This window comes from Anolis carolinensis, chromosome 6 (assembly GCF_035594765.1).
Source record: "Anolis carolinensis isolate JA03-04 chromosome 6, rAnoCar3.1.pri, whole genome shotgun sequence".
In the NCBI taxonomy this organism is placed as follows: domain Eukaryota; kingdom Metazoa; phylum Chordata; class Lepidosauria; order Squamata; family Dactyloidae; genus Anolis; species Anolis carolinensis.
Window position 1 is genome coordinate 91,467,312 of NC_085846.1, and position 121,896 is coordinate 91,589,207.

Here is a 121,896-nt window from a genome sequence, read left to right on the forward strand (position 1 = left end):
GAGCCACCGGAGGCCCAAATATAGAATTTTGAATTTGTTTCAGTTGAGTTTGATTGTCTTAATTTCTGCTCAGGGTGTTGGACATCCTTTCCAGTAAGAGCTTTGAACTAAAAATATGCTGGTGCCTTTAGCTTGGGTTTTTGTGTTTGTTTGTTTGTTTGTTTGTTTTGCATTTGTCCTTCCTCATATTAGACTGCTCTCTCCCTCCAAGAACTTTTCTGAAATTTCATTTGGTTCTAGGCATAAAAGTGATGTTATTTTGCCCTTGCCCAACCTTTGATCCCCCAGGATTTTGGGACTTCAACCCCCAGAAATCCCAGCCAGTTTGGCCAATTGTAATGAATTCTAAGTGCTGAAGCCCAAAATGCTTGGGAGGACCAACTGTTGGGAACCACTGCTCTAGGAGATACCTCTAGTGTTCCCATGTTGGTAAGAGACAGGCTAAGAAGGGGACATGGAAAGCCTCAACTCCTCTTCAGAATAGGAGACAGCCCTATACAAGCATCTCTCTGATTTTCCCTCTCTCGCTCTGCAGCGGAGAAAGAATAATACCACAAATTATTAAGTATGCCAAGACCTATGAGGCATGCCAAGTTTTCCTTTTCCATCAGCATTAAGCCAACTATGCCAGTGTTTCTCAAAGGTTGCAAAAGAGACATACAGACATCCAAATTCAGAAGTAAATTCTGAATGAAAGCTCATCCTCGTATAAATTGCATTAGCCTGTGTGGTCAAAATTAAGGGAATCATTGAGTTATAGTAAAAGGAAAAAAAGGGAGGGGAGGTTTTCATATTCCATGTCCATGATTGACTTTTACAAGAATTATTATCCTAAGCATAAAATACCTTAGGGGCATACTTTTCTGATCTTGTCAGAATATTCATGACTGCTTACATATAAAATCAAAGCCGAGGCCAAAATTCCAAAATTTCAGTATGAGACTTCAGTCAAGATATTTGTGACAACTGAGATTTGATTTTTAAAAAATCTTAATTTAATACTATATACTGGGGAATAGCTCCCATCAGGTTCAATGGGGTTTACTCACAGGTAAGTCAGTACAGGATTGAAGCCCAAATAATAGCCATTTGCTTTTTCTTGCCATGCTTTGCGTCACCAGTGCCAAATTTATTATAGCTGCCAAAGGCAAGAATGATAACAAAGTCAAGCAATAGCTTAGCAGCGATCACAAAAGAACATCCACTCCCAGTTCACCCAAACAAATCAACTGTCGCTTCTAGTCATCCCATCAGACTTTGGCACAAAAGCTCACCTCTCTTCCCAGCACTCTAAAGTGATTTAGACTTTATTTTCCAATGAACACGTCGTGTAGCACCACCGACAGCGATTCAATCTAGACAAAATTGTAGTCAAAACCTAAACTGATTACATTATTGTAAATGGGGAAGAGTTTAAACTTTGAATGAGAGTATATAAAAGAAGCAGCAGCAAACCTCCCTCCTTCTTTATAACAATTCCCTCTGAGAATTTCCTCTTAGTCTCTTTTGACTTTTCCAAGAGATGTTATTTTCCCTTCCAGTACCAATTTTGGCAGTGATGGCCTAAAAGGTTCTAGTGCCCCAGGTGAGACTAGATTATAGGACTCCATATGGGGTCAAAAATAGGAGAGTCCTTGCAAACATTCACCAAGAAATACAAGCCGTAGGATTTTAATGCCCTTCAAAGGAATTATAGCTAGGTTAAGGCATGCCAATCCCATCTTAGTGTCTCAGGCAATGAAAATATTGCTGGACTGCCAGCACAGTTAGAAGCACAGAATGGCTTTCTGGAAAGTCCTCTTTTTACCTTTTTTCCCTTCGTCAGCTGAAAAAGATTCATTTGCAGCTATGAATCCCATGTATTCAAATCTTTCGTGTATTTTTCAGGAGCTTGTTGCAAGAGCTTAAAATGCATAACTATTGTTCGGAATGCATTTCCCTTGACAAGAAACTATTACTCTAAATACACTGTAAAGGCAAGTAAGGTTGACTCTACTAATAGGCAGAGTGAAGTTTGTTGCTGCGTTGTTGTGCGCCTTCAAGTTGTTTCCAATGTATGCTTACTCTAAGGCAAGACTATAACGAAGGTTTCTGCTGCGGACAGTGAGTGATTTGCCCAAGGTCAATCTGTGAGTTTCAATGGCTGAGTGGGGAACCAAATCCTGTTCTCCCGAGTTGTCGTCCAGTGTTCAAACTACTACAACACACTCCAGCTCTCAGAGTGAGGCACCTACCTCAACTAGCAGATTTTGAGTATAACAAAAGCAGTTTTTGGAAAAAGGGGTTTTTTGGCCTAGAACTCTCAGAATGATTCTGTTCCTTGGGATAATTTGAAAGTCCTATTTGCAAAGTAACTTTCCCAAGCCCTGCACAAAGGAGTAGTTATTTAACAAATTTAAGAAATTGTTATGTATTTAATTTCTTATCACTGTATGTTAATTCCCATGAGAAGAACCTTTGGGATCTTCAGCCTCAGGTGATTAAGTACCTTAGTTTTGGGTACTGCTTGCCATATACTGTAGGTAGTATAGGGGCCCTGGCATCAGTTTACACAACACTACGTGTTTGGATAAGTCATGGGGCCATCCTCTTCTGTGAACAGAGCTTGCACTGCTGTTGTGTTGTCCTGGCTACTGCTACAAACACATCACACTGCTCAGCGTACACTCTGAACTTTCCTTTCTCCATGAGAAGTTCAAGCTCACCGTTTCCCTAACTGAATAACTACATCTCCCACCAGAACCCTGCATCAGCAAGCAGTAATTTACAAAATAATATAAAAAACTTTAAAAGACATGGAACCCCTTGGGGTTCTAGAGCAACCAGCTGGAAGTAACCTGCAATAATCCCATGACCCACACATACTTTTCAAGGTAGTGATATGACCCTGAGACTCTTCTCATCCTTTGTCAGTTCTGTTCTGGAAACCTTAGGAAGGAGGTTATTTATGTGATATCCCTAAATGGAGGCAAATACATATAAGCAAGTCTTGCCATATTGTTCCCCATCATAGTTAAGGGACTAGGAAGAATACTTGGGCCCTATATAGACCCTATCTATTGAAGCTGGCCGTTGGATCGTCTTTGACAGAAACGATTTTCAATTGCATTAAATCCTTGCTTAAGCAGCAAAAGCTGGTATTCAGCATTGTTATGGACCAGAGTTATAATTCCGTAACTGGTCTGTATTCAGTAAGTATGAATTTTTATTGCCAATCTCCATAAATGCAACCACAGTCCAGTTTAAGAACGAGTCGAAAGATCAGGTCAAAGAGGTCCATTTCACTGGTGATCAGGACACCAGGAGGACATTTCCACCTCCCTTCCGCCAATGAGTGAGTGTGATACAATTAGAACCAGAATCCCCGTTGCAAGTTCCTGGTTTGCTTGTTAGCAAGAGAAGGTGGAAAAGATGTCCTCCTTGCACCTCAATTGCCAGCTGAATTGACCTCTCCTCCTGATCCAACAACTGGCTCTTAAGGCAGTCAGGGAGTCGGAGATGTAACTTAGTTCACTAAATAACTAATCAAATATACTAGTGATCATCCTTTTGTAGTCTTTTGTAGCCCCCATACTGCAGTGCTTTAGGAAAGAATTAAAACCATGGTTGTTTCAGCAGGCTTTTCACACTGTCTAGACGATTGCCGACCTAATTGCCTCTATGATGACACCTTATATCATTTAGAGTAATACAGTTAAGATGCTGAACTGTTGTATGGATCTTTTAATTATGATGATGACCATATTTTACTGTCTCCATTTAATTGTGTTTGCTTTTATTAATTTTATATGTTGGTATTATCTATTGTGTTCTGATTTGATATATTGTTGTACTACATCATATATGTCATGGCACTATTGCGTGTTATTTTGTAAGCCTCCCGAGTCCCTTTGGGAGATAGACATGGGATATAAATAAATTATTATTATTATTATTATTATTATTAGTCTTTAGTTTCTTGTTTTTGACTTTTGTTGTGTTCTTGCCTCTTGGTTTATCCTCTGACTTAATTTCCTTCTCATCCCTGTTCCTTCATTTGTTCTTTATTTCAGTCACTCTTCTGTTTTGTCTGTAGCTCCTGACATATCACAGACTGATGTTTATGGCCCACCCTGATATAGGACCACCCCAGACACAGGAGGACAACAAAAGGAAAAGATAGCATCAGCAATCCTTTTTACATTGTCATTGTAGAGCAAAGAAGGCTGTCTTATCTGTTCTCTTCAAGAAATCTGCAAAAAGAGTGTTGAGAAGAATGGGATGTTATACACATAGAAAAAAAATCAATAGAACCAAGCCCGACTCAGAACTTTGTAAGTATCAGTCCATTTCACTCATAATTGTTGGATGTTGTAAATGTAACTAAATAAATAGAAGTTTTACCAGGGCTTCTGAACCAAATTTTACCCTGCAGTGTAATAATGTGCTGCTCAGTAACTTTACTTCAGTTGATTAGGTCAAACAAAGGAACAATATATACAGTAATCTCTCTGATGTCTTACAGAGAACAGAGGGAATAAACAGTCCTTTTAAAACAGTCTTTAAATATGCCTCATTGCCTTTAAAATTATCAGGCTTCAGAGAGTCAGCAGCCATTAACTCCCTAGCTGTTACCTCTTTGCTCTCTGAGATAAAAAGTGCCAGTTCAAACCATTTCTCTCAGCAGCAAGCCAGAGACAATAGCCAATCAGAATGTTGGCTCCTGGCATGCTTAGCCAATCAGCTGCTGACACATGTCTTTCCAGTCAACCCATTACATCATGGCACCTTTTACAAATCCCCACAATAATGATTGAAAATCAAGCAATGGATATGTGGTATTTATAGTTTGGATTTTTTAAAACATAATTTCACCAGCTATGGGATCTCCAGGATATGATGAGACTATAGCAACCCAAGACTTAATCAGAGGAATTTTGACCTGGATTGTCTCATAGAATCATAGAATCATAGAATAGTAGAGTTGGAAGAGACCTCATGGGTCATCCAGTCCAACCGCCTGCCAAGAAGCAGGAAATCGCATTCAAAGCACCCCCGACAGATAGGGAGATGCTTTCAAAGACTATGAGGATTAAAGAAACGTTGCAATAATCTGAGGGTGGGCTAGGAATAAGGAAGACTATTTCTCCTCAGCAGACATCATCCATGTGTTTTTGCAGGCTGCAACCAGCTTGTGGGGTTACAAGGGAAAATGAGGCAAGGATCAGTAACAATAGCTATTTGTGATTTTTTAAAATTCTCTCCTACAAAGCTTTATAATGTCATGAACAATGTCTCCTTTGACAGACTGCAGTGTTACTTTGATACCTCCCCTTTTCTCTCCCCTACCTCCTCCGCAGCATATTTTCACCTTGTAAACAGGGTTAATGTATGTTTATAATTATACCTCTTTAAGGGTGTTTCCTCTAAGAACATGATTGAAGCATGTTCTTTTCCCTAAGGGAATTGGAACAGGATGGATAGAGCTATTCTGGACACAGTTGTTAGAAAAAACACTGCAAACTTGGCAAAGCAAAGACTATGGTGATAAGCAAATGTCAAGAGATAGCTTGGACCTCGTTGAACTTGACTGAACTATATTGAAATCTATGGGACTTAAAGAAAGGCATGCACTAGGGCCAGATTCTCCCCTGCTCCCTCCTTTTTTAAAAAAAGAAAGGGAGGCAACTGGAAAACATGGCCTTTCATATAATAGGGGCATTTGCCAAATAATAGCTCCTTATAACCTTGCCCCTGATGGCACAGCATGTTAAACCACTGAACGGCTGAAATTGCTGACCGAAAGGTCGGCGGTTCAAATCCGGGGAGTGGGATGAGCTCCCGTTGTCAGCCTCAACCTAGCCAACCTAGCAGTTCAAAAACATGCAAATGTGAGTAGATCAATAGGTACTACTCCAGCGGGAAGGTAACGGCACTCTATGCAGTCATGCCGGCCACATGACCTTGGAGGTGTGTACGGACAACGCCGACTCTTTGGCTTAGAGATGGAGATGAGCATCAACCTTCAGAGTTGAAAACAACTAGATTTAATGTCAGGGGAAAACCTTTACCTTTTCCTTTATAACTTTGTCATTGGGAGCCCCGGTGGCGGAGTGTGTAAAAGCACTGAGCTGGAGACCGAAAGGTCCCAGGTTCAAACCCCAGGAGCGGCGGGAGCGCCCGCTGTTAGCTCCAGCTTCTGCCAACCTAGCAGTTCGAAAACATGCCAACGTGAATAGATCAATAGGTACCGCTCCGGCGGGAAGGTAACGGCGCTCCGTGCAGTCATGCCAGCCACATGACCTTGGAGGTGTCTACGGACAATGCCGGCTCTTCGGCTTAGTAATGGAGATGAGCACCAACCCCCATGAATGGACTTAACGTCAGGGGAAAACCTTTACCTTTACTCCTTTTCAGAAATAACTGCATGAGATACAACACTGTGGAGTGGTTAGAGTTTTAAGTATAGTAGAGTCTCACTTATCCAACACTCACTTATCCAATGTTCTGGATTATCCAATGCATTTTTGTAGTCAATGTTTTCAATACATCATGATATTTTGGTGCTAAATTCGTAAATACAGTAATTGCAACATAGCACTAATGTGTAATGAACTGCTTTTTCTGTCAAATTTGTTGTATAATATGATGTTTTGGTGCTTAATTTGTAAAATCATAACCTATTTTGATGTTTAATAGGCTTTTTCTTAATCTCTCCTTATTATCCAACATATTCGCTTATCCAACGTTCTGCCGGCCCATTTATGTTGGATAAGTGAGACTCTACTGTAATGGGAAAGTAATGGAAAATTATTGAAAGTTAGTAAAGAAAAGTAATGGAAAATTAGCAAGTACTTTTTAAAAATGGCTGTGGAAATGAGTAATAGCAGTTAGTTACTTTTAAGGCTTAATCATGAATAACAGGAATACATTACTTTTGAAGAACTGTCCAAGCTTTAGTGATAACTACCCACCATTTCACAGCAAAACAGTCATTAGTTTTGCTTTTGAAAAACTTCCAGGTGGTTAAGATGAATGTTTGAAATTGGAATTTAACAACTTGAGTGCCACGGTCTAGGAGAGCCAAGATCTCTCTTCAAACATTTGTGGGAACTGAACAAAAATATCCAAGGGGTTTCCATAAATTATTCCTTTGGGGCACAGTGTTGCACACAGCCGTCTTTCTGGAGACACTGTGGTACGGCTTCCTTCTGAGAAAAAGACAAGACTGCACAGGTAGATGGGGCTTTCACAGATTTTGCAGTTAAGAAGTTGGTTGTCTGCACTGTGGGAAACAAAAGAAGAGGAGAGGAAAATGGGAACCCTTTGCAGAGCAGTTACTTATTATTTGGAAGAACAGAAAGGTGCCAGAAAAATAGTGTGACACAATAGTTAAAAATAGACCATGGAAGCATTAAATGTTAGACTACAACATTTACATGATTGAGGATTCTAGGAGGGCCACTCCATAAATTTCCTGTTTTGCATTAAAAGGTACATGCTTTATGTTGCAACAACAAGAGACTTTACGAAATGACAAAATAAAAACAACAAATTATATTTCTTACTTGCTTCTCCTTATGGCTCAAAGCAGGTACAACATAGCTAAAATACATAGATAAAACATGAAACCACACATATGTTAAAAGATATAGAGCAAAGATTAAAACAGATTAAAATGATGCAAATCAACAAAACTGTTATGTTTTCATGGAATATAGAGTTATAACAGCAGGTTAAAATACGATATTGTAGTGCAGATCCAATAATCTGTATGAAGCACAGTTTAGAAAACACTCCGGACTACACATTTTAAAGGTTTAACTTTTGTTGATTTAATTATTTATGGATTTGATTAAGATGCCTTCTCTAGGAACATTTAGGTCTTGCAGGATGATTATTTGGTCAACTTCTGGGATATCTAGGGTTTGTCAACACCAACAAAATAATCATATGACAGTTCAGACTATTTAGCCCCAGGACTACCCTGAATCCATCCCATTAGCACCATACACACACTATTTATTCATGTATGAGTCTAGAAAATGTAATCAAAAAATCAACCCAAAAAACCCTGGATCAACCTATCCACAAGTCAGTGGGAGTACTGTATCTCAACTCTTATCAAAAACAGAAGCACACCCTCTTCTGAGTAGACTGAAAAGTCAAGCAGGAGAAGCACCAACTCCCTTTACTTTCTGCATTCAGGCATTCAAAAAAGCCACTAATTCTGGTCTTTTTATATACCTGGATGGGGAAATGGTGGTGGCAACTAGAGGCAGCTGGCCTCCTGAAGCAATATTGATGCTTTCACCTCTGTGTAGAAAGGCCCTTGGTCACATCAAAATCCATAATTTTGGTCCCCAAATCTTTCCTTGATTTATACATGTAACTGATTTACACATAAGTATATACAGTACATGTAATATACCATACTGAAATCATATTCCTGTACACACACCAAATTCGAATCAGCACTTTTATTTCTTTCTCCTTCAAAGTGATTTGTCTACTGCTTTTTAGAAGAGTCCTGCTATGCAAGTCACTTCCTTGGACTTCAGAATGGCTGGATCTACACTGTCATATAATCCATTTTCTGAATCCACATTATCATCTTGAAGTGAATTATCTGAGTCTATGCTGTTATGTAGGAGCCCCCGGTGGCACAGTGTGTTAAAGCGCTGAGCTGCTGAACTTGCAGATTGTAAGGTCGCAGGTTCAAATCCCAGGAGCGAAGTGAGCACCTGCTGTTAGCTCCAGCTTCTGCCAACCTAGCAGTTCGAAAACATGCCAATGTGAGTAGATAAATAGGTACTGCTCCGGCGGGAAGGTAACGGTGCTCCATGCAGTCATGCTGGCCACATGACCTTGGAGGTGTCTTTGGACAAAGCTGGATATTTGACTTAGAAATGGAGATGAGCACCAACCCCCAGAATCGAACATGACTGGACTCAATGTCAGGGGAAACCTTTACCTTATTACACTGTTATATAGCAGATAGTCTGGATTCAGAAACTGGATTATATGTAGATGGGGCCAATGAGATGCCCAGCAATGCATTCAATGGTGAGTAGGTATCCAGATCAATCCCCTCATCATTGATCTCATGATGAAATTCAGAGCATTTAAATTGAAAAATGAATTGACCAAAAGGAAAATTGTGGTTAAAATATGCAAACATTTTGTCACATTAGGTTTAGATTCATAACAGAACGTTACTTCCAATGGGAATTTTAGCGAGCATCCATCCATCCATCTTCCCCTCCTTTAATTGATGTCCCTACTTTCTCCCAGACTGGAATTCAAAACAAAAGACAGAAAATGACAATACAAACACATAAAGTTCAAACATTGAGATTAAAAAGAAAGAGATCAAAACAGTGTCAGACAACAGCAGGAACAAAACCATTCAAACCCCTATTTTAAGATAAGATTTTTTTTAAAAAAATACAGCATTATCAATAGGTTTCTCTTGTTAAAAATCAATCATTAACGACTTAAAGAAAAGTCTTAACCAGCCCCTGAAAAGGCAACAGAGAAAGAGCCACCCTGGCTTCCCCAAGAAAGGGAGTTCCAAAGTTAGGGATACAATTTGTGATTGTATCCCTGGACATTCAGCACTTTGGAATAAATCTTTGATGGAAAGCCAAAGACACACCTTGGACAAGCTGTGACTCCATCTTATTGCCTTAAGCAATATAGTGACTTGGTTCAAAATAGTACAGATTTAGAGAGTGCTCCAAAACGAGACAGAATATCTTTGCCCTTTCCCTTAGATATAAAATTAATTTATGTTTACAATGGCAATGCTGTGATATTGATAATTTGAGCAGGAATGCAGTACAGTGCAATTCCTGTATCTACAGATTAATATCTGTGGTTTTATTAACCCACATACTGTGATTACACATTGGCAGTTCAAGTGGTATCAAACTGCATTGATTCCACACTGTGTATATGCACAGCCCAGGTGACCTGTCTTCCTGCTGAATTATTCTTATGTTTATTATTCTTATGTTTATTTATGCACTCCTTTTTCTCTCCACAAGGAGACTCAAAGCGACTTTTTGAATCTGTTGTCCAGGAGAAAATTGTATGTGGGCAACTTCAAGGTATGTGGTTTTCCTCCTCTTGATTTTTTTTTATTATTTATATTAACATTGGCTGAAGTTTTCAGAAGGAGAATTATCACCTGGAAGCCCTTCAAGCAGGGACTTCTCTCTATAAAAAAAAAAGACAAATGATGATGGAGGGAGAAAAGAAAAGATCAGAAACATGAAATAAAGGGAAAGTATCGGAAGATAATAGAGGAGAGACGAGCACATAATATGCTTTCCAAATGAACAATAATTAGATTCTCGGGGTGTCAGAATTAGTTAATTCTGTTGCAATAATGAATTAATGACTCATTTTAAAACGAATTATTGTAGTAATCTCCGCACACGGAGAGAGATGTGCGAGAGCCAATTAGGTCCTGTAGTGGCAGCAGGAGAGATGAGATTAGCAACCACAATTAAACGGAGCTTTCTTTTTTAAACGTAAGGGTTTGGGGAACTGGAGAGAACTGAACCTTTTCTGTCACATCACCCTTAAGAACCTCCACTCATCCAGTGGCCCAAAGTTGAGATGATCCTAAGGACCACTGTGGACTGGCGCACATTATTCCAGAAAATATTTACTTTTACGGCTATCTTTTCCCAGTATTCAGCCATTGTGAATAAGTATGTTTTAATCAGTTTTAAGGATTTTAACTGTTAATTTGTAATTAATACCATTGATGTTTAATTCTATTTTAACGTTTGTATATTTTTGGATTGTATTGTATTAACTGCTTTTAATGTAAGCCGCTTTGAATTGTCTTTGTGGAGAGGAAAAATAATAAATATTTTCTCATTGACCTAAATCTAATCTGATATTTGCAGTAGCAATGAGATTTGGGACCCTGAATAACAGGCTATAACACATGTTCTAAGGCACATCTGTAGAAATGATGCAATTTGAACCTACTTGAACTGCCATTACTTAACACCATGGAATAATAGGAGTTGTAGTTTTACAAGATCTTTAGCCTTCACTGCCATAAAGACCTCGTGGTTCACCAAAGTATAATTCCCAGGATTCCAAAGCATTGAGCCATGGCAGTTAGCGGTATCAAACAGCATTTTTTCTACAATGTAGATGTGCCTCTGGAAGCGTTTGTGTATTACAGGGGAAGGGGAAATTAACCCCCTCTCTCACATCTGATGGATTCTGTTCTTCCATGAGTGGAATTCTAGCATGGATAGAGCCCTTTATCGATATATATAAAAGTCAAATGATGTATGTATGTTGGTTGGTTGTATGTTACATGGCTTGATGGATCTGGACCAAACTTACCACATATACCCTTCATTGTCCAATTTAGAATAATTAAAGGGTTTGAACTAAAATATCCACCCACCATGCAAAATACGTGCTTTCCTTCCCTCCTCCCTGTGAAGACAGCTCCAGTGCACGTGCACTTTTGAAAAGCTCGAAACAGCTGATCAGCTGATCAGGTTGTCAAACGGACACACAGGTGGTTCAAGGGAAGCACAAATGGAAAACAATCAGAACTCTCTGAAACCCTTTCTTTTACACTTTACAATCTTAAACCGAGGTTGAATTAACAATTGGGGGAAGAGAGAGATCTCACGGAAGTTTTGGACCTAGTATACGAACATGAAAATCTGCTTATATTTATATTAATATATCCACATGAGTGCATATGAGGTCCAGCGCCCTCCATCTTGATCCACTTCAAAAGAAGACTGTTAGGACGGCAGGAGACCATACTCCGGGACTGACAGGTCTGTGTGTGGACCTGCTGTCAGGTCCTGGGATTTTTAAACCCACTTTTAAAATGCGGATTTGGTCGCTGTTTGGAAATACCCTGAAAATGAACAGATAATCTGGGATCAGATGTTGGGATACAGGGCAATGAATATCCAAACTCAGAGCTGGAGAAGCGGGAAAGCAGGGGCAACGACCCCACTGATACCAGGCAAGGCTTGGTATATACTCTACTTTTCCTAATATGTCTCTGTCACTCTTCTGTTTCAGATGAGCTTTTAAAGAGAACAGGAGAAGTCCCAGAAGATTGGAGGAGGGCGAATGTGGTCCCTATCTTCAAGAAGGGAAAAAAGAATTACCGTCCGGTCAGCCTCACATCGATACCAGGCAAGATTCTGGAAAAGATCATTAAGGAAGTGGTCTGCAAACACTTAGAAACAAATGCAGTCGTTGCTAATAGTCAACAACGATTTACCAAAAACAAGTCATGCCAGACTAATCTGATCTCTTTTTTCGATAGAGTTACGAGTTGGGTCGATACAGGGAATGCTGTGGATGTAGTGTACCTAGATTTCAGTAAGGCCTTCGATAAAGTCCCTCACGACCTTCTGGCAAACAAACTAGTAAAATGTGGGCTAGACAAAACTACGGTTAGGTGGATCTGTAATTGGCTACGCGAACGAACTCAGAGGGTGCTCACCAATGCGTCGTCTTCATCTTGGAAAGAAGTCACGAGTGGAGTGCCGCAGGGCTCCGTCCTGGGCCCGGTTCTGTTCAACATCTTTATTAACGACTTCGACGAAGGGTTAGAAGGCATGATCATCAAGTTTGCAGATGACACCAAACTGGGAGGGATAGCCAACACTCCAGAAGACAGGAGCAGAATTCAAAACGATCTTGACAGAGAGATGGGCCGAAACTAACAAAATGAAGTTCAACAGGGATAAATGCAAGATACTTCACTTTGGCAGAAAAAATGGAAATCAAAGATACAGAATGGGGGATGCCTGGCTAGACAACAGTACATGTGAAAAAGACCTTGGAGTCCTTGTGGACAACAAGTTAAACATGAGCCAGCAATGTGGTGCAGCTGCTAAGAAAGCCAATGGGATTTTGGCCTGCATCAATAGGGGTATAGCATCTAGATCCAGGGAAGTCATGCTCCCTCTCTATTCTGCCTTGGTCAGACCACACCTGGAATACTGCGTCCAATTCTGGGCACCGCAGTTGAAGGGAGATGTTGACAAGCTGGAAAGTGTCCAGAGGAGGGCGACTAAAATGATCAAAGGTCTGGAGAACAAGCCCTATGAGGAGAGGCTTAAAGAACTGGGCATGTTTAGCCTGCAGAAGAGAAGGCTGAGAGGAGACATGATAGCCATGTACAAATACGTGAAGGGAAGTCATAGGGAGGAGGGAGCAAGCTTGTTTTCTGCTGCCCTGCAGACTAGGACACGGAACAATGGCTTCAAACTACAGGAAAGGAGATTCCACCTGAACATCAGGAAGAACTTCCTCACTGTGAGAGCTGTTCGACAGTGGAACTCTCTCCCCCGGGCAGGGCCGGCCCAACACGGAGGCCACGTGATGCGGCTGCCTCGGGCGCAGGGCCCGGGGGGCGCCGTCAGGCTTCCCCCCTCCCAGCGGGGACCATGAGCTCGCTCGCCGGCGAACAGGAAGGCCTGTTCGGTGACGAGCGAGCTCTCATGGCCGGCTGGGATGGCCCTGGATGGCCGGCCTGTGCGCCCTGGCCCCGCCTCTCACGTTGCGTGAGAGGCGGGGTCAGGGTGAGCTGTGTGGGAGGCGGGGCCAGGGTTGGCCCTGCCTCCCACGCAGCTCAGCCTCGCCCGTCTGGCCTTTTCCAGGCGGGCAGACTGCACCGAAGGTCCCTGCAGGCCGCGATCGCGGCCTGCAGGGACCTCTGGTGCAGTCTGCCTGCCTGGAAAAGCCCAGGGCGCGCGGGGCGGGAGGCAAGGCCCCGTCTGGGCGGAGCCCTGCCTCCCGGCCTGTGCGCCCTGGCCCCGCCTCTCACGTTGCGTGAGAGGCGGGGTTGGGGTGAGCTGCGTGGGAGGCGGGGCCAGGGTTGGCCCTGCCTCCCACGCAGCTCAGCCTTGCCCGTCTGGCCTTTTCCAGGCAGGCAGACTGCACCGGAGGTCCCTACAGGCCGCGATCGCGGCCTGCAGGGACCTCCGTTGCAGTCTGCCCGCCTGGAAAAGCCCAGGGCGCGCGGGGCGGGAGGCAAGGCCCCGTCTGGGCGGAGCCCTGCCTCCTGGCCCGTGCGCCCTGGCCCCGCCTTCCGCGCTGCTCGCCGTGACCCCGCCTCCCACGCTGCATGAGAGGCAGGGCCAGGGAGCAGGAGGCGGGGCCAGGGAGCAGGAGGCGGGGCCAGGGAGCAGGAGGCGGGGCCCGCCGGCGCTGCGGTAGGCGTGGCCATGTGCCTCCCACGGCACATGGCCACGCCTCCTGCGGCGCCGGTGGGGGGGGCGCAATTTCCCCCCTCGCTTTATATATAAATTTATCTCCGACCGGCCCTGCCCCCGGGCCATGGTGGAGGCTCCTTCTTTGGAAGCTTTTAAGCAAAGGCTGGATGGCCATCTGTTGGGGGTGCTTTGAATGCGATTTCCTGCTTCTTGGCAGGGGGTTGGACTGGATGGCCCATGAGGTCTCTTCCAACTCTACTATTCTATGATTCTATGAAAGCAAGGGTGGGCAAAGTGCCATCTTTGGGATCTGCAGTTTGGTGGGGCCCCAGAACTCTCATGATTCCATAGCAAATAGCCATCCATTTCATATAGGAAATGGTCATAAAAAATACAAAATGATGCTAGCAATGACCTCAATCTAGATTAGAAGCAGTCATATTGGGAAGTAGGCAAAAGTATTTGGGATCTTCTCCTGCCATGTGGGATTTCTAATAAATCCCCATCAGTCCTCTGAATAATTAATAACAATAAAGTGGACCATACTGTGCTTCAGTTGCAGAGTTCGGGAATATTAAACCTCTTAACCTTTGAGTTGCCTACTTGATTTTAAATGAACACGATACTCAAGTAGAAAAAAAAAACTCCATACTCCTCCATCTTTATTAAGGAGACACATGATTGTTAATGTGCCAAATGGGTCCCATTATACTAATAAAGGGTGTCAAAAATATTCAAAGTGAATAGGAGGATCGTTTTGGCTTTTTGTAACATCACCCAGTCCTTTTTGCAGGAGTGGGAGTCACTCATTTTTGTTCATTTTGAGCTTGAGAGCAGGAACGTTTTGAGAAAAGTAATCTCATTGGAGGCTTCTTTGCTGCTATTCAAAGTCAATCTGAAAAATTATTTAGCTCATCCACTCCAACAACATTTGTGCACGATGTTCAGAAGATAGTGAAAAGTTTTGTAAGGGATACAAGAGAAAGCTGTTAGATTGACATTAGAGAGGTGAAACACTGAAAGGAATACAGGTTGGCTTCAGTGTTGGATTATGACTCTGGAGGCCAGAGTTCGATACTATAGAATTATAGAAGTTTGGCATCACTTTAACTGTTGTGGCATAATGCTATGGAATCCTGGAGGTTGTATATTAGGTCTTTCTTTAGCCTTCTCTACCAGATAATGCTGGTGCTTCATCATACTACAGCTCCAATGATTCCACAGCATTTAACCATGGCAGTGAAAGTGGTGTCAAACTGTATTCATTCTACAGCATAGATGCACCCAAAGTCAGATGTTATATCAGTTCAAGTGTTCTCCTGCTATGTAAGATCAACACATGAGGATCCTAGGTCTCCACGAGTTCGTCTATTTTACAACCTTTAGAGGAGTAGCAAATGCTTCCTTTCATTCAAGCTATATAGCACCCAAAGCTTGCCAAGTTATTTTGGTGTGTAAAACAGAATATCCCACAAACACTTCTTCTCATCCCTGGAAAAAAGGTACAACAGAAATCAAATGAAAAATACTCTTCTGCTTTTTCTGGATTCTGCAGATCTATTGCCTGAGGTGACCATTCCTGAGCTCTCCTTTCAATCACCATTCTCATAACCCTTTTCAGACAGGAAGACCATCTTTGACATTTGAGAACCCTGGAAAAACAGCATTCAAGTATTTTCACACTACACAATAATAGCACCATTATACCACCTTAACTGCCTTGTCAACATCCTATGGATTCTTAGGGTTTGTAGTCCAGTGAAGAAATAGAGGTCTTCTAAATAGCCCTCACCAAGCTGCAAATCACAGCATTTCATAGGGTGTCACCATGTCAGTCAAAGTGGAATCACCACATTCTAACTTCAATGTGAAAGATCCAAGGAGAACCAACTCATGAATTTCGTTCTGCCCACTTCGTGTACCAAGCTCATATGTAAGAAGAATTAAAGGAGAAGTGAGTATAAAATTGACCACATGTTAATGGAGAAGAAGAGGACGGAGAAGAAAGTACCTAGGGCAACAACCGGAACACACTGTTTTGTGTGTCACTCTTTCTGTGATATGTATGAGCCAGCATTTGCGAAAACCCCAAGGAAATCCAGTTTGAATTCAGTTCAAAGGGAGGTAACATATCTGGCTAAAGAGGTAATGAGTGTTTTGTGAGTTTGCTAACAACAATTGCATCAACTTATTTATTTCCAGGTGCTTCGCCGCAAGTAGACACAGCATGACGCTTTTGTGCGGTCCCATAACTCTCTTCTTGAAGTAGATGTATTTAAAGTAATCATCCATTTATAGCATTTATGCCTGGCAGATAAGTGTGAACACCCAGCAACATTCTCTACTTGCCTGACAAAATTTGATAGAAAATAGAAGATTCTACAGAAATAGGATTTCAATGATATTTGTGGAAAAACACTGCAGGCTTCTATACTTCTTCCCTCTTAGCTTGTTTGCTCATAGTGCACAATAAAATAAAAGGTTTTATGGGCTTTTAAAGTGTGATGCTGCTTTCTGCACACACAAAGCTGATGTTACCATTTCTTGTGCCACCTTCATGTCTATATCTACACTCCCGCAGGTAATTGCTAGACCTTGGAAAGGTTACTTTTGGGGGGCTATGTCTCCAATGGGTTCTTAAAAGGAGTGCTTTGGAAAAAATGTTAAGAGTATAGTTGAAATAATCTTCCAAGTAGTAAAGGTTTCGTAACGTTTTCTGTTGAGAGCCTTTGTAATATGGGCTTTGCAAGTATGAAGGAGAGAGCGAACAGAAGACAACAATATAGAGGAGGAACAGACCCTCAGGCTAATTCAATACTCACCAATATAGGAAAAGAGGGGAAAATGTATGAATATATCTTATGCCTAGATTTTTAGAGGGATGTACAACCTATCAACTGCTGAGTATAATCACGTTAAAAGTTCCTACCACTAACAAATATCGAACTGGTTTGTCGAGAAATCTGCCTGCATTTCTGGACATTCCTTGAAGGTGATTCAAGGAGTGTGCATATGATGTCATGATTAGTACCCCAATATATTAAATATAGATTTAATATATTGATATTAAAATATAGATGTAATATATTGGGACGCTAATCCTAACAACAGTTGTCCTTCTAGATCAGTGGTTCTCAGGAGCCCCCGGTGGTGCAGTGGATTAAAACCTTGTGACTTGAAAGTTGGGTTGCTGATCTGAAGATTGCCAGTTCGAATCCAACCCAGGGAGAGTGTGGATGAGCTCCCTCTATCAGCTCCAGCTCCATGCGGGGACATGAGAGAAGCTTCCCATAAGGATGGTAAAAACATCAAAAACATCAGAGCGTCCCCTGGGCAATGTCCTTGCAGATGGCCAATTCTCTCACACCAGAAGCAACTTGCAGTTTCTCAAGTAGTTCCTGACACAGAAAAAAAAGTGGTTCTCAACTTGTGGGTCCCCAGGTGTTTTGGGTTATAACTCCCAGACATCCCAGCCACTTTACCAGCTGTTAGGATTTCTGAGAGTTGAAGGCCAAATATCTGGGGACCCACTGGTTGAGAACCACTGTTCTAGATATTTAGTATCCTGCTATATTAAATATCTAGAAGAGTATAGGGCTAAAACTGAAAATGGCAACTGTGAAAATTAAAAAGATAATGATGAGAATATTCCCTTAACAGATTCTAGAAATTCCAGCTATCTCTGAGAAATTTGGTGCACATGTTAAACTACAAACAGTAGCCATTGATAAGATTTTAATTTATCCCCTCTCCATAACAGAGCTGAACAAATGAGTCAATTTCATCTTCTTCTGCATTTGAATGGATAAAAATCTCACATCCTGTCAAGGATATGAAGAATGTATAAAAGTTTTTCTAAATACTGAAACCATAATGAGCAATATTTTCTAGCCTCTCTATAAGCTATTCCCAGTGTGAAAATAATTATATTGAATCTACCTGTCATCTGGTAGTTAAAAAAAGAAAGCTTTATCAGAGAAAAAAGGTGATTCTGGACCACTAGCTCCTCCAAGTATATAGGATTTCAAACCAAGATTTTTAAGACCCGAACACCACTTACTCCATATAGATTGGTGGTTTTGTTAGTTTCAACATCATCATTTTTTTAAAAAAAAAAATCTATCGAATTCATGAATTGTGAAACAGACTTATTAGAAATGAATCAAACAAATCACACTTCTATGAAAAAGGTAAAAATGTTCCTTTTTTGCTCTGCTACAAAACTATGACCGTTAGTAGTTTTAAACTGATCAGTGGTATTTTTTAGAAGTAACATTCCTTCTGGAATTCTTTTTAAATTAAATTTTATTCAGAAATAAATAAAAGATTAAAGAGAACAGAAACAATACAAGAAAAACAGTTTTCCATAATATATAAAACTAAAAGCACATCTAATATATCTAAGATAATCATCCTAAAACATACATAAATAAACACATACTAGAAAAAAAACTACTAGAACTAGTCTACAAACCTCACACTCATTGCCTGTTGATTTTTGCTTATTTTCTTACTCCCTTTAGATAACATTATAGGTCCATATTTCTACTTTTAATAACACTCCACTCATTCATAAATCCAGTAACTGAAGTTTGTCTTCATCTTTGCTGGAGAAAAAAGATAAACAAGATATTTTTTTAACTTCGAGATTTTTTGAATTCTGAGTTCCCACTTAAGTGTGGATTTCACGTCAATTTACACTTTTGCACAACCAAACAGTTGCAGAATGTAGCCCCTTGAAACCCAGATCCCGGGAGCAGTTGATTAGCATTACTTGATTGCAAATTTACCATGTTAAATTTGTACAAACAGATTAAGCGGTGTTTTAAGCTGTTTCCTAAATAGCTTGGGAACAAAGAGCTAAGTACAGACCCAGTCCATCCCCTCCCAAAGCAACCCACCCCTTTCCTGAGCCCAACACCTGCTGTTCAAAACACATCGCACAATGGCCTTCATCATATTCCCCCAGCAGATGTGAGAGATGCCCAGAGGTCCCTCAGATGTTTGTTTTCCTGGGTCACGTGAGGGCACCAGGAAGGGGAGGCAAAATTATTCTGGAATTCCAAAGGTCACTGCTGGACAAAAATAGTGAAAATTGCACACATGTTGAGCAAAACAAAGACTTTGAAAGGTCTGGCAATCAGACGGGGAGGAATTAACGGGCTAACATTTCATATATTGGCTCAAAATAAAAGAACAGCAAAAGCAATCTGTGCCATCAGGAGAAAGAAATTATTAGATTATTTTGTGCCTAAGGGCTATAATAATTAAGGGTTTCAAACAAAAGAAAAGGAGAGAGAACTGCTATTTCTGAATGCTCTTCTCATTTAGCATGTATACATTCTCATAGCTAACATTTCCGTTAGTAGTAGTTCCCAACCTAGACTCACTACTTTGCGGTTCACTTTTCGCGGATTCGCTGTTTTGCGGTTTTTCAATAAACTCTAAAAGACTATTATAAATCATAAAAATTTACAATTTACAGCCTGAGGAAAGGAGGAAGGAGAAGCCAAAGGGAGAGAAAAGGAGCCCAACAGGAGGAGGAGGAGGCGATTTATCAACACAAGATTGGTTGATAAAGACTTAAAATAGTGTATAACTACTAAAATAATGTATAAATATTAAAGTAAATATAGTGTCCCTACTTCGCGGATTTTCACTTATTGCAGGTGGTCCTGGAACCTAACCCCAGCGATAAGTGAGGGAACACTGTATACATATAGAAGGACTATTTCTATAGGGTCATGATAGCTTTGACAGAAATGAAGGATAAACTTTAAATTTCAGATACCAAGACAGTCCACAAACAACAGCTTTTCAATGCAGTTCATCTTCTTCTCTTCACTGGCATTTAATAAAATGACTTGTGTTAAACTGGTTACCGCCATTGAAATGTTAACTTTGCTCAAATGCTCAAAGTTAGCGAAATGAAAGAGCCAACATAGTCTAGTATTCTAGGAGACTGGAGTTTGAAGCCTCACTCAGTCACCTGGTTAAGTCACACAACTTCAGGCCAATGCCAAATCTCTGAATAAATCTTGCCAAGAAAACCCCATGAGAAATTCTCTTTGGGATTGCTGAAAGTTGGAAATAACTTGAAGGCACAGTACAACAAACAATATAATGAATAACATAATTTAGTTGGAAGAAAGAAAATCACACTACCCAGTAGATCATCAGATATTCATGTGTAAAATGGAAACTTTAGCCTTCCTTGCATCAGAATGCATAACATACTGGTCCTTAGCATTATGAGGACTCATAGCATGGATGAGCACAAATTTTTCACATTCATTCTAGCTAGATTTGTAATGTATTGCCATAGCATTAATTTAAAGACCAACTTAGAACTAAATGTAATAAACATATCCCTTTTTTAATAAACGTAATTAAAGTCAGCCCTCCACATTAATTGGGATTGGAGGCAGGGGACCCCCGGGAAACAGAAAAACTGAAAATAAAATTACTGCTATGCTTTTACCTGAGAAAAGACTTCTTTAGAAATATCTAAATTTTCCAGCATGACTCTAAGACCACAAAATCACATTGGAGGATGTAGAGATTTCTAGAGACAACATTTTAATCAAATGTGTGAATAATCAAATCCATCAAAGGCAAAACCACAAATGTGAAGGGCTGATTGTAATTTTTTAAAAATTCTTTATATGTCCCTATGATATAGTGGCATAGTTGCCTATGATATAATGGCAAAGTTGACATGGACTGATTTAAGGATGTAGAATGAGGATCTCGGACGAATGGAATTAATTATATATACGTTTTTAAAGTTTTATAATGTGTTTTAACAATGTTATTAATAGATCTGTTATTGTTTTGTTTTTATGATTGTATTTTGGGCATTAATTTTTGCCAATTTTTGTAAGCTGCCCTGAGTCCCCTCGGGTGAGAAGGGCGGGATATAAATGTTGTAAATAAATAAATAAATAAATAAATATTTTATGGTCAGTGTCTGCTGGATGCTGACCACAGATTTGCACTGGAGGTTGTAAAGATTTGTCGAGAGAACATTGTCTGTATGTCCTAAGGTCAATTACAGAGTTCATGACTTCTCTAGGAGTATCTATGTTTTCCATCATGATTTTATGATCACTGTTTGCTGGACATTGGCCGTAGAATTGCCCAGGATGATGGAGAGATTCCTGGACAGAATGTTTTAATCAAACTAGTGAATAATCAAATTTGTCAAAGTCAAACCTGCGGATCTGAATGGCCGACTGTAAAGTACTTAAAAAAAACTTTGAAGTGTAAACATGATATAGTGACATAGGCCATATAATGCAGTTTCTGAACGCAGTTTAACTGAATTGAACTGGATTATATGAGCCTACACTGTCCTATAATGCAGTGCAATGTTGTTGAACCTCATTCAAACACACAATCAATTTATTAATGCTCTGACCAATGGTCATATACATTTATAGAAACAACATCAAACAAACATTTATAGAAAACACTGTAAAATCCAACAGTTAAAAGTAGGATGCAAGCAGGATAATATAAAGCGTGCAAAATATACATTGTGAGGTACAGCAATGCAAATGCAACATGTGCTGGATTCAGAAACTGCATTATATGACAATGTCAATAGGGCCATAGTTTCCACTTACATTCCTATCTCTAGTGAGTTCAAGGTTGAATCATACAGCTTTATCCTCACAACAACCTAGTGAGGTAGGTTAGATGCAGAGACTGTCTGTCTGTCTGCGTATTCCAAGATCAACTACTGGTTTCATGGCTTCATGTTTCTTTCTCTTGCCAAGCATTCAATTGACAGTGCTATGGTCAATGGCCATACTACATCAGAACGTGGCTACTAGGGAATTTGAGCCTAACCTTCATGCATTGATTGAATTCAGGGTAACAGTGGTCATGCATGAGCTCATTGGTGTAGTGACTGGGATTTGGGAGGCCCAGATCCAAGTTCCCACAGAACCAGAAGATGGGGCTACCTTGGACCATTCAGTTGTCCTCAGCTTGTGAGATTTTTTAAGGTTGCCATGTGGATAACACTATTTAAAAAGAGGATCTATATACATTATTTTGAACTCCCTTGGGAAAAATCAGTATATAAATGCAGCTATCATGTAACTAATAAATAATGCAATGCCAGTCCGATTCTTGCAAACAAGGGACAATTTGCGACCATTTTCTTATTAAGGTAAAGGTTTTCCCCTGACGTTAAGTCCAGTCATGTCTGACTCTAGGGGTTAGTGCTCATCTTCATTTCTAAGCCGAAGAGCTGGCGTTGTCCGTAGACACCTCCAAGGTCATGTGGCCGGCATGATTGCATGGAGTGCCATTACCTTCCCGCCGGAGCGGTACCTATTGATCTACTCACATTGGCATGTTTTCCAACTGCTAAGTTGGCAGAAGCTGGAGCTAACAGCGGCCGCTCACGCTGCTCCCGGGGTTTGAACCTGGGACCTTTTGGTCTTCAGCTCAGTGCTTTAACACACTTCATCACACTTTCTTATTAGCAACCTAGAAAACCCACCTGGAATTATCTACTGAACAAGAACAACACATCACAATGTATTTGCATTATGTCAATTGGGCAGTTGGCATATTGCGCTAGCAAAGTCCTGAAAAACCTCTTTTTCTAAAACCAATGAGAAGCTAATGGATATTTCCACTAACCAAGGCACATTCTAGACACTAGAGTTCAGGGGGAAAAGGTTGACAGAAATGAAAAGGACATAGCAGAGAATGGAAAAGGTGATAAAATGGTGCAGTGGAATCGTAAAGGATTTTGGACAGCTCAATCGTAGTGTATGTGTGCATGTGAATTTAAAAAAGAGGGTTTAAAATTAACTTTTGCATTGGTATATTGAACTCTGTTGAAAACTAAGACTCTCTAACCCCCCATCCCACTTGGCTGATGCAAAAAAATTTTCCTGTGAGAGCCATTGGAAGACAGAGTTAGGAGTGCTAGTTCACAGTGGGGGTCTGGCATCAAAGGTTTGGTGGAGTAGCATTAGCCTGGAGCAGGTGATCTGATAACTATCTAGATGAAGATTTTGATGGGCACATATTCAGTGAGATAACAGTACTTCTCTGTTTCAGTTTTAAAAGAAGAAAGGAGTTCTATGGCATCTAAAATACTAATTTATTTTCTTATAAGCTTGCATTTGAAGAAGTGAACTGGCGTCTACAAAAGCTGATCACGAAACGAATTGATTATTCTGAGAAGTGCTACCCAGCCCTTTCTCCTTTTCGTGAGATTTTTGTTTTGTGCCTAATTTGTCTAAACCAAGTTAGGAAAAAAAAAACCAACCCCTCCTCCCTCTTGTAGTACATTTCTGCCTTTTAGGTCCGCTAGCCTTGATACATTTTTTCCTGCCAGTTGTCTGGTAAAGGTGAGGCATGTGTGAACCTTTTACCTCCGATTTCTTTTGTGCCACCTTCACAAAGCTCTGTAGGTGGCCATTAAGGCTGAACAAAACCTCATTATGCAAATGTTTTGTAAAGGCCAATTCCACACTGCCTTCTCCTCCTGACATTTGGGATTTGTTGTAATAGGTGGCTTGTAGAGAGTGAAAAGGTAAATTCTTCCATCCCCGGTCAGAGGTCAGTGCTATGCATTTTCCATTCTTCCTCCCATGCCTCCAGCAAGGGCTGAAAGCAACTACCTTAGGCTCCACATTGCCTAAAAGGTTGGGAACAAAGACCTGCTCTTCTTTTCTAGTAGAGTGTGACTTGTTCAATTTGTTGGTGTAGGAACCTCCCTGCCTGAATTGTTGTGGTTCACATTGTGGTACCAGTAATACACCCGGAGAAGTGGTGAAGAAAGACCTGTTGCCCTGATAGCTTGATAGTTTGGCTTTCTATGAGAAAAATGTGGCTAGTGGTCATTGTCTTTGAGAATTTTGGAAAGTATAAGCTGGTTGCGTTTGATGCTCCCATCCTGGAGTGTGCTAACACCCTCCATGAAATTGAATCGTCCATTGCAAAGTGTAGAGTTCATTTTATTTATTTATTTATTTATTTATTTATTTATTTATTATCTTGCCTTTCTTCCCATAGGGACTCAATGCAGCTAACAATGACATGACACAAAACAAAATAATTTTAAAACAAGGCAAACGCATATGAATACAACAAATAAAAAACAATTCAATATTTGTCATGGATAAAAAAATTGAACACTGTATGGATTTCTCCAGAATCGCTTATTCCAATTGCCATTTTCTATATTGATATACTGTATTACCACATGGTTGGAAAGATAATTATCAAACATGACTATACTTCACAGAAATCAGTGAAAAAACATTTCTCAGTCTCAGTGGATTTGGAAAGCTTCCACGTTTCCCACCCAATTTCCTTTTGACTCAGCCAAGCTCTTCCATCTTCACAAACTTGTACATTATTTTAGGTGCTGCTGGCTTTCATTCTGCTGTTTGACAAGGGCTGGGAACATGCCTGATTCCAGTAGTCGGATGGGAATATTGGGTCTTATAATAGTCTTAGCATTAATTGCAAAGTGAAGATATTTCAATGATAAATAAAGTGCATATAACAAAGCCTGCAGCCCTATACCACCTAAGGAATACAGTCACATTTTGTAGGATTTACTTTTGAGTAGCAAGAAGTATTTTAATTATATTGAACTGCTACTAGTACAGTGAGCCTTCCACAATCTCTGATGTTAGGGATGCACAGCCCATGTGAAAGTGAAAAACTCCAAATAACATATTTGCTATTAATTTTTACCTAATGGTGTAATTTTTTTTTACCCAAGAAAACATCTTTCTAGGCATATCCATGTCTTCCAGTGAGACTCTACAATCCATTTCTGCTTGAAGCTGGCCATAGAATTGCCTTGGAGGACCTACACATTCCAAGACATAATATTTTAATCAAAGCTGTAAATAATGTAATCTGCCAAAGACAAACTCGCAAATGTGGAGGGACAATTATATTGCTCAACCTTTTGTATCTTATGTCCCAGCAAGCATTCTGTCCAAAGACCTTCATTCCTGCTTTGATGAAAACAAAAAGGAGCACATCTTGTTATTATATTTGTCATTTACGCGAGTTTTAGGAATAATAAAAATTGTAGTTGTGTTGTCTGGAATAAACACAAAAAAACAACAAAAATAAGTCCATTAGTAGTGTAAATTATAGAAAATTGTAATAACATGATGAGGATAACATTTACTGCTATGGTAACTGTAAGATACAAAGATAATAACTACAAAAAATCAGTAGTATTATTGGGAATAGATTTTATTGTTGTGCTTAAAACACCTGTGTCCCACTGGATTATTTCTCAGTCCCATGAGAACATTGTTGAGAACCACTGTTATAAACTATTGGAAATATTCAGGCACTGTATTCTGTTAACTGAAATATGTTTTTTGTTGGTATAAATCCCCTTATTATTAATTTATTTGATTTGCAGTCATCCTTCGGTATCTATGGATTCTGTATCCATGGATCCAACCACACACACACACATGCAAGCAACACCATTTTACTATATTGTATACAATGGGAATTAAGTATCCACTAAATTTAGTATCCACAGGGGATCCTGAATCAAAACAGAACAGAAATCAATGTCAAACTGTAAACTGCACATTTTAAGAGGACCAGGGAGGGCTCATTTTCAGGAGCGGCCCCTACACTATGGAAAACACTGCATGAAGCATTAAGATCGACCCCTTCTTTAATGGCATTCCAGAAGGGTGTGAAGACATTCCTTTTTGTGTCAGGAGCAACCGGAGTTGCTTCTGGAGTGAGAGAATTGGCCATTTGCAAGGACATTGCCCAGGGGACGCCCGGATATTTTGATGTTTTACCATCCTTGTGGGAGGCTTCTCTCATGTCCCCGCATGGAGCTGGAGCTGATAGAGGGAGCTCATCCACACTCTCCCCGGGTGGGATTCAAACCTGGCAGCCTTCAGGTCAGCAACCCAACCTTCAAGTCATGAGGTTTTTATCCCCTTGGCCATCGGAGGCTCCGTTTAATTAAGTCAAACAAGTGGTAATGGAAGTTCTGGGTTTTTATCTTGGTTTTAATGTTCATACAGTCTTAATTGTGTTCTCTGTTTCAAATATTTATGTTTTAATGGGTTGTTTTAACTTTTGTATTGTATGTTTTTATTCTGTTGTAACTGCTTTGAGTCTGTGCTCAGAGAAAGGCAAAATATACATATCTCAAGTAAGTAAAAAAATAAAATTGCACATTTTTCACAAAACGGGACCCAAGTTTAGTGCCCACTGGTATAGATTCATTAAATCCACAGAAAATTGGTAAGTCACTACATATAGTAGAGTCTCACTTATCCAAGCTAAACTGGCCGGCAGACCTTGGATAAACGAATATCATGGATAATAAGGAGGGATTAAGGAAAAGCCTATTAAACATCAAATTAGGTTATGATTTTACAAATTAAGCACCAAAACATCATGTTATACAACAAATTTGACAGAAAAAGTAGTTCAATACACAGTAATGTTATGTTGTAATTACTGTATTTACGAATTTAGCACCAAAATATCATGATATATTGAAAACATTGACTACAAAAATGCATTGGATAATCCAGAACCTTGGATAAGCAAGTCTGGGATAAGTGAGACTCTACTGTATGTATGATCAACTGATTCAGTTTTATTTATATCTAAGAATATCAGTTAATGCAGTAGGTCTAAATGACACAAGAGTCAGAAGAAGTGGGAGATAGCACAGAGCGCATATGCTTGGCTTGGTAATAAAGAACACGCATTACATTCTGTATTCCTTCATCAGTCTCAGAGTTATCTCCATTTAAAGGAACATCTGGCAAACCTGAATGGAAGTCTGAACTGCATAAAGGCAAATGGCTGCTGCCGTCCATTGTAAGTATACCCAGGTGGCTGACCATCTCAATGCACAAGGGTCAGATAGGGATAAGACTTTAATCACTGACATAAACACAGCTGGGAAGGCTGATCTGCATTTGGTACTAGAGACCACTGTGCAGCATTTGTGTTGCACTCATTTCTTCTTCAAGCAGCTCCCTTTGAAGTTAATACAGATGGAAACCGAACAGATTTTTAAAAGTCACTTTCAATTTAGGGCAAGAGTTAACATTGCTTAGATGGGGCACATTTGTTTTTGTTTTGCCTCCTGCCATCTCTACTCAGATTTTGCAGGTTCTTGTGGTGCTACAAAAACCTGCAACACCTGCTAAAGTAGAGACAATCACAGCTATATGCAATGGGCAATGACAACTCAGACATATCACTTGGAGAAAAACTGTCTCTACCTTGTCTATCTAAATGTCCCATCATGTGCTAGTGAATATTCCTTAAAAAATACACATGTTATTATACTTTGTCATTCACCTTAAAGGGTAATTTTATAAAGAAGACTGATACTTAATCACGAATCCTAATTCTAACAAAATTATAGTCTAATATAATATATAGTCTAATATATAGTCTAATTCTGTGCCTTGCTCTGAAGTTTAAGACCCTTTAGGTTCAGGGAAACATAATCCTGATAAGTGGGCAGAGAACTACAGCCCCACTGATTTCAATGGGATAGGTATGATTTATTTTTAATATTATTTTTGCATTCTTTCAAGTCCTTTTTGGTGACCCTAGGGCAGGCATGGGAAAACTTTGGCCCTCCAGGTATTTTGGACTTCAGCTCCCACAATTCCTAACAGTCGGTAGGCTGTTTCTCCATACCTCACAACTTCTGAGGATGCCTGCCATAGATGTGGGCGAAACGTCAGGAGAGAATACTTCTGGAACATGGCCACACAGCCCGAAAGACATACAACCCTGTGATCCTGGCCATGAAAGCCTTTGACAACACATCCTCAAAATAGTTTCAGCACCTCGAACAGGTCCTTTAAGTCTGGCCAGAACCTGTAATAAACTCACCACTCCATCAATTATATAATCATATTGATTTCCAGGATGTTTCAAGACAAAGGGCAAAGTTTTTGTCTTAACTTCCAAAATCTTATATCGATAATTTTTTTATTTCCGGGGAACCTTTTGAAGGTAATTTGTTGAAGGATCCCTTCAGTGATTGTGACCTGACATCTGTAAGGATATCTGAACTTTGTAATGTCTTCTCCCAAGGAACTTGCACGATACACATGAGACCATTATTTGCCCAGGTTTTTTTAGATTGTGTGGTCTTTTAAATAGCCTTTTGGAATATGTTTCAACTAGGGCTGACATTGGCACAGAAGAAACTAGTAATTGGTACAACGGCAATAGTCAAGGGTATAAAGTAATGGCGATTCCCTTAGTCACACTCCAAAGTAAGTCCTAAATGCAGGTGGCTGTGTTTATCTATGTATAGTATTTTAGCATATTTTAATATCTATTAAAACATTTTAGCAATATGCCAATTTCCAAGGAGCTGATCTTTTATAAAGGAAGTTCAGCTAAATTGTCAAACCAAAATCAAGTCATGACAAAATTCTTTAGACCACAATCAGAAAAACTCCAGCCAAACAAAAACAGCTAAACCAAGAACACTGTGAAGTACAAAAGGAGCATGTAGCAGATAATGTTACTATTTCTTCTAATCAAGAAGCTCTGAATCAATGGGCCTTGGGCCCACTACCACATGGGCAACAATTAGCTGAAAATCCCCCCTTTTTTGTTTTCATTACTAACACCTTTGAGATATGATAAATGTGTAATTCTAAGACTCTCCCATCATGATCCAGTCATTTTTCTTCATTTTTGTTCACATGTTGTTGATCTTTTTCTTTTTCTTTTTAAAAAAAATCTCACATTAGACAGGTATGACAGTTCCTCTCAAACAAAATGGACCATATTTCTGAGTGTGTCTTTATTTTGTCCCAATTTACACCAAGGAAGAAAAACATTGTATTGATCTCTGCAAAGAAATCAAGGAGGGCAGCTCCAAAGGGTGTCCAGTTTCAGTGCAAATCTGTAGTAATTGGAAGCTTCAGACAGGCCTGAAGTGACCCTTATTCATTCTTGAGCAGAAAATAGTTTTTGTCTAAGTTGGACAAAAACCAGACAAACTTTCACAAGGTTATGTGTAACAGCTATACCCTTCTCAGAATTACCATATGCTGAGAATAGACCTGTTTGCCTATCTAGGATGTGAGTCTGATGGACTTTGTTATGACTTTTATACCCGGCATATCTTAAGCTTATTTAGAACATCAACACCATCAATCACGTCAGTATGTGGTGGAGCAGCTGGATGAACCTTGGGTATCATGGAAAGCTATTTGTCATCTGGGCATTTCTGTCTGACTCTCAACCCCTTTCTAGTCCCAGAACAATTTTCTCTCTCCAAAAATATTCTCCAATTCAGGAAGCATGTGACTAATAAAAGGACAAGGTTTTGAAGATGGAGGTCAAGGTTGGAGTCTTAACCAAACAAGTGCACCACTTACTGATGTTTGCCTCATACATTCCATTGAATATCTCATTCGGTTGGGGGGGGGGGGGGAAATGTACAAGACCCAGTCTGTTCTGAAATGTCTCAGATTTCAAGACGCTCAAGTGATCACATTCATAAAGTATCGTTCTTCTCTTCTAGTGATGTTATTCTTAAAAACAACAATCACTTTGCCACAGAGGTAGGGAACATGTGGCTCTCTTGAGATGATGAGTATAGTTCCCATCAATCCCAGTCAGCATAGCTAATGTGAGGGATTCTGCAGAGTGGAGGTTCAGCAACATCTGGAAGGTCAGACTTTCCATGTCCCTACTTTAATTTGACTATTATCCTATAGTTGTATAGCTAGCAGTTGTATAATATGCAAAGGACCTCAATGCCAAAATCTTACATTGTTGTTAATAACTACCTTTGGAATGACAGGGAGCTGGAAGTGTCTACAAGAGCCATCCAGTCTAATCCCCTGCCATAAAGGAAAACACAATCAAAGAATTCCTAACAGATAACCATTGAGCTTCCACTAAACAGCCTCCAGAGAAGGTGGTTCCACCAAACTCGAGGCAGCATATTCCAAAGTGAAAACAGTTCATACCATCAGAAGCTCTTCATAATGTTTAGGAGGAATGTCTTTATTCTAAAATTGATATGATTAATCAGTGTCAAAATCAAGTGTGTTTTAGTCTGACTAAATAGGAAAAGAATAGATAAAAAAGACTAAAGGGAAATGGTTTTAAATATCCCATACATATATTAGTATGAAGTCATGGGTATTCAGTTTATTCTGTGACTCTCAGTTCCCAGGTTCAGTCCTTTATTCTTTATTGTTACAAGTGAGTTTCTGTGTTGTTTTCTACAGAATACAACCTTCTATAACTGCCTCTCTGTGTGTGGAAGTCCATTTGCATTACTAGTTAGTTATACTGATACATAGAATAAATGGAAACCAGAGAACTATCCTTTTCTTCCTTACAGTTTTTTAGCCTGCAGGTCAACTTCTTGGAGAGAGCAAAAGACCAAATGTTATTTTCAAGGGTCACTAATTAGGGGTTTCTAGAATTATTTTGATAGAAATTATTAACGTTTATGCCATACTCTTTGTGTGCTAAGTAATAAAAAAGCAAAGGACAGAACAACAAATAGTGCCACAAGTTAGATCTGTAACACTGAAATTGGTATCAGCAAGAATTTACTTTTCAAACACTGTAAATGAATAATGTGAATGAATTACTATATTTACAAAAAGCAACTTCCTACAAATCTCTTTGTTCCCAGTAACTTGTATCGCATACCCTCCAACTACTGTAATACAATTTGGCAGATATATTATTGTATGTTGGTTTTATATCTGTAAGCCGCCCCGAGTCCCTCTGGGGAGATGGTGGTGGGGTACAAAAATAAAATTATTATTATTATTATAGATGCTCCTGATTTTTTAAGCTGCTTTTAAAATGTTCCAGTTTCTCATTCCCCCTTTCATTTTTCTCTTTGCCATCAGCTTACTTCAATAGCTCCAAACTGAGTTCAAAGTGCAAAAGTGGTTACTCAGAGAAAGGAAGGAATCTTGCAAATTTCCAACAGATTCAAGCAAAAGCAAACTGCAACAGCCTCCCCTAGCATCTGTGTTCCTCTTCCTTAATAGCATTTTGACCAAACTTTATTTGGTTTGGCTATGTTTGTCCTCTGTGAAATGCTGAAAGCAATGGCTAGCATAGTATAGACTTTGGGCATTGGACAATGACTCTGGAGACCAGGGTTCATTTTCCCACACAGCCATGGAAACCCATTAGATGATCTTGGGCAATTCACACTCTCTAAGCTACAGAGGAAGGCAAAGACAACCCCCACTGAACAAATTGTGCTAAGAAAGCCACATTGTAAGTTCACCTTTGTGTCAATATATGTTGGAAGTTTTTTGAAGGCACACAACATCGATGGCTGCTCTTTGGCACGCAGTCCCTTCCTACCCACATCCTGGATCTTTTTAACTGGATTGAGCAGAGATTACAACATATTGGGGCATTCCACAAACCATCTGCTATATCTTTGAATTTCCCATCAAAAAGCAACAAGATCCAAATCATACGAGAGTTTCTGGCACATATGCCTTGTCATTTGAAGATTGATTTTAAATCCGAATAATCGGGACAGCCATGAAGCCAAAGAAAGCAGTAGGAAAATGAATTCCCCTCTCTCCAAGTTTAATCTTTGAATCCCGTTGTTGAGAAGTATGATCCCGTTGGTGTATGCTGCTCAGAAAGAAATGTTAATTCTTCCCAATGTCACATTACCTTGTACATCTCATTCTGACTCTCCTTCAGGGCTCTCCATTATGAATCATATGAAATTGCTCCCATATGTGGAGGCTTGTGTTTGCACCTGTGTCAAATTCATGTCAAAAGCAAAGCCGCATCAGTAACCGTCAGCAAACCAATCGGATCGCAAGTCCAGCTTGGAGATTTCAGGATGTCTAGTACAATAGTTTCCACATCTTTTTTCTCCAATTGCATTTTTGTGGTACAGCTTGAGGAGGGGGCAGGAGAGAAGGGGTGAGCATATCAGTGATATCTTCTGGTGATCCCTGCTGGGAAAACAGAAATACAGCCCAAATAGTTTGCCATCTTTTTCCAATCATACCAGTCCTTCAAACTGTTGACTCTATTTAATACTGTCTGAAACTTAGGACAGATAACATCTTCACTTGTGACTTGTTTTTCATTATTTACAGTGTGGGATTTTGACTTCTTGGAAGAACTTACCCTTATAGCTCAGGCTGGTAGAAGGTGAAGACAGGAGCCGATAGATTATTCCAAAACTGAGAAAGGTGAATTTCTGAGCACTGTCTTAAGATGCTAGAGGCTTGCATTTGACCAATGAGATCCAGAATGCTGCCTGTTCTGACAGACAAACAAAGATAAGAGAACCCAGAATCATAAAGATCACCAAGGTCAGGTCCATATTTAAAGCTGAAACAGATAATAGGAACAGTCTGAAATGTTTACAATAATAAAGTCAGGATTTCAGACAGCAGCCAACAAAAGGAAGCAATAATTAAAGACTTAATAGTAAGTGCCCCAATGTGGGCAAAGTGGAGGGAATTTGCCGGGCATCATGGCAAATCAGTGGAGCAGCAGGGGAACCCATCGCCCCACACTCTGCAGTGCTGGCTTCCCCATTATACGGGGGAAAGCATCGCTGCCTGGGTTACCCCACACTGACCCTGTTGCTGGCAACCAGAACACAGGAAGCCTCCCATGTTCTCCTTGATTCTTTGTAGGATGCTTCCAGCACAGTTTGGAGATCGAGCAACTCTGGAAGTAGCTGTGTGTTGTTTGATGGGATCCAGTGGGCTCCATCTCCGAACTGTGCTGGAAGCATCCTACAACGTGTAACTAAGTCCATGTAATGAAGTGGTCAATGGCTGGGTCTGAAATATGGATGGTAGAATGATGAACTACATTCTTGGTCTGGATTCAAACCCAGCTCATAGCTTCGTTGATACACATTCTTTTTCGTCAGTATTTGTCCCACCCTCCAATTGCAGGGTCCGCTTTACTAGTTTGTTGGTGCCATTTCATTCAGTCATGCGCCTGGTCAGGGTGTATGCCAGCAGTCTTCAGATTATTGTGAAACATGTCCAGCTAGTGGTGCTTCAGTCATTTCTTTCATCTCTTCCCAGGCACATCTAAATCAGGAGCAATCTTGCGAATGGATTCATCTTTGTCTCAGAGAGTATGACCATACCATCTGAAGCATGAATCCCATCGTTTGTCCGCAATTAGAGCAATGTCAAAGTGTTTGTGGATGTCATTGTTGTGGATGTGGTCAAGTCATGTGATGCAGCTGTAGCCAAAACCCTTTAGAGTAGAATCTTTTCTTGTGGCATACAACCAGATATAATTATGCTAGGCAATGGTTTTCAGTTGTTAGACTGAATAACCTGTTTTAGGGCCACTATATGTCAGTTGAGTGCAATTTCTGGCTTATGGTGACCCTAAAGCAGATTGCTCTATCACAGGATTTTCTTGGCAAGATTAGATCAGAAAGGTTTGTCTTTGCCTTCCTTGGAGGCTGAGGGAATATGAGTTAGTACACCAAAAAAGGAACTCTTGCCATTACTAGGTGCAGGCATGGCACTACATTGTGTGTACCTTCAAGTTCCTTGTCAACTTGTGTCTGTCTTATGAATCTCTCAAGGTTTTCTTAGGCAAGGAATACTCAGAGGTGGTTTTCCCAGTTAGGGTGAAGTTGTCTAAATTACCTGGTATTTGTTGATGGTCTTTCATATAAGTAGTAACCAAAACAGATCCTGCTTAGCTTCCAAGAACAGATGGGATTTGCTGCTTTATTTTTTGTCTTGGGAAGGATTCATGAGACTGCTAAAGGAGTAACATAAAATTTGAAAAATTCAGCTAAAATGCTTCAAAAATGGCAAAAGTCTCCCCCAAAAAGTAAATTGTTGAAAAGTTACATGGATCATTTTCACCAAAAAATATACTTTCATTCAGGTGAATAGATAGATTGATAGATAGTTTTGCAATGACAGATACCAACATTCCTTGTAATGTGCTACTTCGAAATTCTGTAAATTGCTTGAATTCAGGAATAAGCTTTATAACAGCAGTTTGACTATGAATGGCATAAAAGGTGCAAATTTCATATGACATTTAGTCACTGTCTGGTGTCTTTTCCCTTCTTCTTAGCAAGTTCATAGAAGACATTTTCAGTGGTTTGTGCCCAATGACATCTGGGAATATCTGATATATCATTGTTAACTGTTGTCACATCGACTTCAACTTATGGCTACACTATTAATGAGGGGCCTCCAAGTCACCTCATCATTCACTAAACTGTTAAGTTCTTGCCGACGTATACAATATAAGAAAGTCATAATTTCCCCCCATAACATTCCATGTCTTGGTACTTCATTTTGATGTATTGGCTACAACTACTTTCCTGAAAACTTTTTCTGGGCTGGAATCTTGCTGTGGACCAACAAGAGATGGTTCATGGATTGGCACATGAACCACCATTGTCTTAAAGAACCCACTGTTGATTTCCCCTGCTATTGCCTTTTAATTCCAAGTTGCTTCTTTCTTAGTGTTTCCCCATTTTGAACAATCAAGACTCTCCAAATGTGCCGTTTGCTACTGAATTCTGTATATTTTCCTTCTGAGTAGATGGACGTGTTGGCAACAACATTCAGAACTGTTCAAACTCAGGCTCATTCTTCTTCATGTGGTCTGCACCATCTGATACTTTTGATATACGAGAAAGCAAAAAGAATATGTCTAGGAGCCTTGGAAAGAAGCATCTTTTCATAAGATGAATGAAATATATGCGAGGATGAAATATGACTTGCATATTACCACCAAAGCCAGTTAAAATCCAGTCAATTACCTCCAGATGTTGGTTTTTGCTACAACTTGAAACTTAGCACTACTGTAACTAGGTGTGATGCCAAGGCAAACTCCTTTGGTGCTTTATGATACTTGGAAGGTGCTCTCGTTAAATGGAAATATGTGTTACAAGAATTTGATTTCTTTAAGCTTAGCAACAGGAAGGCTTTAATATGGACTCTACCCATTCTCATGGTTATGGGGTTGAAAGAGAAACCTATGTGTTATTATATGCCTCTGCCTAATTATATGCACATATTTCTAAATTGGAGTCCAAATGTTATGTACTGTAATATACAAACCACTTAAACCACTTTTTTTGTATATAAATATAGTAATCTTACCCCGGCTCTGTACTGCTGAATGCATGCAGTTTGGCACCATTTTAACTGCTATGGCGCAATGCTATGGAACCCAAGGATTTGTAGTCTGGTGAGACACAGAAGGCTAAAGTCTGCGTAAAACTACAACTTCCACCGTTCCATAGCATTAAACCATGGCAGTTAAAGCGGTTTTATTAATTCTATAACAAAGATGCATCCTTAAGCACCATTTTGGACAGTATATAAAGCTACAAAACAAAAAAAGGCTACTGGAGTGGCCTGTAGTTTTTAACCATTATATATTGTGATTTTCAGTCTCTGGAGGAGCGAGATGGAATTAAAGGTTCAATTTTTATAGATTCTTGCTCTCCTAATGTCTTTGATTCTTGATTTGTGGAGATGTACAAATGATCAAAATGCAGTTTGGAAACTGAGATGAAAATTTTGAGAAGAAATGCTGGAAACGTCAACACAAAAATGTGTTTCTATTTCAGGATTTCATCAGTCCATCATTGCTATGGTTTCAGAAGGTCAGGCATGGCCCTGAAACTCCACTTTGGGGTTCAGCTTCAAAATGAGAGTGGTTCCGAAACACACCATAAATATCAAACTCGTTGTTTTTCCTCTGAGTTCTGAGAGCTAGATAATTACAATAGCTTTTCCCTTCTGACTGGAAGTCAAATGTATCCTAAGAGAGTTGCTTCTGCCATCCCAACCTTGACCTTTCTCCTGACCTTTTCACTTCCTCTTTGTGGTTAACAGATGCCATGCGGGTTAAAAATAGTGGTAGTATCAACAAAGTGATTCAGCCCTGTCAGTAAAAGAGTGTGTTTTCTATAGAAAAAGCTTTCTGCTGAGACTGTCTCTATTTTGTTGGGAGACTTTTTCCAGAGACTTTCTCCAGCCAAGTTAGGATTCCCTTTCCTCAGAGCCTAGGGAAGCAAATTTTCTCAACTCCAACTCTGACTATCCCTATTCAGCCTGGTGGATGGGGATTCTGGGAAGCATAGTCCAAAAATGTAACATGGTCCAACAAAATTCTAGTTTGCTTCTTAGGCTGGATATACATTGCTATATAATACAATTTCAGATTAACTGCATTGAACCGGATTATTATGGTAGTGACCCTGCCAGAGTCTCATGAATATTTCAATATATAGCAGCAGCCTATGGTTGCATCTACACCATAGAATGAATGCAGTTTGACTTCACTTTAACTGCCGTGGCTCAATGCCATGAAATCATGGGAGTTGTAGTCTTACAATGTCTTAAGCTTTCTCTGTCTTACCAAACTACAACTCCAAGGATTCCATTGCATTGAATCATGGCAGTTAAAGTGGTGCCAAATTGCATTCCTTCTACAGTGTAGATGCACCCTGTCTAACAGAGACTAGAAACTATTAGGCTAACCTTATACTTTCTCTTCCTGATAAAAACACAATCTTTTTCAAAAGGACCTGTATTCGTGCTTCAAAAACTTTGTTGATAATTACACAAATGAAGAAACCAGCAATCATCTTTAAATGTTTTGTATGATTAATTATCTCCCCCTGCCCAGCATGTACTGAAATTGACAAACCTTGATATTAAAAGGGCATGCAAAGTTATAAAACTTCAGATATTCCTGTTGACAGATTCTAAAGATGGTATCATTAGAAGATAGCAAACATAACAGCAATCCACCATAAACTTTCAAAGGAGTATTTTCCCCCCATTACTGTTTTTTTTAAAAAAAATCCCATTCATAAATACTGTGTGTTTGAATGAAATTATTCTCAGCTCAGCAAAAGGGGAGAAGAAGTTATGATTTGCGTTAGTTTTAGGTTTTCTGGCAAGGATTAATTGGTTCGTTCCTGCCTTTGAATGGCAATTTCACTTAATCACATCAAGGAGCGGTGTAATTAATTGCCAAAACGAAAGGCGAATTTTCAAGAGCGAATGCATCCTTTCATTTCGCTTAGCAAAATACAATTAGTAATTATTACCGATTTCCTGGAGATACTCCAGAGCAGAATGTAAAATATCTTCCATCAATGGGAAATTCATTTGTCCCTGGAGACACAAATGCTTTGCTGCTTGGTGCTTTAATTACTTTTTTTCCATAAGCAAAGCACTATGCTTGAATTACTCTTAGAGTAGTTACATTTGGCACAGATTCACCACAACTAAGATGTGAAAACAGGAAAACACGGTTGAAATAGCCCAGACTGTCTGTATATTTGTAGCACCATTCAAAGATGAGAGATGTTAGCACACTCTTAGATTATCCCCCAAACTGTCAATCCATTAAAGTTTTCTTGTCCAATTAACTGTCTTCATTATTCATGCCCTGGCAAAGAGGAATATCCTTGTACTAAGACTAACTAATGACTTAATCTGTCTTTTTTGTATTTCAGAACCTTGCAGCTGATTATATGATTCACGTTAATTGTTCACGGGAAATCACTTAGTGTCAGTAATTAATGTGACACGCATACACCACATACACACTTCCTTTTTCAGCTCTGCGTATGTTATTCTGTCTAGGGTAAAAGAAACCATTTCTTTTTTGTTTCCAGAGGCATGTTTGAATTTCATGAATAAATTGACTGTCTTCCCATAATCTAATCCATATGACAGTCAAAGCTCTGTGGGTCTACTAAAGCTTGGAGTTCCAAAGAATAATAATAATAATAATAATAATAATAATAATAATAATAATAATAATAATGTCACAACGTGGTCCATAACGTTTTATACAAATCGGTAACATCTATTTGCCGACTCAAGACATTTTGTTGCCTGAATTATAGTAGAAAATGACTAAGTGGTGATGCACAACAGGGAGGGGATAAATAATAACACATTAAATAGCTCATTATTTTAAAAGCCTTTTCTCACTCCCCAAATCTGCTGGTTGAACCAATTGCCTCAGGCCTCATTACGGCCCCTTCTACACTGCCATATAATTCAGATAATTATCAAAGCAGATAAGGATTATATGAGTCTGCACTGCCATATAATCCAGTTCAAAGCAGATAATCTGGATTTTATATAGCAGTGTAAAAGGGGCCTTACTCTGCCATATAAAATCCAGATTATCTGCTTTCAGATAGATTTTATGACAGTGTAGACTCATATAATCCAGTTCAAAGAAAATAACCCATATTATCTGATTTGATAACCTGGATCATATGGCAGTGTAGATCCAGCCTCCTTCCACCTAATGGTAAGGCCAACCCTAGGCCCCTTCTACACTGCCATATAAAATCCCGATTATCTGCTTTGAACTGGACTATATGGCAATGAAGAAAAGGATTTTTAAAAAAGATTTTTTCTCAAAACCACTACAATGCTTTTGCTCAACCCTAGTGTTCTATGGGACACAGTTTGGAAACCACTGTTCTAGACCTCTCCTTTAGTTCTGGAGGAAGAAGCCTTAGCAAGAAACGCATACCCTTCAACAGTCTCATTTTGCCAGGGACTGTTCTCAATTAATCCCTAGAATTCCACTTTTAAACTGCTTTTAAAATGTCCCAGCTACTCTCTCCTCCTTCTGGTTTGCCCCTTTGCCTTCAGAGGCTGTAAATTGAGTTCAAAATGCAAGAAAGTCGTTTCAATTCCATTAATTTGATAGATGGGGAGACGAGAGAGAAAATTTTTGTCCTTCTCTGTAGACCAGTGATTCTCAGTCTTTAGTCTTCACAGTGGTTTAGACTTCAGATCCCAGAAACCTCAGATGATTTGGCCAGTGATCAGGGATTCTGAGAGCTGAAGTTCCAAATACCTAGAAGACCAGAGTTTGAGAAACACCACTGTCAAGTTGGGCAAAAGTAAACTATTGCAGTCACCGCTAGCTTGTGTGTTCTATTTCAATTAATATCTTTTGCCACTTTGACCACACACTAATGTTGCTTGGCCCAGATATTCTGATTTTCACTTGTGGGTATATCATCATTGTATAATTAATGCAGTCTGATACCACTTTCACTGCCATGGCTCAATGCTATGAAATCATGGGAGTTGTAGTTTTACAACTATTGTTGCATAATGTTGTGGGCACATTTTAGGCAAAATCTTTTCAAACCAGTAAGTAACTTTTTGATGGGGTGACTTTCTATAAAAGCTAGGAAACCATCTAATTCTGACCAAAGGATAATCAGATTCATCCCCAAGATTCCACAGCTCATTATATTAAAAGACACAAACATGCCCTAATTTTAATATATGCCACACATTCTAAAAAGAGGAAAAGAAAATGAAGGTTAAGTGCTATACTTCAAATAGTTTTAAAATAAGGAAGTCGATCCTTTAAAAAGTGGCTAAAATGCCTTCAGTAGAAGGCAAGTGTACTTCTACTATCTCTTTAACCTGACATTCATTTCTAATTGTTCAATCTTGTGCAATTTTAACTTTAAAAAGGAAAAGGATTATCTGTGTGTGATAGCAATTTGTTTCTCCATGCAATGAAGGAGCATGATTCAAAAAGGAGGGAAAAGACTTCAATTTTTTTTTCCTCCAGCCCGCCGGCAACTCTTTTTTTCCATCTTATCCTCCTGATCTAAATAAATATGCAGTAGACAGTCTTTTATTTCATAACTTCCAAAAGATGTCTGCTAGGAACCAGTACATATTTTGCTTTTTCAAAAGTTCCTAAATTTGAATGGCAAACTCCGTGGGAGCAGTTGCCATTTGTGAAGGGTAAAAAGCATATTTAAATGACTGCATTTCTCCTACATAAACACAAAATGGGGAGGAGTAATTCCTTCAAAATTGCTGCTTCTGTGTGTTTACTGCAGGAAATCATGGCTATTTAAATCTACATGAGCTAGTATTTACCATTGGTAGTGCTACTACTATCTGTTGCCTCTTTACTTTTCTTTCTATTTTCTTGACATGGGTATAGAAAAGGAATCTATATATTGGCTTTTTGCAACCATTCAAAATGTGACGAGGACTTTCCCATAGAATTGTGGCCATGATCCTGTTAGCCACATAAATATGGCAGCCTAGGCAGGTGACGATGGTAAGGGAGCCAACACAAAAGTAATGGAAGAAGGATGGCATAGAATGAGAGCTATGAGACTGAGGACTTTATCGCACAAAAGTGGCAAACCAGCATAAAAGCACGACTGTCACCATTGCCGTCAGTTCTTACCACAAAACACTGTGTACGACCAATTGCCAGTTTGTCAGACACCTGATTGTGCCACGGTCCTGTCAGTTTGTGCAGGATTGCCCTGCTTTCCAACTCTCCTGCACCACCTCTCACAATAATTGTTTTAAATTTTTTAAAAAGAAAAATGTTTAGTAAGCTTGTGAAATTGTCATTGAAATTGTCAAAGCTGCACAAAGCATCAGAAATGCAGGAAGATAGTGTTATGTCTCTAACAGGAAGTACGGCACAGAGCGGCAAATCATCACAGTTGCAATAGAATGGAGAGGTGTAATAGCAATGGTAACAATGACATCTTAACACATAGGAATGCTGGGCAGTTGCCTGGGGGCCCCATGGGCATATATGCCCCATGGTAATCTTTGCACAGACCAGAATTTAACATTAATTTTCCAGTCAACTGCTTCATCATTCAAATCTCCTGTTAACTCGGTAGAAGGATAAAAATTATGACTTGTAACAGAAAGTTGGCACACCTGCACTTGTGAAAGAAATTTTTCATTTTTATTGCTTGCAGTGGTATAGAAGCGGAATATTGTAATAGGAGGCAATTGACACTGGGGACAATTGCTGACATAGTGCATTTCCGTTATTGGAAGCAGAGCCTCCACTGTTTGTGTTCCAAGAATTCTATTTCTGTGGTGAAAAGTTAGAGGAAGTGTAAGAAAGTGTAAGAAAGTGAAGTTTTTTTGTTTTGTTTTTTTCATGTCAGGAGCAACCTGAGTCGCTTCTGGTGTGAGAGAATTGGCCGTCTGCAAGGATGTTGCCCGGATGTTTTGATGTTTTTTACCATCCGTGTGGGAGGCTTCTCTCGTGTCCCCACATGGAGCTAGAGCTGATAAAGGGAGCTCATCCGCGCTTTCCCCATCTGGGATTCGAACCTAGCAGCCTTCAGGTCAGCAACCCACGCTTCAGGTTACAAGGCTTTAACCCATTACGCCACCAGGAGCTCCACAAAAAAAGAAAGTGAACTGAGGAAAAAGAGACTGTAGACTTATTACTCATTAGTAATTTGTAAATAACTCTTTGTGCTGAAATAAAACACAATATTTTGAGTGGGGCACAAAAAACGAAACAAACTGCAGAGGAGAAAGAAAAAATGAGCACTTATTTTGTTGGAGGTATCAATAAACATATGTTTATTTTACCAATAATTTATATTTTATTCCTGAGTGTGATTGTGTAGGCAGGGCTTAGTCCACTGCTTTGCCTAAGGGCCTATAATGTTAAGGCAGCCCTAGAGAATAACCATCCCAGATTGCACAAATGCCATGGGACAACAGCTTCACACAATAAAGCCCAGAGATACTTTGGTCTTCCATCCTCTTGCAGTCATTGTACATCTCTCCCAAAGGCCTTTACATAAGGTTAAGAGAGTATTATTTTGGTGCAAGTTACTTAAAGGATTCCAGCCGATATTTCAGCACTACATGGGAACTGTAGTGATTGCAACATTTCCTTTTAATTCATATCCTTCAACTGTTTACATTTGATAGAGATAGTCCTGATTAATATTCTACCACCCCTCTTTTTCAGCTGGGTTCAAAATATTCCAGTTTCTCTGTTGCTTTCCTATTTTCCCCCTTCATCCTCATCTTAATTTAATGACTGCAAAATGAGTTTAAACTTCAAAAGTAGTTTGTAGTGGAAATAAGGAGAGAGGGTGATTCCCCCCCCCTTCCCAGGCTGCATCTACACTGCCATCTAAAATCCAGATTATCTGATTTGATCTAGATTAGATGGCAGTTTAGACTCATATAATCCAGTTCAAGGCAGATAATGTGGGTTCCTTCAAGAGTTGGACTAGATAGTTCTAGAGGTCCCCTCCAACTCATTATTCTAATTCCTGTTTTTCCCCACAAATTCTTTTTGTGTCCTTCTATGAAAATATCAAAATTAATCTCTTTCCCCCTGAATTATTGTCAACTGGTGCTTTTGTGTGCATGTTTTTACATCACATTTCCATATCCTTTCCTCGCAAGAGAAACATATTTTTTATTGTGACTAATATGCTTTATTCATTTCCTTTCGAAAAGTAAAATCAGAGATAAAAGCTGTTTTGATGATTTTCTCCGACAGAATTCTACCCAATGTTCTTTCTTTAAATCTAATACACAGTTGACAAGGTATGTTGAAAGACATCAATAAATGTACTGATTAGGAGCGGGAGACAACTTGCTTTAAAAATCTGGAGCAAAGGAAGACTATTCTAATTATCTGAGACATGTGAAGTCAATTGTCCTTAATACTTTAAGAATGACAGATTACAAATGAATAGATATTAGGACTTTCTGCTCTGTTGCTCGCTGAAGATTTGATGAAGGACAAGCACTTGGATATGTCACCTTGTGTCTTGGTGGGGGAAAGAAAAGAATGAAAGGATGATGATGGGAAAAGATACAGAATATCTCTCAATGTTGCATTCTTTACTGAATCCAATGGGTGAAGTGATTCACCAAACAATGTAGTTTACATTAAAAAAACCCTCTACCCAATGTAAAATAACTTAAGCCCTCTAATAACTTACATCATTTAGAATGTAATTTGCTCATTGATAATAGCACTCAGATTTATTGGGGTTAGAAGTGCAAGACCCCCACAAAAGTGGGAAAACCGCAAATAAAAACACTTTTTAATGTGAGAGAACTCGTCTCTCAGAATCTCTTCATTCTTCAGTGCAATTCCGTGGTCAGCTTCTGACAAAAGCTGATCACAGAATAATGCTGAAAGACATACAAATTCCAAAGGAAGTGTTCTCTCTAGGGATTTCTAGGTTCTCCAGCACAATTCTGGCAGAAGGTGATATTCCTAGAGATGTTCCATGAAATCTGGAACATGAGTTTGTTGTTGTGAGCCATGTGATTGTGCTCAGGAGGCCCTATCCCAGAAGTAGAGAAAGAGATCAATTTGCACCAGTGCGATGAGGTAGCCAATGGGTTTCTATAGCTAAGTGAGAATTTGAACCCTGGTCTCCAGAGTCATGGTCCAATGCACAAACTACACCACACTGGCTGTACCACAAGATTTTGTTGTAGGCCCCAGCGTATTAAAAGTAAGACAAGGTTGATTAAGTGGGCTACAAATATTGGGATGTCCATAAGTTTAAAGGAATGGGAACAGATGTAGAGTAAGAAATTGAAATACAGTATACATATGCAATAGACTTAAAAGAGAATTGGTATAAGATGTTCTACCGTTGCTACATGACCGCACAAAAACTAGGAAATATGTATAAGAAATCACAGAACAAGTGTTGGAAGTGTAAAATACAAGAGAGGTCATTTTACCACATGTGGTGGTCATGTAAAAAAGCAAGAAATTACTGGAAAATGATACAGGAGGCATGCCAAAAGATACTGAAAATAAAAAAATCAAATGAAACCAGAATATTTTCTACTAGGATTGACAGATACGGATATTGATCTGATTGGATGCAAATAAAGACATTTTGTTTACTTATACGGTAACGGCAGCAAGGATGATTTATGTATGGTACTAGTAAGTAGAAGAACTACCAACAGAAGATCATTGGTTAGACACAATTATGGTTATCATGGATATGGATAGATTAACATTTTTAATGAAGAAACACACAGGGAGACCCATGAAGACAACTGACTGACACCTATTTAAGGACTATATGAATATCCAAATATAAATTTTAAGAGTAAGGAAACAGAAGACCCTTGAAACTGGACTAAGAAATGGGGAAAGACAATTGTTAATTGACTACAAAGAAAATTAAAAGTACAGTAGAGTCTCACTTATCCAAGACTCGCTTATCCAAGGTTCTGGATTATCTAAGGCATTTTTGTAGTCAGTGTTTTCAATATATCATGATATTTTAGTGCTAAATTTGTTAATACAGTAATTACAACATAACATTACTGCGTATTGAACTACTTTTTCTGTCAAATTTGTTGTATAACATGATGTTTTGGTGCTTAATTTGTAAAATCATAACCTAATTTGATGTTTAATAGGCTTTTCCTTAATCCCTCCTTATTATCCAAGATATTCGCTTATCCAAGGTTCTGCCGGTCAGTTTAGCTTGGATATGTGAAACTCTACTGTATAGAGTAACTCAGAGAAGAAGACTGGAAGGCCAAACTACCCCCCTCATTTTTTTGTTTCCCCCCTTGTTCTTCTTCCATTTTCTTTCCCTCTTTTTTCACCTTCCCACTTTTCTCAATCCAATGCCCCCTACCCAACCCCTTCTACCTTTTTATCTAACCCTGCCTTAAAAACCTTTAATAAAGATTGTTATAAAAAAAGTAAGGCAAGGTATAAATGTAACTAATAAATAATACATACATATATCTAACTGCTGCAGAGGAGAGGATATTTAACACGTTACTGCAAATTTATCTGCTTTTCCAGTCTCAGAATCCAGCTGTTAATCTACTTTCTGAGTAGCTCAAAAGTATGCAAAAATAAACAATAGGAATTGATCAAATAAAGTTATCAAATACTATCTACAACCAATTAAAGACAATGATGTGATCATTACCAATTTTAATGGAGTCAAATTGCATTTGTAGGCACTGCATATTGTAAAAAAATCAATGGCATAAATCCATCGCCATAGCTTTCTGTTTTTCCACAGGCACGGAGGGTTTTTTTTGGGGGGGGGGGGTCCTGGGGGGGTTTGCTGACTTCCAAACAAGGAGAAAACTGCAGGAAAATTTCTGAGAATCAATATAAAACAGCTGACTAAAATGCAATTAATATCATACAAACAACAATTGTCTCAGTTCTAGAGGGCAAGTACGTATACTATACGGTGTTTGGAAAGATTATATAAAAACGCACCAGAATCCAAATCCAAAGGTACACAATGTTTATTCATCAGAGACATTTGTATGGCATATGAGAGAGTCTATGAGTAGTTAATTTTTTAAAAAAACAAGAAAGGACTATTTGAAGGGCATTTTCACTGGAAGAAATTGCACAATCAAAATGATTCATGTATGAACCAGAAATAAATTTGGCCCATAAAATTTAAATAAATCACATTTTACCATGAATATATTGGGCTAGGCCTAGGTTTAGTCATAATACAATGGATTCATTGCAATCAATCTTTAACTTAAGTTCCACTCATTTCGGTGAGTCTACTCTGAACCTAAGGCACAAGACAAGGATGTACAAATTTCTTAGCCTTGAGGACTGCATCTGATCGTAATCACATACATCTTAACATGAATATAAGGAGCCCTGGTGGCGAAGTGCGTTAAAGCGCTGAGCTGCTGAACTTGCAGACCGAAAGGTCCCAGGTTCAAACCCCGGGAGCGGCGGGAGCGGCCGCTGTTAGCTCCAGCTCCTGCCAACCTAGCAGTTCAAAAACATGCAAACATGGGTAGATCAATAGGTACCGCTCTGGCAGGAAGGTAACGGAGCTCCATGCAGTCATGCCGGCCACATGACCTTGGAGGTGTCTACGGACAACGCCGGCTCTTCGGCTTAGAAATGGAGATGAGCACCAACCCCCAGAGTCAGACATGACTGGACTTAACGTCAGGGGAAACCTTACATTACTTTACACTTGGAAGTCAATCATACTCAGCTATGAGTGATAGCTTATGATGCATGATTTATATGAATGGATGGGAAGATTCAAGGCTGTCTTCTTTGCTTGTTGAGATTCAGGATTCCTTGGTGAGTGCCTTCTCTCAAGCAATGTCCACCAAGACTTCTGGTTTTCTACCACTAGTAGAATCCTGAAAGGAGATCCTCAAAAGCCAATGATTAGGGGAAGAGTATCCTAGAAGATTAGCTGGACTCAGAAAACTGGGATAGCTGGACTCTTCAGACAGTGGATAATTGTCACATACACTTTCAGATGTTTTGGCCCATAGCTCTGGACTGCTTGGGAAATGTAGGAATTCTGTTTCAAAAATGCTGATACTACAAACCAGTTTTCCATTCCTGCTTTTAGTTAGTGTGTCATTAGATGAACGTAGGAAAACAAAGAGCTAGAGGGAAAGTGATGAATCTCTACTTACGACCTCATCATATGGGCCGCCGGAATTGCCACACATCATGGCAAATCCGGTGGTACCCAGCGGGTGCTGCGGGAAACCCTTTGTCCCACGCCCTGCACCCAGCATCACCTGTCTTCCATCCCACCTCACCCCATGGGGGAAGCATCCACCATCTAGCTTCCCCCCTCCCCCCCCCCCCATTGATTCCAATTGAACACAGGGAAGTGTTCTGTGTTGCTGCGGTTTTGTGACAGAGCCCGGCCGAAAGCATTTCTGTGTCGTAGGATGGGAGCCAGCAGGCTTCATCACAAAACTGTATAGAGCAGACATGAGCAATCTTGGACCCTCCAGGTGTTTTGGACTTCAACTCCCACAATTCCTAATAGCCTAGCAGCTGTTAGGAATTGTGGGAGTTGACGTCCGAAACACCTGGAGGGCCCAAGTTTGCCCATGCTTGGTATAGAGGATCCAGCATAAGCTGCCAAAAATTACTCTGTTTGATGAGGTCTTAAGTTGCCTCTGTTATGTGACTCTCCACAGCAGGTTGCTTTTATACTGAAGACAGATTAAGGCACTTATGAGATCTTCTTCCTATTTCTTTTTCATCCTCATCTACTACAATCTTCTTCTATGTAAAATTATTACACTAAGCCTAAATAATCTGAAGGTATCAGATTCCTTCTGATCTTGAACACTCATCAGTGTTAAAATGGCAATGGTGGAAAATCCAGCAAGGATTATGCTAATGATTTGCTTTGTCTTGTGATATATCTTGGCTGATGAATGCTATGTTAACGTGGTATGTTTGTGTGTCCGATAGTCTGTTGCGAGCGTGGTGATCAAAGCTTGTGGCTCCTGTTCCCCTCTAGACTCGATGCAAATGTTTGATTTATTTTCCACCCTGTATTGGTCCAGCTCCACTGACTCAGTTCTTTCTTTTCTTTGGAATACTCCCTAAATATGCATCCCACCAAGAAACATCATTATTCTCCTGTTGACTCTACTATGGATATACCCTATGTGCTATCTATTTGCCATCCCACTGCAGCCCAGGTGACAAGAAAATCACTCCACCTGCCTCATTGACTCAGTTAATCCTTAACACAAACAGAAGCCCCTGGGGAATTGGTCAACCAAGCTCTCCTTTTTTGCTACAGGTGTTTCTACCAGCATAGAAGCAAGACACATACATTTTAAGCCCCTCTTTCTTTGACAGTGAGTGGGAATTGCTATAATAAACCGAATGATCACAGTTCTCAATACAAATATATTTCTCTTGTGTCCCTGTTGGTCCCTTCTTTGGAGCAATGTAATCTAAGTAATTAGACTATCAAAAGTAAGGTAGGGAGTCTGTAGAACAGTAAGGAAAACATTTAAAGCATAGTAAATCATGATTATTGTTTATCCTTTAATCAAAACATGGCTTTTTAATTCTGTCAGTTTCCAGATTTTCCATCCTGCTCCCTTCTCCCTCCCTCTCTCTTTTTTGGGAGGAATAGAAACAGTAAAAAAAGACATATTCATATTGCTGTGTTTCTTTAAACGAAAAATGCAAATTGGCATGGGAAGCTAATAAAAAGAGACAAACAATTGTCCTGAAAGAATCACCCCTAAGGGAATGCTTTTCATGGCATTCCATTGCATGGAGACTCCTAACCCCCAATATATATATATATATATATATCTCCACTAAATTCGCTGATGCCCTCTATCTTAGAAATGAGACACTGTCGTATCACAAAATACAAATATGTTTTCTTTAAAAACTAACAATATAAATACTTTGCAAGGTCCAGCTATTGCGTTGGTTGGTATCGTATTTATTTATTGTTTTAAACTATAAGAAATGATTTATTTTCCCAGAGAACAACCTCCCCCCCCCCTCCCAGTTAACTGATTTTGTAGACTCATCCTCCTAAGCTGTTGTCTTCTTTGTGAGGTCAAAGACCAGGTGGATGAAAATAAAGATTGGTGTTTATCTCTGGGAGGATCAGAGCCGATTCAGTCTCATTAAAGCTGCTGCAGGCTCACCTGTGTGGCTTTGCTGGTGCCTTAGGGGAAAGCTCAGCAGGGGCTCACTTCTTCATGATAGAGAAGAAAGCCGTGGATGAGCCAGCATATTTAATTGGTATAAAGGGAAATCCCTTTTCTTTTATATGGGTGGCTAAGGGAGCTGACTGGAAGGAGAACCTCCCCCCCTTAGAATGAGTTACCTTAAATACTATTCTCCATACCTTTCCAGATTTATGCTTTTCCAAGTCAACTAGCAGGTGAGGAAATTTAGGGAAAAATTTCTGCATAGCTATAGTAAACACTGAAATATATTATTGTGTACAGACAGTCCCCAAGTTAGGTCCTGGAGGTTTGTTCTTAAGCTGAATTTGTTTGTAAGTTAGAATAGGTACATTTTTTAATTGTATCCTCAGCAATAGATAGATATGCATGCTTTGGATAGTATATTTGCTGTTTGTGCCCCTGTTCAGATTTCACCTCACTTTCTGTCCTTCTGATAATTGGATTTTGAAAAATGTGACTTGTTATGGAAACAAGGGTTGGTGAGAAAGACTCTTTTCCGCGGATGATAACCCTTTTAGGAGTGAATTTCCTTGCTGAGCGGTAGATTTCTGTCACTTCCTGTTGTCTCACCCTCATTCTTAACTACAAGTTATTTGTAAGTTGAATGTCTGTAACTCAGGGGCTGCCTATATAAGACTTTTAAAATAAAATCCCTCTAATTTAGAGTTCATTATTATTATATTTATTTATAACCCCCTTTATCTCCCCTGAATCAAAACTAAGATTTTTTTTCTTCGTGTTGGGAGCAACCGGAGTTGCTTCTGGAGTGAGAGAATTGGCCGTCTGCAAGGACGTTGCCCAGGGGACGCCCGGATGTTTTGATGTTTTACCATCCTTGTGGGAGGCTTCTCTCATGTCCCTGCATGGAGCTGGAGCTGATAGAGGGAGCTCATCCGCGCTCTCCCCGGGTGGGATTCGAACCTGGAAGACTTCAGGTCAGCAACCCAACCTTCAAGTCACAAGGCTTTTATCCCCTAGGCCACCGGAGGCTCCTGAACTAAGAGATAATATACCACTAAGAGATAATATACCATAATAATAATAATAATGCTATACCTATCCTTAAAAAAAAAAGAATGAAAGTAACCCATATACTTAATTCAAAACACATTGGGTTGTGTGATATTGTACTGTCCACTAGTGGTATAACTAAGAGATAATATACCACTAGTAGACAGTACAATATCACACAACCTAATGTGTTTTGAATTAAGTATATGGATTACTTTCTTTTAAAAAGGATAGATATAGCATTGTCAAAACGTAAAGGCTCATAGAGATAAATAAACAATTCATCATTATCATTTGTTCTATTTTATTTTTGCACTCATAAATTTGTTTAGCAAAAGTACTAAATAAGGATCTGGTATTAGGATAAAAATATTGCCATTCCCAGTTTAAATATTAACACCACCTTCATAGATTTTTATGCCTCAATTTTTATCTGTTTTGTGATTTATAACAAGAAAAAAGTGTATCCATGCATCTGATTCTGCCATAGTTTGGCGACTTATGAAAATAAACTCTATAGATATGCGTATATCTCTGATAAAACCTATGATAGATATTCAGAAATCTATAAAGCTAATTTTGTTTTTAAATTGATTTTTTTTATTAATTCAAAACTATATTCTGTAATACCAACTTTAGTCGGTAGCTGACAGACATGCCTAACTTTCCCAAAAGAGAAAACTGCAAGTAGGGCTAAGACTTTCATTTCTCCACATGGTTTCTAGAGGCCCAGACAAACCCATTATGCAGGATCTGTCTCGGTTTTACTGGAAGCATCCAGACAACCCTCGTCAGAAATGCCCGGGGTTTTAGGGCCTTGTGGGGACACAAATCCGCACCAAAGTGAGTTTTAAAAACCCGCTTTGGTGAGGATTTTCATCCTTTGTGGAAGTGCCCTAGGCAGCTCTACACCTGTAGTTCTCAAACTTTGGTCTTCTGATCATTATGACTTTGGCTTCCAGAATCCATTATCATTAGCCAAGCTGGCTGGAATTTCTGGATGCAAAAGTCCAAAACAGATGAAGGATGAATGTTTGAGAACCATTGTTCTACATAATATTGCCATGTTGAAGATCCCCCATAATTTTCAAGCTGCTTAAAGACACAGGAAGAAGGTTCAAAGTACCCTGAGTAGGCAAAGAAAAAGATGGATGTAAAAGAAAAAGAGTGAAAAGAGGAGAAGAGAAAGAACAACGACAACTTGCAGCAGGATAGGTCAATTTCCCCCCCCTGAAGTTATGTAATACTGCTAGTTTTTAATAAATATTAAAACACAAAACTTACAGTGCGGGTCCTGATGTATGGCCGAATCCAATGAAGATCTATTTAGAGATATGTCCAGTTGTATAAAGGAGAATACATTTCTGGTAAACAAGTCAAGGAATTCAGCCTAAGTTAGTTACATTTAGTTATAATTGCAATGACTGGAACATCTGTTGTTACAACTTTTGAAATTGAATTCAGTGGGAAAAAAGTGTGACAGAGTCTGGATATAGTCCTAGGGTTAAAAGGATAAAAGCAAATGTCAAAACAAACCAACTGTAGAGTAGTTCAGTGACTTGGTGTGTGTGTCTTACAAAGATTAAGTGAGAAACAAGTAAGATTCCAAATATTCCTTATTGTAAGTCCCAGCAATTCAAAATAATACAGCAAATAATTCCACTAGAAATCCAATCAGAAACTGACCACACAATCATTCTGGAGGTCTACAGAGAACATTTTTCTAGGCATTGCTTCAGGTAGAAAAAATAGGTTTCCAGATTTTACCAAAATCGTATTACACAAAGCGTCCTGGAACAGATTCCTTGTGTGTTATGTGGTATGTGGACCTACTGTATATGTGTGTGTGTGTGTGTGTGTGTGTGTGTATATGTATGTGTGTGTGTGTGTGTGTGTGTGTGTGTATATATATATATATATATATATATATATATATATATATATTCTCGTGTCAGGAGCAACTTGAGAAACTGCAAGTCACTTCTGGTGTGAGAGAATTGGCCGTCTGCAAGGATGTTGCCCAGGGGATGTCCAGATGTTTTTACCACCCTTGTGGGAGGCTTTTCTCATGTCCCTGCATGGAGCTGAAGTTGACAAAGGGAGCTCATCCATGCTCTCCCCAGGTTGGATTCGAATCAGCAACCTTCAGGTCAGCAACCCAACCTTAAAGTCATCAGTCCTGCTGGCACAAGGGTTTAACCCACTGCGCCACCAGAGGCTCCACATTAAATATATTTATAAACACTCATTGGAAAAACTAAGCTGGAGACTTTTTTAGAATGTTGATTAACCCAGTCTTTGCCTTCAAGTCAACTCCAATTTGAAGTGACCCTATACTAGATTTTTATTGCAAGATTTATTCAAAGTAGGTTTCCACAGGGCCGTTCTACACAGCCCTCCTGATTCCTCCCACATTTTGGCTAAACATTGGGCGTTTAACCCAATTTAACCTGGGCTAAAATACATGTCTGGAAGAGCCCTCAGTTTAATCCAGTTTTTAAAAATAACTCTAAAGATCCAGATCTTTCCTTCCTAGCCTCCCTCCCTGCCCAAACTTACCAGAGAAAGGCTCTAATGCAGGGACATGAAGCCTTTTCCCCTCTCTCCCATACCCATAGCTCTCTTTTAGCTATTGGGGAGGGGGGAGAAAGGCTCCAGGCCTTCCTCTGGTAAGTAGAGGGGGAAATGCAGGGCAGGGAGGGGAAGGCTGGCAGTGTCTCTGCTCATCTGTGCTGATTTAGATACCCCCCTGCAAAAGCAAAGGGTTTGGGCCAGCGGTGTGGCCTTCATCCCCGAGAGGAAGTTGAATTTAAAATCCCAATTCCTCTCGGATTTTTGGCCTGTCTGGAAGGGCCCACAGTCAATTGCAGACTGGAACTCCGATCTTCCGGAGTATTAATCCACTATACCATACTAGCTTTATACAACAACAGATTTATGGCATTGTATGCTATGTGGCAAGTTTTGGGGATAAGACCAAAAAACTGGTCAATCTTTTTAAATAATTTCCATAGTTTACAGAATATCAGCAACATTTAACAATTAAATACCAGTAGCTTTAATTCCTATTAATGTGCTGTAATTTAACAACTCCCTACCGTGTATTTAATTGTACATTTGCAGTTCATAAATAAATTATTTCTCATCAAAATGAACTTGTAGCTTTTTTTTTCCAGAGTGGATAGCTGAAACACTGATTTTCCATGGTGGGTAGTGTAAATAAACACGGATTTAAACTAGAAAGAAGGCTGAAGATGGAGATATTTATTGAGTTAGAAAAATGAGTATTTAATTATACAGTAGAGTCTCACTTATCCAACACTCGCTTATCCAACATTCTGGATTATCCAACCCATTTTTGTAGTCAATGTTTTTAATATATCGTGATATTTTGGTGCTAAATTCATAAATACAGTAATTACTACATAGCATTACTGCATATTGAACTACTTTTTCTGCCAAATTTGTTGTCTAACATGATGTTTTGGTGCTTCATTTGTAAAATCATAACCTAATTTGATGTTTAATAGGCTTTTCCTTAATGCCTCCTTATTATCCAACATATTTGCTTATCTAACATTCTGCCGGCCCCTTTATGTTGGATAAGTGAGACTCTACTGTAATTACAGAATGAAGCAGAGCAATGTTGTAATGCCCTAGGAAACATAAACACCATACATATTTCTTACTTGCCTCTTCAAAAAACTTCATTGACTATGAAATTGTGCCAGGCAGGTTTTTATTCTGTCTATAAGGACATATATTTAAGAATTTGAATATGCCATAACAACAGATCAAATTTCATTTTTAAAAAGTTCTGTGTTCTTAAAAGAGAAAGGATGTCTAATACCAAAACTAAAAGAATACTTCCCAGTTGTTATACATTTTAGCAGTTGATAAACTCAGTGGGATGAAGTTTTTAGGAATTTCAGAATGTGCTTGAAATCTAGCTAGAATATCCTGTGCCATACTGATCTGCAGCCTTATGTTTTTATTGCTAAAGAAAAATAGTCCTTTGGCTTATTTTACATGTGGCTGCAATACAAGAATGCTGCAAACTTCAAACTGATTTAAATGACACTGAGTTATTTAGGGCAATGACATCTTCCAAGTGGACTGATAAAACCTCCAAAAGAGTCCTGACAAAGTGCAGCAGAATGGAAGATGAAACAACAGTGTAAATGATCAGGAAACAGTCCATGTGAGGCCAGTGAACTTTGCATTCATGAGAACCCGGTCTTCATTTGATAGAGCCATCCAAGAAAAGAGCCGGTAAGATAGCAGGAAGGTCAAAGTGTCTGTCCTATGAGGAAAGAATAGATGGATTTCTAGATTAGGTGGAAAGATGACTAAAGGCATGCATGGCAGAGGTTTCTAAAATAATTAATGGTGTAGAAAGAGAAGGTTGATCTCCGCTTCCCTCCTCCCAGAACAGTTTTAGTTGGAGTCATACAATACCTCTACACAAAATAGGAGAGATAAATAAAAACACTCCTTTATTCAATGCAGTTAACTTCAAGCATCATGCTGAACTACAAAGTGTGTGCATGACTGTTTGTATGCAGAGCCCAGTTTTAAATAAGTCACTACAAACAGTTACTTGTAATTAATCCCTTTTGCCTACCTTGAAGCTGTACCTAAATGACACCATAATATTAGGAAATACCTTTATGCTTTCTGCAGTATGATTGCAACGGTCTCATTGCTTTTCCCAAGTAAGATTCATTTGCTTCAGTGGAGCTTTCAAAAAGCATAGCCTAGAAAGCCTGCAGTGGATGGAGGAATAATGTTTTGTCCATTGCAATTGCACAAAACGAATGTTATTCTTTCCTTTGGGGCAATAATATTCCTGCAACAGATAATGTCCTGCTTGTGGGATAACTGTATAATTGAACCATTATTTGATGTATACATTTTGTCATTAAAATGTGTTAATTTCATAAAACAGAGGCAGTCAAGTTGTTTCATAATTTCAGAATCAATTTTCAGTGAAAAAGGCTATTAGACACGAAGGTACATAATTGCACTCTACTTTAAGTGCAAGCTTCAAATTATGGAGACTACGTAGCTGCAGAAAGAACTAGGCAACTGCTGCTTCTTTTCGTGATACTACTATAATTTTTAAAGCTTAGGAACAAATGAACACACACACACACCTAACTGCTTGCTAGCACTCAAATGCCAAGCACTGCAAACGTTACTCAACCGTGTAGCCAGAATCACATTTATTTGTTCTCTTACTCCCAGGATCAGCCCTACCATTAGGCTGAGGGAGGAAGACACCACAGCCTGCAAATTTTGGGTATCATAAAATGGTAACAAATTATTAGCTATTTAATTTGTTGTTATCATGTTTTTACTGCCAGAGACTGGCAGAGGTGCTCATGGCATTTTCAGAATCCTGTGCCAAAATAACTTGGTTGGTTTCAGGTAGTGGTTGTATTTTGACTTAGATGAGTTGGCAACATTTGCTACTTTGCTTTAGGCATCAAAATTGTTCGTTCAAACCTATTTCTTCTTCCTGTGCTGCCAGAGATACCTTCTAAGAAGAGCCTAATGTTGATATTTATAAGAACACATATACTTGCATCATTTTACCAGTTCTAGCAACAGAGAAATCTTCTTTCTTCTTACATGTGACTATGCTCAGCTAAACTTAGTGATTTTACTTCTACAGAGACATATATCACATTATCTTTGGAGTGACAGAACCAGTTGGATGAAAATCCAGCTACTAGTCCCAATTGCAGCAGATCCCTTGAATCAGTGAGTTCACACTTATGTAAGTTCCACTGATATGTATGTTTACACTAGATGGCTTAGCAAATGATTTAGGCATTAAAAAGGGCACTTTTTTTGGAGGGAAAGGGTCTTTGATTCCCTCAAAAAGACTGACTTGAGCAGATAATATTACTCTAATTACCTACCCTGCAACATTTCACAGACGAAAACCAGAGCACATGTTGCCAAACAACACCAAAGTGTGATCACGATGGCAAAGGCTATTAATGACATTGTTAGAATAGGCTGCGGCAGTTTGATTTTGTCTGTGGGCCCTTCTACACAGGCCCTAAAATGTGGAAGAAACGGGGATAAAAGTGGGGGGGGGGAGATGGCTACTTGACATTTGCAGAAAATGCTCACTGGATTACATTAACGGCTGAAAAAAATACATTAAAAAGGTGTGCTCAAAATCTAATTTTGCCCTAAAAATTCACATGTTAGCATGACTGAATATCCCTGCACTTCCCTGTGATATACTGGTGTGGACTGCTCCAGCATTTTAAAATCCCAAAACAGTTGATGAGGGCTGTAAACAAATAAAGACAATGATACAATGGTGGCTAAATGGAAGCACAAATGGAAAGCAATTCCCATGAGAACTCTTTGCAAGAATTCCTTTGCTCTGATGTTTATTAATGACAAGAAATCTGCTTGTGTGCATATTAGCATATCCACTTCAGCACTTATAAGGTCCAGCACATCTTGAAGAGTCAATTAAAAACAAAAGTAAACTTCCGGCAGAGGTTTGCGTCCATCTTGCGGATTTCTAAAATCCACTACAACTGAACCTGTCAGGAAGGATTTACCAGGACTGACAGCTCTTTGTCTGGACTCTCCTTAAGATATTGCGATCTTTGCCCCACTTATTGGTCCTGCGTTTTGACAGCCAAGAAGGACCTTGAGCTTTCTGAGACAGGCAAGATTCTGTTTGTGTACTGCCTACACTGAAGAATTAATGCAGTTTGATATTCCTTTAACTACCATGTCTCAATGTTTGCAATCCTGGGATCTATAGTTTGGTAAGGCACTAGCACTTTTTGGCAGAGAAGGCTAAAGACTCTGTAAAAGCTATAACTCCCATGATGCCATAGCAGTTATAGTGGTATCTAAGCGTAGATACACCCTCCGTCTCTTCTTTTCCTCTTTTTTCCTCTCTTTGCTGAGCACAAACTATATTTGCACTTTGAGCTTGTTTTGCAAAAATTGAAGTTGAGAGAAGAAACAGATATTTTGAAAAAGTCCCTGGTACATTGTGGTTTAAAGCATACAAAAGTAACAAAATGACAACAATGCAAATGAACTGCTGAACTTTAAATCTTGCTGTTCCTGTGGAGAGATCTGTTCTCCTTTTGGTCCATACTTCTATCCCACATCACAAGTCTGCTAAGACAAAAACACACACATACAAAAAGGAAGAAAACTAAAATAAAATATAGTTAGGGCCTCATATTTGCCAAACGTGAACAAAACAAAAAAGAGAATTTTCTCTTTTCTTAGTCTTACTGGCATACGTTCCCAGAACAAAAGATGGATAATAGTGAACCCTACTGAAATGAACAACTCCTGGCCCAAGAATATCATAGAGTCCCATAGAAGGATACCAGTCAAATTGAAGGACCTAGAAAACACCTACAGAAGCCATATTTGGTTGGGTGTGGTGTGGATAAACAAAATTGTTGACACAGGAGATATACTGTACATAAAATATAGATCTGGAAATCTGTTTTTCTAGCTAGCACACACTATCAGAGCTTACAGTAGCTCTTTGGTATCTTGATCACAGGCTTTTCAAGTCACTTGTATCCTGATTTGGTTTCGGTGAATTTGAATATGGCAGTCCTGTGAGCTTGGAGCCGTCTACATGCAACATATTCCAAGAACATTGAAGCAGCTTTAGATTATAGAATTAATACAGTTCGATACCACTTTAACTGCCATGGCTCAATGCTATAGATTCCTGGAAGTTATAGTTTGGTGAGACAATGGAACTATTTGGCAGGGAAGGCCAAATACAACTCCCAAGATTCCACAAAATTGAGCCATGAGGATTAAAGTAGTGTCAAACTGCATTAATTCTAGGATGTAGCCAAACCCTTAGTCAGAGCAACTAGTCCCATAGTGTTACCTCTGCCTGATAGTAGATCAAGGGAGTCCAACAGGATTCTTTCCTAGCCCTGTCGGAAGATCCTCATCATTTCCTGATGGTTGTCCATTCAAATTCAACCAGGCCTGACCTTACTTAGCTTCCAAAATAAGACGTATTCAGTTGTGCTCAGAGTGCTGTTTTCTAGCAATGAGTTTCCCTTACCACATTTTAGCAAAGTTAATGTATTGTAATATCAATATCAATTGAAAATAAACTCAGGACTTTTCCAGTATATGAATCACACTTTACTTTCTTGTGCACATCATGGAAAAAGGACTATATTTTTAAAATCACATTTACATTTTATTTAGTTAGTTAATTATTCCATTCTACCCAAACTGGGATTCAGTCCATGAAATCATCTTTTGCTTCCATAAAACTATACAATTTCGAAACCCAAACAATGTATTTTGAGCTGTTATTTTACTAACAGTGAATTAATATTATCCTAATATACCTTGTGTAATTTTTAAAATTAAAAACGGGAAAGAAGCAAACTCAGGAAAACAGCAAACAGACTTTTCCCATACGAACACATTCAAAGACAAACACAAACACTTCTCTGTTTTCAGGCTTGGCAATATGATGAGGAAGATAAGAAGAGAATATTAGCATTCTTGGTTTTTGTTCCTGGGAATATAGGCATTAAACTGTTTAATATGAATACCGTCTCTATAGAACATAGAAATGTCTCCAGCCAGGTCCGGTCTGGTAACAAGAGCTAAACTTGGCTGTATTTCATTTCATTCCTGCTGATAGTATTTATCAGCAAAATCTGGATAAAAACCTCCCGAAATATGCAACTTAAGCCTGATCATAACTAGGCTGCTGAGGAGGAAAGTGAGAGGATTATCTGGAGCCTGGAAGCACAAATATAAGATTGTATTGTCACTCTGGACTATAGGCCTCTTGGCAAAGTGTAGTGTAAGGCTCGGCTGACAGGCCTTTTGACAACTGACAGACGAAAATATGAAACTTAAATTCTTCTTGACAGATAACTTTGTTGAATGAAAAGACCAATACAGCACCACGAGAGAGCATGGGTGGAAGCTAAGTGTGCATGTATGCCCCATACACACAGATACATTATACCTTTTAGGGTGCTTTTCCATTAAATCTATCTCTTCATCAAGAGATGATAAATGGCTCATATAGTTTGTTTGTTTGCCAAGAATTGCAAATGTGCAACCTTTTTTCCCCTTAATGACATCATTCAATCACTTCCACCACATGGTACATTAAAAAAAAACAACAACCAAAATGTTAAAGAAAGAATGAAATGTAATACAGGTCGAGTATCCTTTATCCAAAATGTTTTGAAACATAAATGTTTTGGATTTTAGATTTTGGAATGTCTGTATTTGTTTATACATACAGAACAAGGTATCTTGGGAGATGGGACCCAAGTCTAAACATGAAATTCATTTATGTGCCATATACCTCTTTTACACATAGTTTGAAGGTGATTTAATACAATATTTCTAATTGTTTCTAGGTGTGAAACAAAGTTTGTGTACATTGAACCATCAAAGGTGTCACTATCTCAGCTATCCATGTGGACAATTTTGGAGTATTCAGGATTCTGGAAAAAAAGATGCTCAACCTGTAGTGTACAGGTAAGAAATGTTTTCAGTCTGGATGATTCTAAAATGAATAAATAAAAACAACAGTAACAGAGACCACAACAATAGTTTGGTTTGTTGTGGATCACTAAAATGGGAGTGGAGAGTTGTTGTCTTTAAAGTCAAACTGGCATGTTGCGAGTGTAGAACACTTATTAATTGGCTTATAATTGCCACTAATTCTCAGAGGCTGCAATTTTTTTACCAAATTAAAAAAAAAATGCTACCATAAATGACAGTATGTAACATGATTTTTGTTCCTGGGTTATAAATGTCATTTCCTAATTGGTTCTATCATAAAATCATGGAAAAGTTTATTAAACTGCAAAAACATTCTTTTTGAGAAACACCCTGTAGGACATTTAGCTATAGTTTTTCAATGACTATCTCATAGAGTCTCAACCAATTCAGTATAATTTGTGGCAGCCACAAAAACGTTTCTGGAATATAATAACTACTTTCAAAGTAAGTACAACACAATTAGGGAGTTTGCCTTCCCTAATTCTTCTAATATTTGATAACTTTAGTATACTCAGGAATTGAAGTTTGGTCTCTTTTGTAGAAAATCTATACTTTTTTGCATTCTCTTATTTCAACTTTCAACCAGAAACAGACATTCTTAAAAATTTTGTTACATAGTTTAATTGTTCTTCCTCTTCCCACCACTCCTTTCCAAATTTTCTTGGGAATGTAACTGCTCTGCTTAAGTAGCTGAGTAAGACGAACCCATAAAAGAATGGCTAGCTTTCTATGGTATCAATAACATTTACTACTTTTACATATGGTGAGGCATTAGAACACACTCCATCATAGACATTACAGAAAGGTTTTATGGGCAGGTGGGGTTATTTAAGGAGGAAATTATAATATCCTTTTATCTCTCATTGCTTCTCTCTTTTTGTGATCTCATAAAATTCTGTGCCCATACACAGATTTTTTTTAGGCAAAAATGAGCAGAGAAAACTAAAGGCCCTTCTACACAGGCCCTTCTACATGGAAGAAACTGGAATAAAAAGTGTTGGGGGGCCCTAGATGACATTGGCTGAAAAATTGCGTTGGATCGCATTAATGGCTGAAAACATGTGTTAAAAGGTGCTCTTAAAATCTGATTTTGCCAAAAAAATGAGCATATTCATATAATTGTATATCACTGCACTCAAGAAAACGTGGCTTTGTTGCTATACACTGGTGTGAACCGCTGCAGCGCATGTGTGCATTTTAAAATCTCGAACAGTTGATGAAGGCTGTAAAACAAATGGAGCCATGGACACACAGGTAGCTAAATAGAAGAAAAATTGGAAAGCAATTCCCATGAGAACTCTCTTCAAGTATTCCTTTGTTCTCATGTTTATGAAATTAAACAAAGTTTGAATTTACATAGTGAGCATCAGGACGGCAGGCAAGTGACCCCAAAGGGAAATGGAGTTCAAGAGGGGAAAAGTAAAGGCAGCAGGAGAGTGTGGAGAGATGTCAAGAAATCTGCTTGTGTGCACATCTGTATATCTGCATCAGTGCTTATGAGGTCCAGTACATTGCAGAGAGTTTATATTTTTAAAAAGAAAACTTCTGGCAGATGTCCCAAGTCCAGCTTGCAGATTTCTAAAATCTGCTACAGCTGAACCTGTCAGGACACCAGGAGAGCATTTACCGGGACTGACAGCTCTGTGTCTTGACAATCCTTAAGGTACCGCACTTTTAAAACCCACTTATTTGTTCCAGATTATCAGGATGTCTGGAATGGACCTAAGAATGGATCTCTTGTGTCTGTTTTGGCGACCAGAATACCTCAGCCAGGGGATATTAAACTAATGTTATGGCTCCTAATGGGATAGAGCGTGCATGAAGTGGGGAGCTGAGAGAAAAACATTCAGCACCATCATCCTAACAGTCTCAGCTAGCACCTCTGCCTCCAGCCCCCAAGCAATCACAATTGCAACTGTATTTACATTGAAGTAGAAGTTAAATCTACTACTATTGCTCAGTGGCCAGCTCAGCTAATGCCTTTCACCTGAGCTGGAAGTAAAAATGAATGTGGTCATCAAAGTCAGTGCTAGTCAACCTGATTGTAAGTGCCAATGTGCAAGCTATTGGCTGCAAGTCCATTGTGAATTTCCAAGAAAGATAGAAATGGTTGTAGTCAATGTGATGCCCATGGGCGGCTCAATGTATAAGCGAACTACACTTTTGTGGGTGGCACCAATCCTCTAGGGGCGCCTTTCTCGGCAGGACCCCTCCTCTTTGTCCTTCTTTGTCCCTGCTGCTCAACAGGAGACAGACCCTTCTCTTTCCCTCATTCCCTTGGGGGAATGCTGCTTCAAGGCAGGCCCAAGTGGGCCTCGGAGGCTCTCCCCAGAGCGCACCTAAACTGGCTAGCAGGGAATCCCTTCCTCCTTCCCTCCCTCCCTCTGCCGCTTCCTCCCCAACTCTCTTGAAATGTGGTTGTCATGTAGAAGGGACTCCTCGGCCCCATCCTCCTTGCAGTCCTTCGCCACCATGCTTCTCTCCTTTTCTTTCCCTTCCCTTCCCCAGCACTCGCCCCTCATTGGGCTTTCCTCGAGTTGGTTGAAACTCATGCGGAAACTGCACCAAGTCTTTTCTCCCAGCGGCGGGGAAAGAAAGGGAAGAAAGCCTGAAGGCATGAAGAAAACCCTTGGAGAAGAAGGAGGGAGGGAGTTCAGACGCCTGTTGCTGCTGCTGCCCCTGCTGTCCTTGAGGAGCGAATTAAAAGCCCCGGAGGACGGAAAGGGAGCAGGAGTGACAGCGCTGCCAAGCGACTCTTGGCAAAGGGAGGGGAGCCCTCCGTGCCTCAGGCTTTATAAGGGCATCCGCCTGGGTGAGTTGGTGGGGAAAGGGCCCTGAGGAAGCCTGCCCAGCACTGCCATGGGAAGTGTGGGCCTGCTTTCACTTGAGGAGATTGTCACGTTACCTAGGATTGTTGTTGTAAGAATCACAGAATCTTAGAGTTGGAAGAGATTTCATGGGCCATCCAGTCCAACCCCATTCTGCCAAGAAGCAGGAAATCACATTCAAAGCACCCCCGACAGACGGCCATCCAGCCTCTGCTTAAAAGGCTCCAAAGAAGGAGCCTCCACCACACTCCGTTGTGTGCCTTCAAGGCATTTATGACTGAGGGTGACCCCAAGAATCAAGTTTAGGGCGGGAGCCAGGTAAATGATCTTGGAAGGCCACCAGTTTCAGCCTGCCAGCCTTAGTTTGGGGATCCCCTAGTGTTCTACACTATAAAGCACAGCTTTCAAAACATCTTGTGGCATTGGGCTGCTGTAAGTTTTCCAGGCTGTATGGCCATGTCCCAGAAGCATTCTTTCCTGACGTTTTGCCTGCACACATCCTTAGAGGTTGGAAACTAATCTGTGGCACACATCCTTAGAGGTTGGAAACTAGTCAAGTGGGATTTATATATCTGCAGAAGGTCCAGGGTGGGAGAAAGAAAGAACTTTTGTCTGTTGGAGGCAGGTGTGAATGTTTCAATTGCCCACCTTGATTAGCATTGAATAGCCTTTCAGCTTCAAAGCGTGGCTGCTTCCTGCATGGACAAATCCTTTGTTGGGATGATTTATTATTATTATTATTATTATTATTATTATTATTATTATTATTATTATTAGGCCTTGCTCCCGGGAAGGTTCCTCCGCTGTGGCTCCCTACCTTTCCATCTACTTTGCCACATATTCTCCACATTGTGTGTGTATATCCACACATACAAAAACATATGCAGGGACCATATATGCCATATATATATCACACACACACATATATATTCTATTCACCTCTACCTCCTACCCTTTATTTTTCAGTGATTCGAGGTTTTTTTTGGGGGGGGGGCTCAAAATACTGTTTGCTTACACTTGAAAATTACCTAGGGTTGGCCCTGGTGAGGTGATGCCTATCCTTGACATATTGGGAGAGAAATCCTGTGGATCTCCAAATCACACAGCTTAAGGAGCAATGTTCAAAGTCACAGAGAAAGCGCATAGAATCATAGAATCACAGACTAAGAAGAGTTCACAAAGCCCATCTAGTCTAAACCCCTGCCATGCAGGAACATAACCTCCAATATCCTGATCTGTCAGATAAAGTCCCAATTAATAGTCTGTCACCTCATATTCTCAGCTGCTTTAAAATGCTTTAGTTTCTCTTTTTTCCTTCCACTATCAATCTCATTCTCAGTTTATTTCAATTGCTGCAAACAGTTCAAAATGCAAAAGTGGATTACACTCAGTTAATTCAGATGAGCAGGGAAGGGAGCTGAGAGAGCTGAATCTTACCTGTCCCAGTAGGCACAAGAAAAAGCAAACTGCTCTACCCTTTCTTAGCTTGTCTAGTCTTCCTTATTAATCATTTTGCCATCTTGACACACTCTGATGTTGCTTGGCCATGTGTGTTCCAGTTATAATCTCTGAAATGTTAAGTATGAGAATGACTGAAGGCTGCATGCACCATAAACGATTCCATAGAGTTTAATATGGCAGACAGATTAGTTGATATGCTTAACAACTAAGGAAGCCTACAGGGTATCATGTAATTCTGGCTATCTCTAGATCTCTGGAAAAGAAGATGAAACCCATGAATACCCAGAAGCATCAGAAGAGTATTTGAGTAGCCTCCACTCCGGTGCAGTGTGAATCAACAACCACCTTAAAGATTCATATCAGGGAATTCCTTTCTTCCCTAGGTTTGCAGGTGGGGAAACAAGTCTCAGAGTAAATGGCATTAGAAGAGGAGGAAGAAATTTTATATGAAGAAATTGGAAAGCTTGGATGCCTATTACCACCCATCCTCAACTGGCACCTGGGCTACCTGGCTTGTACTTCTGAAAAATCATCACATTCAAAACCCTGGAAGAGACTATAGAGAGAGATATGGGGTGCATATTCTTGGGACTCAGGGTCTAGAAAATTGTGTTTGTGTGTACACATATACATGTTTTAAATTGAAAAGCTGAGGTACTTAATGCATAATGCTCAATGATATTGTCTGGGAAAGTTGCAGGATTTGACCTGGAAACCGTAGGAACTGAGATGATTCTGAACTGACACATCTCTGATTCTTCTGATTCCAGAGAAATCTCTCTACCACCAGGCTCCACCATAAGAAGGAGAATCACCATGCAAATAGAAAATAAATAAGAGAGGAATGTGAGTCTCTGTATGAGTCCAAGTGGAATTAAGATTGTAACACAGTATGACCCCTGTATCCATGGGGGATACATTCCCTGTCTTCACACAGATATGCAAAATCGCAGATGATGACAAACCCCATTGAAATGAAGGAGTTCTGGCCCAAGAATATCATAGTCAAATTGAAGGACCTAGAAAATGGCTAGAGAGGACATATGTTGTTGAACATGGATAAAGGAAACTGTAGTAACCAGAATGTGGGCTGTCCTGTATATAAAGAAAGAAGGAGAAAGGGATCAATGGAAGATAAAAGGGAGCCCCACACAATTCTTAATTATTACAGATTGAGACTCCACACTCTCACCACATTTTTTATTTAACTTCATATCAAAATACAGGACTTTGCAAAGTTTGTGATTCCTCGGAAATTCCAAATCTGTCCTCAGAGTGAGAAAATATGTTTCCAAACTAGTAACACAATTGTGCACAAACCAGCATTGTTACCATCTTATTTACTATCACAATTGGCAGTTTTTATTATTGTACATTTATTATTAGATTCATTTTTTCTTCTTAGAAAAATATGGAATTTTCTCATGATTTTCTTAGTATTCCTTCATATTATCTACACATTTTACTACAACCCGAATAAACCATTTTAGCATGCCTAAGTTTTTACCTTGTCCTTCAGAAACGGATAAATTTATGAATCCATTGAGCCCTTCTTTTAAATAATGGAGTCTGGGAGGTCAAGTTGACAATTGTCTGTTGATGGAGCCAGAAGGAAAGGATTGAGCCTTACATTGGGTTGGGGGTGAGAGGCTGCTGCTGGTGGTGGTGGGGTAAAAGAAAAAGAAAAGCAGGAGGGAAAAGGTATGCTCCATTCGCCCCTGTCACTTTCTCCAGTTGCTATGGCAATGTCTAATCTCAATCAGAAATCAAAGAAAAAGAGAGAGAGATAAAAGTGATGATGGTTGGTTTTTCTAAAGCCTTCAGGCCTGGGCCAGTATGTGATCATCACCCAGGTAGACAGGCCTTGAATGCCAGACAGTAAGGCTAGGCTGGGATCCCAGGAGCATGGGAAGCCTGGAATGACGCTCCTATGAAAAGGCAAAGGAAAGATTTGTGGGGCAGAGAGAGGGAGGAGAACGATGAGGGGGAGCCAGCCCTGCGTCTGAGAAAGAAGAATCCAGGCGCCACCAATGTAACAGCTGCCTCAGGTATGTAGCCAGTTTCAGCTCGTTCCCAGCTTGCCAAGCCCTAAACATGCTCTTTCTTTCTCTTTCTCTGGCTCTTTCTCTCTCACACACACATACGCAGAGTGCTACCTGTACTGCTTCACTAGATACCATCTAATTCTCAAACCAAAAATGAGTCTTGACTTCTAGGCACTTTCCCCAGCAATTGTTTGCTGTTAAATCATTTCAGATCTTAGTAAAAGAGCAAGATATATTATATCCTGAAGTCAAACACACACAAGATCTGCGGCTCTTATACTCATGTGCCAATCTCTTAACTACAAGGACTGCCAGAATATAAGGAATGGGGTGACGCCACAGATCCTATGCTTCTGGTGTTGGTTTTCAATGAAAAGTCATTTTAAATTGATGCCCAAAACGACCACAAAGTGGCTGCAAGCAAAGCAAAGAAGGAATTGTCTTTTTGTAGCCTTCCCTCCAAGTTTCTGCTCTTTAGGAAGACAGGAGTGTGAAAGAGAGAGAGAAAATGGAGAGAGATGATGTTGTCTCCAAGGGAAACATAAGCCCCAAGGGACTGGGAGGGGAAGGCTCATCCACCCCTGAGGCTCAGGACTATCAGCATCAGGTTTCATGAGTATCAGTCTTTCCCCAGGGCCCAACATGTTTCAAAAGACCCATGGGGAATTCCCAAGCAAGGAATTCCCAAAAGCAGAAGGAAGGAGAAGGTAAGGAATTAGCAGGTGACAGCATCATCTCTGGAAGATAGGTGGAGGTGTGTTTGTGTGTAAGAATTAACCAAAAGGAAAGGAGGAAAAGTCACAATGTGGTGGAGATACCAGCAAGATCTGACAAATGGCCAATACTACAGGCTGATGGTACTGAATGAAGCCTTTACACAACAGTTCTACAATTACTCCATTCTAATTTTTCAATTCGCTTGACTTTCAAATATGGGTCTCCAAAGTGGTTCATATTGTTGACAACACTTCCATTCTAAACTATTTCTAAAAGTTAAAAACACATTACAACAAAACAAGCAGATTTGTGTGGATGATGTTTGAACTCTAGGAGTGTACATTTTAACTTTCAGAAGCCCACATCTCTTGAAGGATAAAGTACTTTCACAATTGCTTCAAAAGGACCAACACATATTTCATCAAGAATTCAGTCAGGACAGAAGATACCCCCCTCTCCCAAGTTCTACCATTTCTATTTGAAACAATTTTATTTATCTTAAAATAACTTTTTGGGGTCTCAGACCATTTGAAATATGTGCGCAGCTGCATACATGCCAAACCCAATCCAAAGTTTTGAAATTTCACTCAGATTTCAGGGTTGTTGTATGTCTCCTGACGTTTCGCCCACATCTATGGCAGGCATCCTCAGAGGTTGAGGTATGCCTGCTATAGATGTGGGCAAAACGTCAGGAGAGAATACTTCTGGATCATGGCCATACAGCCCGAAAAACATACAACAACAACTCTGTGATCCCGGCCATGAAAGCCTTCAACAACACATTCACTCTGATTCTTTTCACTTAATGTGGAATTGATTTAACACATGAAAATCTTGTAGTATTGGTGCAATGTGTACATGTGATCAGCCTTAAGAAAAGGCAAGGGCCTGTATCCTAGAAAAGTTAAGGTTTTAGAAGTGTATCCCAGGAGATCCTCACACAACATGTTGTTCTAATATGCCTCCAAGTCGTTTGACTTATTGTGTCACTGCCTCCATGTTTTCTCCCTCTATTTGCCAGTTATCAATCAGTCTGGTTGCCATAATCTTGGTTTTCTTGATGTTTAACTGCAGCCCAGCTTTTGCACTTTCTTCTTTCACCTTGGTGATAAGGCTCCTCAGCTCCTCCTCACTTTCAGCCAATACAGCATCATTAAGTCAAAATGATACCTGTTCATGCCCAGTAGCAGCATATTCCCCAACAGTTCACAGCTGAACACAAACACATGTGGCCAGAGTGTGATAAAGGAAAGGTAGGAAAAATTATTATTGTGGAATAATACACAACCTAGCAGGGGCTACCACAGTTTGCTTTTCTCTGAGCATACTAAGAAGGATTTGAATCTGCCCTCTTTTCCTCTATCTACTGCTAACCTAGCTGAATCAAAACTACTTTTGCACTTTGAACTCAGTTTGCTTTAACTGAAATAAGACAAAGACAATGATAGAAAGGGAAGGGGGAAAGAAAATTGGACATTATAAATGGCACTAAAAGGCGGAACAACAGAGAATGACTCAGGACTGTCCCTGGCAAATAGAGTGAGGTCATTGCATTTTAGAATACAGCTTATTTAGTGCACCAGCCAAAACTGTATAAAAAAAGCTTTCTTGTCCACATGTCCTCAAAACTATTTGCTGATCAACACTGATTCCTAAACTATTATCCTATTTCTTTAAAAATAGTATGAGTCTGCCCAGAATAAATTTGGCCAGATCAACTGCTATTTACTCTGCCTTGTCACCATCTTCTCAGTTTATTAACTCTCACCACTGATGATCAATTTTTGAATTGATCTCAATCATGCAGGGATATTATTGCCACACTAGGATTCAGTAAAAAGGGAAAACATCGCAACAATTGATGACAAGGGATGTCAGATGACCCCTCCTGATCTTTTTTTTAATAAATGTTAAAGTGTATGGGAAACATGTAGAATCCTGTAGCAGCCGGGGGGGGGGGGGATCCCTTGGATAGGAAAAGAGCATAGTTCCATAGTCTCTTTTTTGTTTTTTTATTTAACTATAATTTGCAGAAAAGTGTCTTCCAGTGGATAAGAATAATAATCTCCAAGATCTGATCTCTGGAACCTGCCATTGACAGAGATTCAAATGCAGAGCTTAAAAAGTTACATTTGAAAAAAGAATATTTATTTATTTATTTATCTACAGTATTTATATTCCGCCCTTCTCATCCCGAAGGGGACTCATTTAAGGCAAACATTTAAGGCAAACATTCAATGCCTTAACATGCAACAAAGACAATGACAAATGTGGGGCTCCGAGCTGGAGCTGGCCTAGAACTCATGACCTCTTGGTCAGAGTGATTTGTTGCAGCTGGCTGCAGCTGGTTGCTCAACAGCCTGCGCCACAGCCCGGACCCAATATGGCGATCCGCCATCATTCACAATCCCAAGAGTCATTTAGTCAATCCTTTGTCAGTACAAGAATCCACAGCAAAATCATTCCTGACAGAAGGCCATCCAACCTTTGCTTAGATATCTCCAACAAAGGAAAGTCTACCATCTTCAAGGTGTGTGTGTGGGGGGGGGGGATTCATTTCACTGTTACTTTCCACTGTTCTTACCATCAAGAAGCTGGAATTATATTTCTTAAAATTTGAATCCATTGATTTCCGTTCTGTGGAACAGCAGAAAACAAGCTTGCTCCATCTTCCATGTGAGAATTCTTCATATACCCTGAAGGCACCTGTTTGATCACAGAAGATGAGGAGGGTCAGTCCTTGTTAGTACTTGGATGCTAGATTGCCATGGAATACTAGGATTGTTGTGTGCCTTCAAATCGTTTCCACCTTTCTGTTCTTTCTCATTAATAACAACTTGTGTTGTTTTGATCATACTCTGATGCTGCTTTGTCACACATGTCCCAATTATCATTTGTGAAATGTTTGAGTATACATGTCTGTTATGACTCTGGGAGCCACCATTCAGTCAAGTAACTTTTCCAAGCTTTGGAGAGGCCAGAGATTGGTGACTTTACATGCAAGCATCTACTCTACCCTAGCACCATTAAAACACAATTGAAATACTTTTTACATCCATAGTGCTTTGCTGTGTATTTTAGCTAAATCATAGGCAAGTTTACCCTCCATTATTTGGTTGCTATTAAAAAAAGAGATAGATATGAACAATCTGCATTCCTGTAGGGCAGTTGCCACAGAAGATTGATATAGCCTGCTTTCATTTAGCCACTGCAATGTTCAGATAAGCTCCTTCAGTGCTTTCAACAAAAGCACTGTCTTTTAAATTTTGAATTCTCCAAGGAAAAAGGGATCTGCAGTTGTTTGCCAGTCATCATCACAAATGGAATAATGACTAAAAGCAGTATCAAAGACTTTTAATATTGTCACAGCAATGGAGGACATGTTCTGAGTTGTTGTGAGTTTTCCGGGTTGTATGGCCACGTTCCAGAAGGATTCTCTCCTGAACATGGCCATACAGACCGGAAAACTCACAGCAACCTAGTGATTCCAGCCATGTGACAACACAAAGGACATGTTCCTTAGCTTTACGTGGGGCTGCCTTTGAAGACAGTTTGGAAATTGCAATTGATGCAAATATCGGCAGCCAGGTTACTAACTGAAGCTAATTATAGGGAGCATACCATGCCCCTATTGAAGCAGCTCCACTGGCTGCCGATAAGTTTCTGTTACCAATTCAAAGTGCAGGTTAGCACTTATAAAGCTCTACATGGTTCAGGTCCAGCTTATCTTCATGACCACATCTCCCCCTATGAACCGGTGCGGGCTCTAAGATCTGCTAGAGAGGCCCTCCTTTTGGTCCTGCCTCTGTCTTTAGTGCAATTGGTGGAGACGAGGGAGAGGGCCTTCTTGGTGGTGGCCCCCCAGCTCTGGAACACCCTCCCCAGGGAACTTAGGCAAGCCCCCACACTACAGCACTTTAGGAAAGAGTTAAAAACTTTTTTTCAGCAGGCATTTGATAACATTTAGACAGTAACCAGAACTGATTGCCAATCATTTTATATTTACATTCTTTGCATTCAGCTGGGCTGCTATATTAATTGTTTTATCCAATTTATATACCTGGTTTATGTATGTTATTATTGTTTTCATATTGATGTATTTTATGTATTATGCATTTTATATATGGCAACTTTTGTGCTATTTTGTAAGCCGCCCTGAGTCCCCATGGTATAAATAAAGTATTATTATTATTATTATTATTATTATTATTATTATTATTATTATTATTAGCTAATGTTATCTTGGGAGTGAAAATGTGCTATATACTCCTCATAGTGTGATCTACACCAAGTTAGGTTACACTGCGGTAGTTTAATTTCAGGCTCTACTGTCCCATTTACACGCACCAGTGGAACTAAATTAGTTTAAATCCAAGAACTTCAGCTTAAGTGAGTTGTGATTTGGGATGACCAAGTTATAATTTACCTTTTCATCCAGCTCAAATACTACCAAAGCGAAACACCATCCTTCAGTGGTTGGAAAACATCCTACTGTGTAATGTTTTCCGCCACAGTTGCTGTCTGGTAAGGAAACTACAAATATTTGAAATTAATGCCTGCCTTCTGATGCCAATACTTTGATTGCTACCAAATATGTGCACAGTATAAACCAATCATTTCAGCTTAAAATTCAAAGTCCAAACTTTGCTGGTCACCAAAGATACAGACTGCTGTTTGCACAATTTGCTTTTTTAAACTTTAACAAAATCATTTAGTTTCCCAATATGGACAGAACTGGGCAACAAATGAAGTTATTATTTCACATTTTAAGAATTGCTTGGCTACACTGCAGAGGAATTGCTTGGGTAGTATTTTGTATGTTTTGTGGAAGGAAAGAAGTGGTGGGAAAGAAATGCCATATATTTTCTGCTATAAGCTATATTACTGTGCCACTTACAAAAGGGATATTTTAGTTGAAAATATCAAGCACTCGGTCAATCTTATAATCACTATGTAAGCAATAAATGCTGCTTAGGAAATTGGAACAGCTTGAATAAAAACTTGGAAAATGTGGTCACTCACACATTTTGCAATTATCCATTTTTTAAAAAGAAAGACCAAAGTTAATGTGTAAATCTTCACAGGTATACTATAGCTATCCTCATACAGTAGAAGCTTAGCAGGACTGGAGTGTCACAACAGACATTTACCCAAATACCTGGGGAAATGCAACAAAAAAGTGTTAGTGGAAAAATCATCTTTCAGCAAAATTACCTAATATATTTGCTAATGGTATCTGATTTAAAAGCCACAAAAATACTGGGATAAAAGCACATTCGACGAGGCGTTGTATTTATAAGTGTTTGTCACCTTGGCAACAAAAGCTATATTCGAAATCTAACACTAGCTATGATGGGCCAAGACCTTTTAAAATTGGTAAATACTTCTTTATGGCAATGATCTGCTTTCAGAAAAAGAGCGCAAGAGCTGTAAAAAGGAAGTTCTTCATTGCATAACAAGTTTTTACTGGCTTTCAGCTCCTTGTTGCATTGTCTCTACTGTACCTGCTATCTTTCTTTGTAACAAAGAAAATACTGAATTTTGAACATAGTGAAGCACTGGCTTCTTTCTCCTATTTCCAAGAAAAATAATGCCATCAATCTAAGGTTTATTTTTATTTTACTTTTTTGCACTGGCATTCTGATTGAAAGCACATTTATATGAAATAATGTTTTTCAATAATTGTACATTGCTGAAGACAAAATTATTAGTGTAATGCTTATGTATTTAAAAGAATGCTATCATTATGCTATAAATTTATTATTCTTTTCTAGGTTTTGTACATAACAGGAAAAGGAGATCACATTAGGTTGAAAGCCATAGAAAATTAATATATTGAAAAGGCACAGCCTGTGAAAAACCAAGATATATACACAGGCATAACATCTATTTCATCAGTATTATTTCAGTCCGAATTTAACTGATTAAGAAAAACATGAGTAATAGTTTGACTGCTTAAAATTTTATAGGATGATACTATCTAAATAATAGCAATAGTATTAGTACCTATAACTACTACTACTACTTCTACTACTAATAATAATAATACCATCCTCTTTTAAAAGTGTTATTGCTCTTAGATCTTCAAATAGAAGGTGTGATAGAAATAGACAAGAAGATGCAGTAGAAATATCTTACTGAATAAACAAACACTTATGAGTGAATCCATCACAATCAATGGGATCTAGTTTAAGAAATCCACATGTACAAGCAAGCTCCACACTGGACACAAAGGTGCATATTTTGATTGATGCCTACATATGTTGAAATTATCACATGGACCTCACTGAAACGCTGGAAATGTCTTCTCTGGAGGATGTATATATAAATTACCATCCAAAAGGACTAGTTTTTACAATATATGATTAAATGCAGTTGTATTTGGAAAGGTGGTATTAAGCAGAAACATTCTATAGTATGTCTTTATTTAAATTTATTCCCACTCTTATCTGTATCTGTATGGTGGTAATGATTAAGGCCTAACTCTAATTACAACTCTCAACTAGAGTAGGCCAACTGAATAAATAAGAAACCTGGTACATCAACATTAATATACGTTCCGTTGATTCACCCAGTCAATTGTAATTGGGAGTAACAATTGGACTGAGGTGTGATATTCCAGCAGTATCAATATACAATGTAAAAATAACAAATAGTTAAGATGATGTTATTATACTTTGGACATATTATGAGATGACAAGATTTATTGGAAGAGAAAATAACACTCAGTAAAGTAGAAGGCAGTAAGAAAAGAGGATGACCACCTTAAACATGGGTTGACTCAATAAAGGAAGCCACTTGAGAGATCTAAGCAGGGCTGTAGTTGACTGAGGTTTTTAGTGGACTCTAATTCATGGGGTCATTAAAAACCAAAGCCAACTTGACAGCAAATAACAAAGATAAAAATAAATAGCACTTTATACTGTTGAGAAAAGAAAAAAGAATGACTGAAAAGAGATCACAACATACCAGTAAACACTAGCTCAGTGTAATAGTTTCTCAATTTCAGGTTTCCAGATACATAGTTAGGTTTCATCTCTCAAAAGCTCAGTCAGCATGTTCAATGGGTAAAGGATTCTGGCAGTTCTAAACCCATATCTTCTAAGACTGGATCTACACTGCCATATAAAATTCAAATTATATGCTTTGAACTGAATTATATGGTGCAGTAGAGTTCTATAATCCAGTTCAACTCAGATAATATGGATTATATGGGAGTGTAGATCCAGCCTAAGAGTGACAACCATGGAGTCGCCATTTAATACACTGGAAAGTTTTAGAAGGGCTAGTTATAATCTATTTCTTTAGTGTCCTCAGTGTACAATGATGTTTTACATAATGGTTGGGTTGATAGCTGTCCCCTTGGGAACTTTATCTTGGGTAGCAGTTGTTTTTGTCTCCCTTGTATCCTACAATTCATTTTATAATTTAGCATGCAATTTAGCAATATAATCCTGCCATGTTTATTGATATATTTTATGCTTTTTTAATAAGCAGGAGAGTCTTACATTGTTGACTTCATTAATGGATCTAAGTGCTGGCAGTACTTGATAGGCAGTTCTTTAGTCAGTGCTGGTAGAAAAGCCTGCAAAATAGATAGCAACATTCTGTACATGGCTGTTTTGTTCAAAGGCTCATAACAGGATGGGAGACACGATTTCCAATTAACCCAGTCAGGAAGGATCACATGGTAGCCATGTGCTCTTATGTTCAAGTGCACAATTTTTACTTGATTGATAAACCTAACATGGCACTTGAAATATATTCTGGTGACATCTTAACCATTACAATTCTCCATTTACCCCAAAATGAATAGATTTAATATTAAATAAACTGTATTGGGGAAAATGTGTCCAATTCAGCCTTGTATTAATACAAATTTGTAAGAGTCTTGAAAGAAAATTACATGATTAATTGTCTGGAGAATGGGAAAGTATAAGATATTCTGTTTTTATGTCACACATAGCCTTCTTCTGATCTGTAAAAGGTCTAAAGAAGAATCTTACTGTCAAGAAGATTGATCTGAATAAGCCATTAACGGCGTCCAACTAGGACTCTTTTTTTCAAGTCCAACATGAAATAACCAAGAATCATTCCTATCCAGCAACTTTATGATAAAAACTGTTAACCTAAAAAAGTATGGTTCTGATTTCTTTCTGAATGTTTAGGATTTATCATACCAGGCATGCTAATATTTTCAGATGTAGAAAACCTATTGGCAATATTCAAATTACAGCGCAAGGTAAAAGAGGGCACATAATGACAATTTCTAATATTAAAAAAATCATGGGTGCTGGTGGTGGTATGATTTGGTTGAAACTGGAGAGCACCTGACATTGAAACTGGTAGATTTTTAAAAGAAATGTCTTCTCCTCTCTTTTGTCACAAAGACAAAAATCAGTTACGTAATTTATATCCCACTTTTCTCCCATATGGGACCTAAAGAACCGCACTGGGGAAAGCAGGTGGAATTGGTTTAGAGTAAATAGATGATGGCTGTGGAATTCACAGGAATTCCTCCATACCTTCGTGACTCCAAGTAGTTCACTCCAAAGTATTTAAACAGTGTTGAGCAGATCCTAAGAAATGGAAGCACATTGCTTTCTTTATTTGTGTGAATGCTTCTTAAATGGATACCTTGATGATGTAAGGGCATTATACTCATACTACGATGGGCCACCATGCATCATAGCAATCTATGTAAATCGGGACAGGCACATATTGGCATGTGCTAACCAAGTGGACGTTTTGAATGAGAGGAGAAATCGTGCTCCAGCAATACACTATTTTAAGAGAGATGCCCAAGAAAACCCATTGTTGAAGCACAAGATAGACAACTCATGGTTTTGGAGCCAGCAATAGCATCTTACTCCCTGTTGTATATGTAGAATCCCTTCATGATTGTGAGTTGTGAAGAAAACTGTTGAAAAGAATATGTCAAATTTAAGAACAAACTAAGCTGAACTTGATTTTCTTGGGTCAAGTCCAATGTTAACTAAACTGGGGCCATATTCTCTGAATCTACTAACCCTGCCGTCATCTCATTCGTATTAACATTTCATTAAGTTGAAGGAGCAATAAAGCACATCTTGGGTTTTTTTGTCTGATAAAATTAGCATGTGGTCATTATTATCCAAATCTTCCAGAGAAAGCAACCATCTAATGGGTTTAATGGTTGTATTTCCTTTTCTACCATTACCTAACCATTGACCATTTGAGGGACTATGCTGGAACAAGTCTGAAACATTCCCCGTGTGTATTCCCCCTCCCTTTTAAATCTAGGACACAGTACAAGCCAGCTGTGCAAGTCATCGACTCATGAATCAACCTCTTGGTGTTCAAGGAAAAGAACCAGCAACCTGCCAATGCTGTTATAAGGCAAGGGAAGTAACTGCCTAGTGAGAACATATCACAGCCTCCACAGGCACAAACTTGTTCTGGCATGTACACGCTGAACTCTGGGTTACTCTGAATCACCAGCAGCATACAAAATTAACCTGAAAATGTGACAGTTCTTTTTAAGGGATGCACAGATCTAATTTGTCTGTTTTACCAGATGAAACCATCTCTTTCCTTGCCATCATACTCTTTGGCTGTAATCAGCAATCAAGGCTCAAGTCTTGAACAGTTATGAGTCCCTGAGTTCCATTCAGTTCAGTAGATGAAACATAATCTAAATAAGAAACAAAAATGTACATAGGCTCAGGAAAATGCAGAAAAATTCAAGTTGTATTTCTATATAAAGCTCTTTGGACAGTGTCATTTTTTCTGCAGTGAACACTAGGCTTAAACTCCTGCACAATACAAAGGAAGTTGTTATAAAATAAGGTTTCCCTTTTCAGCGCTAGACAGTGCTACAATTCAACGAGCTCCTGCAGAATGCAACTTCATTTTAAAGTGATAAATCTCACTCTCTGCAGGCACCACAAGCAGGTAGCTCACCAAACTCAATCAGTTACCCTCTGGGTTTGTAACTGTAGAATACATTTATGAAAAGTGTGAGTTATAGCGTTTAAAATTGATGGCATCTTATGTTTCTAACCTCTTCTATGGATTTTGTTGAGGCTCCTATACCAGTAGTTTGATTGCAAATAATAACAACAGGCATTACTTAATGGCTTTTCCAATGTGGCAATGTCCAAAAGCATATTAGCCAGTGGGTTGGATCACGTCATAAACCATATTCTGACCCATTGAAAACTAAGCTATGACGACATTACGTTCCATTGTCACCCAGTCATCCCAATACAAAAAGAATGGCTGACGAAGATTTGTGAATTCTCTGAGATAGTGCTGATTAAGGAGAAATCCCTGACTAACTTTTTTTTAAAAATGGAACTTGTTTATCATTTTTCTACAGCAAAAGTGGGAAAAATCAACTATTGGATTTATGAATTAGAGCAGTGCTACTAAAAGAATAAGTGTGGACATAATAGTGTTATCTAAAGTGAATAGGAAAGTAAGTAAAATTTAACAGACAATGAGTGTCAGGTTCATAGAATAGTCCCAATAGCTGTGTGTAAATATGTGTTTATTAGTGTAGGAATGTTTTCTGTTAGGGTGACTGCATTAGATATGCTGCTGCTCAGTCGTTTAGTCGTCTCCGACTCTTCATGACCGCATGGACCAGTATTAGATATAGTTGTGTTAAATGTAGTAGTTTTATATATTATAGGGAAAAATTGCATTGTTTTGTTTTTACTATTTTTTATTTTTGAATAAAGATTAATTTTAAAAAGTTCTGTTGCATCCAGTGGGTTTAAATATGGCTCTATCTAGAGTCAGTCTAACCATATGTTTAACCATTGGAGTTAAATGGAATTTTAATTGACCCTAGTGCTCAAACTCGCAAGAAGAGGTCACATGTTTACTAATTTTAATGTTTATATGTTTTATATTTTATATGCTTAACTTTAATAATAATAATAATAATAATAACTTTATTTTTGTACCGCGCCTCCATCTCCCCGAAGGGACTCGGGGCGGCTTACACGGGGCCAAGCTCGGGTAATTAAAATAAACAGAATAAAAACACATCAAAATAAAAGTACAAAATTATACACATTAACATAGTTAGAATTAAAATGGTGACCATGGTATAGTTAACCATAATTTAGGCACCAGAATAAAAGTCATAAAAACGAACTGGGCCAAAGTGCACAGAATGAGTGTTCTGAACACAGAGAATGAGGTAGATGACTAAAGTGCTATAATCACTAAGAGACTTGGAACAGGATGGACAATGGGGCTATTTCTAACTGATGGATAAAGTAAAGTGCATCAAATAAAGTAAAAAATAAAGTAAAACTTTCACATAGTTTTATATTGATTGTGACATTAACTTACATTCCATTTTATTTATTATGACTTGTTTTTTTTTTTTGGTGATTTAAATTGTTTGACTTGTTATGTTTTTTATTATTATTTATGCTATTGTTTTGTTGTAAACCGCTCCGAGTCCTTTTGGGAGATGGGGCAGGATATTAAAAAAGCTTCATTCATTCATTAATTCAATCTAGGGCAGATGTGCTGATTTTTAAAATGTGGATCTGCCACTTTGATTATATGCGGTGCCTGATCAGAATCTGAAATATGACATATTTTATTAATATTTCTTACATTAAACTGAGGAGCAACAATGGAACCAGAGAGAAATGTGTGGCAAATTGTCTGGGAAGAAGCAACAGCCTGGTAAACAGAGAGAAAAGTCAAAGAAAGCTGAAGAAAGAAGGCACCTTAAGAAAGCAGATTTTGTATGTGAGAGAAAGTGAGAGAGACCAGAAACTACTTCTAATAAAAGCCAGCAAATTGAACTATTTCACCAGATAACTACATCTCAGACTTGTTGGAGAAAATGGTTGAAAATGTTAGCAAAGAACACTATAGGTGGCATGGATAAGCCACAGGCCCCCATCCTGTGTCTGTGTCAAATTCAGCAATGCAGTTCCATTTTTTGTGCGGAAACAAGGCACATGCTTTGTGCAAAACTTAACACAAGTCTTGTTTTTAAAGAATGTAGACCAACCAGAGCTTTCCAAATTGTCACGACAATAATAAACACCTCCCAACAACAACGACTTGTAAGTGGCCAGAAGTCCATCTCCTGGATTTAAAAAACTGGAAGGTTTATATTGAAAACATAAACATTTATAGTGTTGTTGAAGGCTTTTGTGGCCAGAATCACTGGGTTGTTGTGGGTTTTCCGGGCTGTATGGCCATGTCCCAGAAGCATTCTCTCCTGATATTTCACCCACATCTATGGCAAGCATCCTCAGGGGTTGTGAGGTCTGTTGGAAACTAGGCAAGTAGTGTTTGCATAACTCCACCTTCCTCCTCTCTGCCGCCATCAAGGAACCCCCCCCTCCCCGCCTTAGCAGTCTAAGGCAGAGCTTTCCAAACATTCCATGTTAGTGAAACATTTTTAGAGATATATAATTTCACCACACATTAATTCAGTTTTACTAGCCAACCGGAGGTTAGACCACCCTCTTATATGAGATACAGACACAAACATAAACTGTAATAACGAAATGTATGTGGACACAATATCTCCCATTGGTTATTTCGCTTAGACTCAGAGGTTTCTCATTATGTTCACACAAAACATGGTTTGGAAAGCTCTGCTTTAGCATGTCAGCTGTAACGAGAAACCTCTGAGTTTATGTAAAAGAAGCAACAAATCACATATTTTAAAAAAATGATAGATTTTCATAAGGTATGTCTTGTCCCCATATATTTATCACCAAATCCAGGTACACTATATTCATATTTCTGAAGCCAGCCTTATTAACCATTAACCAAATTAATTGATAATTGTAATAAATGTGGTGTATTTGTTAAAAGACTATAATGGAAGGTGGCATAAATTCAAATCCGGTCAACCTTTTTGCCTAAACCAGGCCTGGACAAACTTGGGCCCTCCAAGTGTTTTGGACTTCAACTCCCACAATTTCTAAAGCCAACCGGCTGGGTTGCTGTGCGTTTCTGGGCTGTATGGCCATGTTCCAGAAGCATTCTCTCCTGACGTTTCACCCACATCTATGGCACGCACCCCCAGAAGTTGTGGGATTTATCTATCTGTGGAAAGTCCAGGGTGGGAGAAAGAACTCATCAGCTTCTCTATGCAGTCAACGGTTCCCTTGATGCATGTAGGGTAATTCCTAGTGGTTGTTAATTGTGGGAGCTGAAGTCCAAAACACCTGGAGGGCCGAAGTTGTCCCAGGCCTCAGCTAAACCAAATGGCACCTCCCAAATAAACTCAACAGGAAAAGGAATAATGTTGCTCCACTTTTTAAAAAACTAACACTTTTTGGGCATATTTTCATACACTGAAGCTCATTCAAAAACTTAAGTTTTCCACATTCCCAAATATTAAATAGATATGTTGTTGAAGGCTTTCATGGCCGGGATCACAGGGTTGTTGTATGTTTTCCGGGCTGTATGGCCATGTTCTAGAAGTATTCTCTCCTTACGTTTCGCCCACATCTATACCTCACAACCTCTGAGGATGCCTGCCATAGATGTGGGCAAAACGTCAGGAGAGAATACTTCTATAACATGGCCATACAGCCCAGAAAACATACAACCCTAATAGATAGACAGCAATAGATACATACATAGATGTATACATGCATATGGGGGTTAATCTGGATGGTCTTTGGGGTCCCCTCTAACTGTAGGATTCTATGATAGATAGATGTCCCCTGAAGTGTCCATCACTTCAGGGGACAGTGAATACTGTATACTTGTATTACCCTCTTTTTGACTAATTTGTCCTGATTATTTCCCCTCCCCATACAAAAAATAAGACATCTGTCATCTGAAGAACATTTTCCTTGAGGTCACAGTCACCTCAGAACAGAGAAAAGGAGAGAACCAGGAAGGCGCGAAAAGCAACTGTCAATCACAACAGGAACAACAAGGCGAGGAGGCGAAGATGCACGAGCGGCGCTCCATCTCAAAGAGCGCATGCGCAGGGATTTTTTTTTTTTTTTTTTGCTTGTTCATCTCTCCCTCTCCGCCGGCTGATTACGTCACGATCCCGTCATTCTCAGCGGGGAGCAGTAGAGTGGAGTGAGGCCGAGGCGGAGGATGTCGGAGAAGAAGCAGCCCGTGGATTTGGGGCTTCTGGAGGAGGACGACGAGTTCGAGGAGTTCCCGGCCGAAGGTGGGTCTGGGGAAAGAAGGGACCCGAGGGAGGGGACGTCAATGGCGAGAGGCGCGTCGGAGGGATTAGAAGCGAGGGAACCTGTGACTGTGCGCTGGAGGCAAAGGGAGAAGCAGTAGGCCTCAAGTGAGGACGCGCATGCGCACTCGCGCATCCCACGCTGTGTGTAAGAGGATGTGAGATTGCTCTTCCGACCTGGGCCTTGGTTTACAAGGGTCTCCTCGCCCCTTTGAGACTTCTATTCCGTCGGTTTAGTGCAGGGGTCCCCAAACTTTTTAAACAGGGGGCCAGTTCATGATCCTTCGGACCGTAGGAGGGCCAAACTATAGTTGGCCACCGAGCAATAATTAATAATAGTATTAATAATAACAACAACAATAATAATAAAAAGAGGGTTGGAAGAGACCCTTTGGGTCATTGAGTCCAACCCCCTTCTGCCTTTGTGCACCGAAAGCACAAGCAAAGCACCCCTGACAGATGGCCACCCAGCCTCAATGTCAATAATAATAATAATAATAATAAGGTTGGAAGAGACCCCTTGGGCCATTGAGTCCAACCCTCTTCTGCCTTTGTGCACTGAAAGCACAAGCAAAACACCCCTGACAGATGGCCACCCAGCCTCAATGTTAATAATAATAATTAATAATAATAATAATAATAATAATAATAATAATAAAGAGGGTTGGAAGAGACCCCTTGGGCCATTGAATCCAATCCCCTTCTGCCTCTGTGCACCAAAAGCACAAGCAAAGCATCCCTGACAGATGGCCACCCAGCCTCAATATTAATAATAATAATAATAATAATAATAATAATAATAATAGTGGTTGTAAGAGAAGAAGAGACCCCCTTGGGTCATTTAGCCCAACCCCCTTCTGCCCTTGTGCTGTGGGGGCCGGATAAATGGCTTCGATGGGCCGCATCCGGCCCCCGGGCCTTAGTTTGGGGACCCCTGGTTTAGTGGTTTAAGTGTTGGACTGAGGCCAGAATTCGAATCTTCTCTTGGCCATAGAAACCCACTGTGTTACTTTGGGTGAGTCACACTCTCAGAGGAAAGCAAAGGGTGCATCTGCACCATAGAAAGAATGCAGTTTCACACCACTTTAGTTGACATCACTCAGTGTTCTGGAATCATGGGAGTTGTACTTTGGTGAGGCACTAGAACTCTTTGGAAGTAAAGGCTAAAATCCTCATAAAACTGCAACTCCCAAGATTCCACAGCAATGAGCTATGACATGTTAAAGTGGAATCAAACTGCGTTTGTTCTAGGGCGGTTCTCAACCAGTGGGTCCCCAGGTGTTTTGGCCTACAGCTCCCAGAAATCCCAGCCAGTTTACCAGCTGGTAGGATTTCTGGGAGTTGAATGCTAAAACATCTCGGGACCCACAGAGATCAATTGTTCTACAGTGTAAATCAGGCATGGGCAAACATCGGCCCTCCAGGGGTTTGGACTTCAACTTTCTACCAGATGTTAGGAATTGTGGGAGTTGAAGTCCAAAACACCTGGAGGTCTGAAGTTTGCCCATGCCTGGTGCAAATGCACCCATAAGCAAATTTCCTCTAAACAGATCTTGCCAAGAAAATCCTGTGATAAGAGTCTCTATAATTCTGAAATGATTCAAAGACACACATTAGCAATGACCTCTTTCCACTTAATATGACCTACCACTTCTTATTTATTTATTTATTTTTATTCCACTTTCCTCCTATGGGTGGGACTCAAAGCAGTGAACAGTGGTTAAAACAACAAATTACATGACACAAAAACCAACAACATCATAACCCCAAATAAAACATGAATAACCCAGATACTACAAGCTTAATGGTATATGTTGTATTTAGCCTATACTATTAAAATGTCCTAGGCCTCAGACCACTGAGGTTATCCCAAAAAAATATAAAAAATTGCACTGAGATCCTAGAGCAGTGGTTCTCAACTTGTGGGTCCACAGGTGTTTTGGCCTACAACTCACAGACATCCAACCAATTTACCAGTTGTTAGGATTTCTGGGAGTTGATGACCAAAACATCTGGGGACCCACAGGTTGAGAACTACTGACCTAGAAGCTCTGCTTCTTTAGGCCATGTAAACATTGCCAAATCCGAGGTATCCTTCAATGATGTGCCTAACCAATAGCTGCTTAGTCATTGTCTACTGTAAGTTATTGGGAAAGGCCTGAGTCCACAGAAAATTTTAAACTTGCAAGCGAAAGGCCAGTAAATTGCACCTCTTTGGGAAGGGAGTTCCAAAGGTGCGAAGCTTCCACCGAAAAGGCCCTCACCAATTGCACTTGTGATGATGGTGGGACTGAGAGAAGGGCCTCTCCTGATGATCTCAAGGCTCGTGCGGGCTGGTAGGAGGAGATGCGGTCATTCAAGTACTTACCCACAGCCACAATGTGTTCATTGGTCTGAAAGACAAGAAAGCCTTCTTCTCCGTCAGATTATTATAGGCTGAGTGTCCCTTATCCAAATGTTTGGCATTAGAATCTTTTAAGAATTTTGAAATAGCTGCATTGTAATGGGATATCTCAGAGATGGGACCCAAATCTAAACAAGACATCATTTATGTTTTGCATACCCCTTCTACACATAGGCCGAAAGTAACTTTGTACACAATATTTTTAATAATCCTGTGCATAGAATCATTGAATAACAGAGTTGGAATAGACCACATGGGCCATCTAGTCCAACCCCTGCCATGCGGGAAAAGCACAAAGTACCTCTGGCAGATTTCCATCCAGCCTCCCACCTTGTGTACACTAAACCATAAAAAAAGATTTCATTATCTCAGTCACCCATGTGGACAATCTTGGGTAAGGGATCTCAACATGTATTTTCTATTATCATCATCCTCATTCATATCATATTTTTCTATCAATAATGGGAGTCAAGATGGCTAACTATATATATATATATCTCTTGTCAAGCAAATTGAGGCAAGTTGTTTCTGGTGTGAGAGAATTGGCTGTTTTCAAAAATGTTGCCCCAGGGGACACCCGGATGTGTTGACATCCTGCGGGGGACTTCTTTCATGTCCCCAAATGGGAAACTAGGGCTGACAGCTGGGAGCTCACCCCATCTCATGGATTCTAACCACCAACCTTCAGGTCAGCAGTTCAGCCGACACAAGAGTTTAGCCCATTGCACCACTACAGCTCCGCATATTTAATGTTAAATGTATTTAACAATATATTTAAAACAATACAATGTGAAGGTCAGAACAAAAGTGTGTGTGTGTGTGTATATATCTAAAACAATTAAACAATTTATAAGTGTAAACATTAGAAATATTAAAGCACAGAAATGAAACCCTGACAAGGCCTTAAAAATGGTAGATCCCCCTTTTCAATATGTAAGCAGTTACAGCAAAACACACGTTTGGATTGAACAAAGAAGTCAAGGTCTTTATGTGTTGTTGTTGAGAATAAGTGTTTGGAAAGAGTGGTATTTCCCAACTTTTACATGACCAGTTCATCAAATGCAGGTTAAGGGTAGGTAGGCCCATCCTGTGGAACTTTATTTCCTGATGCAGTACAACGACTGCTCCAAAGTTGCAACAAAGTTAGAAATAATATACTGAAATCTTAGGCAGAAAGTCCCACAAGCATCCCTTAAATGTTCAAGAAAAATATATGTAGTTACTTCGAGTAAGCTGTCATTTTGCTTTAACTTGCAAGGTTCATATTCCCTTTATGTGCAGATGGGTATCTTGTGGTTTGGTAGTATCTGGAGGGTCACAACTTCCATAATCTCTCATTGTGGGATATGCTGGTTTGTGTTGATGGGAATTACAGTTTAAGCAACATCCAAAAACCCAAAAATTGCCTTATCAATACAGTCTTCTCTTCTATGTCTGGACTTGAAAATTTTCATTCACAATGCAGAGTTCTGGTTTTGTCTTTTAAAGGCCTATACAGCTTGGGTTCAGGCTATCTGAAGGACTGTATCTTGCTATACAAGCCAGCATGAGAGTTAAGATCAGTAGTGATGAGCTGTCTTTCTGTTCCACAACCTTCATAGCAAGCATAGGCCCTCCAAGTGTTCAAGACTTCAACTCCCACAATTCCTAACAGCTGGTAAATTGGCTGGGATTTCTGGGAGTTGAAGTCCAAAACACCTGGAGGGCCGGTTTGCCTATGCCTGCTTCATAGACATGTTTGTTAAAAACACAGAAGAGAGTGGGGTTGTTGTATGTTTTCCGGGCTGTATGGCCATGTTCTAGAAGTATTCTCTCCTGACGTTTCGCCCACATCTATGGCAGGCATCCTCAGAGGTTGTGAGGTATGGAGAAACTTCTCTGTGGCTGCTCTCAGGCTGTGGAATCCACTTCTGGAAGAATCCACTTTGAGTCTCTTTGTGGAGAGAAAAAGGGGGTAAAAATAAACAACAACAACAACAACATGAAAAGTCCAATTAGCTCTCTCCCTGCTCTGTCCTTCAGGAAAAACCTTTTTTATTCAGGCAGTCCTGTGAGTTGTAAACTATATAATTGTAGCACGAAAAAAGTCATGTACAATATTTTAAGTTATCTTTCCTGTGTTTTACATGTGTTTTAACTGTTGTAATCATGGTTTTAATGAATTGTTTAATTATTTTTTAACTTTTACAATGTAAGATTTTAATTTGATCTTATTTTAATTTTCTGAAAGCCACTTTAATTCCCACTCCAGGAAAAAGACAGGGTTTGCATCCAATAAGTAAACAGACAAACAGTAAAAGTAAGCCAATATTATCGTATTACCATAAATTCTTTTCTGTTGAGATCATTTCAGAGTAAAAGTGGTTAGGATTGTATGAACTAAGGATCTTGAATTGAATTCCCAAGTATTCTAAAATTTAACTTGTTTATTCATTTTTGGTATGATGGATAACTATTATTCTTTTTTTCTGTCAGATGTATTATCATTTGTATATTCATTTACATTCTGCCTTCTTCCCAGTCCAGGACTCAGGGCAGCTTTCAAAATTTAAAATATGCAGCTATAAATTCACATGGTGCAAAATTCACATAGTGCAAAAAGTTAAAAATACAGAGAAACCAGTGGCATTAAAACAGTTAAAAGTATGACCATTAAAAAAAAGAATATAAACAATATAGCACATTCTGAGAGGCCTCTCCCCCAACAACCAACCCTCAAGGCTTACTTAGAAACAATCAGGCTTTACCTGCCTATGGAAAGATAGCGTGAAACATATTTTCATAGAACAGGTGCGTAATAATCTGTTTTTAGTGAAACAGCAGCCATGTAAAAATGTAAATACTTCTTACTTTATATTTTACAATTGCTGTATTTTAAATATGAGTCTCTTTAAATCAGTTATAGTTTGCAGAATGTGTTTGTGTGAAAGTTCAAAATTGCTTTTGAATCATACTTTACATTTTAAAAATGCATATTGTTAAACTTTTGTAGTGAATAAAAGGTCTTAAGTGTTCAATCTTACACTCTCAGGCTGATTGTCATCTGAAAACTAGCTAAGAACACCTTAGAAATGTTATACACAGTTGCTTTAAATGAGATCTTAATATACATATGTAGTGATTCTTGCAATTTAAGATTTATCTAAACTTAATTTTATAAACAAGCATTATTATTTAGATAGTATGCTTGTTCATGGCAAAATTATATTAGCACATGGAGTAAAATATATTGTCAAAGGAATATTTTTATTTAAGGTGTCATATTTCAATGAAGATTTTTTGCTACCGCTCAAATTCAGTCATCTGAAATGGATTTATTCTGTTTTTAGTGAGAATTCCACTGTGCTACTGTAATGCATGTACTTCTCTGCCATATGTGTATGAGAATTCATCATTTTCTAAATATCTTTGGAAATGTTACTCAGGTATAAAGAACAAGTGACTTGAGAATTCTCATGTAATGAGAAAATCATGATTTGGCTTTCAATGCTTATATAAATAATATTCAAATTATTGTAAAGTTGGTGTATTGCACTCAGTTTACAAAAATATTGCTGATGTCATTTTGAAGCCTTGTGATGCTACATAATTTTTCATTTTATCTGGTCAAGCAAAAGTAATACAAGTGGATGGTGACCTTTACAATGGTATACAACAATACGTTTATAAATAACATCTATCTAGAAATATAAATAAGAATATAATTACAGTCTTTGTCTTGTTTTATACAAAGGTTACATTATAAGGCTAATATCGATATTTGCAGTACCCGGAGTAACAATATATATCATGTTTTTTGTCCTGTGTCTCAATGAAGATTTAAAGCATGGAATCTATAATTTTCATTAGATTCTCTGAGTGATCTGTCACTCCAAAATGGCTAAGGACCATTAACAAGAATCTCAAAATGATTTCTAGATTCTAGTTTACATGCAACTTTGATTAATCATAGTTAACATAAATGCCAACAATTTTAATTGTGTTAAGTAGTCTGGGAAATATTTGTTCCAGGGGAGAAAAAGGTTGTGACAAGGGAGTCTGTATATCCTAAGTCTCATCTTCCAAATAGGAATTGCAAGGACTGTGTATTATAGATACATTGATCTTATGTATGTTTCAACATTATTGTTTTTAAACCCATGATATAGGCATAGTTTTGTACATGGAAATGTTTTATGTGCTATATATTAAATTAGAATGTTTTTGCCCTGAAATATCTACAGGTTGTTCCTTTTGAGCAATTCTATCAAAATGTTTCAGTTGAAAGGCTAGTTGTTTATCACAGCATATCATTACAAATTCTTATCTAAAGTACAGTATTGTTTAATCACGAATCTGATTCATCTTTTTCCTGCCCTATAATGCTGGAGACATGAAATAGATATAGAAAGCAAGTTTTTAGTTTGGCAGTCAGTAGGAAGACATTGCCAGATTGGGTTTTGAAAGCCAGTTATCCAATTTTATGCCTTGCAGAACAGTATTAGAAAAGATGTACAGTAGTGTATTGTTCACTTAACAGCCTCTGTCATTGTGCATCTCAAACCTTACATATTTGTGCCAATAGTGTGAAAGCCTGTCAGGGGGAAAAAGCACACTATTTAATAGTCTGAGCTCCTGCTTGTCTTGTAATGATAAAAAAATCTGATGCACAACTTGTTCACTTGTCAGTTTGAAAACTCCCTACAATAGGGCCCCAACTGATATTGGATCACTGTCTGTGGAGAGGGTGCAGGCAGCACCTCACCTCTCACTCCACCTTGCTAGCCACTCAGAACTCTAGTTCTTTCTATTCTCTATTTCGCTTCAACCTTATTTTTAGCTTCCTTGGCTAATACCTGATCTTTAGTCAGACAACATCTGGTTTGCTGCAGTCTTGCCTCTTTGCTTTATTTCCCTCATCCTGTCTGGGTTGGCTAATACCAGCTCACCCTGTTCATTTTATCCACCTTGAACTGAGTTGTTCAGTCTCTCAGATTGAGAATATCTGCGGCCACAAATTATCAACCAGACCTTTAAAGGTGTCAGTCTGTGAAGTGTTTCTGTCATTTGACTCCAATCATGCATTTACAAACCATGGTTCTTGGCTCTGGTCCAGACTGAGGCGTTAAGTATCTCTTCTCACAGAGATTTTTTAAAAATCCTCTTATAAAGTGTCTAGAGATGCTAAAAATTCAGTATTTACAGAGGAAGTGAGTTAAATAGAGCCCATGTGTCTCATGCAACTCTCAGAGCTATTTTTGTGGCCACCAGGACTCCTTGGTGGTCCACAAAAATTGCCACAAAATCAATATTCTTGGCTTTCAAATGCCCTCTCAGTGTGTAAAGGGCTTTTCACAACATTTGGGAGGAAGAACCAAACTCGGGGTGTGTGAATACATTTCTACCAAATTTTGCATATTTCCTGGGCAATATAAGACCAGGAGCAGCCTTGATTACTTGACGTTGTTTAGGGAGTAATATTTTTTTAATGCATCTTGGGTGGGCTGATGTGCTCCCTAGCCTTCCACAGTTGCCCACTCCGATATACAGCAAGCATCAAAGTTTCAACCCCTTTGCTCTTTAATCCTTTGATTCAATTATTAATTAGTAAAATTACCTGTCTGTAAGATAGTTGCTTAAAATAACATAGTAGTATTATTTACAGTAGAATTGAAACATTTCCCCAAGAATTGTTGAACTTTGTACAAAATCAGCATGTTCTGTGTCTTGTTTTTAGACTGGGCTGGTTTAGATGAAGATGAAGATGCACATGTGTGGGAAGACAACTGGGATGATGACAATGTGGAAGATGATTTCTCCAATCAGTTAAGGTAATTTGAACAGTTTCCATATATCTATATAAAGAACGATCTGTAGGGTGAGATGGGAAAATGTGGACATCATGATATTGAAGAGCTTACCCCCCCCCCCCCCCACTGTTTGCTGTGCTTGATAGGATGTATGTGAATTGGGGTTCACCAACATCCAAGGCAATGGTTCTCAACCTGTGAGTCCCCAAGTGTTTTGGCCTACAACTGCTAGAAATCCTAGCCAGTTTACCAGCTGTTGGGATTAGGAGTTGAAGACCAAAACATCTGGGACCCACAGGCTGAGAACTACTGATCTAAGGCATCAGGTTGCCCAAGTCTTGCCCAAATTGAGTATCAGATTAGACTGTGATAAAAATACACATTAAATAATTTTCCAAAACAAACATAGAACTGTGTTTTTTGAAGAGTAAACATTGGCTTTGTGCAGACTTAATTCTAAACTATCAGTGCCACAAGAATGATTGTATGTTCTCACTGAATAATATTCTCCCTGGCCAGAATGTCACGAGAATATGAGAGTTCTGCTTCTATTCTAGATGAACAGTATTTTAACTTGTTAATTGTAAATATCTTTAATGTAACATCTACTTTAAAATTGTAAGATGAAACTGCCTTGTTTCCCTTAATCATACTTAACAATAACTACAGTTTATCTGTGTGGTCAACACAGTAATCAGGGAAACTAGGTACATTCCAGCTGCAGAGGTATTTTAGCATTGTGCCTAAACTAAATGGATCATCTCCACTGAATTTGACAAAAATATAACTGTGGTAATTTATTGTCAAATTGAAAAAAAGTACTTCTGAACTTGACTAGGAACTTGATCCTCTAGAGTAAATATTGAAAAACTGGTCAGAATACAAAAAAAAAAACACAACAGATGCCTAAATGGGATGATATTGTATTCAATGAGAACACAGTTAATTGCCAAATTTCAGTTGCTTCATGTATGTTCTATAACAAAGAATGCTAAAGACCTTATAAAACTACAGCTCCCATGATTCCATTGCATTGAGCCATGGCAGTTAGTGTTGTCAAACAGTATTGATTTTACTCTTATGCTATTATCCTAAGTTATACATGCTATGTTATTACTAGGAGAAAGTGAAGATATGATAAACATAATGAATTAGATCCAGACTAAGTTAAATTGCACTTAAATCCCATTGAAATCAGTGTGAAATGTTAGCCAGTAATGGCTATGCTCAAGTAAATCCCATAGAATTTAGTGAAGTTCCTTTCTAGGTCAACTGGTATAGGATCACAGCAAGTATAAAAAAACCTATTGGTTATATCATATTGTTTTAATTTTTTAATTTTTTAAAAAAGATACATCTGAAATTTTATATGACTGTGATGATTTCTTTTTTTTTTTTCAGGGCAGAACTAGAAAAACATGGCTACAAAATGGAAACCTCATAGCTTCCAGTGATGTTGCCATTTGGCAATGGACTGTAAATTTGAATGCAAAAGTGTATGGAATGCAGGATGGAAGAGAAGACTATCCATTATTATCCTAAATTTTGTTTTCTGTTTTGTATAAATAAAGAAAATGAATCTAAATGGTCTGTTACTTAAGTTTGCTGTTCAGTTTACTTTTGCATTACTGGTAGATTCTCTTTGTGGAAAGTAGAAGGGGGGTATAAATAAACATAATAATATATTGCAGACTGTTTTAAACATAGATTTTTCATAACTTTTTTGCTTTAATATTTTTGACTATGGATGAAGTCAGACTAGAGAAAACTTAAAAAATAACCTTTTGTAGCATTTCATCTCTACATATCAGAACGAAAACTAGGAGTTAAACCCTTGTGCCAGCTGAACTGTTGACCTTGAAGTTGGCAGTTTGAATCCACAAGACGGAGTGAGCTCTCGTATGTCAGCTCTAGCTTCCAGTGTGTGGACATGAGAGAAGACCTCTGCAGGATGGTTACACATCCGAGCGTCCTCTGGGCAATGTCTTTGAAGTCGGCCGATTCTCTCACACCAGAAGCTACTTGCCTCAATTCGCTTCTGACACAATTTTAAAAAATCAGAACTAGGAAAAACCTATCAATAATTTTCTTTTATGATTCCTTAATATATCTTTAAATTAATCTGAACATAGAGTTTTTTTATTTGCATTGGTAGAAAGTGCAGATTACAATACCTCATTATAAAAGCAACCTACAAAAGGAGAATTGGAATGAAAAGGTTCCTAATCGGTTTGGCATGGTTTAGCACACTAGAGGTATTGCTGAATGTAGGCTCATTTCCCACAAATATGCTCAAAAATTGGCAGCATGATTATGGCTAATTCCATATCACTAAACTTACCAAAAAAAAAAGAAGCAAAGGTATTGTACTTGGTTAACCTTGGTGTGAAGTGAGTAAACACGAGCATTCATACGGAATATGTGAAGATAGGTAGTTGCATGCTGTGAAGCCAAATTTAAAAAGAATAGGAAATTATGTTAACCTAAATAGTAGTAGAAACACTTTGTTTTTAACTTGCTCATCTAAATACTCTTGAGTGTATTGTGATATAGTTGCATGATGTGATAAAAGTTTGTGGCCAGCTTCAGGGGAGACACGGGTGGATTTATTGAATCAGCCATCCAGTTTTGAAACATCTAGGGTTATTTGTAGTAGTACATTATTACATCGTACGAAAGAAAATGTCTTTAGACCAAACCAGTTCCTTTGCAAACCTTAATCGTTCAGCTTTAAATGGCCTTACACCTTTATTCAATTGTGTATGATTTGGTGAAAGAAAGTAAATTACTACTTGAGCAGTTTAGTCATACATCTATACCTCATGGCACATGAGTCATTTAATAAATATATAGAAAATTCACTATTGTAAGAATGGACTTAAGAGCCCACAAATGTCATAAAGAGTTTTTAGTTCTCTTCCCCACACAGTATTTTAGCACTGCTCTGGGAATAACAACAAAGGGGATCAAATATAGGTTATAAAAAGTTGAGAAAATAATAGTTAGGAGTGAAAAGCTTAGCTGACCATTTTCAGTTTTCTTTAGATGAGCACAATCAACTGGAAAATTGAGAAGGATGGAGAAATATCTCTGAAAAGTGATTACCCTGTTTCCCTGAAAATAAGACATCCCCAGAAAATAAGACCTAGTAGAGGTTTTGCTGAATTGCTAAATATAAGGCCTCCCCGAAAGTAAGACCTAGTAAAGTTTTTGTTTGGAAGCATACCATAGATTGTTGTACATGGAAATAAAGGTAGTAACAAGAAATAGTAATAATATAATAATAACTTTTCTTGTATTCCACCTCCATCTTCCAGAAGGGACTCAGGGCAGCTTACACAGGGACAAGCCCAGCAACAACATAAATTTACATACAAACAGAAATTTAAAACAGTAATTTAAAAACAGTATAGCAATAAAATATAATACAGAAATTCTTGAAAGGATTCACAATTTGGTTATGCTGGTTTGTGATGACGACTACTGTACAGTAGATAATACAATTTCATTTTTAAACAATTCAACCATAAATGTGAATTCTTTGTGGAAAAATAAGACATCCCCTGAAAATAAAACCTAGTGCATCTTTGGGAGCAAAAATTAATATAAGACACTGTCTTATTTTCGGGAAAACAGGGTAATTACAACCATTTCTCAAAATACGAGTTGATCCGCTCTGTCATGTACACAGAAGTTTTGTGTCTAGACTTGAATTGACTGAAGTTTTTAGGTACATTTCTTTCAATATTTCTTCATTTGAAATAGAGTGAACATTTCGTTCACATGACATTCTGGTTGGTAAAGAATGATTAATGCTTTTTGCCTTCTATATAACCTGAAAGTCTAATATATATAGGGATCTTCTGCACCTGAGGAAGATAGGAGGATGACACTGAACCCAAGCCAATAAAAACGGCCCCCAAATTATTTAAAATATTGCACAATAAAACCACATTGCTCAAACATAGTCACTTTAGATGTTATCAACCATAAGAAGGTAGTGACATCTATCTGACACTTCTGTTCCATTCATTTATGAAGAAGGGTTGAGCTTGTTCTTCTGGGAAAAAAATGTACAGAGCGAATTCATCTCCCCTTTCCATCTTCGTGTTTGGCTGCTCAGCATTTTCCTGCCTTGCTGGCTGACTTCCGCTTTCTGAGCTAGCCTTGGGGTAGATGTATGTGGCATACCTCAATAAGGAAGTTACATGTTTTTTTATCTTCGCTCCTTTAATATTAAAAGTAAATTTCCGCCTGTGGTTCTTCATATGCCGAAAGGGAAAGACATGCTGGCTACCTCATATACCTAATTTGGTCCAAATAAAATATGTTTCTTTCATCGCCTGGACCCATAAACAGATACCTGAGATAGAACTCAAAGACATAGCTGTATTAGTCTGAAATTTCAGTAGACTATGAAAACTTGTACTACCAACGTCAGTCTCAAAGGTACTAGAAAATCCCCTTGTATACAGAGATTTAACTGTTAGACTTGTTTTAAAATATTTATATAGATCTCTTCTTGCTATCACATGATTTAGATGTTAGAATAGTGGAAAACAAAGTCAACCGAGGGCTGAGCCATATCTGCAGGGAATTCATTCCAGCACTTTGTATGGATATGTGAAGCCTAGGGCTACAGCAAATGTATTGAACAAACAACTTCAGGCAGAAGAATAGAGTCATGCTGGAAGACTTAAGAAATGTATAGAGGACATATTTTGCTGGACTTGGATAAATGAAATAGCATCTGCTAGTTAGTCCTGTGGATTCAGGAGTCATACAGCGTTTATTTAGCACCATCAATGTGCATCAAGTCATTTCTGAACAAGATTCTCCATGGACTGAATGACTTGACTGAATTACTGAGCAATATTGGGACATTCTTAACCTCAAAAGTGTTGCCTTGACCTACCTTCCTGCAAACAGAATGGTTCGTTTAATTTATGGAAGGAACTTGGATCCCTCTTGGAGACAATTGTTGGAGGAAGAAGTGGAGGGTACGTTTGCTGATTCTATCTTCCTGAAAACTTGCTCTGAAAAAACTGGAGACAGTTCAGAAAGTGGTGCTGGATCTCAGAATACAATACCTTCTGCTCAATGAATAGTCAGCATCATATTGATTAAAGCTAACTATGTCTGAGGTTTGTTTATCTAAAAATTACACCTTTCATGTTTTATCAAAGTCATGGATTTATTTATTCCATTTATACTCCACCTTTCTCCTGTCAATGGACCCGAGGCAGCTTACTTATTTTAAGATTTAGCTAAAATGTACTGTAACAAAAATGTTTTTAAAAATAAACACCAGTTTTATAAAAATGCATCATTTTAAATGCATTTTAAAACACATTTAAACATTTTAAAACACGTAATAAAAACAAAGCACATCACTTTGAATCCTATTTTGCTACTTTAAGGCTAGCCAACGTAAAAAAGTATTCACTTGCCCATGGAAAGAGAGCAGAGAGAGAGCCATACTCACCTCTGTGGTAGGGAATGCCACAGTCTTACAATTAAAAGCAAGTACTATATAGACGGGCAACATTTAAACAAAACGGAAAGCAGTTAAAAAATAGGACAAGAAACAATATCGTCCCATCTTAACAATGAAGAAGATATTAATGATTTTAATAATGTGTTGGCTTGAAATTAATTGGTTCTCAACAGGTGTATCTCCAGGTGTTTTGGCCTTCAATTCCCAGAAATCCTAACAGCTGGTATGGGATTTCTGGGATATGCAGGCCAAAACACCTGAGGACCCACATGTTGAGAACCACTGAAAGTTATTTCTACACCTGCTTCCTATCTATCTGTCTGTCTGTCTGTCTGTCTGTCTGTCTGTCTGTCTATTTATCTAATTTCCTGGACCAGTTCAGATATATAGCTTGTTGCACACTTAAAATGGTGTCCTCAATTTTGGTCATCAAAAGAAAATATAAAATTGGATCGGAAGAGCTAGGAACTACTATATTAAGGTGCAATTCATTGCCAGTAAAGAGGAAATATTAAAGGTGGAAACTGAAGGGGAAGCTTCTAACAAAAGAGACAGTAGCCCCGAACAGTTTCAAGATTGTTGTATCCCTGTGCATACACTCATGTTGAACTTGAAACTGCATTTTCTATGTCAAAATTCTCAGGGAGCGAAGAAACCAAGCCACTGACATGGACCTTTTTATAAAAGGGAGGTATTGGAAAACTTATCTTCAAATTGGCCAAGCATGCTGAAACAATTCCTTAGTGATTTCCTCCAGCCGTGATCAAGACACCTCAGTAGTTTTAACAATCCCATAGTTTATCATGAATACTCCTTTTCGTATTGACACATTTTGCTTGATAACTAAGCCTGTCTTGCAAGAGCCATAAGTGACACATGCTGGGGTTTTACAATTTGTGTATTGAGCTGCTTTGATATCACTGATTGTGGCTTCTATGGGTTCATCAGAGCTCAATCTTAGATACTTGTCCCTGGTGCAGCAGCTAAGAGCATTCGATGATAGGGCTTATCATATGCCTGATGCTATCTTAGCAAATATTTGCAGTGTTCACCAACGATACTTCTGTTTTTCACACTGTCACAGGAGAAAAATTGGCTTGACATTGGCAATGCTATCTGTTACCTGTCATCTAAACTACAGAAGTTTCATTTTCAACATAAAACTAATCTCTCACTGACTTAAACCCAGATTATTTTTGGATTTTGTTACACCTCCCTTGGTTTACCTGACTCTTGGAGCTGCTATTCTCTGCCATCTGTCAATATAACCAGAAAGGGGCTTTAAGTAAGTATGATTGCCAAGTGTTGTAGTACTTCCCCCCCTCTTCCCCCATCTTTTTAGTGTTTGATGGTCTCCTTTAAACACACATACACGCACACACAGCAGGTGAAAAATACCTGTCTCTTCCTATTGATTCTAGGATTACTGCTCTATATTTCGTGAAGGTTCTGACAATTTAAAGACTGGAAAACAAACTATGCCTTCAGTCACAGGTTGCACAATCTAACTAAAATCAATTGGGCCACATGGAAGTTTGTGATTAAGGGGGAAAATAAGACTTCATGCTTGATGGTTCACCAATATTTACGTTTCACTTACATAATCAAAACAGTGTTTATAATCCTGGCTTCATTCATATCCTGGCTGATTTTTTTAAAACTTGCATGAAGTGACTTTGGAGTTTTTTCCTTTGATCCCTTGGGAACTCCAGTGTTTTTAGTGAATTAAAAATACACCATGTCCACTAAAGAGTTTGTGGGTGTATAATTAATTAAAAATACCCAAATATCCTGGGCAAGAAAATAGATCTTTACATTCTATCCCACTTCCAAAATTATATAAATATACTTTATATAAGGTAAAGGTAAAGGTTTTCCCCTGACATTAAGTCTAGTCGTGTCTGACTCTGGGGGTTGGTGCTCATCTCCATTTCTCCGTAGACACTTTCAAGCTCATGTGGCCAACATGACTGCATGGAGCACCATTACCCTCCTGCCAAAACAATACCTATTGATCTACTCACATTTACATGTTTTCGAACTGCTAGGTTGGCAGAAGCTGGAACTGACAGCGGGAGCTCACCCTGCTCCCTGGATTTGAACTGCTGACCTTTCAGTCAGCAAGTTCAGCAGCTCAGCAGTTTAACCCATTGCGCCACCAGCCACCATATATAATTTATATATGAGCCCTTAATACGATTCAGTACTCTAGCCAAATAAGTGGGTTTATATCCACAAAAACATTTCATTGAGGAGGCCTTATGGGTTTAGGGCATGATTGTAACCAGGGAATATTTCCTGATGCACAGAGGTAATTCCTTATACAGAAGAGATCAGAAAGCCCTTTCGTATCCTGTAGACTGATACAACCAGAACTCCAGCAACCAGAACTCTCAAACAACTGACAAAAATTTAAAATAATATATTAAATAAAACTTAAAATAAATTCAAATTTCATTATAAAGTAATACCAGTTTTTATAATACAGTAAAACTGTGTTACACTAAGTTTGTCTTAATTTGCTTTTAATTACTATATTTCAATATTAATCTCAGGTCAATATAGAGTTTAAGTATAGGGAGCTCTGGCATGGACTGGTCCATGAGGTCACGAAGAGTCGGAGATGACTGTGTGAATGAAGAAGAAAGATATTATTAATTAGGCCTATTTTTAATAGTACAACTGTCAAGCAACCAGAAACTACATTTATTCAATATCTATCTACTAATCCCCATAGGTGCCAGTTAACTGAGAGTCTATTGTACCCTGGAATTGTGCATTTTTCTATCAGTGCTTGATAACACTCACGTGGAAATAAATTCCACTGCAGCCAAGCAGATATGTCAAAGGGAAGACTCTTAGGACACAGACTTCTTTTCTCTGCAAAAGTTTTAACCACTCAAAAGGCCTACATGTATTCGTTGTCTTGCCCAAATTGCCCTTCTGAATTTGACTAAGTTCTTTCCAAAATGAACTTCAGACTGGGAAGGATGCATCTAAAACATACCCACTGACAAATGATTTTGTATCGTTTCCCCTCACCTCTCCTAACACACACACCAAGCCCTAAATAGGCCCCTTTAGACAATAAATGTGAGGCTTTTTATGTGAATATGTAAATAGGTTAAAAAGGATGCATGCACTACTGTAGAGAATATTATTGCAGTGTTGCACTTAAGAGCCTTTCAGAACAATTTGCTAACACTTTATGCTCCTGCTCAAAGTGCTGAAATTGCTCTGTTCGTGCAATTTTTCAAATATTTCACCTGAGCAGGAGAAAAAGGGGAAGAGTCTGCCGATGGGATAGTCATTTAGTCTTTTTTAAGTTCTCCCCCCCCAAAAAAACCCCCACAATTTTTGAAAAAGAATTGTATGTTGCACGCTGACTTTATTGCATGCTAAAATCTCACATAATTGCATCACAGATTGACATGACAGCATGTTAACTGATTGTAGCTGCTTCACTATTCCCTTTAAACTGTTGTGTATCTTAGGGAAACTGTGGGATATTATCATTTTATTGAAAGATTCACACACTCCCTGTTCGGAATAAGTTCCCAATAAGAAAGCTATGATTTTTATCATTTGTTTTTGTGTGTGTGCAATTTTAAGGATAAAAGAACAATGGTTGCAAGCAGAAGGAGCAATCTGCTACATGATCACAGAAATATTTGAAGCATTCAGATTATATTCACAGATATATTGTTTACAGCAACAAATTACCTACGTTTCCTGATGATTATTGAAGAAGTTGTGCTAAAAGGAAAAGGGGAAATGCTGATTTTCTATAAAAGCACTAGAACAGCAATTCTCAACCTTCCTAATGCCGTGACCCCTTAATACAGTTCCTCAGGTTGTGGTGACCCCCAACCATAAAATTATTTTCGTTGCTACTTCGTCACTGTAATTTTGCTACTGTTATGTAATGTAAATAACTGATATACAGGATGTATTTTCATTCACTGGGCCACATTTAGCACAAATACCCGATGCATCCAAATTTGAATACTGGTGGGGTGGGGGGGGGGGGGAATTGTTTTTGCCATTTGGGAGTTGTAGTTCACCTACAGTCAAAGAGCATTCTGAACTCCGACAATGGAGTTGAACCAAACTTGGCACACAGAACTCTCATGACCAACAAAAAATACTGGAAGGGTTTGGTGGGCATTAACCTTGAGTTTTGGAATTGTAGTTCACCTACATCCAGAGAACACTGTGGACTCAAACAATGATGGACTATACTTGGCACAAATACTCAATATGGCCAAATGTGAACACTGGTGGAGCTTGGGGAAAATAGACCTTGACATTTGGGAGTTGTAGTTGCTAGGATTTATCGTTCACCTATAATCAAAGAGTCCCTTGAACCCCACCAACAATAGAATTGAGTAAACTGGGCTTGTGATGGGAGGATTCACCATCTGTTTCCAAAAAGGAAGAGAAGGATAGGCGAAGAGTTATTCAGCTTTCTCTGCCAAAGGGGTTCCTAAAACCATCAGAAATATGTGTTTTCTGATGGTCTTTGGTGACCCCTTTGACAGCCCCATGCGACCCCCCCCCCAGGGGTTCCGACTCCCAGGTTGACAAACACTGTGCTAGGACCTACTATAATATGTGGGGAAACAGTAAAGAGTATTACAGGAAAGAAACTAACAAGAAACCCTTGCATTATTAAAATATATTAAAGAATCAGATATAACTACTGCCTGTATATCATAAACCTGATATACCTATATATATATATAAAAGACTAATGGTGTCCCTCCTGCCACTAAACAACAAAAGTACAAGCCCCAGAACCTAGAAATTTGCCAGCACTACCCACCATCCTTGCCCCTAGGTTCCGACAACAAAAAGAAAAGAAAAATAAAGTTCTAATTAGAGGGAGAGGAATAATTGTTTTTATCCAATTGCTGCCAGTTAGAACACTAAGCTCCTCACACTTGGTCTCCTAGCAACCCACTCAGCCCAGGGGACAGGCAGATTTAGGCCTCACTTAGGCCTCTTCCACAGATTATCTAATTTGCACTGGTTTATATGGCAGTGTATACTCAAGGCCCTTCCACACAGCTATATAACCCATTTATAATCTTATATTATCTGCTTTGAACTGGATTATCTTGAATCCACACTGCCATATAATCCACTTCAGTGGGCATTTTATACAGCTGTGTAGAAGGGGCCTCATATAATCCAGTTCTAAGTAGATAATATTATAAATATACAATAGAGTCTCACTTATCCAACATAAAAAGGCCGGCAACGTTGGATAACTGAATAGCTTGGATAATAAGAAGGGATTCAGGAAAAGCCGATTAAACATCAAATTAGGTAATCATTATACAAATTAAGCACCAACACATCATGTTATACAACAAATTTGACAGAAAAAGTAGTTCAATGCGCAGTACTGCTATGTAGTAATTACTGTATTTACAAATTTAGCACCAAAACAGCACAATGAATTTAAAACACTGACTACAAAAACATTGACTATTAAAAGGCAGCCTGCATTAGATAATCCAGAACATTGGATAAGCGAATGTTGGATAAGTGAGATTCTACTGTAGTATGAAATAATTACTGTGGTATAATAATAAAAGGTAAAGGTTTCCCCGGACGTTAAGACCAATCATATCTGACTCTGGGGGTTGGTGCTCATCTCCATTTCTAAGCCGAAGAGGCGCCGTTGTCCGTAGACACGTCCAAGGTCATGTGGCCGGCATGACTGCATGGAGTGCTGTTACCTTCCCACCAGAGCAGTACCTATTGATCTACTCACATTGGCATGTTTTCGAACTGCTAGGTTGGCAGAAGCTGGAGCTAACAGCGGGCGCTCACTCTGCTCCCGGGATTTGAACCTGGGACCTTTCGGTCTGCAATTTCAGCAGCTCAGTGCTTTAACACACTTTTCCACCGGGGCTCCGGTATAATAATACAGAACAATATAATCTCTAAAACTAGGACAGTAAATAAAGAGCAACATTCTGAAAGCAGGAAACAATCAGGGCCAGCTAACACCTCCCAAGAAAGGATTCTTCCAGAAAGGAAGCTCAGAAGGGAGTGAAGCAGTGTGTATTACCACAGTCATTATTATTACTATCATTACTATTTTTGCATTACTGAAAAGAAGCGCTCAAACTATTGCAAACCCATTAGCTTGAAGGTACTCAACTTGTTATGGATCAACTAGCTACTCTTACACGATTGTAATGAAATAGTGGGTTGGTGTAATAAAGTACACACACACCAGAAAGGTATAAATCAGTACAATATTGCACAGGTACATGGCTGAGCTTATTCCAATGTTGAAATAAGTTGTATTGTTTATTATTTATTAAAGAGCAAATTGGATGCTGGGGGATTCTGGAAGCCACGGCCCTAAATGTATTTATTCTAAGCTCTGCAAATATGTTTGCTTTATTTGAAAGACTAGACTGGTTTCCACATAGTAATACTTACATATACATTATCAGGGTTTGCTCCTTGTGAAATCTGCAGCACATTTTTTTTCCCTTTGGATGCCTAAAGCATCCTAGAACTCTCCAGGTTATCTTTTTAGCAAAGAGAGCATCCACTGTGTGTTTTGTGTGGATAACCTACATTTAGTATTTTCTAGTAAGCATCCCCTTAGGTTCCCCCCTGCCTTGTAAAACACTGTGAGCAGGGCATGGAGGAACAGGAGAGATGAGGAGGTGTGCAGAGACTTTTTCTCTTGGATATTGTAACTTTACGAACCTCCCCTTAGTGTCCCGATTAATTTTATTGGTTCCTAGCCTTGCCTTCGTACTAGGCAATTTTCTTATTTGTGACCATGGGAGGGAAGTGACAGCAACCCTGAAAACTGGCTGAGATCTAAGTGTAGGTAGGCACCCAAACTTGAAGTGTTCAATATTGATTTTAAAAATTCCGGCTGTCTTTCTGATAAAATGTTTAGCATACAGCCATTTGATGGCACAAAGAAAACATCCCAAACGACCAACATCAAGACATTACAGAAGTCCCTGCATATAACAGAGCAGGACGGCAGAGTCATAAAGAAAGCAGGAAGTATATTTTTAGAAGGTCATTTACACCGGAAAGGGCATATATTTATCCATCATTAAAACAGAGGAAATACATCACCAACAAAGGAAAAAAGGACACACTGGTTTGCTATGTGTTTTTTATTTGTTCATTGCCTCAGGAGCCTTTGTGGGCTGGGGGATGATAAAGGAATAAATTTAAAAAAATATCTGCGTATGAAAATTTAAAATACTGTCAATAATTTGAATAGAAAATAATCCATCAGTGGTGAAGATGGGGTCTAGGCGGCCTGCACTGTCTTATGTCCTAGTTAAAACTGGTTACGAATTTAAACTTTCTCTCAAAATCAATTTGCATGGAAGCCTTCAGTTACATAGAGAGAATTGGCTCTACAAACACATTTAAAAATAAAATCACATTCCCTACAGTTATGTGTGCTGGACCATGGTTAAAGTGGAAAAATGGGAAATCAAAAACCTTTTTTTAACTGGAGAGTGCACCTCTCTAGGAAACTCAACATCCTCCAATTATTTCCAACAGAACCTGACCACAGAATCATACTAGAGGACCTAAAGATTCCCAGAGATGATATTTTAATCAAATCTGTAAAGGTCAAACCCAACAGTATTACATATCATGAGATGATAATGACAATTATTATTATTATTATTATTATTATTATTATTATTATTATTATTATTATTATTATTTTATCACCAGTCCTTCCCTGCGGCTCAAGGTGGAATATAACATCATTAAAAAAAGAGATAAAACAGTATTAAAAGACATACAACAAGATACACAAAGTTAAAGTACAAGGTAAAATCCACTGATAACATCTAGATTAAAATTCACAACTTAAAATTGACCAGATAGGCCTGCCAGAAGAGATGGGTCTTCAAATATGTTTTACATTCCGCCAACTGATCTAGCTGCTGGAGTTCTTCTGGCAGGTTGTTCCAATCTTGGGGCAGCTGATGAAAAGGTCCTTTTTGTGACAGTCACAAAAAGGACCTTTTTGTGACAGGCTGAAGTCCCCCCCCCCCCCCCCCGGATCTAAGTGTTCAGGGTGGATTGTACAGGAGAAGGAGATCCTGTAGGTAACCTGGACCCAAACCATATAGACCTTTAAAGGTCAAAACCAACACTTAGTACTTTGCCCAGAAACTAATTGAGAACCAGTGAGGTTACTTTATGGTAGGTGTAATATGCTCACTCCTGGATGATCCTGTGACCAATCTGGCAGCTGACATTTGAACTAATTGGAGTTTCCAAACTTGGTACAGAGGTAGTTCAATGTAAAGTGCATTGCAGAAGTCCAACCTTGAGGTTACCAGCACATGCACTACTATCTTTAGGTCCTCCAAATCTAGGAAGAGGCACAGCTGGCATATCAGCTGAAACTGGTAGTAAGCACTCCTGACGGTCGCAACCACTTGGGCTGTCATAAGGAGAGATGGATCCAAAAGCACTTCCAAGCCATGAATGAAGTCTTTCAAGTGGGGTGTAACCCCATCCAGAACTGGTTGACACACTTGATGCAAACACCTCTGACTTGTCTTGACTCACTTTCAATTTGTTTTTCCTCATCCACCCATTAACCCCTTCAGGCATTCATTCAGAACAGTAGTTTTCAACCTGGGGTCCCCAGATGTTTTTGGCCTTCAACTCCCAGAAATCTTAACAGCTGGTAAACTGGCTGGGATTTCTGGGAGTTGTAGGCCAAAAACATCTGGGGACCCCAGGTTGAGAACCACTGATTCAGAGGAAACATGCTATTCTTATCCTTAGCTAGAGTTGTTTTGGAAGGCATGAAGAAATATATGTGGGTGTCATTAGCATACTGATAAAACACCACCCCAAGCTTCTAGATGATCTCTCCTAGTGGTTTCATGAAAATATTAAATAGTATTCAGGGATTGAATACTTGTGGGATGCCACATAATAGCTCCTTTTTTGAGGAGCAACTATCCTCCAAGAACCACCATCTAGAACCTGCCTGAGAGGCACGATTGGATGTGGATACCTGAATGTTACTTACTTTCTTGTGCAATAGCCTTACCATCACACATGTATCATCTGCCATCTTGATCATCTCAATTTGAAGATACACAGCAACAATAGTTGGTAGTTCTCTATGACTTGTGCTCAAGCAGCAGAACTGAACATTGAATCTGAAGCTCTTCAAATGATTGGACTCTTTAAAATAGGATGCAGGTCCACCCTACCACTAGGTCTTAGGGAGGTTTCATAATCTTAGCCTTACTTCCTTCTTCCCTTTCTGGTAACTACATATGAATATCCATGTATTTTTTGAAAAATAAAACTTTCATGCTTTGCCTCTTAGACTAATCTGTTTCTTGAATAAGCTTTGAGATACACTTTTGGAAATCCCTACAGATTGATTTTCAAATTGCTTTGTAAGTATCAAGAGAGCCTTGAGATACTCTGTGCCATTTTATCTGGTTCAATATATCACTTCTTAATAATTGTGTTTTACATGCAATTTAATATGTGGCATAAGGGCACAAATATGTGGTTTTGAAAAATTGGTATTTTGGATGTTAAACAACAGATGAGTAAAATGCAGCTACTGGAGTCCTCCCTAAGAGTATGGGGTTGAAAAGGGACAGTCCAAAGGGTCAAAGGCAACAAGAACAAAAATTTTCCACAGGACCACTTTGTCCATTCCTGCACTAAAAGCTCAGAGATGCCCTAGCTGCTTTTTTTTTTTAGACTTTAGGGAAGAGTTTGGGACATTATTTTAAAGTAATTGGCTGCTCACTCTTGTTATTTTATGACTTTTTATAAAGAAGGTGGCCTGCCTACCCTCCAACTATCCTGATTTGGTAGAGATAGTTCAGTTTAATCTGTTGCTCCATTTTTTTCTGATGTATTGAAACATCCCAGTTTGCCGCCTCCTCCCATTGTTCCCCTTTGTCTCTAGCTTACTTCAGTTGTTGCAAACTGAATACACATTGCAGAAGTTGTTTGCACTCAGGGCCCTTCTACATGCAGTAAAACCCAGAAGTAACAGGGATAAAGTGGAAGAAGACAATAGAATAGGAAGGACGAGAGGCCTCTTCCAGAAAATCAGAAACATCAGAGGCAAATTTCAGGCAAAAATGAGCATGATCAAAAACAAAGATGGCAGGGACCTAACAGATGCTGAAGAGATCAAGAAAAGGTGGAAAGAATATATAGAAGATCTGTATAGGAAGGATAATAATATAGAGGATAGCTTTGACGGTGTGGTGAGTGAATTAGAACCAGACATCCTGAGGAATGAGGTTGAATGGGCCTTAAGAAGCATTGCTAATAACAAGGCAGCAGGAGACGACAGGATCCCAGCTGAGTTGTTTAAAATCTTGGAAGGTGATGCATGTCATATGCCAGCAAATATGGAAAACACAAGATTGACCATCAGATTGGAAAAAATCAATTTAGATCCCCATACCAAAAAAGGGAAACGCTAAATAATGCTCAAACTTCCGTACAGTGGCACTTATTTCCCATGCCAGTAAGGTCATTACCTCCTGCAAGGCAGACTCCAGCAATACATGGAGCGACAGTTGCCAGATGTCCAAGCTGGGTTCAGAAAAGGCAGAGGAACCAGAGACCAAATTGCCAATATCCGCTGGACAATCAGGAAGCCAAGGAGTTTCAGAAAAAACATCTACTTCTGCTTTATTGACTATTCTAAAGCCTTCGACTGTGTGGATCATAATAAACTGTGGCATGTTCTTGGTGGTATGAGGATACCAAGTCACCTTGTCTGTCTCCTGAGAAATCTGTATAAAGACCAAGTAGCCACAGTAAGAACTGATCATGGAACAACAGACTGGTTCAAGATTGGGAAAGGAGTACGGCAGGGCTGCATACTTTCACCCTACCTATTCAACTTGTATGCAGAACACATCATGCGACGTTCGGGGCTTGAGGAATCCAAGGCTGGAGTTAAAATTGCTGGAAGAAACATTAACAACCTTAGGTATGCAGATGATACCACTCTGATGGCCAAAAGTGAGGAAGAGCTGAGGAGCCTCATCACCAAGGTGAAAGAAGAAAGTGCAAAAGCTGGGCTGCAGTTAAACATCAAGAAAACCGAGATCATGGCAACTACACCTATTGATAACTGGCAAATAGAAGGAGAAAACGTGGAGGCAGTGACAGACTTTATATTACTAGGCGTGAAGATCACTGCAGATGCAGACTGTAGCCAGGAAATCAGAAGACGTTTACTTCTTGGGAGGAGAGCAATGGCCAACCTTGTTAAAATAGTGAAGAGCAGAGACATCACACTGGCAACGAAGGTCCGCATAATGAAAGCAATGGCATTCCCCATAGTAACCTCTAGTTGTGAGAGCTGGACCATAAGGAAGGCTGAGCAAGGGAAGATAGAGGCTTTTGAACTCTGGTGCTGGAGGAAAATCCTGAGAGTCTCTTGGACCACAAGAAGAGCCAACCAGTCCATCATCCAGGAAATAATGCCCGATTGCTCACTGGAGAGAAGGATATTAGAGGCAAATTTGAAGTATTTTGGCCACATCATGAGAAGACAGGAAAGCTTGGAAAAGATCATGAAGCTGGGGAAAATGGAAGGAAAAAGGAAGAGAGGCCGACCAAGGGTGAGATGGATGAACGGTATCCTTGAAGTGACTGGGTTGACCTTGAAGTAACTGGGGGCGGCGACAGCCAACAGGGAGCTCTGGCGTGGACTGGTCCATGAGGTCACGAAGAGTCAGAAACAACTATGCGACTGAGCAGCAGCAGCAACAGGGATAAAAGGATGTGTGTGTCTGGCTAAATGACATTTGGGGAAAGTATAGGCAGTTAACAGCTAAGAGTCGAGTTAACAACTGAAAAGCATGAATTTAAAAGTTGCGCTTAAAACCTGTTTCCGCCCTTAAAATGTGTAACTTTTTCTAGTTTGGAGTTGGAAACTGCATGTTATGTCATTCACATTATCCCCCTACATCTTTTGTAATTTAAGAGCAGCGCCAAAATGAATGTTAAGAGCAGTAGGTTAAACTAGAAAAAAATGGGAGCGGAACTTTAAAATTGCTCCCAAAACAAGGGGGTGTACAATGGCAACCGAAGAGACAAATAGTGGGGATAAATTACAAACAGTTTACAATAAATTACATCCAAATTATGAACAGTTCTCTATGCTACAATTATATCTGGCCTATTTGCACTTCACAAGTACATTAAGTATGATAACATACCTGTAACAAAATAGGCCACAGCAGCCCAAATTAATGATATTACCTTAAACAATCTGCTTTAAATGCACCACTTGAAAAAATTACACCAGTTTAGGGTGAAAACATGTCAAGTGACAGAAATAATTGCATTTTGGAAGAAGATAATCCATTTAAAGGAGAAGGGATTAAAGTCACCAAAGTCACAAACAGTACATGCAATTTGCCTGGTTTATCCCTTCCCTCACTTTTTGTCATTCTTTAATGACATATATGTTATTTAATGTGACTGAAACTTTTGTAAGATTTCCATCTTTCTCTATGAAGTTTACAGACCCATAGTATGGTGATACTGTTCCTACATCCAAACTCTGACAAAACTACTTTTGAAAATGAAGGAAATTTCAGAAGCACTTTGCATGATTGTTTCAAGGTAAGACGTTTAGAGACAATAGTCCACATTTTTAGCTGCAGCTCTTTGGATGAGTTTGAGATAGTATACCATCCAGCATTTCATAGATGAAAGCTTCCCAAAACTATAAGCCCCAGGATTCCATAGCATTGAAATGTCATGGTCATTAAAATAGTTTCAAACTTCATTAATTTTACAGTGTAGATGGATGGACTTTAGGACATGAGTGGCCAAAAAATGTCAAACATTTTTAGTGGGGGAAGAACATACAAGCGAGGTGAGTCTCCAGCAGTTTGCTTTAGCCTATGTCTAGGGCACATGTGTCAAATGCAAGGCCTGTGGGCTGAATCGGGCCCACCATGTCATTTTATATGGGTCTCCAGGTGCTGGACTACAATTCCTGTATTCCTCATCCTTAGATATCATGACTAGAGCTGATGGGAGTTGTGACATAATAACAATTGGAAAGCTATAGTGTGTTCAATTAAAAAAGTGGGGTCTGAATTTCAATACAAGGCTTGTGGATGTGATGTCTGATTTCAAAATGTCCTTTAACCTTTCCAGAACCTCACAGCCACAAGTGTTGCTGAGTTGCAATTCCCATACTCCCATTATCCCCAGTCTGCATGGCAGATAATTAAAAGGGATGGGATTTGTTGTTCAATTAGCCAGTAAAGCTTCAAAAACATGCATTTTCTGCATTTTGGTTGACCAATAAAGGTAGAACTTTTTTATAGATTTCCCCCCTGTATCCAACAGAGATATGTTCCTGAACTTACCATGGAAACCGAAAACCCTGGATATTAGCAAACCCTAATTAAATGAATGACTTTCACTATACTAAGTTGCTATATACTTGCCTGAAAGACATAGACAACATATTTGGTTAGATGTAGGTAGATGAAACCATGGAGGTTCGGTACTTATGGGAGTCATATTGTATTTTGAGAGTTATGAAAGCATCTGAAACAATGGAATGATAGAAGACTAATCCAGTTTGTCTCTACCAAATCTGCAGAAATGGAAGGTATGAACTAGACTTCCTAAACTGGTATCTTTCAGATGGGTTATACAACAATTTCTCTAGCTGGTTCATGATCATCCAAGTAGAGATCAGAAACATCTCTCTATTCTATAGCCCTAGTCCATCACACTAAACAGAATCTCTCAAATATTACAGCCATTAGTTTGTAATTTTGAAGAGTATGGTGGACACTGAGGAACTTCGTTCTTGAAAAATACACACAAACATAAACACTAGAATTTTGCATACAATTTATTTCATCCTCATCCTCATTAGGAATTAAATATAAAAACAACATTTACATGGAATTATGTCTCTCTTGGCCTTTTAAAAATGCAAAATGAATGATGGGGTACCAGGAAAAATTGAATAAGTCTAAGTTGAAGAAATATAACTGAAAATAAATTTAATCCTGCTCAGAAGTAAATTTCAGCTTAGAAGGCTGTTATTTTCAGACTTACAGGAAAGAGATCAAAGGAAAAAAAACAGGCCCAATTAGAAACAATTTTGACTTCAGGCTGATGCCAACTTAAAAGATTTTTAATTTGTTTTAAATTGTTCAATATGCTTTTAGACAGGTTAAATTATTCCTTACTATTTTTGTATTGTTTTAAATAGTTTTAAATTGATCTTCCTGGTACGCCACACTGAAATGTTGTGATATATAGATGGATGTAAATATTTAGATCAATAAATTTACATTTAATTTATCATAGTGAGATTGCAGATCAAACTATAACCAACAGCTGTAACTATAACAAGCATAATAAAACATAATATAAAGGAAATATATAATTCTGTAAACTAACATTTATCTAATAAAATCATGCCATATAAAATTATTCAATGTAAAAGTAACACCAGGAGAAAAAGAACCTCTATTTGTTCGAAAAAATGGTTTCTTCCCTGGGGCAAACAAATGATTCAAAGGAAAACCTGCCCTTCTCGTGAGTAACTTCAACAAAAGAAGCATGTAGATTGACAAATGACTCTCAGATCCTTACATCAAGTATAATTTGGCACTAAGTACTAACATTTGAAGCCTGGATTCCTTGCAGAAGTGGCCTGTGCAACAACAGACCTTGGCAGGTTTGAAATACTGCAGCGACCTTTAATTTAGAGAAATTATTACCAGTAAGAGAAAGCAGGTTGTTCATGTGCTTCAAACCAAAAAAAGGGGGCGGCCAGGGAAAAGCGTGGGGGGAGAGAAAATAGGACTCAAAGTGCACATTCTCCAGACCTGGCTTTGCTCTGAAGTTGATTTGTACCTCTCTAGCAGCTGTTCAAATAAGTTACTGCCCAGAGGAAACATATGTATAATGCCTCCATAGTTTAATTTCTTTTTGCATCTTTCCAAAGCCCAAATGCAGATTTCTAGTAGAAAGGACTGTCTTTATGATGAATGGGAAACGATTCTGAGACTCTGAAGATCCACAAGCAAGGACATTGCCATGGTATTTAGAAATGGACTGTAATTGGTAGAGTCTCTGCTGATTTAGAAAAGTCTCCTAATAGACGATGATTTGTGGACTCTCTTAAACTTTCATTGGTGCAGACTTATTTATTGCATGATAGGTTGGTTCATTACAGTGCATGCAGCCCCAGCAGTGAAGCAACGTATCATGCGCTCTAATTTGTACCAAGAATTTTAAGAGATTTTGGAGAGTGAGGGAGTAGATTTTTGTGAGCACTAAATTCAGTCTGTTCTGGTATGCCTTAATTTATATGGAGAAATTTAAAAGATTTTGGAGTGTGTGGGAATAGAATTTTGTGTGCAAGGACAATTAGTACCAACTATTTCTCCATGCAGTCATGCTGGCCACATGACCTTGGAGGTGTCTATGGACAACGCCGGCTCTTCAGATTAGACATGGAGATGAGAACCAACCCCCAGAGTCGGTCACGACTGGACTTAACATCATGGGAAACCTTTACCTTTACTTTTTTATAGAATCATAGAATAATAGAATAATAGAGTTGGAAGAGACCTCATGGGCCATCCAGTCCAACCCCCTGCCAAGAAGCAGGAAATCGCATTCAAAGCACCCCCGACAGATGGCCATCCAGCCTCTGCTTAAAAGCCTCCAAAGATAGAGCCTCCATTACAGTCCGGGGAGAGAGTTCCACTGCTAAACAGCTCTCACAGTGAGGAAGTTCTTCCTGATGTTTAGGTGTAATCTCCTTTCCTGTAGTTTGAAGCCATTGTTCTGCATCCTAGTCTACAGGGCAGCAGAAAACAATCTTGCTCCCTCCTCCCTATGACTTTCTCTCACATATTTGTACATGGCTATCATGTCTCCTCTCAGCCTTCTCTTCTGCAGGCTAAACATGCCCAGTTCTTTAAGCCGCTCTTCATAGGGCTTGTTCTCCAGACCCTTGATCATTTTTATTTCTAGTATGGGCTCTTAATTCTGTAATTCTAAGGATATACCTTTCACAAGTGGGTTTGGTTGGTTCATCACATAAACCTAAAGTCAGTTCAGTCTTGGATTAGAAAATAATGAACTAAATGGACAAACAATTGGCTTTTTAGGACAGTTCCCTATGCTCCAAAACCAGTCCTACTGTTTCACAGACTGAGGAACCGACCTTAAGCATCAGATGCTGGAAGTAACAGAAGATGGCAGACTCCGCATTGAAGGACAGGATAATATGGGTGACATGACTTGTCCCATGACTCCATGCACCCCCAAACACTGAGCCATTGCCATTATTTAAAGGAGCTCTCCAGGGTGCTGAACCTATTGGTGGTTGGTCTTCAGGACCCTAGATAGTAACCTTGAAGACTTCACAAATATGGAAGACACCAGCTGCCACTGGTCAAAAAAATACATTCCATCCATTTTGGATGGGGTGGTAAGATGTGGGAGATCATTGGTAACCAAATGTTTTCCAATAGTCCTGCAGCACACCCAGTTTTTCCTTGAGTTTTTCCCCTGGTTGAGTAAATTGTTTTACAAAACCTTTGCTTGAGAAGACCTTGCTCCACTCCTCCTGACAACGTTGCTCATTTTCATCTTATGCCAGCAATTCATGCATTTGATATTGTCACGTCCACTTAACATATGTATCTCGCAAAACTGCCAAAACCTGCTGATACCTGAAATGAAGCCTTCGTGGGGAAGATTATTAACTTCATTTGAAGGGGAATAGATATCTCAAGGCATTTTTTTTTGGAAATGCCTTGAAAGGATTTCAGATCCCTGGAAAGAAAGTGAATAACATTATTCGCATTTTTTTATGTTTCTTTCTGACTTTGCCTTTCAAATTAGCATCAAAGATGCCTGTCTGCTTTAATTTTCTGTTGTTGGCAATACCTTTGCCAGGGCTTTGCTGTGTTCACATGATGTGCTGGTGTCAACCATGGCTGCACAGAGAGAAAAAATACATTCTCTATGCCTGGGAAAGGGGGGAAAACTGTATACATATTCTCAATAAACAAATAACAGTTGTCATTTCCCAAATATGACAGTCTCTGGTTGCCTGTGCTTAAATTGAATGACATGTCATTTACCCTAATAGATGGGAATGCATGTACGGTCCATGCCAGTGAGTTGCCTAATTCTTATTCACCACAGCTGTGATCTGTGTCATGTTGCTGGAGCTCTTACAGGGTTTGGATGGATCAGGAAAATCTTGGTCAATTATAGAAGCCTCCGGCTGAAAGGGAGGCGCCTTGCTTTCTTGTTTGCTTTATGTCTCTGAAAATCCAGAGAGAGAGAGAGAGAGAACATCAACTGCGCCTCCTCTTCCTAAGCTTTCCAAAGAAGCAAATCAATCTCCCATCTGTGGAATTTCTGGGAATACCTCTTCCCCAACCCCCTGTAATTTAAAATGACTCAATCTCCCCATCCCGATAATACAAGTGGTGAGAAAGGCTCTTAATCCCATCGGCATACCCCCTTGTCAGCACCTCTTTAATTCACTGCTTTAAAGGCTCAACATGTTTTGATTTACAATAAGCACTAAGATAACTGCAGGTGCCCTCGAAAAGCAAGGTTAACTCACCTGAGATGAATGTCTTTTCTCCTGAACAAAGCCAGTACAAGGGACAGGAAATACAATTAATACAGGTGATTCCCTGAAATGTAGGAAATGTCACTTACCCTTGATATGACACAAATCCTCATTAAATAAGCAGGCCCCAGTGCTCGGCTTTTATATTCTTCTCTGCAGAGAGGAAAGGATTTAGGTTCAAAAGCATGTGAGAAGGATGAGAAGCTGAACACTTCAGAAAGGCATTTGTAATTTTTTTTCTAGTGCTCCCAAGGGAGATTACTTCTGTCTTCTTCCAGGGTCTGGTGCACACATGCAATGATTTTTCACCAGCAGATCTTTGAAAACCTTGGATGATCTATGTTGAATAATGTGATTTGTTTTTAACTAAATTCTGTCTGTGTCTCCACCTCCAGTCCTATAAATTGATCATATACAAATTGAAGTATAATACTAGTATGTTATTTCAAAGTAAAGCCCATATTTGAGAATACTGTGAGCCCCTTAAACTCAGTCGTATCTTTGGTCCATTAACCCCCATGCAATCAACTCTCTAGGTCGTTAGATTTTAAAAAATCATTCACCTGCCTGGAATTCCTTGCTTTCTGTGGTTGTCCCCAGCTATTAACTAGGCTTGGACAATTCAGCTACTAAAATCAGACAATAGAGTATTTTTAGGGTGGAATGCTTATTTCCATATAAGCCTATTCACTTCCACACAAGCCCTCCCTTGGGTTCCTTAACTATCTGAAACATGGATATCAGAGACTGAGTTGTATCAGTGGTGGCACTCCAACTTTAGAATTATGCTTTTCTTAGAAAAACCCACCTGACATTTTGACATCAAATACAGAACTTTGTAATCCCCATATTTGAAATTTCCATTGTTTTAGATCTGCTTAGTATTTCATGATGTGCATTTAAATGACTTTTAGGTTCTATTATTTACATTGTAAGTATGTATTTTATCTTGATATTTTGTAACCTGCCCCAGAAATATGCTTGGATTGTTAGGCCCAGTTAGAATGAACCCACTTAATCAATGGGAATTTGGTATATTAATACGTACATAAGTTCCATTGATTCAGTGAATATGGCTTAATTGGGAGGAACAACTGGATTTTGCCAAAATAATCTTCAAAACCTTTGTCTATTGGATACTTTGAATATTCAATACTAGAAAAGTCATTATTTTCTATGGTCATCAGTCTTGTTCATGCCTACTAAGATCTGCCTCTTTGGAAGTTGATGTTGTTGTGTTCCTTCAAGTCATTTCTGATGCATGGCAACCCTAAGGTGAACCTATCACAAAGTTTCCAAGGCATAGAATGCGTGTATTGGCCATGGTCACCCAATGGGTTTCCATGGGCATGTGAGGAATTATGCAATATGTCACAGAGAACACTGTGATTGAGTGAATTATAGTCCTGCATCAGCCATGCAAGAACAAAGTCATCTGTTCTCCCTTCTTATGGTTCTTTACGCCAAATTTAGATAACCCTTCAAATACAAATGCAAATAAGGATTCACCCTCTGATAGACCTTCAAAGAGAAGATGGTCCTCTATAAAGTCAAACACATGGACAGCCTTGGTTCACTGAAGTCTACATAGCCACATAGAAACTAGTGTCTGGGTGGTAGTATATAAAATATAATTTTTAATTTCTTCCATTTATCAATTTCTTCCCATTCCTCCAGAGAGAACCTCCTGCCTTGGGGCTCTCAGCTTTGTTATAAAACCCTTTCAAATCCAAGGGGAAGCACAGAACTAGTTCCTGTTTTGACGCTCCGAGGAACAAAATATCTTGAGATGTGTCAATGAGAACACTACATTTTTTTACAGGTGATCCCATTCCTCTCTCCAGACAATAATAGCTAAATAGGATGATTAAGAGGTTCTGGGAATTGTTGTCCCAAAAGAGGATATTTCCCAAAGTCTGCATATTGTTGTCATTCCACCACAATTACAGTACCAATATACAGTGTGACCCCCCTCACACCCAGTGGGGGGATATGAGTTTTAAATGCCATTTTAGTGTGTTATTGTATTTTAATTCTGTTTTTATTACACTGTTACTATTTAATTTTTTAACCTTTGTATTGCACTTTTTTGAACTTGTCTAGTGGGGATTGTTAGCTGCCTTGAGTCCCCACGCAGAGAAAGATGGGGTATAAATAAAGTTAGTAATAATAATAATAATAATAATAATAATAATAATAATAATAATGAAAACTCAGCCACTATCAGGACCTCAAGATTGAACTTCAAAGACTCTGGCAGAAACCAGTGCAGGTGGTCCCGGTAGTGATCGGCACATTGGGTGCCGTGCCAAAAGATCTCAGCCGGCATTTGGAAACAATAGACATTGACAAAATTACGATCTACAAACTGCAAAAGGCCACCCTACTGGGATCTGCACGCATCATCCGAAAATATATCACACAGTCCTAAATGCTTGTGAAGTGTTCGACTTATGATTTTGTGATACGAAATCCAGCATATCTATCTTGTTTGCTGTGTCATAAAATAAAATAATAATAATATATTCCCAGACTTTGTGTGAATATGTTAAGCCATGGTTAATAGAATACGCTGTTGTTTTCAATGGAGTGAACAATGGATGTATTGAGAAGAGGGCATAGTTTATACAGGAGATCCAAAGAGAACAAATGAATCAGTGAAACTGTAAATAAGTTAAACCATGTATATTGATTCCACAGTTATGTGGATCATATTGTGGAATTTTGATTACACTCACCTTCTGCACAAATAGATGACAAACCAAGACAGATTTATGTCTGCCACCTCCCATGAATCTGATGCACACATGTACAAAGATTACTACATATGCATTTCCCATGAAAGTCCTCCATCTTCTATTTTTTAATAATTCTGAGGGAATTTACCTGGATAAACATTCCATTGAGACTAAGATTGTGGTATGAAGCAACAAGGACCATCATCCGATCTTGCTAAGAATAACCAACTTCCGTGACATGTTATCAGGGCATGGCCCAACATAATGAGAAACAGATTGTAGGATTCATAATTAAACTTTGGATTAGGCTTTAATTGCTTCCATCAGAATGGCGCGCAAGGAGAGATGCCAGAGATCTCTTCTTTCAGGTGACAACATAATTTTAGGTGATATGCAGAATATCTTGGTATGCATGCTAATCCTCTCCATTCTTCTTTCTCATAACCATCACATATTTTAAAAAAATAAATAGAATTTTCAGTTTAAGAAGAGAGAACCCCTTGGTATCTGGCACCATATAATTAGCATACATGAATGAGGAATGAGTTCCTGCTGGTTTGGCCTGTTATTCATCTCTATCAATGGAGGGTTTTTAATAAAATAAAATAAAATCCAATAACATTATATAATACCAAAAAATATTTTTCCATTAGCATGTTTCCATTATTTATATGCATTCCATTAGTTTTTTTAAAAAAAACTATAGATCTACAAAGGACCCAGACCTTTCCGTGTATATCTCTCTACTTTAGTGAATTTTAATATGTGAGCCCACTCCCTCTCCCATATATAGAATATGCTAGAATAACGGACTATATTTTTGCTCTCTCATAAAAGTGACTAACTAATGTTCAGATAATTTGTCCTATAGAAATAATTTGTCCTTTCTTCCAATAGCAGAGGGCAATATAAAACAGCTTCCCACATTTCATTTTCACCACATCCCCTGTGAAATAAATTGCGCTAAAACAGGTCTGCAGAACAAGGTTCCTTCTAGTTCTCACTCCTGGACTGCAATGTCCATCAGCCACAGTCATTGGTCAAGGACATTGAGAACTGTAGTCCAAAAACATTCAAAGAGCCTTGTGTTCCTCAGCCCTGGGTCAAGACAGTCATTGGCCCAAGGTTATAGAATGGCATTTGAATCTGTGTCTCCTCATTCGATGTATGTTTCATATCTCATGAAACAAATCAGCTTCCAGTGCTCTTCAAAAGTCCATTTTTCTATCTCAGTATGCCCTACAGGACTTACCTGATGTTTATCCTCATAGTAAAGGATCATCATTTTATACATAGTGTGATCCCTGTATCTCTGGGACCAACATATATGGTTTTATTTGACAAAATATGACCTCTCTAACATTTTCTAGCTCCTCCAGTACAACTGTATGGTATTCATGGGCCAGAAGTCCTTCAGTTCAATTAGGTTTTGCATAACCATGTGAAGTCCAAGAATGTTCCTCTTGCAGATACGGGGATTATACTGTAGATGTTTCCAATACAGCCACATATTTTTTCATAGATATTACATAGGCTAATATACCCTAGCATTGACTTTGCTTTCTTTGATATATGAACCAGGCATCTTATCTTTTTATAAGGATCACCTAGCTTTATTTAAAAAACCTCAAGCTATGTTCTTTCACAAGGCCTGTCCTTTCCTCCCTAAGCAAGATGATAAATGGGCATAAGAAATGTTAATACTAAAAAAATATCCCAAATGGGTATGCAATCAATGACCTCTAAAAATTTCAATGGAAAACTGGAAAGAGGAACACCTGAGTTGGGACATACTTACAAGTTTCAAACTGCTAGCACAGTTATGAAGAGAGATTACAGTTTCTAGACCTTATATATACAAGTTCTCAGAACTGTGTCATCTCTGCATCATCTTAAATAAATTTTGAAGTTTTATGGCCAGGGTCACAATTTGCATGTTTCTACATCCCATTACACTCAGATTCCTTCAAGGGATTATTTGTAACTGTAAGACTACATGTAACTACTCTTTAACATATTGTGAAATAACATTATATCACACACCATCCTCATGGGCCTTGAGTTTGACATATGTGAGTTGGGATGAAAGTGAAAAACCATAAATTTTTAAAATGATATGTTTTTTAATCTGAGAGAACACCTCTCTAAAAATGTCTAGATCCTTCAGCATAACTCTGTGGTCAATTTTTACTGGCATTTGACCAAAGAATTGCACTGGAAAACCAAAAATTTCCTAGAGATTACATTTCTAATCAAATTCATGAATAATCAAATCCACAAAAATCAAATCTGCAAATGTGGAGAGCCACCTGGATTTATTTGTTTGAAAACTACAATGGGAGAGGGAGAAGGAGAGGGAGAGGGAGCGGGAGAGAGAGAGGGAGGGAGGGAGGGAGGGAGAGAGAGAGAGAGAGAGAGAGAGAGAGAGAGAGAAGGCATGCTATGGGAATTTTCTTCCTCATGTGTCAAAATAGCTTGTTTACTTTACTGGATGAATTGGGAACATTTGTTTCTCAGGCAGCAACATTTGGGAGGCTTTCTTCTACTTTCCCTATTTACTCATATTTCCTCTTTCTCTTTGTGGGTCAGCCTTCAATAGGCAGATCTCTTATTGAGAAAAGAAGCTGAATATAATGTACAATCAGGCTATAAGGTCAGCTTGAATGCATCTGTGGAGCGTCATGTCAGCAGCTGAAGAATAGGCACCGTTTGATATAAATTGCACTTATGCAAAATTGTGGCTCACGGGTTATTGACATTTTATAATGCCATCTTTTGAGGTCATTTCAATTGATGTGATATATACTTTTCGACTTCAAAGAAAGAATTACTAGTTTTACAACATGTTGCAAACCTTGTCTTAAACTCAGTTTTTTGGTGCAGATAGTCTCATAGAAAGCTAAAGCCATTAAACATGCTCAGTGGAATTATAAGTGTCAAAATGTCATTCAAAAATCTATTTCTTGGTTTGCTAAATTAATGCACACCTTGTCGATATCATATATAATATATTGGTCAGAACGACAAAGGTCATCCAGTACAAGAGATACGTGGTTCGAGTTTTACCCAGGTTTTCTTTCTGTGGAATATGATCTCTGGAGATTTTATGCAGCAGTATGCTCAGACCATAGGCTATTTTCATCCAAAATAAATAAGAGTAATTTAAAAGTGCAATAATATAAAAGCACTATACAAAAGAAATGGCATATGGTATTGCATAATAAAAATTCAGTACAATTAAACACATTAAATATAAACAACAATAATATGATTAGATTATATTAAATCATCGCCAAAGCAATCAACTGCAACATCAGTGTTAAATCTTGGCTGAATTTTCATTGCTGCCAGAGCATAAAGGTATCATAGAATCAGCATGGAGATAGAAAATCTTTTTTGAAATATTATTATAGATAAGACAGAATAGGTCACAAATATTGAGTCTTAATAGAATGAGCAGGAAAGCAAACATTTGTATTTAACATATAGCAGTACCAGATATACATACATAGGTATTTATTTATCGTGTCTGAAGCAAATTGAGAATATGGTTATAATGTATTTTTAAAAACCACAAACAAAGTTAAAACTTGGCATTATACTCAATGTCCTTTGACCAGAAGCTGGCCGCTTGGAGTGCCTCTGGTGTCGCTGTAAGAAAGTCCTTCATTGTGCCTGTGGTGGGGCTCAGACTGCATTGTAGTAAGTGGCCTGTGGTTTGCTTTTCTCCACACTCGCATGTTGTGGAGTCCACTTTGTACGCCCATTTCTTAAGATTGGCTCTACATTTCGTGGTGCCAGAGTAAAGATGTGTGCGAAAAATTTTACTTCGTTTCCTTTGTACTATCGTTTCATTGAATGATGACATTTTCATAGGAAACAAGAAGCAACACGAAAATGAAAGCCGCACAGTCATCATGCTTGCTTTCGTTTTCCTTTCATTTCGGCCCCATAACAATAAGCAGGTACTGACTTATTGTACCAATGGGTGATGTGTACCAATGAGTGTCAATAATAATATTAATATAAATAATGATAGTTACTCTGGTACCCTAAGCTGAGTCTGAGAGAAATCTGATTCCCCATTACATCTGATGTGTACCAATGGGTGTTAATAATAATATCATCATCATCATCATCATCATCATCATTTAATTACTTATTAATCGCCCTCCATTAATCGCCCCCCATCCACGATGCTCTAGGCCAGGGGTCCCCAAACTAAGGCCCGGGGGCCGGATGCGGCCCATCGAAGCCATTTATCCGGCCCCCACGGCACAAGGGCAGAAGGGGGTTGGGCTAAATGACCCAATGGGTCTCTTCTTCTCTTATAACCATTATTATTATTATTATTATTATTATTATTATTATTATTATTATTATTAGAAACACAACAAGATGAGTCCACAGCAGACACTCTGCTGGCTGTTGAATTGGATCACACGTCGGACACTTCCCAATGACTGTGTGATGTATGGTGAATAATGCACGCAGATCCCAGTTAGGTGGCCTTCTGCAGCTGGCAGGTGGTAATTTTGTCAGCGCCAATTGTGTTTAGTGCAGGCCAAGGTCTTGAGGCCCTTCACCCAGTGTGCCCATCACTACTGGGACCACCTTGACTAGCTTGTGCCAGAGTCTTTGTAATTCGATCTTTAAATCCTCATATCGTGTCAGCTTTTCCAGTTGTTTCTCCTCAATCTTGCTGTCACCTGGTATTGCAACATCGGCAATCCATACTTTGTTTTTTTAACACGATTGTGAGGTCAGGAGTATTGTGTTCCAAAACCCTGTATTATTATTATTATTATTATTATTATTATTATTATTATTATTATTATTATTAACATTGAGGCTGTGTGGCCTTCTGTCAGGGATGCTTTGCTTGTGCTTTCGGTGCACAAAGGCAGAAGGGGATTGGACTCGATGTCCCAAAGGGTCTCTTCCAACCCTCTTTTTTATTGTTGTTGTTGTTATTATTATTATTATTAATTATGATTATTGCTCAGTGGCCAACTATAGTCCGGCCCTCCAACGGTCCGAAGGATCGTAAACTGGCCCCCTGTTTAAAAAGTTTGGGGACCCCTGCTCTAGGCGATTTACAAGATAAAATTGTAAAGGATAAAAATACATACATACAAATATTGATAAAATTAACATAGATTAAAAGCTCTAGTAAAGAGACAGGTCTTGAGTGCTAGGGTAAAAGGCCCTAACTCACGCATGGCTCTCATATAGGGTGGCAAGGCATTCCATGAGGCAGGGGCAGAAATAGAAAAAGCTCTGCGTCTGGTCCTTTCCAAGTGCATTTCTCTACGACCCGGTACATAAAGTAAGTCTCGTTGGGATGGTCGTTGCGACCTCCGATGATGGGAGAAGGAAAGACTGGGGAAGATCCAAATGTTTTAAAAGTTGGTGGACTAAAAGGGGTCGAAATGCCCTCAGTGTGTGGTGATTTTCACCCCTCCAGCCCAAAAACCGAGCCGGGGGGGGGGGGGGGGGGAAGGTGAGCCTCGGAAGCCCTCCCACTGCAGCTAAAGGTCTGAAAATATTTTTTTTGGTAAGCCAGACAAAAAATCTGTTCATATAGGCATCCCATTTTCATTAGGTTTCCCCTGACGTTAAGTCCAGTCATGTCTGACTCTGAGGGTTGGTGCTCATCTCCATTTCTAAGCCGAAGAGCCGGTGTTGTCCATAGACACCTTCAAGGTCATGTGCCGGCATGACTGCATGGAGCGCCGTTACCTTCCTGCCGGAGCAGTACCTATTGATCTACTCACATTGGCATGTTTTCGAACTGCTAGGTTGGCAGAAGCTGGAGCTAACAGCGGGCGCTCATTCTGCTCCAGGGATTTGAATCTGGGACCTTTCGGTCTGCAAGTTCAGCAGCTCAGTGCTTTAACACACTTCACCACCAGGAACATTAGTGGGAACAAATATGAAAATGAGACAAAACAAATGAAACTATACAAAACGAACAGCAATTCCATTCAAAAGCACGACACTATGCCAGAGTGTAGTCTGTTCAGCACCTTCCAAGTCGCCCAGTCTTCTGTGTGTCCGGGGAGAGTTTCTCATCTGGTATCAGCCACTGATTGACTTGCAGTATACTTATGTATAAGTTGACCTCATGTGTAAGTCAGGTTTTGTGGCGAAAATCATGGATTTTGATGTGATCTGTGGATAAATCAAGGGTCAGTCTGCAGAGAGGGGAAAGCATCAATGCCACCATAATTTCCCCACCCAAGCATTTTAAAAGGCCAGAATTGGCACCATAGCAGAGAGAATAGAGCAGGTTGGTGTTTCAGTTTGGTTCTCCTGGGATGGACTAAGCTCTTGCCTTTCACTACTCTACTCAAGAAGGAGATGGTTCCTTTTTTGATAAGAGTTAAGGTACAATACTCAAGTTGACCCAGGTTTTGGAGGTCGATTAGCTAAAATGTCTCGACTTAGACATGAGCATACAGGGCAATTTCTAAATTGTCACCCATTTATAGAAATTGGGGCACAAAAATCTTTCCTTCTCTTGCGGGTAGTGTACAAAAACCACCCTATGCTAAAATACTACCCAAAGGAGAGCCAAGAAAAGGGTGTGCAACAAATATATTACTTGGTACTATTCTGCTCGTGTTTCTTTCAGGGGAGGAAGAACCCCTTCTGAAGCAAAGCCAGCTTTCTTTGGCACTTCGACTATTTATGTGTTGCCATGACAACCCACAGCGGTTGCTTCCTTACAGTAATATGTACTAACAATGCTGTTAGGATCCTTCTGCTGAGCAGGAAGAATAAGGCATCAAATGACTGCATTTGTGAAAATTATATTGTATTCAGTCAAAGGGAATTAACTCTGTGCTGTTCCTTTAGGGACATCCAGACTCAGACTTTTCCATTCTCCTGGTTCTCAGGATGGGAATATCTTGCAGGCCTGGCCAGGGAGTTATATATAAGGTAAAGGTAAAGGTTTCCCCTGACGTTAAGTCCAGTCATGTCTGACTCTGAGGGTTGGTGCTCATCTCCATTTCTAAGCCGAAGAGCCGGCGTTGTCCATAGACACCTCCAAGGTCATGTGGCCAGCATGACTGCATGGAGCACCGTTACCTTCCAGCCGGAGCGGTACCTATTGATCTACTCACATTTGCATGTTTTCGAACTGCTAGGTTGGCAGAAGCTGGAGCTAACAGTGGGCGCTCACTCTGCTCCCAGGATTTGAACCTGGGACCTTTCGGTCTGCAAGTTCAGCAGCTCAGTGCTTTAACACACTTCGCCACCGGGGTTCCTATAGGGAGTTATATAGACCTTTTCAAAAATAACAAATAGGTTACGTGTCATAGCTGAAGGTGACCACACAACTCAAAAACATCATATCATAAAATATTTCTAAAAATCAGGTGCATCTACACTGTAGAAGTAAT

The 121,896-nt window shown here is 39.0% G+C and overlaps 4 long non-coding RNA genes across 9 annotated transcripts; 2 read left to right on the forward strand and 2 right to left on the reverse strand.

Annotated features, from left to right (window-relative positions):
* The first annotated feature begins 48,402 nt into the window (after positions 1-48,402).
* LOC103279119 (uncharacterized) lies at positions 48,403-64,980 on the forward strand. 5 transcript variants are annotated; one of them, XR_506572.3, is made up of 4 exons: positions 48,403-48,750; positions 55,245-55,349; positions 58,993-59,113; positions 63,813-64,980. It is a non-coding gene; the product is annotated as an uncharacterized LOC103279119 (long non-coding RNA). The 5 variants fall into 5 exon arrangements; XR_010007245.1 differs by lacking the exon at positions 48,403-48,750 and adding an exon at positions 53,750-53,839; XR_010007246.1 differs by lacking the exon at positions 55,245-55,349 and having other exon boundaries at positions 48,418-48,750; positions 63,813-64,978.
* LOC134299982 (uncharacterized) lies at positions 53,290-80,036 on the reverse strand. 2 transcript variants are annotated; one of them, XR_010007248.1, is made up of 5 exons: positions 75,745-80,036; positions 73,700-73,776; positions 68,776-68,897; positions 63,406-63,536; positions 53,290-53,870 (listed from the first exon to the last, which is right to left on the reverse strand). It is a non-coding gene; the product is annotated as an uncharacterized LOC134299982 (long non-coding RNA). The 2 variants fall into 2 exon arrangements; XR_010007249.1 differs by lacking the exon at positions 63,406-63,536.
* LOC100552789 (uncharacterized) lies at positions 65,463-90,154 on the forward strand. The gene is made up of 4 exons (XR_506571.3): positions 65,463-65,477; positions 80,000-80,358; positions 88,497-88,590; positions 89,971-90,154. It is a non-coding gene; the product is annotated as an uncharacterized LOC100552789 (long non-coding RNA).
* On the reverse strand, positions 83,512-112,715 carry LOC134299983 (uncharacterized). The gene is made up of 2 exons (XR_010007250.1): positions 111,839-112,715; positions 83,512-84,713 (listed from the first exon to the last, which is right to left on the reverse strand). It is a non-coding gene; the product is annotated as an uncharacterized LOC134299983 (long non-coding RNA).
* Between the last annotated feature and the right edge of the window lie 9,181 nt (positions 112,716-121,896).